Source organism: Cervus canadensis, chromosome 14 (assembly GCF_019320065.1).
Source record: "Cervus canadensis isolate Bull #8, Minnesota chromosome 14, ASM1932006v1, whole genome shotgun sequence".
Lineage (NCBI taxonomy): Eukaryota > Metazoa > Chordata > Mammalia > Artiodactyla > Cervidae > Cervus > Cervus canadensis.
Window position 1 is genome coordinate 48,488,403 of NC_057399.1, and position 144,179 is coordinate 48,632,581.

Here is a 144,179-nt window from a genome sequence, read left to right on the forward strand (position 1 = left end):
AATGTTAAGTCCCTAAAATAAATATGAAAGAAATAGTTTTTCAATGATTTTGAACAGCTTTGAATTACTTTTATGTATGTCTATACTTTGGTATTATTATAAAATATTTATCTAAATTTTACTTGAATATGTAATTTGATAATTTGAATACTGTATTTGAAAATTCCTACTTATATTGTATGCAGGTCAGGAAGCAACAGTTAGGACTGGACATGGAACAACAGACTGGTTCCAAATGGGAAAAGGAGTATATTGTCACCCTGCTTATTTAACTTATATGCAGAGTACATCATAAGAAACACTGGGCTGGAGGAAGCACAAGCTGGAATCAAGATTGCTGGGAGAAATAACAATAACTTCATATATGCAGATGACACCACCCTTATGGAAGAAAGTGAAGAACTAAAGAGCCTCTTGATGAAAGTGAAAGAGGAGAGTGCAAAAGTTGGCTTAAAGCCCAACATTCAGAAAACTAAGATCATGGCATCTGGTCCCATCACTTCATGGCAGATAGATGGGGAAACAGTGGCTAACTTTATTTTCCTGGGCTCCAAAATCACTGCAGATGGTGACTGAAGCAATGAAATTAAAAGACGCTTACTCTTTGGAAGGAAAGTTATGACCAACCTAGACAGCGTATTAAAAAGCAGAGACATTACTTTGCCAACAAAGGTTCGTCTCCTAAAGGCTATGGTTTTTCCAGTGGTCATGTATGGATGTGAGAGTTGAACTATAAAGAAAGCTGAGCACTAAAGAATTGATGATTTTGAACTGTGGTGTTGGAGAAGACTCTTGAGAGTTCCTTGGATTGTAAGAGGATCCAACCAGTCCATCCTAAAGGAGATCAGTCCTGGGTGTTCCTTGTAGGACTGATGTTGAAGCTGAAACTCCAATACTTTGGCCACCTGATGCGAAGAGCTGACTCATTGGAAAAGACCCTGATGCTGGGAGAAATTGAGGGCAGAAGAAGGGGACAACAGAGGATGAGGTGATTGGATGGCATCACCGACTTGAGGGACATGGGTTTGGGTGGACTCTGGGAGTTGGTGATGGACAGGGAGGCCTGGCATGCTGCAGTTCATGGGGTCGCAAAGAGTCGGACACGACTGAGTGACTGAACTGAATTGACTTATATAAGTAAATATGTTACATTAAAAGTCACTCTGAAAACTTAGTTTTAAAGTTAAATTAAAATTCAATAACTCTCAGATTTAAATTGAAGCTGAAATTTAACTCTGCACTGAATTTAAAGAGTAAGATTTCCACTCTTTTTCTATGTACAGAGTAGAGACATCCATAGGTTACATAAATACATACACAATATATCAGTGTTATCAAAATTTCATGAGGTGGGGAGGAATTAGGAAAAAAATATCTAGAAAGGCTCTGTAGGAAGAAGAAAGAAGAGCAATAATGAAAAAAAAAAATGATTGAGACATTCTGCCCTAACCCATTTGGACAGTACAAAATGAAAAGCAAAGAAAGAAGTAGAAAGTAAGAGGGGACTTTCAGAAAATGGAAACCATGGGCTCCTATTTAAGACACAGGCCTGAAGGAAGGTCTTCAGAGAACCTAGAGAGCAGGTTCACAGAGTCACCCACCTCCCCAGGCCAGGAGCATCTGCAAGGTCCCGGATGGCCCCAGCCTGGTCCCTACTCCTGGCCCTGCTGCTGCTCAGCTGCAACGCCATCTGCTCTCTGGGCTGCCACCTGCCTCACACCCACAGCCTGGCCAACAGGAGGGTCCTGATGCTCCTGCGACAACTGAGGAGGGTCTCCCCTTCCTCCTGCCTGCAGGACAGGAATGACTTCGCCTTCCCCCAGGAGGCGCTGGGTGGCAGCCAGCTGCAGAAGGCTCAAGCCATCTCTGTGCTCCACGAGGTGACCCAGCACACCTTCCAGCTCTTCAGCACTGAGGGCTCGGCCGCTGCGTGGGACCAGAGCCTCCTGGACAAGCTCCGCACTGCACTGGATCAGCAGCTCACTGACCTGCAAGACTGTCTGAGGCAGGAGCAGGGGCTGCAAGGGGCTCCCCTGCTCAAGGGGGACTCCAGCCTGGCTCTGAGGAAATACTTCCACAGAGTCACTCTCTATGTGCAAGAGAAGGGACACAGCCCTTGTGCCTGGGAGGTTGTCAGAGCAGAAGTCATGAGAGCCTTCTCTTCCTCAACAAACTTGCAGGAGAGATTCCGGAGGAAGGACTGACACACACCTGGTTCAACACGGAAATGATCCTCACAGACCAACAAGACCACATGCCTCCTGCGCGGCCACGTGGAGGACTCTCATTTCTGCTGTCATTGAGCCCTGAAATGAATCCAGTTGTCAAATGTTTTCAAGAATTTAAGCTATATCATGTTCTATTCTACAGGCACTAGGCCCTCACAGATGCCCAAGCTGATCTATTTATCTATCATTTATTTATTTACCTATTTATAAAGATTTAAATAACCTTGTTCGTATAATAATATGTGAATCTTTACACAGTGGTTTCAGAGAAAAAATACATTCTTTGTATTTAGTCTATTTATTATTTTCCATGTTCATTAAATTTTTGGGTACAGAAAACTTCTATTTTTTATTATTTTTTAAAAAATTACATTGGGGCATATATATATATATAGGGGGTTCCCTGGTGGGCCAGCTGGTAAAGAATATGCCTACAATGCAGGAGACCCTGGTTTGATTCCTGGGTTGGGAAGATCCCCTGGAGGAGGGCATGGCAACCCACTCCCGTATTCTTGCCTGGAGAATCCCCATGGATAGAGGAGCCTGACGGGCTATAGATGGGGTCGTAAAGAGTCAGACACAACTGGGCAACCACCACTTTCACACGGGGCTGAACTATCCAGTGGCTCTGGAAGCACAGATGCCTTTGGTGACTTTAGTAAGATCTGGTTTGGCAGAAAAGTAGGGCAGAAACCAGACTGGTGTAGATTGAGGGATGAATAATAGTAGTGTGGTAAAATTTTTCCTCTTTTTAGCTAGATCAGTCTGGCTAGAGTTCTATAATTTATTAAACATTTTCTTTAAACAAATTTTTGCTTTTTCTTATTTTCTTTATAGATTACCTATTTCCTTGACCTTTGCCATTCTCCCTATATTTATTTTATGTTTAATTGTTACTGTGACTTTGTTTTTTTCTTAATTTCCTGCCTTCTCTGGGATTGTGTGTGTGTTGTGTGTGTGTGTGTGTGTGTGTGTCTGTGTGTGTTAGCTCCTCAGTTGTGTCTAACTCTTTGTGACCCCATGGACTGTAGCTTACCAGGCTCCTCTGTCCATGGAATTCTCCAGGCAAGGATACTGGAATAGCTGTTCCCTTCACTAGGGCATCTTCCCAACCCAGGGATCGAACCTGATTCTCCCTCATCGCAGGTAGATTCTTTACTGTCTGAGCCACCAGGGAAGCCCCCTCTCTTGAATTAATTGACCTTAAGAATGATTCTATTTTCTGTTTTATCTCCATTGGCTTAATAGTTGTTCTCTTTTGTCTCAATTTTAGTTTTCTCTATCAGTTCAGTTCAGTCGCTCAATCGTGTCTGACTCTGTGACCCCATGGACTACAGCATACCAGGCTTCCCCGTCCATCACCAACGCTTGCTCAAACTCATGTCCATCGAGTTGGTGACGCCATCCAACCATTTCATCCTCTGTCATGCCCTTCTCCTCCTGCCTTCAATCTTTCTCAGCATCAGGGTCTTTTCCAAGAAGTTAGTTCTTCACATTAGGTGACCGAAGTATTGGAGCTTCAGCTTCAGCACCAGTCCTTCCGGTGAATATTCAGGACTGATTTACTTTAGGATTGACTGATTTGATCTCCTCTAGTCCAAGAGACTCTCAAGAGTCTTCTACAGCACCACAGTTCAAAAGCATCAAGTCTTCAGTGCTCAGCTTTCTTTATGGTCCAACTCTCACATCCATACATGACTACTGGAAAAACCACAGCTTTGTCTAGACGAACCTTTGTCAGCAAAGTAATGTCTCTGTTTTTTAATATGCTGTCTAGGTTGGTCATAGTTTTTCTTCCAAGGAGCAAGTATCTTTTAATTTCATGGCTGCAGTCACCATCTTCCGTGATCTTGAAGCCCACGAAAATAGTCTCTCACTGTTTCCACTGTTTCCCCATCTATTTGCCATAAAGTGATGGGACCGAATGCCATGATCTTAGTTTTTTGAATGTTGAGTTTTAAGGCAGCTTTTCACTCTCCTCTTTCATCAAGAGGCTCTTTAGTTCCTCTTTATCTCTGCCATAATGGTGGTGTCATCTGTGTATCTGACGTTTTTAATATTTCTCCTGGCAATCTTGATTCTATCTTGGGCTTCAAGCACTGGTAGAGAGACCAGCCTCCTAAAGGAAAGTTGAAAAAAAAAATATATATAGCATATAATGTTTGATGGCATGTATTACTGTATAGAACATATTAAAAATATATATCTATTTGCATTAAACAATTCTGATACCTGCCTTACTTCCCCTTTTCCTCTCTGCTTTCCTGGATCCCATTCTTTCCTCCGTTTCATAATCGCTTCCTTCCTCGCGGTGAAGAAATGCCCTGTGTGGCTCTCCTCACTCACTCTGCAGTAACCTGTAATATCCATTCACACAGCTGTTTCCTATTACCTTGTGGTTTCTTGCTGTCTGCTTTGAAAGTGAAAGTCGCTCAGTCGTGTCCAACTCTTTGGAGATCCCATGGACTATACAGTCCATAGAATTCTCCAGGCCAGAATACTGGAGTGGGTAGCCTGTTCCTTCTCCAGGGGATCTTCCCAACCTCGGGATCGAGCCCAGGTCTCCCACATTGCAGGCCGATTCTTTACCAGCTGACCCACAAGAGATGCCCAAGACTACTGGAGTGGGTAGCCTATTTCTTCTCCAGCAGATCTTCCCCAACCCAGGAATTGAACTGGGGTCTCCTGCATTGCTGGAGAAGGAAATGGCAACCCACTCCAGTATTCTTGTCTGGAGAAACCCATGGACAGAAGAGCCTGGCAGGCTACAGTCCATGGGGTTGCAAAGAGTCAGACATGGCTGAGTGACTAACAACAGCTCCTGCATTGCAGGGGGATTCTTCACCAACTGAGCTATCAGGGAAACCCGCTGTCTATTTTACTTGAGCAGAAAATCTCCAATTCAAATAAAAAATTGTGTGAAAGTTCTAGGTTTCTCAGAAACTCTCACATGACAGGCATTTTTCTTTTCTTTTTCTCTTGGTGAATATTTTTGGAAATGAGTGAATGACTCTGTTACAATGATGTAACAGTAGCTGTAGCGGAAAGGGAAACAGAAAGCAGGATCCCTTTCACTTAGAATATTTATAAGGGAGGAATGCCACCTATTGGCCAAGATGGATAATGACATTGACGGATGTGAAAACCTGGTTTCTGTTCTAGGCAAAAGTCTTGTCCTCTAGCAGATTTTTCTTCACAGTTAAAAAGGTGTTTTCTTGGAAAGAACTATCTCTAATAGTTTAGGAAGCCTACTTCCTTAGCTTTTAAATATTGTTTTTGATAACGGATCTTTTTAAAAAGTAATTTTTATTGGCGTATAGTTGATTTACAATGTTGTGTTTGTGCTGCACAACAAAGTAAATCAGTTACACATATATACATACATACATACAGGAGGCGAAGGGGACAACAGAGGATGAGATGATTGGATGGCATCATTGACTCAATGGACATGAGTTTGAGCAAGCTACAGGACATAGTGAAGGACAGGGAAGCCTGGCGTATTGCTGTTCATGGGGTCACAAAGAGTTGGAAACAATTGAGCCATAGCGACTGAACAACAATATCCCCTCATTTTTAGATTTTTTTCCTGTATAGGTCATTACAGAATATTGAGGGTCTCAGGGTGCTATAGTAGGTTCTTATTAACTATCTATTCTATTATATATAGTAGTATGTATATATGTCAATCCCAATCTCCCAATTTATTTCTCCCCCACCCTTTCCCCTTTGGTAAACATAAGGTTGTTTTTTTTACATCTGTGACTCTATTTCTGTTCTATAAATATGTTCATTTACACCATTTTTCTAAATTCCATATGTAAGTGACAATTTTTTTAATGTACTTCTTTTTTTAAAGGCAATTAAGTTCACAGCAAAGTTGAGAGAAGATATAGAGATTTCCCATGTATTCTCTGCTCCTATATATACAGAGTCACCCCCATTATCAACATTCCCCACCAGATGGTACATTTGTTAATAACTGCTTCCAAGAGTGTGAAATTAGTTCTTTGGGTTATGAACACATCTTAGACATTACAATGGTTCTTGGAGTTCCAAAGTTCAATCTTGTCTAAGAACAACAACAAAAAAAAACACCTTATTTTAGTATTTATTCTCTCAGTGGTTTTTTTTTTTTTTGTGTAACACATGAGAAGCATTGACACTGAATTCACAGGAGACACACAAAATGTATGCAAGATCAGCGTTGCAAACCTGATTTTGTAACAGATGGCTGTGAGTGGAGGACTGTTTCTCCATCCTTTCCTCTGTTAGGTATCCTGCAGATGTTGGCTGTCTTGTGGACTTTGCTTATGTTTAAATCTCAGCACACCTGAGTGTGATATAGGCCTTGGGACTGAAATACAGTTCATTTCTATCTTATGATTTAATTCTACTAAAATTATCCAACTCATCATTATATCTAATACTAAACAAACAAAAAATGTTGACAATATTTTGATGAATATCTAACAGCTGGTGAAGTTCAAAATTATTTTCTCATGTGAGGCAAAATTAAAAGTTAAGCACTGAAATAAATAGGAATATAATTTTCAGTTGCTTTTGGCAGTTTTAAATAATTTATAATTATTTAAATTATTTAATTTATAATATATAACTTATGACATAATTGTATTACATTAAAATTATTAAGCATTTTTAAAACTGCTAGTTTGCATATATAATTTTCTAAATTAAAAGATGCTTACTCCTTGGAAGGAAAGTTATGACCAACCTAGATAGCGTATTAAAAAGCAGAGACATTATTTTACGAACAAAGGTCCGTCTAGTCAAGGCTGTGGTTTTTCCAGCGGTCATGTGTGGATGTGAGAGTTGGACTGTGAAGAAAGCTGAGTGCCAAAGAATTGATGCTTTTGAACTGTGGTGTTGGAGAAGACTCTTGAGAGTCCCTTGGCCTGCAAGGAGATCCAACCAGTCCATCCTAAAGCAGATCAGTCCTGAATATTCATTGGAAGACTGATGCTGAAGCTGAAACTCCAATACTTTGGCCACCTCATGCGAAGAGTTGACTCATTTGAAAAGACCCTGATGCTTGGAGGGATTGGGGGTAGGAGGAGAAGGGGACGACAGAGGATGAGATGGCTGGATGGCATCACTGACTTGATGGACATGAGTTTGGGTGGACTCTGGGAGTTGGTGATGGACAGGGAGGCCTGGTGTGCTGTGATTCATGGGGTTGCAAAGAGTCGGACACGACTGAGAGACTGAACTGAACTGATATTACAAGTTATATAAGTAAAGAAATTTGTATCACTCAACAAATTTAGTTATAAAGTTGTGTCAATAGTTTTTAACTTGTTGCTTAACATTTTAATTTAGTCATTCTTAACCCTGTATTGAATAAAAAGAATAAACTTTGCACTTTCTGTTTCTATGTACAGAGTAGAGATATCCACAGAGTACATAAATACATAAACAGTATATCTGTGTTAAAAAAATTTTATGAGGTGGGCAATTAGAAAAAAAATCTAAAAGTCTCTGTGGGCAGGGGAAGAGGTAATAATGGAAAAAAGTCATTGGGAAACATTGCTACAACCCATTTGGAGATTACAAAATGAAAAGCAAGAAGAGAAGTGGAAAGTAAGAGGGAACTCTCAGAAAATGGAAACCACGGGCTCCTATTTAAGACACAGGCCTGAAGGAAAGTCTTCAGAGAACCTAGAGAGCAGGTTCACAGAGTCACCCACCTCTCCAGGCCAGCAGCATCCGCAAGGTCCCCGATGGCCCCAGCCTGGTCCTTACTCCTGGCCCTGCTGCTGCTCAGCTGCAACGCCATCTGCTCTCTGGGCTGCCACCTGCCTCACACCCACAGCCTGGCCAACAGGAGGGTCCTGATGCTCCTGCGACAACTGAGGAGGGTCTCCCCTTCCTCCTGCCTGCAGGACAGGAATGACTTCGCCTTCCCCCAGGAGGCGCTGGGTGGCAGCCAGCTGCAGAAGGCTCAAGCCATCTCTGTGCTCCACGAGGTGACCCAGCACACCTTCCAGCTCTTCAGCACTGAGGGCTCGGCCGCTGCGTGGGACCAGAGCCTCCTGGACAAGCTCCGCACTGCACTGGATCAGCAGCTCACTGACCTGCAAGCCTGTCTGAGGCAGGAGCAGGGGCTGCAAGGGGCTCCTCTGCTCAAGGGGGACTCCAGCCTGGCTCTGAGGAAATACTTCCACAGAGTCACTCTCTATCTGCAAGAGAAGGGACACAGCCCTTGTGCCTGGGAGGTTGTCAGAGCAGAAGTCATGAGAGCCTTCTCTTCCTCGACAAACTTGCAGGAGAGATTCCGGAGGAAGGACTGACACACACCTGGTTCAACACGGAAATGATCCTCACAGACCAACAAGACCACATGCCTCCTGTGTGGCTACGGGGAAGACTCTCATTTCTGCTGTCATTGAGCCCTGAATCGATTCAATTTGTCAAAAGATTTCAGGTATATTAAGCGACATCATGTTCTACTCTACAGGTACTAGCCCCTCAAACATGCCCAAGACAGTCTTTTTATTTATTTATCTACTTAGATATTTATCTTTAAAAAATATTTATTTGACTATTTAAAAAACCTAAAGTACTTTTATTTATATATTTGTGTACCTTTACACTGTATAATAAAGTGTGCATAATTAGCTAATTGTTCTTCTGTTTATTAAATTTTTATTATGGAAAACATATTTTTTATTTTTGAAGAAAAGGAAATTTAAAAATAACAATCATGTTTAATGCAATAATGGGCTTCCCAGGTGGCTCTGTGGTAAAGAATCTGCCTGGTAATGCAGGAGATGCAGGCTTGATCCTTGGGTCAGGAAGATGTCCTGGAGTAGGAAATGACAACCCATTTCAGCATTGTTGCCTGGAAAATCCCATGGACAGAGGAACCTGGTGGGCTATAGTCCACAGGGTTGCAAAAAAGTCGCACATGACTTAGCAACTAAACAAAAATAATAACAATGAATGCAATAATAAAAAGAAGGAAAAACAAATGAATTCTCTCACTAAGAGCAAGAGTGGAGAATGTCAGGAAATAAAAGCAAAAACAGTAGATATCCTCTCTGGTTGACTGGTAGACATTCATATACAAATGTCATTTGCAAGTTGGATGTGTGAGTTTGTAATTTAAAAGGATGTGATGGATTCTGAAATAACAAAAATTACACTGAATATAAAGACTGAGACTTTCTTCAAAAAGGAAAGTGGGAAACTGGATCAGGCAACCTCTTTCTCAAAACGTAAGGTAAAGGAAAAGAAAATGGTCAAAATCAGCTCAAAAACAACATGAACCATCAAAATCTGTAGAGCAAGAGAGTGTTGTATTTAATTCAGGAATAAAAACAGATTTAACAATCGGAACAGAAATCTAGAATACAAAGCTCACAGACTCACCCATAACTCACAATAAGGAATTTTTCATTGAAATTCCATTCTGTTTGGACACATGTGTGATGTTGAGAAACCCACTTAATCTAAACCTCAGCTTTTCCATAAATAAAACAGGTTCAAAATATTTATAGAGTTTTTGTGAATATTAAATAAACTTAGGCCAAATTCAGGTTGAAATTGAAGAAAGTGGAGAAAACCACTACACCATCCAGGTATGACCTAAATCAATTCCCTAATGACTATACAGTGGAAGTAAGAAATAGATTTAAGGGACTAGATCTGACAGAGTGCCTGATGAACTATGGATGGAGATTCCTGACATTGTACAGGAGACAGGAAGCAAGACCACCCCCAAGAAAAAGAAATGCAAAAAAGCAAAATAGCTGTCTGAGGAGGCCTTACAGATAGCTGTGAAAAGAAGGGAAGTGAAAAGCAAAGGAGAAAAGGAAAGATATTCCCATTTGAATGCAGAGATCCAAAGAATAGCAAGGAGAGATAAGAAAGCCTTTCTCAGTGATCAATGCAAAGAAATAGAGGAAAACAATAGAATGGAAAAGACTAGAGATCTCTTCAAGATAATTAGAGATACCAACGGAGCATTTAATGCAAAGATGGGCACAATTAAGGACAGAAATGGTATGGACCTAACAGAAGCAGAAAATATTAAGAAGAGATGGCAAGAATACACAGAAGAACTGTACAAAAAAGATCTTCATGACCCTGATAATCACAATGGTGTGATCACTCACCTAGAGCCAGACATCCTGGAATGTGAAGTCAAGTGGGCCTTAGGAAGCATCACTATGAATAATGCTAGTGGAGGTGATGGAATTCTAGTTCAGCTATTTCAAATCCTGGAAGATGATGCTGTGAAAGTGCTGCACTCAATATGCCAGCAAATGTGGAAAATTCCGCAGTGGCCACAGGACTGGAAAAGGTCGGTTTTCATTCCAATCCCAAAGAAAGGCAATCCCAAAAATGCTCAAACTACCGCACAATTGCACTCATCTCACACGCTAGTAAAGTAATGCTCAAAATTCTCCAAGCCAGGCTTCAGCAATAGGTGAACCGTGAACTTCCAGATGTTCAAGCTGGTTTCAGAAAAGGCAGAGGAACCAGAGATCAAATTGCCAACATCTGCTGGATCATCAAAAAAGCAAGAGAGTTCCAGAAAAACATCTATTTCTGCTTTCTTGACTATGCCAAAGCCTTTGACTATGTGGATCACAGTAAACTGTGGAAAATTCTGAAAGAGCTGGGCATACCAGATCACCTGACCTGCCTCTTGAGAAATCTGTGTGCAGGTCAGGAAGCAACAGGTAGAACTCTACATGGAACAACAGACTGGTTCCAAATCGGGAAAGGAGTACGTCAAGGCTGTATAGTGTCACCCTCCTTATTTAACTTATATGCAGAGTACATCATGAGAAACGCTGGGCTGGAGGAAGCACAAGCTGGAATCAAGATTGCTGGGAGAAATATCAATAACCTCAGATATGCAGATGACACCACCCTTATGGCAGAAAGTGAAGAAGAACTAAAGAGCCTCTTGAAGAAAGTGAAAAAGGAGAGTGAAAAAGTTGGCTTAAGGCTCAACATTCAGAAAACTACAAACATGGCATCTGGTCCCATCACTTCACGGCAAATATGTGGGGAAACAGTGGAAACAGTGGCTGACTTTATTTCTCTGGGATCCAAAATCACTGCAGGTGGTGATTTCAGCCATGAAATTAAAAGACGCTTACTCCTTGGAAGGAAAGTTATGACTAACCTAGACAGCATGTTGAAAAGCAGAGACGTTATTTTGTCAACAAAGGCCCGTCTAGTAAAGGCTATTTCCAGTGGTCATGTATGGATGTGAGAGTTGTACTACAAAGAAAGCTGAGCGCCGGAGAATTGATGCTTTTGAACTGTGGTGTTGGAGAAGACTCTTGAGAGTCCCTTGGACCGCAAGGAGAGCCAACCTGTCCATCCTAGAGGAGATCAGTCCTGGGTGTTCATTGGTAGGACTGATGTTGAAGCTGAAACTCCAATATTTGGCCACCTCATGCGAAGAGCTGACTCCTTTGAAAAGACCTTGATGCTGGGAAAGATTGAGGGCAGGAGGAGAAGGGGAAGACAGAGGATGAGATAGTTGGATGGCATCACCGACTTCATGGACATGAGTTTGGGTAAACTCCGGAAGTTGGTGATGGACAGGGGGGCCTGGCGTGCTGCGGTTCATGGGGTCGCAAAGAGTCGGACATGACTGAGAGACTGAAGTGAATTGAGCATCATATATTAGAGTAAGGAATTAAAACATGGTAGGTATTTTCCTGTTTTCCTTCAGACAGCTATATAAGTAAATATTATTTGTCTCTATAAAATTCTCAGGAACTGTGACCTACTTTTCAGTAACTGCCTCCAAAGAAGTCAGCCTAAAAAAGAATTTTGTAATGAATTCTACAGAAGGCTGAAAAAATGTCATTTCTTCCCCTAATTTCAAAGAAGTGTGTCATTTATGTTCAGAGGTGAAATGGTGGCTTATATTAATATTCGAGATAGGGGAACAAATATTTAGATAAAGGGCAGAAAAGAACATGTTATCTATTTAATGGTCTGGTGCCTGGTGTATTCTCTTCTCAGCATTCCAGGATACATTCCCATTTCACATCATTGCCTTCCCCTCCAAAGTAGAAATCCCCACACGACCCTTCTCCTTCACTTTTTACCTCTCCACCATTCACACAATTGCTTTTTGCTTTGTTTGGTTTCCAATTAAAGTTTTCCCTGAAAAGCAGAACACAAGTAGAAAGCAAATGTTAAATAAAATGTCTAGGTTTTGTAGAAACAACTGCAAGAGAGGCTTTCCTTAGTTTCTGTTGAGTATGATATAATAGTGAATGATGAATGAGTGAAAGTCGCTCAGTCATGTCTGACTCTTTGCGACCCCATGGACTGTAGCCTGCCAGGTTCCTCTGTCCAAGGGATTCTCTAGGCAGGAATACTGGAGTGGGTTGCCATGCCCTCTTCCGGGGAATCTTCCTGATGCAGGGATTGAACCCTTGTCTCTTTACATCTCTTGCACTGGCAGGCACATTCTAGTGCTGCCTGGGAAGGCCCCTCCTACACTGTAGCTGTAGCTAAAGGCACACAAAGTAGGACCCAGCTTTTGGGTGTAAGAGGAAAGTCCTTTCAGGGGAGACAGCCCTCTGGCAAGTGCAACAAGAGCAGCGACCAAGACCAGAGAACAAGCTTCTGAGCTATGCAGAAATCCTACTGCTTTCTGGGGACGTCCCTTCACGGTACAAAAAGGCTTTCTTGGCACCAGTAGATTTTGATGCTGTCATAAGCTGTTTCTTTATTCTTTGTCCGTTAATACCAGAAAGAGTCTCCAGAGTCTCTGGCTTCAGACAGGAAACGGACTCTTTGGGATGGAGCTGTCAAAGGGACAAAGATGTGTCCATGGTCTATAAACTACTTTGCAGACCAGAGGCTCCCTTTGAATCACTCCTTCCCTGTACTACACAACAGGCAGAGCTGCCAACCTGGATATGGAGTTCAATAAGAACCAAGAACACCTCAGATTTACAGTGCATTAAACAATTCTCAGCAGTAAAATTTTAGTTTCAAGATTTATTCCAAATGTCAGATTTCAGTTCATTTCAGTTCATTCACTCAGTCGTGTCTGACTCTTTGTGACCCCGTGAATCGCAGCACACCAGGCCTCCCTGTCCATCACAAACTCCCAGTCTACCCAAACTCATGTGCAGCGAGTCGGTGATGCCATCCAGCCATCTATTCTCTGTCGTCCCCTTCTCCTCCTGCTCCCAATCCCTCTCAGCATCAGAGTCTTTTCAAATGAGTCAACTCTTTGCATGAGGTGGCCAAAGTATTGGAGTTTCGGCTTCAGCATCAGTCCTTCCAATGAACACCCAGGACTGATCTCCTTTGGGATGGACTGGTTGGATCTCCTTGCAATCCAAGGGACTCTCAAGAGTCTTCTCCAACACCACAGTTCAAAAGCATCAATTCTTCAGTGCTCAGCTTTCTTCACAGTCCAACTCTCATATTCATACATGACCACTGGAAAAACCATAGCCTTGACTAGACGGACCTTTGTTGACAAAGTAATGTCTCTGCTTTTTAATATGCTGTCTAGGTTGGTCATAACTTTCCTTCCAAGGAGTAAGCGTCTTTAATTTCATGGCTGCATCACCATCTGCAGTGATTTTGGAGCCCAAAAAATAAAGTCTGACACTGTTTCCACTGTTTCCCCATCTATTTCCCATGAGGGGATGGGACCAGATGCCATGATCTTAGTTTTCTGAATGTTGAGCTTTAAGCCAACTTTTGCACTCTCCTCTTTCACTTTCATCAAGAGGCTTTTTAGTTCCTCTTCACTTTCTGCCATAAGGGTGGTGTCATCTGCATATCTGAGGTTATTGATATTACTCCCAGCAAACTTGATTCCAACTTGTGCTTCCTCCAGCCCAGCATTTCTCATGATGTACCCTGCATATAAGTTAAATAAGCAAGGTGACAATATACAGCCTTGACGTACTCCTTTTCCTATTTGGAACCAGTCTATTGTTCCATGTAGAGTTCTAACTGCTGCTTCCTGACCTGCATATAGGTTTCTCAAGAGACAGGTCAGGTGGTCTGGTATGCCTGTCTCTTTCAGAAGTTTCCATACAGTCAAAGGCTTTGGCCTAGTCAAGAAAGCGGAAATAAATGTTTTTCTGGAACTCTCTTGCTTTTTCGATGTTGGCAATTTGATCTGTGGTTCCTCTGCCTTTTCTAAAACCAGCTTGAACATCTGGAACTTCATCACTCATATCAGACTTCAAGTATCATTAAATAGAAAAATGCTCTCATTGCTACTTTGAATAACAATCTTCAAAAAAAAAAACAAAAACAAAAACTCCCATGAGAAGACAGATTTATGCCTGAGCCTGCTCCATTAAATATGAATATATCATAATAATATCTCTCCATGAGTCAGCATACACACTTGCAACAATTCTGCATCCTCTGAGCATTTTGGAGTGTTTTTTATAGGCATGAAAGTGAAAGTGAAGACGCTCAGTCATGTCCAACTTTTTGCAACCCCATGGACTGTAGCCCACCAGGTTCCTCTGTCCATGGGATTTTCCAGGCAAGAGTACTGGAGTGGGTTGCCATTTCCTTCTCCAGGGGATCTTCCTGACCCAGGCATCAAACCCAGTTTTCCCACATTGTAGGCAGATGCTTTACCATCTGAGCCACCAGGGAAGTAATATAGGTATTATAGTTAAACTATAAATTCAATCAGTGCTTCATCATTTACCCATCCAAATGACAAACTAGGGGAAAACATAGAGGAAAACACAATCATAATTTTCTGACTTGGAGTCAAGATGAATAACAACCTTGACATCTGTTTTACCCAGTAGTAAAAATTCTGCCCAGGTAGCAAAAGAGAGAAGTGTGATATAAGCTAAGGCTTGTGAATTAACAGTATCATTTTTACCTGGGAACTTAGTGACATTTTCTTAATTCAAATGTATCAATTATGGCATAAGCTAAGAGGAGTTTCTGTAATCAGTGTTTTCAATGAGGTGTTTCACTGGGAAGTGTGTGTGAATTGCTAAGGTAGCAGGGACTGTAACTGGGTGGGTGTGTGTGTCGTGGGGGCAGCTGAGGGGTTGTCTCCAATCTTTTCCTGAGGTCACTCACTCACCATCTGGATTACTCAGCCACTGAGTAAAATTTCAACAAGCTTCTGTCCTTTGCTGTCTTGCTCGCCCCTCTGGAGGAAGGGAGGATGGGAACATTTAGTAGATGGAGAAGATTTGAAAACATTTGGCTTCCCAGCCTGTATTGGTCAGGGTTTTCCAGAAACAGAACCAGCAGGGACCAGAGAGAGCGAGTAATTTAAGGAATTTGCTTAGGTGACTATGGACCTGGCAAGTTCAAAATCTGCAGGGAAGGCCGCAGGCTGGAAACCCAGGGAAGAGCTGCTGCTTGAGTCCAAAGGCATTTCTGGAGGAATTTCTTCTTGTTCCTGAGAGGGTCACTCTTTTTCTATTAAGGTCATCAACTGATTGGATGAGGCCCACCCATAATATGGAGGGTAATATGCATTACTCAAAGTCTACTGATTTAAATGCCAAATTCCCATAATCTCGTAAAATCTACTTTCCAGAAATATCTAGAATAATGTTTGACTAAGTGTCTTGGTACTGTGGCCTAGCCAAGTTGACATAAAATGAACTATTACACTGTTCTTCCCTAATTTAAGACCTAATACTTTTCAAATATTATTCCTCTCCTTTCTTTGATGTATGCTTATGTATTTTGTATATTTTACTTAATTTTCCTTATTTTATTGGTTTGGGGTGAGGAAATTCTGAGATCTGGCTTCATTCAGTCAACTTGCCAGCTAAGTCTCTATAGCCATGTCCTTTATCATTTGAAGTTAAAAACTTACATATATATTTTAAAAAGCCAACTTTTAATTTTTTTGGTTAGCTATTTCTCATGGTTACAATGTTACCCTTGATTCCCTCTCTCATTTTTAAACCTAATCTCAATGCCAATTCTCCATTCCATCAAGATTTTACTATCATATATGATATGTACTCTTATATGCAGAGTATATCATGCAAAATGCCAGGCCGGATGAAGCACAAGCTGGAATCAAGATCACAGGGAGAAATATCAATAAACTCAGATATGCGGGTCACACCACCCTTATGGCAGAAAGTGAAGAGAAACTGAAGAGCCTCTTGATGAAAGTAAAAGAGGAGAGTGAAAAAGTTGGCTTAAGGCTCAACATTCAGAAAACTACGATCATGGCATCTGGTCCCATCACTTCATGGCAAATAGATGGGAAAAAATGGAAACAGTGACAGACTTTATTTTCTTGGGTTCCAAAATCTCTGCAGATGGTGACTGCAACCATGAAATTAAAACATGCTTGCTCTTTGGATAAAAAGTTATGACAACCTAGACAGCATATTAAAAAGCAGAGACATGACTTTACCAAAAAAAGTCCATCTAGTCAAAGCTATGGTTTTTCCAGTGGTCATGTAAGGATGTGAGAGTTGGACCATAAAGAAACCTGAGTGCCGAAGAATTGATACTTTTGAACTGTGGTGCTGTAGAAGACTCTTGAAAGTCTCCTGGACTGCAAGGAGATCAAACCAGTCTATCCTAAAGGAAATCAGTCCTGAATATTCACTGGAAGGACTGATGCTGAAACTCTAATACTTTGGCCACCAGAGGTGAAGAACTGACTCCTTGGAAAAAGACACTGATACTGGGAAAGATTGAAGGCAGGAGGAGATGGGAACAACAGAGGATGACATGGATGGTATCACTGACTTGATGGACTTGAGTTTGAGCAAGCTCCAGGAGTTGGTGCCGGACAAGGAAGCCTGGCATGCTGCAGTCCATAGAGTCACAAAGAGTTGGACACGACTGAGCCACTGAACTGATATATGAGATAAGAAGGGTAGGTCAGATGGTCAAGAATCTGCCTGCAATGCAGTAGACCTGGATTCAATCCCTGGGTTGGGAAGATCTCCTGGAGAAGGGTATGGCTACCCACTCCAGTATTCTTGCCTGGAGAATTTCATGGACGGAGGAGCCTGGCGAGCTACAGTCCATGGGGTCGCAAAAGTCAGACACGACTGAGTGACTAACACACACACTCAATTTCTGGATTACTAACTATTCTTCTTGAACCATCTACTGAAACTTTTTTCCATCATGTTATTATAAGATATATATTTTATCTTAAATTGGATTTATCTTAAATCTAATTAATACAGATATTTCAATTTCAGAATTGAAATTTAATCATTTGTTCATCTAATTTTCCCTTTATCACACTGTTTTTAGTATTACTACTAAATCTCATTTCATTTTCTAGAAAAGATAGGTATGCCAAGAATTCTTCTATTCTTAACATTATTTGCATTCTTCCTGATTAAGTTTATATTTCATCCTTAGTGTGGAGCATCAATTTTATGAAAATCACAAGCTCCTGTGTATGCACAGATAACCAAATGGCAATGATTATAATAGTCTGGGACGATTCCTTCATAAGATAGAGGAGTAAAACTGGATCAAGGAAGTTCTCTTTTACAATACCTAAAGTAAAGAATAGGTGAAAACAGAAATATATATATAATATATAAATATTTGTATATATATATTATGTATTAATATATATTATATAAAATATATATTATATATTTAATATATTATATATATATATAATAGTATGCACCAAAAAAAGAAGACAAGGAAACAAGACATTTATTTAATTTGGGGATCAAAGCTTATTTTAAAACTTAACAGAATTCTAAAATGAAACTTTTTAAATTGCTTATAACAAGCAATATAGAGTACTGTATAGAATTGTGATTCTGCCAGCAATTACATGTGATCCTAGAAATTCACCTAACTTCTCTGAGCTTCAGGTTTCACAAATGTACAATACGGTGAAAATGTTCTAAGAATTATCATACAAACGAACATTTAAAAACACTTCATAGGTTGTTTTCCACAGAGTTAGAGCTTAAATATGGTAAAGTGAAAGTGAAGTCACTCAATCATGTCCAATTCTTTGCGACCCCATGGACTGTAGCCTTCCAGGCTTCTCTGTCCATGGGATTTTCCAGGCAAGAACACTGGAGTGGGTTGCCATTTCCTTCTCCAGGCGATCTTCCCCACCAGGGATCAAACCTTCATCTCCCGCAATGCAGGCAGATTCTTTACTGTCTGAGCCACCAGGCAGGTGTGGTGAGGCAGCTCTTCCTCAGTGGATTTCTTGGTCCCCCAAATACTGAGATTCTTGCACTTGCCAGCAGACAGGCTTTCCCATTCACCTGATTAGGCTGCTTGGAACTCGAGTCCTCAATTTCTGGAGAGAAAAGACAGAGAGAAATGAAAAATGTTTTAATTCTAGCATAGGGGTAGTTTCCCAAATTGCTATTAAGAACTGGAGTATTTCCTGCCATATCAGTAAAGCAAGGATATCACAGTCATCAGCAATTCCAGCCTTCCAGATGTGAATTCCTGAGCCTTAAGGGCACTCAGAAAGGAGAAGAATATCTGTTTTCTGGTTGCCATCAGGCTGCATCCACTCCCTGTGGTGAGCCCTGAGGAACTCAGGATGTGAAAAACACAGAGTAGTGACCACGAGACAGCTGGGATACATGAAAGGAATGATTTCAGTGAGCCCAGACTCTTCCATTTTCCCATACATAGAAAAGTGCTAAATTCCTTTATTTGGGATATCTGGTGTTCTTTAATTAACAATAATCTCTTGATGTTCAGGCTACCTTTGTTCAGCTAGCCTTTGTTGTAAACTTCTATATAATACCTTCAACTTTTGGGTCTCACATGCGAGTGGATGCCCCCCCAACTTTCCATCCCCCATCCTGTATCCCCGATACCCTGATGCTCACAGGAGTTTCTTTGGCCTCCTGGCTGCTGCCACCGATTGTCAGACTGGACCCTGCAGGCTACAAGGCTGATGTTTGCCCAGCTTCAAGACAAAGAAAGAAACTGGTGTCAGCAACAGAGACATCACAAGCTTCACGGATGGGGGCACTTACACGTCTGAAGCAAGGTCCTGGAGTGACACTACACCATATGTGGTGTGCTGGTGGCAGGAAGTACATGGTGGCAGGCTTCATCCTGGGAGGGATGGGGGGACTGGGGACTAGGGGATGGGGAAGTGGGGGTTGGGGGGATTTTGCCAGTTTTAGGGGAGTTCATTTCCCTGCTCTACTTCACAGGGAAAGCAGTAGAGGGGCATGCCCCTAACCACTCCTTTGATAGGAAAGATCACCAGCTGGGACCTTGGACAAGTACAGAGAAAGGCCATTCATATGCATAGGTGTGCTGGGGGGTGGGGTGGGGCAGGGGATGTACAGAGAGTAAGAGAACAGACAACTTGAGTGGCCTGACCATATATACAAACCTTAATTTAAAAAATACTTTATTGCTAAAAATCACCAATGATCACCTGGGCCTTCAGATTTTTTTGCTTGTGAAGGTTTGAACTATCCTGAGAATTACTGTAGTGTGATACAGAGACAGGGAGTGTGCAACGGTTGTTGGAAAATGGCATCAATAGACTTGCTTGACACGGGGTTGTCACAAACTTTCAATTTGTTAAAATTGGAATTATTTGTGAAGTGAGATAAAGCAAAGTATGCCTGTACTTTTCCCTCTAATGTAGAAATTCCCAGTAAGTTCTCATTCACTTCGTCTTCACATGCCCTAGTCATTCACACAGCTGTGTCCTGTTTCTTTGTGGTTCTGGTTAATAATTTCCCCTTAAGAGTGCAAAGCCATCAATAAAAGTTTGAGTGAAAGTTTTAGGTTTTTCAGAAATGCTTATATAAGAGGTTACTGTTTTTCTTGTGATGAATACTTTTGGGAATGAGAGAATGTCCTTGTTAAAATACCGTAACAACACCTGTGGCAAAAAAGAACTAGAAAGCAGGATCCATTTTCCTCTGGAGGCCATTAAAATAATTACAAAGGAAGAGTGCCATTTACTGGTCAAGATGGACTAGGACATTGACCAAGTCTGTGGAACAGGCATCTTGCTCCTCTAGGCAGAAGTCTGTCTTCTTCCATTAGCCAGTTTCTTCAGAGCTAAAAGAGGGTCTTTCCTGGAAAGAACTGATGCCAGTAATTTGAATAGACCTGCTTCCTTGGTTTTCATATTAGAGAGGGAAAATACTCCCAGCTTCAGGCAGGACATGTCTTTGGGCTAAGGAACCTTTGCCAGATGAGCAGCCTGAAAGATCAGGATGTGCTTCTTCCTTCCAGGCTACTCATCTGGCAAGGGTACCAGATTTCTCATCCGTTTCACATACTTTAAGACCCTTGGAGGCTTAGAGCCTGGCATTCTGGTCTGAAAATGCAAGATAAATCAGAGGAAAAAGATTGTGATGGAAGGTGCATTAAATTTTTCTTAAGAGTATATTGTCAGTCTTTAAATTCCATTCCCAGTATGAGATACTGTTGCTTGAATTTATAATTAGGAGAAAATTCTCAATGTCCCTTTGAATAATAACTGCACTTGCTTCCCTTCCACTTTGACTCAATAGTAAGAGAGAACACAGGCACAAATAAAGAGATTTCAGAGAATACAACTGTTGCCAACCATTAGGCTGGGGTTTATCTATTTGAGTAGAATTGAGAACTATTAAGGTAATCCAACTGTAACTCAGGAATTAACCAGGATGTGTATGGGCATGTGCACGTGTGTGTATTTGTGTGTACTGCTCAGGTAGTGGGGAAACGCTTCAATTTAGCCGAGATTTCTCAAACTGCCTCAGGTTACAGATTGTCTTTAGATTGCTTGTCTTTAGATTGCTACAGGACTTGTCTTTAGATTGCTACAGGACTTGTCTTTAGATTGCTTCTCTCCAACTGACAAATGAGAGGGCTCTCTAATTCGTATGCTAAATAAATTTTGTTCCTTTTCTTTCTTCCTTCAACACTTTGGGGCCCCTTTTGGCAGCAAGAGTACATGTAAAATTTTTGGTCTCACCTGCCTGTCTTTGTGGAGGCTTCCCAGGTGACACCCGTGGAAAAGAACCTGCCTGCCAATCCAGGAGACATAAGAGACCAGGGTTTAATCCCTGGGTCAGGAAGATTCTCTGGAGGAGCAAACAGCAACCCACTCCAGTATTCTTGCCTGGAGAATCCCATGGACAGGGGAGCCTGTCCACAGGGTCACAAAGAGTCAGACAAGACTGAAGCAACTTAGCACGTGCACATGGCTATCTTTGAGACTGTCTGACAACTTTCAAATATTATGATTCCTTCCATTTTTTGGTTCACCTTTCTTTAGATTTAACTTACCATTTGCCACACTGTCAGCAAAAAATATATTTGTCTATATTCTCTTTCATGACCTTCAAAATTATATTTGTTTTATTTTTATTCACAAACAATTATCAAGTTTTGCCTTTCAGGAAAGTTGACATGAGAAACAAAAAAATCTGTCATCTTGAAAATCACAGAAAACATGGGGATGCCCCTCTGCCATTCTTTCCCTTCCTTTTGTATTAACCCTAGGATGAAATGTAAAGGAACGCAGTAGGAGAGACAAACTGGCCAGTAAATCAATATGCAAAAAATAAGTTCTTAAATGTTTTTTTGCTGTTCTTTAAATTTAAAACAAAACATCAACAGTAAGTAAAGAGACAAGGCTATTTCTCCCTGGCACAGCCTGGGCCTCACTGCTCTGCATTCTGATCACGAGACAGAGACGGAGAGACAAGTCAGCCCAACAGAAGGTTGTAGGCTGAATAAACAACTGAGGGTCACCGATTTCTGTGACATAAGCTTTTACTAATGCATAACACCATCACGGAGTTCCCTATGGCCAACTCAGAAATTCTGAGCAAAAGCAATCTTCAACAATTTAAGTAAAAGAGTTGAGCGATGAAAGCTGTAGTGGCAAAATAAAAACTGTCCACCAAAGGTGTAACAATTGCAATTGGATAATGCCTCCACCTACTTAGCTCTCCACACTTTAGCTCTCAGCATCTGAAGGCTGCTGACACTTGAGACCTGGGGACCTGGATCAGGAGGAAAGGAGGTCATTACTGAGAACTCCCCCCTTCACACAAAGACTGAACGGGAGAGGGTGGGGATGTTGGAAGATGAATGGCTTTGCAAACAATGAGACAAGCCCCTCCACAGTAGAATTCTGAATTTCTCAGGATATGGTTAGCCTGCCCTCATGGGTGAGGCCCAGAGAGTTTTGTTGAGGACACTGTCATTCCAGAGGGAAAGTACTACCAGAGGTGCTAACCACCTTGTGAGTGAGGTGGTGCTGGAAAGACAATTAATTATCTTGGAATGAGAATCTTAAGACCTACATGCACCAGAAAAGAAGCAGGATTTCTGGTGCGGATATTGGCACAGCCTGTGGAAGACTATAGATCTACCATAAAAAGCTGGTTGAAAGAAACCATGATCTCTCATATATTGTTCCTGACTGTTGATCTGGAGCCTATTATACAGAGGGAAGTAAGTCAGAAAGAAAAACAGCAAAAGAGACACAGATATAAAGAACAGAATTTTGGATTCAATGCAAGAAGGTGAGGGTGGGATAATTTGAGAGAATAGCATTGAAATATGTATATTACCGTATGTGAAGCAGATCGCCAGTCCAGGTTCATTGAATGGGACAGGGCGCTCAGGGCTGGTGTGCTGGGACCACACTGAGGGATGGGACAGGGAAGAAGGCATGAGGGGGGTTCAGGATGGGGGACACATGTAAACCCATGGGTGATTCATGTCAGTGTATGGCAAAAACCACTACAATATTGTAAAGTAATTAGCCTCCAATTAAAATAAATAAGTTAATTTAAAAAAAAGAGAGACATAGTGACAACCTAAAAGTTGAGAGTTATGCTTTATTTGGTGGGAATTTGGGAGGCAGTATATCAATTCACCCTGAGAGATTGCTCCAAGGAACTGAGGGGAAGAGTCAGGTTATATAGGAATTTTCAAGAAAGCGTATGTAGTGTTAACATCAAAGTATTTTTGAGAATTAAAGAAAACCGGCTATCTCAAGTTAAGGAATTTAGCACTTTTCCTATGTATGTGAAGAGCCAAGTGTCTGGGCTCACTGAAAACATTCCTTTCATGCATCTCAGTTCTCCTGGGGCATTTTCCCTTGCATTTTCTTGCATCTTGCATTTTTTCACATCCTGAGTTGCCTTGGGCTAACCTTAGGGAGTAGCTGCAATTTGGTAGCTGTTAGCCCACAGGTGTATTTCCCCTTCCTGAGGGCCCTGGAGGGCTTGGAGACTCTTGACTGTTTATCATCCTGGTTTACTGATATGGCAGGAAACACTCCACGCCTCAAGACCTTGTGGCCCCAGTGAAATGTAATCTCAGGAACCTGAATGAATGTTCTCTAAAGAACAGAAACAGCTGAGTAGCTCATTCACTCTCGATTACAAGCCTCAGCTCTGTGAAACAGAAGACAAATACAGAAACCAATATGGCCTGAGTGACTCTGAATTCCTATGTGTAAGATAAGGATGGAAAAATGCAGTTAAGAATCAAGGGAAAATTATGTTTTTGACATAATATAAACAAAAGCAATTCTTGTATATATTACACTTAAATTGGTACATAATAACTATGTACACATCTATAAGTCTTTACATACTTACATAACTTCAGCCTTTATATAGTTTCTCATTTAACTGATACACATTTACGTTGACAAATCCAAATTTTATTGGGAAAATTAAACTTCTACTGTAAAAATTAAGAGTTTAGATCAACTACATACTCCAGGTCAAATAAAAAATATCTAAATAAAACCACAAAGAGGAAGTGGGAGAGAAATTTTCGGACGAGTACCAACTTCCCTATTTAAAAGCCTAGCTTAGAATGATTGTCATCAGACCCCGTACCTGAAGGTCCCACCAGACGCCGTCTCCGCCAGACCAGCAGCAGCCTCATCTTCCCCATGGCCTTCGTGCTCTCTCTACTGATGGCCCTGGTGCTGGTCAGCTACAGCCCGGGAGGGTCCCTGGGCTGTGACCTGTCTCAGAACCATGTGCTGCTTGGCAGGCAGAACCTCAAGCTCCTGGGCCAAATGACGAGACTCTCCCCTCGCTTCTGTCTGCAGGACAGAAAAGACTTCGGTCTTCCCCAGGAGATGGTGGAGGGCGGCCAGCTTCAGAAGGACCAGGCCATCTCTGTGCTCCACGAGATGCTCCAGCAATGCTTCAACCTCTTCCACACAGAGCGCTCCTCTGCTGCCTGGGACACCACCCTCCTGGAGCAGCTCCGCACTGGACTCCATCAGCAGCTGGACGACCTGGATGCCTGCCTGGGGCAGGTGATGGGAAAGGAAGACTCTGACCTGAGAAGGATGGGCCCCACTCTGACCGTGAAGAAGTACTTCCAGGGAATCCACGTCTACCTGCAAGAGAAGGAATATAGCGACTGCGCCTGGGAAATCGTCCAAGTGGAGATGATGAGAGCTCTCTCTTCAATATCCAGGTTGCAAAAAAGGTTAAGAAAGATGGGTGGAAATCTGAACTCACCTTGAGATGACTCTCACCGACTAAGATGCCACATCACCCTCATACACTCACCTGTGTTCATTTCAGAAGACTCTGATTTCTGCTTTAGCCACCAAATGTATTGAATTACTTTAGCCGATACTTTGTCAGCAGGAATAAGCAAGTAGATATAAAAGTATTCAGCTGTAGGGGCATGAGTCCTTAAGTGATGCCTGCCCTGATGTTATCTGTTGTTGATTTATTTATTCCTTCTTGCATCTAACATACGTAAAATATTAGGAAATTTGTAAAGTTACATGTCATCTGTACATCATATTAAAATTTCTAAAACATGTTTACAATTTCATGTTAATAAATTTGTATTTTGTTTTATTTATTAAGTCAAAGAAAATGAGTTTCTCTACTCAAAAATGAAAATCCACACCCCCATTTTAAAACTTTATTATAGAATGGGTGTTTACATTTATTTATTCATTCGTTCCATTCATATTATACATATATATTGAGTACCTACGTAACAGACTGTGTAATTGTCACCAAGGAATACAAGTGAATAAAGCAAATGTAGTTCCTACTGCATGGAAACTCTCAGTCTTACAGAGAAGAGGACATAAAAATAGTATTATTTTATTTCAATTATACCAAAGACTGCAAAGAGAAGTAAAGGAAAAGAATGTCCTCACACGGGAAGCTTTAGGTCCAAATAATGCTGGAAAGACAAATAATATTATATATCCTTTCTAAGCTACCTGTAGGGCTTCCCTGGTAGCTCAGCTGGTAAAGAATGCGCCTGCAGAGCTGAAGACCCCTGTTCAATTCCTGGGTCAGGAAGATCACCTGGAGAAGGGAGAGGCTACGTACCCACTGCAGTATTCTTGGGCTTCCCTGGTGGTTCAGTTGGTAAAGAAACTGCCTGCAATGCAGGAGACCTGGGTTGGGAAGATCCCAGGAGGAGGGTTAGGCAACCCACTCCAGTATTGTTGTCTAAAGAATCCCATGGACAGAGGAGGCTGGAGGGCTGCAGCCCATTGGGTCCCAAAGAGTGCAACATTACTAATCACACAGCACAGAAAGTCAATGAATTCTCTTAACTTAGTTTCAAGTTACCAAAATCTGGGGAGACTATTTTAGATAAACATTACCTAAACATGATGATTTCCGTAGAATTTACCTAAAAGCACTTTTTTCTCCTTACTCTTAGAGATCAGAGACCATTAAAGTTCCAGAGAACCAGGTGGATCACTTACATGGCAAAGGCACAAGAGAAATACCTAATTCCTTCCAGCAAGCTGGCTTAACCAAATACAAAATCCTCACTTGGATACAGTAGCAGAGCAACAGAAGCCATTGTTCTCCAGATCTCTGGGCAGCCCCCATTCATCAAGGACAGCCACCCAAAGGCCCCATGTACTAGTGGACAGCCACCCAGAGATTTCCCTGTTGCTTCTGGGATTCCCCCTGAAATTCTTGGGCACTGTATAGTAGCGGATGGCCACTTCAGGAATACCCTACAGTTTTGGGATTACAGCCAGCAACTTTTGTGCCCCTTGGGTTAGCGGATAGCCACCTCAGGATCACCCAGCAACTTTTGGGCCCCACATGCTAGTGGATGCCCCCAAAAACTTTCCATTCCCCCTCCTATATCTTGGCACTCACAGGAGTTTCTGCCACCTCCTGGCTGCCACCAATTGTTGGGTTGTACCCTGCAGGCTTACAAGACCTATGTTTGCCCAGCTTCGAGACCAAAGAGAGAATCTGCCGTCAAGAACAGAGGCATGGATGGTTTAATGGATGGGAGGCACTTACGTGTCTGAAGCAAGGTCCTGGAGAAACACCCCACCATGTGTGGTGAACTGGTGGTGGGAAGTGTTAATAGATGGTGACAGGCTTCATTCTGAGAGCAATGGAGGGGTGGGGAGTAGAGGGTGGGGAAGTGGGGAACGGGAAGGAGGGAGAGGCGGGTGGGGGAGGAGATTGCTAGTCCTAGGGGGAGTGAGATCAGGGGGGCTCATTAATTATCATGGAAAGTGGTAGAGGGACATGCCCCTCACCACCCCTTTGAGAAAAAGATTAAATCTGGGGCCTCGGACAAGTACATAGAAAAGCCAGTCGTGTATGGGGCATACTGGTGGGGCAGGGGATGTACAGAGAGTAAGAGAACAGACATCCTGAGTGGCCTGACCATACTTATATACCTTAATTTAAAAAATACTTTATTGTTAAAAATCACCGGTGATCATCTGGACCTTCCAATTTTTTTGCCGGTGAAAGTTCAACCTATCCTGAGAATTACTGCAGTGTGGCACAAAGACACGGAGTGTGCAAGGGCTATTGAAAATGGCATTGATAGACTTGTTTGACACGGGGTCCTCGCAGAAGTTCAATTTGTAAGAAATCCAATTATCTATGAAATGGGATAAAACAAAGTATGCCTGTACTTCCTCACAATGTAGCGATTCCCAGTATGCTTTCCAGATTCACTCCTCCTTCCCCTGCTCCAGCCATTCATACAACTCTTTTCTGTTTCTTTGTGGTGAGTGAAAAGTGTAGTCACTCAGTCGTGCCAACTCTTTGCCACCCATGAACCATAGCTCACCAGGCTCCTTTGTCTATGGGATTCTCCAGGCAGAACACTGGAGTGGATTGCCATTTCCTTCTCCAGGGGATCTTCCCCACCCAGGGATCAAACCTGGGTCTCCCACTTTGGAGGCAGATTCTTTACTGTCTGAGCCACAAGGGAAGCTCTAAGAGTGCAAAGCCACCAGTTAAATGATTGAGTCAAAGTTCTAGGCTTTTCAGAAACTCTTATGTAAGAGGTTATCATTTTTCTTGTGATGAATACTTTTGGGAATGAGAGAATGTCCTTGTTATAATACTATTAACAACAGCCTTGGCCAGAATGAACTAGAAAGCAGGATCCCTTTTCCTCTGGAGGCTATTAAAATAATTACAGAGGAAGTGTGCCACCTACTGGCCACGATGGACTAGGACATTGATCAAGTCTAGAACAGGCTTCTTGCTCTTCTAGGCAGAAGTCTGTCTTCTTCAATTAGCATTTTCTTCAGAGCTCAAGGAGGATCTTTCCTGGAAAGAACTGACACCAATAACTTGAAAAAGCCTACCTCCTTAGCTTTTGTATTTCAGAGAGGGAAAATCCTCCCAGCTTCAGGCAGGACATGTCTTGGGCTAAGGTAGCTGTGTAGAGAGAACGGTCAGGATGTGTTTCTCGCTTCCAGGCTGCTCTCTGGCCAAGGTTACAGATTTATCACTTGCTTTACATACTTTAACACCCTTGGAGCCTTGACCATGGCATTCTGGATAAGGAAAAGCAAAGGGAATCAGAGGAAATAGCTCCTGTTTGAAGGTGCATTAACTTTTTCCTGAAGAGTACGTTGTTCGTTGCTTGACTTCAGGAGAAAATTCTCAATGTCCCTTTGAATAATAAGTGTGTTGCATCCCTTCCTCTTTGACTCAGTAGTAAGAGAGAACACAGACACAAATAAGGGGATTTCAGAGAATACAATTGTTGCCAACCAATAATCTGGGGTGTACCTACTTGGGCAGAATTGAGAACTGGTAAGGTAATGGGATACTGCAATTGAGGAAGTTAACCAGGAAGAGAGAGAGAGAGAGAGAAAGTATGTGTGTGTCTGTCTGTCTGTCTATACTGATTAAGTAGCAGGGAAGGGCTTCAATATAGATTAGATCTCTCAAATCTCTGCTTCACATTACAGACTTCATCTTTAGATTGCTTCTCTCCAATGAATGGATGAGAGGACTGATGGTTTTTGATTAATAATGTTGGATTTGTGATCTCGGAAGAAGATGATTTAGCTTCGGAACCAGGGACCAGGCTTGATCACTCAGAGCTTTTGTATAGCAGAGTTTTATTAAAGTATAAAAAGGGACAGAGAAATCTTCTGATATAGACATCAGAAGGGGGACGGAGAGTGCCCCATTTGCTAGCCTTAAAGGGAGCTATATACTTTTTAAATTGGTTATTACAATAAATCAAAAGAATGTCGTATGATTTACAGATCTTACTAGACCCACTTCTACAATATACATTTTAAGATAATGGGATTAGAACTAAGAATAGAAAGATCTTACTCAACCCACTACAATAATGTACATGTTAAGATAAGTCAGCAGCTTCTTGTTAAGGAGAAACATGTCCTCGAACAAGAAACATTGTTCTATTGACTAAGACAAAGCAATGTAGGAAAAAAGTTTGTTCTTTTCTCCTCCTTGAGAACTCCAGAACCCTACATCCTCTTGGAGAGTGCCAGACCCTTCTCTAGACCTTGGGGATCCTAGACTTCTTATCAATCTGCCTAGAAACTGACACTCTCAGAGATCTCTAATTTGTAGGTTAAATACATGTTAGTTTCTCAGTTGAGTATGACTCGTTTGCAACTCCGTGGACTGTACCCTTTTCATACTGTTCATGGGGTTCTCAAGGCAAGAATACTGAAGTGGTTTGCCATTCCCCTCTTCAGTGGACCACATTTGTCACTTACGACCAACCTAGAGAGCATATTAAAAAGCAGAGGCATTACTTTGCCAACAAAGTTCTATCTAGTCAAGGTATGATTTTTCCAGTGGTCACGTATGGATGTGAGAGTTGGAATATGAAGAAAGCTGAGCGCCGAAGAATGATGCTTTGAACTGTGGTGTTAAAGAAGACTCTTGAGAGTCCCTTGGACTGCAAGGAGATCCAATCAGTTCATCCTAAAAGAAATCAGTCCTGAATATTCATTGGAAAGACTGATGTTGAAGCTGAAACTCCAATACTTTGACCACCTGATGCAAAGACCTGACTCCTTGGAAAAGACCCTAAAGCTGGGCAAGATTGAAAGCATGAGGAGAAGGGGACAACCGAGGATGAGATGGCTGGATGGATTCACTGACTCAATGGACAGGAGTTTGAGTAAACTCCAGAAGTTGATGATGGAGAGGGAGGTCTGGTGTGCTGCGGTCCATGGGGTCGCAAAGTCAGACACAACTGAGCTACTGACTGAACTGTACTCTACCCACCAGGTTCCTCAGTCCATGGAATTCTCCAGGCAAGAATACTGGACTGGGTTGTCATTTCCTTCTTCTGTATGTTAAGTAAGTTTTGGGTTTTTTTCTTTCTTCCGTCAACACTTTGGGGACATTTTTGGGGGCAAGACTACGTGGATAATTTTTGGACATATCTGGCTGTCTTTGTGGGGGCTTCCCAGGCAGCACTGGTGCTAAAGAACCCACCTGCCACTGCAGGAGATGTAAGAGACCTGGGTTTGATCCCTGGGTTGGGAAGATTCCCCTGGAGGAGGAAATGGCAACCCACTCCAGTGTTATTGCAGGGAGAATCCCATGGACAGGAGAGCCTGTCCATTGTGTCCCAAAGAGTCAGACGTGACAGAAGCGACTTAGCACGCACTCATGCCTGTCTTTGTGACTGTTTAACATCCTTCAAATATTATGATTTTTCCACCGTTTGACAGAACTCTTTTTATATTTAACTTACACTTTGCCATTTTGTCAGCAGAAAAGTCACTTACCCTTCTTCACTTTCATGATGTTCAGATATACAGGTTTTATTTTTGCCCACAAACAACTATCGTTTTTCTGGGAAAGTTGAAATGAGAAGCAAAATATCTCAGGTCTTGAAAATTAAAGAAATGAGGTGAAACCCCTCTTCCATTCTTTTATTTCCCTTTGTATTAACCCTACGATGAAATGGAACATAATCCAGGAGGATAGAGACAAACTTCAACCAGCAAATGACTATGTAAAATATAAGTTCCTAAATCTTTTATTGTTATTTAAATTTAAAATGAAACACCATACATAAGTAAAGAAACAAGGCTATTTCTCTCTGACACAGCCTGGCCTCATGGCTCTGCATTCTGAGCTCGGGAAAGAGATGGATAGACAAGTCAGCCCAAAAGAAGGATGTACTGCATGAACAACTAAAGGTCACTGATTTCCGTGATATAAGCTTCTAATAATACATAACAGCACCACTGAATTTCCTATAGCCAACTCAGAAATTCTGAGCAAAACAAACTTGCTCAACAGATTAAGTAAAAGATTTGAACATTAAAAGCAGTAGTGGCAAAATAAAAGTTACTACTAAAGTTGTAACAGTTGCAAATGGATAATGCCTCTGCCTACATACAAAAACAGACTTTAGCTCTCAGCATCTTAGGGTTGCTGACCCTTAATACCTGGGGACACAGGTTAGAAGAGGAGGTCATCACTGAGAACTCAGGTCCTTCACAGAAAGACTCTAGGGAAAGGGTGGGGATCCTAGAAGATCAATGATTTTGCAAACAAAGAGACACCCCCCCTCCCCAAGTAGAATTCTGAAGTCCTCAGGATGTACTAAGCCTGCCCTCACAAGTGAATACCAGAGAGTTTGGGCTGAGGACACTGTCATTCCAGAGGAAAAGTGCTATTAGAGGTGAAAACTACCTTGTGAGTGAGGCAATGTTGGAAATACAATTAATTATCTTGGTTTAGAATCTTCAAACTTAAGTGCACCAGAAAGATCCTGGATTCCTGGTGGGGGTATTGGCACAGCCTGTAGAGGACTATAGATCTACTGTAAAAAAACGGTGGAAAGAAACGGTAATGTCTAATATATCATTCCTGACTGTGGACTTCAAGAAAAAAGTCACAACCTAAAAGTTGAGAGCTATGTTTTATTTGGTGGGAATTCAGGAGATAGTATTTCAAGTCACCCTGAGAGAAGTGCTCCAAGGAGGTTGGGGGAGGAGCCAGGTTATATAGAAGTTTGCAAGTACGGGCAGGTAGTCTGAACCTCAAAGGATTTTTGTGAAGTAGAGAAAACCAGATATCTCAAGTTAAGGAATTTAGCACTTTGCTATGTATGGGAAGATGCAAGAGTATGGGCTCACTGAAATCATTCTTTCCAAGCATCTCAGCTATCCTGGGGCCATGTGCCTTGCATTTTTTCACATCCTGAATTCCCTTGGGCTCACCTTAGGGAGTGGCTGCAATCTGATAGCTGTCAGACCAGGGCTATATTCTTCCTTCCTGAGCAGCCTGGAGGGCTGGAAACTCTGATGACTGTGTTATCCTGGTTTACTGATATGGTACCAAATACTCCATTCCTCATGACCTGCGGTCCCAGTGAAATGTAACCTCAGGAACTTGAATGAATGTTCTCAAAAGAGCAGAAACAACTGATGAGCTCATGCACTAATAATTACAAGCCTCTGCTCTGATTAAAACAGAAAACAAAACATGGAAACCTATAGGGCCTGAGGGACTCTGACCTCCTATGTATAAGGTAAGGAGAGAAAAAATGCAGTTCAGAGTCAAGGAAAAATTTTGTTCCTGACACAAAGAAAAGGAATCTTTATATGTATATTAAAATGTGTACATAAGTATGTACATGTCTATAAGTCTTTATATCCTTGCATTACATCAGCCTTTAATTAGTTTCTCATTAATTTGATGTCCATTTAGAGTGACAAATCCAAAATTTATTGGGAAAACAAAGCACTTATTGTTAAAACTGTAAGTATAGATTGATTACATTTTCTGGGTCAAATAGAAAATGTCTAAATGAAAACACAAAATGGATGTGAGAGAGAAAATTTCTGACAATGAGTACTGTCTTCCCTATTTAAAGCTTTGCTTTAGACTTATTATTCCCTTTGAATAATAACTGCACTTGCATCCTTTCCACCTTGACTCAGTAGTAACACAGAACACAGCCACACATAAAGGGATTTCAGAGAACACAACTGTTGCCAACCAATAGCCTGGGGTGTGTCTATTTGGGTAGAATTCAGATCTATTAAAGTAGCCAGTTGTAATTCAGGAATTAACCAGGATGTGTATGTGCGTGTGTGTGTGTATGTTTGCTCAGAGAGTGGGGAAGGGCTTCAATTTAACCTAGATCTATCAAATCTCTGCCTTAGGTTACAGTCTTCATCTTTAGATTGCTTCTCTCCAACTGACAGATGAGAGGGCTGTCTAATTCGTATGTTAAATAAGTTTTGTTCCTTTTCTTCTTTCTTCATCACTGTGGGGCCTATTCTGGGGACTAGACAACATGGACAATTTTTTGAGTCATCTGGCTGTCTTTGTGGGGGCTTCTAGCGTGGCATTAGTGGTAAAGAACCTGCCTGCCAATGGAAGGAGACATAAGAGACCAGGGCTCCATCCTGGGTTGGGAAGATCCTTTGGAGGAGGAAATGGCAACCCACTCCAGCATTCTTGCCTGGAGAGTCATGCGGGTAAAGGAGCGTGTCCTTAGGATCGCTGAGAGTTGGACACGCCTGAAGCGACTTAACATGCATACATGGCTGTCTTTGTGACTGTTTAAGGTATATCAAATATTATAATTCCTTCCATTGTTTGAGTGCACTTTTTTAGAATAACTTCCACTTTGCCAGTTTGTCAGGAGAAAAGACACTTCTCTTTTTTCATTTTTATGATGTTCAAAATTACATTTGTTTTATTTTTGTCCACAAACAACTGTGAAGATTTGCTTTCCAGGAAAGCTGAAATGAAAAACAAAAAACCCGAAGTCTTGGAAATGAAAGAAAATAAGGTGAAGCCCCTCTGCCATTCTTTTACTTCCTTTTGTATTTACCCTAAAATGAAACGGAAAGTAAAGCAAGGGGAGAGAGACAAACTTCAGTCGGTATTTCACTATGAAAAAATAAGTTCCTAAGTTTTCTTTGTTGTTGTTATTTATATTTAAAAGAAAACATCATGGGTAAGTAAAGAGACGAGGCTCTTTCTCCCTGACAGAGCTTGGGCCTCACTGCTCTGCATTCTGAGCGGGAGACAGAAATGGAGCGACAGGTCAGCCCAACAGAAGGATGTAGACTGAATGAACAACTGAGGGTCACCGACTTCTGTGACATAGCTTTTACTAATACATAACACCATCACGGAATTCCCTATGGCCAACTCAGAAATTCTGAGCAAAATAAATGTTCAACACTTTAAGTAAAAGAGTTGAGCGACAAAAGCTGTAGTGGAAAAATAAAAATTGTCTACCAAAGGTGTAACAATTGCAGTTGGATAATGCCTCCACCTACTTAGCTCTCCACACTTTACCTGTCAGCATCTGAGGGCTGCTGACCCTTGAGACCTGGGGCCACAGGTGAGGAGAACAGGAGGTCATCACTTAGAACTCTGGTCCTTCACAGAAACACTCCAGGGAGAGGGTGGGGATTCTGGAAGATGAATGGTTTTGCAAACGAAAGAGACAAGCCCCTCCACAGTAGAATTCTGAAGTTCTCAGGATGGGGTAAGCCTGCCCTCACAAGTGAGCCCCAGAGAGTTTGGGTTGAGGACACTCCCTAATTTCTGAGGAAAAGTGCCACTAGAGGTGATAACTATCTTGTGAGTGAGGTGGTGCTGGAAACATAATTATGTTGGAATTAGAGTCTTCACACCTACATGCACCAGAAAAGAATCAGGATTCCTGGTGGGGATATTGGTACAACCTGTAGATGAATATAGATCTACCACTAAAAAAAAATTGGTGGAAAGAAACAGTGATATATTATTCTCATAATATATTAGATATATATATAATATATATCTCATAATATATTTTCATAATATATATTATTCCTGAGTGTCAGCTTAAAGAAACAGTCGCAACAACCTAAAAGTTGAGTTATGTTTTATTTGATGGGAATTCAGGAGAGTCACCCTGAGAGAACTGCTCCAAGGAGATGAGGGGAGTAGTCAAGTTATATAGAAGTTTGCTAGAAAGGGCACGTAGTCTGAACATCAAAAGTAATTTTATGAATTAAAGAAAACCAGCTATCTCAAGATAAGGAATTTAGCACTTTTCTATGTCTAGGTAGAGGCAGACGCAGACTGGGTTCACTCAGATCATTCCTTTCATGCATCTCAGCTATCTTGGGGCCATGCATCTTGCATTTTTTCATATCCTGAGTTCCCTTGGGCTCACCTTAGGGAGTGGCTAGAATCTGACAGCTCTTAGACCACAGGTATATATCTCCTTCTTGAGTACCCTGGAGGGTGGAAACTCTGATGACTGTGTCATCCTGGTTTACTGATATGACAGGAAACACTCCATTCCTCATGACCTGCGGTCCCAGTGAAATGTAACCTCAGGAACCTGAATGAATGTCCTCAAAAGAACAGAAACACCTGAGTAGCTCATGCATTAATACTTACAAGCCTCTGCTCTGATTAAAACAGAAAATAAAGAAAGAAAGAAAGAAACCTGTAGGGCCTGAGGGATACTGACTTCCTATGTATAAGGTAAAGAGAAAAAATGTAGTTCAGAATCAGGGAAAAATTTTGGTCCTGACACAAAGAAAAGGAATGTTCATATATATCTTAAAATACGTACATAAGTATGTAAATGTCTATAAGTTTTACATGCCTATATAACTTCAGCCTTTAATTAGTTTCTCATGTGATATCCATTTGGATTGACAAATCCAAAGTTTATTGGGAAAATTAAAATTCTATTGTAAAAATTAAAAGTACAGATTGATTACATTTTCTAGGTCAAGTAGATTATCTCTGTATGAAAACACAAAGTGGAAGTGGGAGAGAAATTTTCAGACAGTGAGTACTATCTTCCTTGTTTAAAAGCCTGGCTTAGAAAGCATGGCATCAGAGAACCTACCTCAAGGTTCCACCAGACACCATCTCCGCCAGCTTAGCAGCAGCCTCATCTTCCCCATGGCCTTCGTGCTCTCTCTACTGATGGCCCTGGTGCTAGTCAGCTACGGCCCTGGAGGATCCCTGGGCTGTGACCTGTCTCAGAACCACATGCTGGTTGGCAGGAAGAACTTCAGGCTCCTGGGCCAAATGAGGAGGCTGTCCCCTCGCTTCTGTCTGTCCTTCTGGGCCAAATGAGAAGGCTCTCCCCTCGCTTCTGTCTGCAGGACAGAAAAGACATTGCTTTCCCCTAGGAGATGGTGGAGGGCGGCCAGCTGCAGGAGGCCCAGGCCATCTCTGTGCTCCATGAGATGCTCCAGCAATGCTTCAACCTCTTCCACACAGAGCGCTCCTCTGCTGCCTGGGACACCACCCTCCTGGAGCAGCTCCACACTGGACTCCATCAGCAGCTGGACGACCTGGATGCCTGCCTGGGGCAGGTGATGGGAGAGGAAGACTCTGCCCTGGGAAGGACGGGCCCCACACTGGCCGTGAGAGAGGTACTTCCAGGGCATCCATGTCTACCTGCAAGAGAAGGAATACAGCGACTGCGCCTCGGAAATAGAGTGGAGATGATGAGAGCCCTCTCTTCATCCAACCAGCTTGCAATAAAGGTTAAGAAAGATGGGTGGAGATCTGAACTCACCTTGAGATGACTCTCACCGACTAAGATGCCACATCACCCTCATACACTCACCTGTGTTCATTTCATTAGACTCATTTCTGCTTTAGCCATCAAATTTATTGATGTACTTCAGCCAATATTTTGTCAGTAGTAATAAGGAAGTAGATATAAAATCATTCATCTGCAGGGGCATCAGTCCATAAGTGATGCCTGCCCTGAAGTTATGTATTATTTATTTATGTTTCCTTCTTGCATCTATCATATTTATAATATTCAGAAATTATTAATAAAATTACATTTCATCTGTACATATTAAAATTTCTAAAATATGCTTACCATTTCATGTTATTAAATTTGCACTTTGTTCTATTTATTCAATTCTTATCAAAGAAAATTTGAGTTTCTTTACTCAAAAATTAAAATCCACTCATTTTAAAAATTTTATTAAAGAATGGGTGGTAACACTTGTTTATTCATTCATTCCTTTCAGATTATACATATAAATTGAGTACCCTAGTGACCGACTGTGTAATTGCCACCAAGAGATACAAGTGAATAAAGCAAATGCAGTCCCTATTGCATTGAAACTCTCAGTCTTACAAAGAGGACATTATAACAGTATTACTGTTTATTTCATTTCAATTATATTAAAGACTGCAAAGAGAAGTGAAGGAAAAGAATGTTCTCACACTGAAAGTTTTAGGTACAAATGATGCTGGAAAGGAAAAATAATATGATATATTCTTTCTAAATTGCCTGGAAGACATATAATATTCAGAGTCATTGGCAGTTGGAAATTTTTTTTAAGTGGTGAAGAGGAGGTATTAGTTTTAAATTGTTTACTGTGTGTCTGGTAATGAGGGCATGGGGATGGATGTGGTCACTTATAAATAGAATGGACAATGAGAAGAGGACCTAAACCTAGTCCTTCATACCCTCAGTACTAAGGGCCAGGCAGAGGAGAGTCTGCAACAGGCACTGAGGCAGGGGACAGTGCAGTGAGAAGGACATAAGGATGATCAGGGGAGAGACTACTGAAGGGAAGGAATGTGTTTCAAAGACGCAGTGGTGTCTGCAGGGTGGGTGAGGGCTGAACTGTCCCAGCGAACCTGAAACATACGCCACTGGTGACCTTAGCAGGATCTGGTTTAGTAGAATTAACAGGGCAGAAACCAGACGGGAGTAGGTTGAAAAGGAAACACAAGAATGAGAATTAGGGACACTGTATAGAAAATTAAATTTTGTTTGTGAAGTGGAGCAGTGAAACAAGATGGCACATTGAGGAGATTATGGGTTAATACACCTGTGTACATTTCTCCCATGTTTTCTAAGGATAATTTTCAAACGATGGATGAATTGCCAGAAAACATTTTAAATGTATGACTTATTTCATTTAACTAATTGCTTATTTAGATACTTGAATTGACACATTGTTTTTTGGCTAAAAATTAATTTAGCATTGTTTTAATTAATCACTTTGTGTGAATTTCAACAGTAACCTATTTGCTTGCTAATTTAAGTTCTTTGCTCAATCAAGTTTTACAACCAAACTTCATTTTCTCTGCTACTTCCTTTACTTTAGTAAATTGGTAAATTACATTATTTATCATTTTATAATCTCTAATCATTGACATATACATTTTCTCTATGTTATAGCCACATTCTTTTGATGGATATGTGTTTTTCATTTCTCCTGTGTACACAGAGCTAGGCAGTCTCTTGTATATTTTGCCAAGCGCTGTTTAGGACATAGAATCAAGCCTCTCCCTAGTCACATTCATTCCTCTTTTGAATTGGTATGTATTTGGTGTCCTTTCTTGTTCATCTGTTTTTACATTAAATTCAGTATTTCATTAGCATTTTTTTTCCTTTTTTGATCTATGATATGAGAATCTAAATTGCTTTCTGTTCAAGTGCCAGGCAAGTTTCCTAAAATATTTTATTGAAATATCATTTCTTTCTTCATTAAAAAGAGGTATGTCTTTTGCATAAATCTTTAGTTAACTAATTAGCATCTAATTAATTCTGATAATATGGCAATTTTTGAGATTTTTTTTTTGCTTTATTAATATGGTTACTGAACTTTACTCATTGCTACACTATTTTACTACAGCTACTTTAAAACTCATTTAATGTTTATGACTGAGGAAGTCAAAGTCAAATATTCCTTTCTGTTTTTAAATATTATGGCTTGCATTATTTCCTGATTAGTTTTAGAATTGTTCTAAGGTTAAGGACATTGGCTTAATGAGAATCACAAACATCTGTGGATACCCAAACGGCTAATTGAGTGCTGAAAGCTGAGTGCCGGAAGAAAGCTGAGCGCCAAAGAATCGATGCTTTTGAACTGTGATGTTGGAGAAGGTTCTTGAGAGTCCCTTGGACTGCAAGGAGATCCAACCAGTCCATACTAAAGGAAATCAGTCCTGAATATTCATTGGAAGGACTGATGCTGGAGCTGAAACTCCAATACTTTGGCCACCTGATGTGAAGAACTGACTCATTTGAAAAGACCCTAATGCTGGGAAAGATTGAAGGCAGGAGGAGAAGAGAACAACAGAGGATGAGCTGGTTGGATGGCATCACCGACTCAATGGACATGAGTTTGAGTAAGCTCTGGGAGTTGGTGATGGACAGGGAAACCTGGCGTCCATGGGGTCACAAAGAGTCAGGACATGACTGAGTGACTGAACTGAACTGAAATGGCTAGTTATAACAAAGAAGACATTCAATAAAAGTGAAAGAAAGAAACGGAATCAAAGAATCTTTCTCCCAAAACCTAAGGCTAAGAACTTTTATTAAGTAATATACAAGAAAGTTATAATATTAGCCAGAAAAAAAAGAACAGAGAGCAAGAGAGTTTAGTGATCTCATAAATTCAAATTTAAGAAATGATGGCAGAAATTCATAGTCTTAGACTTAAAAGAGTCATACATACCTCACAAATGACCCACCCATTTGGCTGGTTGGTATGCACGTATATATATATATACTTCTCTTTTTTAAATTTTAATTTTAAATTCTATTTAATGTGAAAAACTTCTCCCAGTTAGTTTAGTACTGTCACCTGGCCCTAAAAATCTCTGTAGTCCTATCCTGTTTAATAGTCAGATGTTATTAACTCATAGGTTCCAAATTATTGGAGAAGCCAGAAGCTGGGTTGTTAAAGCAGAACTAGGGGTGACTGAGCTGCTGCCCGTGCTGAGCTGCCAGCCCGCTGTGCACAGGTCCTGCCCGGGCTCAGGACTTCAGCAGCTCAAGACACATGTGGTCAAACGCGGAAAGGATGAAGGAAGACAGGGTCGCAGCCAGGGTGACCATGAGCTTCTGTGGGGGATCACGGGGCACTGTCAGGGAGAGGCAGTTGGCTGCAGGTGTGAGATTAGGAACGTGGACACAACTCAACCCTCCCCATATGCCATGCCCCCTTCTGCAGAGATCAAGATGCTCCTGAAATCCTGCAATACACAGAAATGCAGTAAATACAGGCAGGTGCAACACCAACACAGCCCACAAGTCTACACAAAAACAGCCCCCAATTTCGCCTGAGTTGTGAGGTGTCACACATCATATTAAAGACAAGAGGCACATCTTAAAGTTTCTCCAACAAAAAAACAAGTGCTTTGCATCTGTAATTTCTGGAAAACAGGCCTGGCTGATGTCTGGGATCCAGTGGATGCTGGGCAGTTTCAGGAAAGCCCACACACTGCTGTCTTTCCTGAGATGTCTCCACAGCATCTTCAATACAGAGGGCCCAGGATGTTTGGGATGAGACCCTCTTGGAGAAATTCCACATTGGACATCATTAGTAGCTGGAACAGCTGGAGATGTGTTTGAGACAAGAGAGCAATTTAGAAGAGAATTTGCTAGAAGTGAGGATTTAAAACTGGTTGTGAAGATCTACTTTCAAGGAATGAACCTTTCCCTAAAGGAGGAAGGATACAGGCCTCCATTTTTAAGAAATTAATGCAGTGGAAATCAACAGATACTTCATCTTCATTAACAAACTTGTAAAATTAAGGGGAAAAAAAGCAAGGAACTAAGCTTTCACAAAACAGTGGCAAAATGATTCTTACAAAGTTCAGGTTTTCATGCATTTTAGAAAAATGCATGAAGAAGAGATTTGGAGAAGCACTGAGATTGAGTTTATGGAATATAAACAAACTGTATACAGGATCAGTGGTACAACCTAAGGTGACTAGATGGTTTACTGGAGGACTTTCTCTCCAACATTTGCTTGATCTCAAAGTCATATGGTGAGAAGTGGCCTTTATGTACTAATGAGCAAACATTGTCTGTCTCGTGCATGTTGTTTATGTTTGAATCTCAATGTGATTTGGGCTACAGAAATTAAATAAACGTGGAAAATTATATTTGTAAATAAAATAAAAAAATATTATATTTTCTTACATAAAACTACTACAGTTGTTCAACATATCCAAGTATTAGAGAGAAAAAATGTTGATAATATCCAGATGAATATCTAGCTGGCACTAAAACTAAAAATTACTTTCTGATATGAAAAAAATTCAATGATAAATACTTAAATATTAAAGAAATATTTTTAAGTTATTCAATGATTTGAGCAACTTTGAATGACTTTTAAGTATGTCTATACCTTGGTATTATTATAAAGTTATTTATGTAAATTTTATTTCAATATGTAATTGGATACATACCCACTTATATAAGTAAATATATGACATTAAAAGTCACTCTGAAAACTTAGTTAATAAAGTTAAAATAAAATTCATTAGCTTTCACACTTAAATTATAGCTTAAAATTTTATGTAATTCTTAATTCTACACTGAATACAAAGAGTAAGATTTACACTTTCTTTTTCTATGTACAGAGAAAAGATACCTGTAGAGTACATAAATACATACACAGTATATCTGTGTTATCAAAATTTCACAGTGCGGGGCAACTAAGAAAAAATATCTAAAAAGGCTCTGTGGGCAAAAGAAAGAAGGGCAACATGAAAAAAAAACAAAAAAGATTGAGAAGTGCTGCCCTAACACACTGGAGAGTGCAAATTGAAAAGCAAAAACAAGAGTAGAAAGAGGGAACTTTCAGAAAATGGAAACCATGGGCTCCTATTTCAGACACAGGCCTGAAGGAAGGTCTTCAGAGAACCTAGAGAGCAGGTTCACAGAGTCACCCACCTCCCCAGCATCTGCAAGGTCCCCGATGGCCCCAGCCTGGTCCCTACTCCTGGCCCTGCTGCTGCTCAGCTGCAACGCCATCTGCTCTCTGGGCTGCCACCTGCCTCCCACCCACAGCCTGGCCAACAGGAGGGTCCTGACGCTCCTGCGACAACTGAGGAGGGTCTCCCCTTCCTCCTGCCTGCAGGACAGGAATGACTTCGCATTCCCCCAGGAGGCGCTGGGTGGCAGCCAGTTGCAGAGGGCTCAAGCCATCTCTGTGCTCCACGAGGTGACCCAGCACACCTTCCAGCTCTTCAGCACTGAGGGCTCGGCCGCTGCGTGGGACCAGAGCCTCCTGGACAAGCTCCGCACTGCACTGGATCAGCAGCTCACTGACCTGCAAGCCTGTCTGAGGCAGGAGCAGGGGCTGCAAGGGGCTCCCCTGCTCAAGGGGGACTCCAGCCTGGCTCTGAGGAAATACTTCCACAGAGTCACTCTCTATGTGCAAGAGAAGGGACACAGCCCTTGTGCCTGGGAGGTTGTCAGAGCAGAAGTCATGAGAGCCTTCTCTTCCTCACCAAACTTGCAGGAGAGATTCCGGAGGAAGAACTGACACACACCTGGTTAAATACGGAAATGATCCTCACAGACCAACAAGACCACATGCCTCCTGCGCGGCCACGTCAAGGGCTCTTATTTCTATTGTCACTGAGCCCTGAAATGAATCAATTTGTCAAATGTTTTCTGAAACATTAAGTAACATCATATTCTACTCTATAGACACTGGTTCCTCACAGATGCAGAAGCTGATCTATCTACATATTTAACTACCTGTACATTTATTTATTTATTTTAATATTTATTTAACTATTTATAAATATTTAAATTATTTTGTTGATATAATATTATGTAAGCATACTTATGGGAAAATGGATATTTTGTATTTAGTCAGCTTATGATTTTTCTTCCTTTATTAAATTCTTACTGTAAAAAACATCCTTTGTTTTTTTGTTAAAACAGAAACACCAATCCTGAATGACAACTTGATTAAAAAATGCATTTTACAATTCCTTGAGCCCTCTTTAGGATTTGGACTTTAGACGTAAAAATATTCTAGATCTAGCTATGTTGTTTGTTGCTCTGAGGACCTTGGAGGGAACATAACTACTCCAATACTTTTTATAACTCTGATTTTTTTCAAAAAAAGTAACCTAAAACTAACGATCTAACAAAAAAAATTTCTATCTTCAGAATTTGATGAATTCTTGGGAAGGGTTTTCTGCCTCTTGTTGGTTCTGGTATTCTGTCCCTGGAAAAAGTTGTAAAGATGCTTGAAGACGTGGTATTCAGTTGGCGAGAGGTCAGGTGAATATCTTATCCTCACACTCAAATATCACAATCATTCATTTCCTCCCAGTGTAGAAATCCCTATTTCTCTCCTCATTCACTCTGCATGAAGGTGTCCTCTCCATTCAGACAGCTGTGTCCTTCTCCATTACGGTTTCTGGTTGTCAATTTCCTATTAAGACTGCAAACCACCAACTAAAAGCAGAACCTGAGAGAAAGTTCTAGATCTGTCAGAGACTCTCCTATGACTTCACCTGCTCTGCCTGCCAAGCACTGCAGGTCCAGACTGTCCAGGCTCCCAGAGAAACACAGTACATAGAGGGAACCCCGCCCCCCAGTGAACAATGGTGGAGACTCCAGGGCTCCTCTGGGCGTCTACCTGGGCTCTCCCCCTTGCTGATTGCACTAGGAGGAACTCACCTCATTCAGGAATCTCAGTTGCTCAAAAAGCCCAAAGCGCCGGAAACTTGGAGTTGAAAGTCAGCAGCAGCTTGAGAACTTGGAAGGAGAACAAAGATGTTTAATTGTTCACTGGAGCAGCAGCGGGTCCTCAGGACACGGAACAACACAGATGAAACACACTGAGGCAAGTGCTTCTCCACAACACTCCTTTCCAGAGAATGAGAAGACTGACGTGGACCCTGAGGGCACGGAGACAGAGCACGATGCCTGGCCTCTAGCTGAGTCCCCAGCACGGGTGACGTTCACACCACAGCAGCCTGCAGAGTCCTGGAAGGCGCGAGGGTCACTCCCTCATGCAGATTGCTTCTTCCTTAGGACCCAGCAAGTTATCACAGAGCAGGGCAAGAGGTGCCTGGGGACAATGCAATCCAAGGAAGTTCTTAAATTCCATCATGGTGTCTTTGCATCTTTGAGAGACAAAATGAAACAAGATTGAATAGAAGGGACACAGGCAGGACTTTTAATACATTTAGCAACAGTGGGACAGAGTTTTCCTCTCAGGACATATGTCAGTAACGTGCACACTGGAAGAATACAATTTCTCAAAGTAACAAAGATCTTTGTGGAAATTCATGTATTTAATGTAGGCAATCTTCAGGACATTGATGGATCAATCAGCTTTCTCTTCTTTCCAGTTGGGACATATAGCACTCAGTAGCTATATATAAAGTCAGAGGGACTTTTAAAATAATTTTATTTATTTATTCATTATTCACTGTGCTGGCTCTTCATCGCCGCACGGCCTTTTCTCTAGTTGTGGCTAAGGTGGGTCCTCTCCAGTTGGGGTGCACAGGCTCCTCACTCTGGTAGCTTCTCTCGTTGGGGAGCACAGGCTCTCGTGCACTTGGCTTTGGCAGTGGTGGTCCCGGGGTCTAGAGCACAGGCTCAGTAGTTGCGGCGCCCAGGCTCAGCTGTTCTGCAGCCCGTGGCTTCCTCTAGGACCATGTGGTCCCATTGGCAGGTGGACCACCTACCACTGAGCCCCCATGGAAGCCCCTCAGGGAACATGTAAAGTACATTGAGAGGTTTGGAAACCTTCTTGAGGACTAGGGTGCTAAACAAGTAAAAAACATGCTGATATTACTGCTAAAAATATCATTTCATTGACAAATTATTTTCTAAATAAACTTTTCATGTCAATTCTATAGTATTACTTAATAATGTTTGATAGGTTGAGCTAAAAATTAAGGAAAAAAGATAACTCTACAAGACTTTGAGGCTTATTTCACAATTCAAGCCAGTCTCTCCCTGCTAAGAAGAACATTTTTCACTGCTTCCGTCTAGGAAGCACATGTGTTCCTGCATCTTGGTCTCACACAGCCCTCCTCAACACACACATCTTGACCAGAATTTGGAAAATAGAGTAGAGGTTCCTCACTGGACTCCATCAGGAGACAACAGGATGAGCCATCTGGACTGGAGGTGAGAAATTCAGGTGAGAACAGTGGGTTACCTGAGGAGGTCTCCTGGAAGGGGTCCTTGTCAACCAAAAAAAAAAAAAACAAACAAACCCCAGAAACCCCAAAACATGACTCCCAAGAGTTCATTTTATTGGGAGGACTTGCTGAGGAGTACAAGCTGGAGGACAGCCTCTCCTCAGCTCTGAGAAACTGCCCCACGGACGTAGAGGAGGTCAGTATGCATGTGACTATGGTGAAGGGATGACGTGCAGATCAACTCACATCTTGGGAGAAAGCGGCTGAGAATCAGGAGGAACAGATGTCTCTCTGAAAGATTTTAGAGCATTTCTATCCATGAGAAGTTGTAACAATTGGGTTCATAAATTTCCTCTGGAAATTATCTAACTCTCTGCTGACCTGCTGTGTCAGTTTTCCCAGAGCACAGAGTGCCTCGTTCCTGATCTCCATCCCCAACTCCTATCAGGGCATGTTGGAGGTCAGGGACTGCAGTGGGTAGTGACTTCATTCTGTAGAACCTGATCCTGAAAGATGTTTTCGTTGTCATTCTGAAGGAGGAACATCAGATCTCATGTGGCGAGAAACTGTTGGATGCTTTTTCTTTGTTCTTAAGCTCACAAGAAAGTAGAGCTCACCTCTCATAGGGTTAATATAACTATTTTACTATATTTCATTAAAGAAACCACTCATAAAAAATTAGACTTCCTTCTGCGAGGTTTGTGTGATCAGACTTCCACAAACGGGGGTTGAAATCAGGTCACAGCAGTGAAAGTACTGGATCCTAACCACTAGACAATAGCAAACTCCTGCTTTTCTTTAAGCTGGCAGAACAATCTATTCCCTTCCAACTACTTAATAGTGATTTTTATCTATCTATGATTAGATCTTGGTTCTGCTGACTTCAGACCACACCCTGTGGCCCTACAAAACAATAGATAGTGACCCTTTGGCATTTGAAATGGGTTAAGGGGTCTTTGGGGCTTCGCTGCTGGCTCAGATGGTAAAGTGTCTGCCAGCAATGCAGAAGACCCAGGTTTGATCCTTGGGTCGGGACGATCCCCTGGAAAAGGAAATGGGAATCCACTCCAGCACTCTTGCCTGGAAAATCCCATGGACAGAGGAGCCTGATAGGCTACAGTCCATAGTGTTGCAAAGAGTTGGACATGACTGAGCGACTTCATTCAAGAGGTCTTTGTCATGTCATTCTCCTCCTATCACTTATTTCATTGGCTCCTTAATGTCATGTTCATTTGCACTCTTCCTTTTTTTTTTTTCCAGTGGGATCGTTCAGACATATCAAAGCCCCCAAGGTTTGTTCTTTATCTTTGCTATGATTGGAATAGTTCATTTGTCTAGATTTATATTTTTCTCCAGGAGTATAAGTAACTGTGACCCTAAGAGTTAACGAGAGGATTCAGTTAAAATTCTAAAGAACTTGAAAAGCGGCTAGTCCATTAGTAGCAGGAAATAAAATTCAGGTATCATTTTTAATATCATCATTACTATTACCTAGATTAAGATCAGGATGTTTTGGAATCATTTAATTCCATTTCTATCCAGTTTTTTTCAAAGCAGCTTTTCATTGCATGAGTGGATGTATTGCCTAGACAGATGCTCAGCAAGGCTGGTCTCCAAGACACTGCCAGAGAGGGTTAGTATTCCAGCAATTGGCATTCTAGTTGTCCATCTCTTGTTAGGTGGTGGGTTTGACTTCTTCCTTCTCTCTTGAAACTAATCCTACATGGATTAATTGAAAGAAAAATGAAGTAGCTGATCTTGCAAAGTAAAGGACAGTCACTTGACCCGGAACTTAACCTTCGTTGAGCTTCTGTCAGAAGCAGCAATGTCCCAGCCTTTCTGCTGTTCACACTGGCCTCATGCTTTCCCTCTGCCACAGCCTCATCCCCAGCTGTGCTGAACTGAAGTTTGCTAACTCAGAATACATCATTGTGTCGGGGAAAACCACTTCCCTTCGTTCATGTTTAGACATTCAGACTTAGGTTAGTTTTCTTTTGGCCACAAAACAACTGTTTTACTTTCCAGGAAATTTATTTTGCAGGAAAGTGGCAAAGGGAAACAACAACAAAAAAACTAAACTCTTAAAAATGATAGAGAGACAGCCCCTCTGCCTTCTTTACTTCGCTTTATTGTTCTTACCTCAGCTTGAATTAGAATCGGGGCAGGGGCAGCAAGACGAATCCTGACCAACAAGTCCCTAAATGACTGCAGAAACTCTAAGTGAAAAATTAAACTCAAGTAAAGGAAAGAATGCTATTTCCCCCTGATCGAGTGGGCTGGCTCTCAGGATCCTGAATTCTCAGAGGGAAGAATACACAGAGGAACAGCAATGCCCAGTGGAATCAAACGCCCGAATGAATGACTGAAACTCACTAGATAGTGTGACATAAACTTCCAGTGAGAGACAACACCATCACTAAATCTCCTTCATCCAGCTCAGAAACTCTGAGGAGAAAAGTGTTGAACAGCATAAGTAAAAGTGTTTAATAATAAAAACGTTCTAATTTTATTGACAAATATCCATTTGATGGGTACATTTGAACCTATTGGAAAATAGATAAAATTAATAGTTTAGATTGATGACATTTTAATTGATCATATTGTGAATACATAAATGAAAATCAAAAAAGGAAGTACAAGTGTATAGAAACAATTAGAAAATGAAAACTACCGAGTTCCCTATTTAATGGCCTTGCTTAGAAAGCATGGCATCAGAGAACCTACCTCAAGGTTCCACCAGACACCATCGCAGTCAGGCCAGCAGCAGCAGCCTCATCTTCCCCATGGCCTTCGTGCTCTGTCTACTGATGGCCCTGGTGCTGGTCAGCTACGGCCCGGGAGGATCCCTGGGCTGTGACCTGTCTCAGAACCACGTGCTGGTTGGCAGGAAGACCCTCAGGCTCCTGGGCCAAATGAGGAGACTCTCCCCTCGCTTCTGTCTGCAGGACAGAATGGACTTCGCTTTCCCCCAGGAGATGGTGGAGGGCGGCCAGCTGCAGGAGGCCCAGGCCATCTCTGTGCTCCACGAGATGCTCCAGCAGAGCTTCAACCTCTTCCACACAGAGCGCTCCTCTGCTGCCTGGGACACCACCCTCCTGGAGCAGCTCCGCACGGGACTCCATCAGCAGCTGGACGACCTGGATGCCTGCCTGGGGCAGGTGATGGGAGAGGAAGACTCTGCCCTGGGAAGGATGGGCCCCACACTGGCCGTGAAGAGGTACTTCCAGGGCATCCATGTCTACCTGCAAGAGAAGGAATACAGCGCCTGCGCCTGGGAAATCGTCAGACTGGAAATCATGAGATCCTTCTCTTCATCAGCCAGCTTGCAAGAAAAGTTAAGAGTGATGGATGGAGACCAGAACTCACCTTGACATGACTCGCACTGACTAAGATGCCACATCCGCCTTGCACACTCACCTGTGTTCATTTCAGAAGACTCTGATTTCTGCTTTAGCCACAGTGTTTCTTGAATTCAATCAATAGTACTTTCTAGTAGCAATAAGCAAGGAGATATAAAAAGTATTCAGCTGCATAGGAATCAGTCCATAAGTGATGACTGCCCTGATGTTATTTGTCTTTATTTATGTATTTATTTTATTTATTCTTTTATCTGATCATATTTACATTTTCATATAAAAATGGTTGTCTACATTGTAATGAAATTTAGAAAATATGTTCATTTCCTTAATATTGTAATTTGTTTTATTTATTAAATTCTTATGAAAGTAAATTTGTTTTTTCATTCTGAAAACCTACATACTTATTTTGTCGATTTTCTCATGATGAAAACCTATATACTTATTTCGTCTATACCTATTGTGGAATAGCATTTGTCCATTTATACTACAGAATAGTTCTACCACTTTTCAGGAAATGATTCTCAAAAGATGGAATTCCTGGAATTCCCTGGCAGTCCGGTGGTTAGGATTCCGTGCTTCCACTGTGAGAAGCTCAGGTACCATGGATACCTGGTCAGGGAACTTAGATTCTGCAAGCTGTGGAGTGCAGCCCTGCCTCCAACCCCCCAAAAAAACAGGTAGAAAGGAGTCTCTGAAACTGTGGTAAATGATTAGTCCTGAAGTCACAAGTATAACTAGTTTATACCCAGTCAGCAAAGAACGGTTGGTGTCAGTATGTGAGGGAGGACTCACCTCCTCCAGGGTTGTGGCCAACCTGAGGTGCCGAGGGGCTGAACCTGACACCTGTTACTCTTCCTCCCACCTTCTCCTCAGCCCTGCTTTACTGACCCGTCCACTCCCTTACACAATATCTTCACTGCCTCCAACACAGGACCTGTGTTCTGTGATGGTTTCTAGCTTCAAAGGTTCTCTCAGTGGAAATCACTGGAAGACAGCACAAGTGAAGGGAGAGTTCTCCAAGTTTCAAAACCTTGGAATTGCAGCTCTGCTATTTCACAGCAGGGTGACCCTGAAAAATATCACAAACACTAAGGAGAAGGACATGGCAACCCACTCCAGTGTTCTTTCTTGAAAATCCCATGGACACAGGAGCCTCGTGGGCTACAGTCCATGGGTCAGGAGAGTCAGACACGACTGAACCAACTTAGCATGCACGCAGGCATGCATGCTGTCTTGATCTTCTTCTCAAGTATGGGGAAAATAACAGTAGTTTTTCAGAGGACTACTGTTTGGATCAGTGAGTCCATGTTACAAGAAGGATAAAAGTGTGCCTGGCAGAAATAATCAGGACAGTGAGAGTCCCAGAGTAGCTGCCCACAGGGACGAGACAGGACAGCTGGCCTGAGGCAGTGACTGAAAGGCAACACTAGAAAGACGCTAGGTCTTCGCTAAAAATATTTCACTTGGGTGCTAGTTTCACAGTATATTCAGTGTGTGAACTCTCCTGTGCTCACTGTTCCATCAAAACTTCAGTCCCTAAGTGCTGGCAGTGTCACCGCCTAGTCAGTCCTTCTCAGAAGTTATGCCCTTAGAGGAGAGACTGCTAGAAGTGTATGCAGGTGTCTTATACGCAAGTGAGAGTCTTTCTCTGAACAAGGGGCCATGAAGTCAATTTGATTGGTCAAAATACATAAACCTTGCACATGCATGTTGCCAACTGTTCACGAGAATAATGGCTACATTAATCTATATTCAAGACCATTTAAGTCCTTCTATGTGCTCACACATTGACCAAAACGGGATCTTATCATCCTTCTTAGGTTTTGCCAATCTGACTGGTGACAGAGAGCATCTAGAAGCAACCATCAATTTTCCTTTTCCTAATTGATGGTGGTTGTCATCAGTCATACTCCAGCCTTCTGGTCCACCTCTTGGAATTGGTTCGGGAGAACTCTGAAAGAAAAACAATCTGCAGGCAAAGGAGAAATGTGCTGGAAGGAACTGGAGCCCCAGCATCACAGAGTAGAGTTGAGAAGAGCTGTGGAGTTGAGACTTTAGTTTTAAGACCAGTACGCTAGAATAGGTGACAGCCTTTCCCCGTCATAGTCACGGGAAATGCAGGTTTCTTCTGTGAATTTCTGATCCATACACAATGCACCCATTGCTCTTCCATTGTCATTTTACTCATGTAAAGAAGTACATTATTCATTTCTGTGCAAACTCCGTGATCTCCAGCTAGAGGACACACAGATCTCAAGGTCCTCAATTGGATCCCAGGCTCCACACTCACACTGCACTCCTGCCATCTGGCTGGTATCCAGTCTGAGTTTCACTTGTGACAAAGCCACTTGTGGTTTTCCTGTGTTCAAGGCTCAGAACTGTTTTCCATTCAAACTCATCAAGTAGGCCATGACCTACTCTAATTATCAGGGCTTTAAAAATATGTCTTGATGGTGAGATCTTCCAAAGATGCATGCTGGAATCATATGCCCAACTGCCTATTTCTCAGTTGGTACCTACTGAGCACACATGATGCTGAAATCAAAAAAGCATTTAGATTGCAGGTTTCTAAGCAACTTATCCACATGATCTGACGTTTTGAAAAAGCTGATGAAATTCTCCAATGAAAGACTGACTACACAAAAACATGAATGTTTCATAGATGACCGTTGGTTCAAAGAAATGAGAGGAAAAAAGGATTTTGTAAATTGAGCTTGGTTATGTAAGGTAGTTACTGGGTCATAAGTTTGTCAAATTGCCAACATCTGCTGGATCATCGAAAAAGCAAGAGAGTTCCAGAGAAACATCTATTTCTGCTTTATTGACTGTGCCAAAGCCTTTGACTGTGTGGATCACAATAAACTGTGGAAAATTCTGAAAGAGATGGGAATACCAGACCACCTGACCTGCCTCCTGAGAAATCTGTATGCAGGTCAGGAAGCAACCGTTAGAACTGGACCTGGAACAACAGACTGGTTCCAAATAGAAAAGGAGTAAGTCAAGGCTATATATTGTCACTGCTTATTTGACTTAGATGCAGAGTACATCCTAAGAAATGCTGGGCTGGATGAAGCACAAGCTGGAATCAAGATTGCTGGGAGGTATATCAATAACCTCGGATATGCAGATGATACCACCCTTGTGGCAGAAAGTGAAGAAGAACTAAAGAGCCTCTGGATGAAAGTGAAAGAGGAGAGTGAAAAAGTTGCCTTAAAACTCAACATTCAGAAAACAAAGATCATGGCATCCGGTCCCATCACCTCATGGCAAATAGATGGAGAAACAGTGGAAACTGTCAGACTTTATTTTTTGGGCTCCAAAATCACTGCAGATGGTGAGTGCAGCCATGAAATTAAAAGCTGCTTACTCCTTGGATGAAAAGTTATGACCAGCCTAGACAGCATATTAAGAAGCAGAGACATTACTTTGCCAACGAAGGTCCATCTAGTCAAGGCTATGGTTTCTCCAGTGGTCATGTATGGATGCGAGAGTTGGACTATAAAGAAAGCTGAGCGCCAAAGAGTTGATGCTTTTGAACTGTGTTGTTGGAGAAGACTCTCAAGATTCCCTTGGACTGCAAGGAGATCCAACCAGTCCATCCTAAAGGAAATCAGTCCTGAATATTCACTGGAAGGACTGATGCTGAAGCTGAAAGTCCAAGACTTTGGCCACCTGATACGAAGAACTGACTCATTTGAAAAGACCCCGATGCTGGGAAAGATTAAAGGCAGGAGGAGAAGGATACGACAGAGCATGAGATGGTTGGATGGCATCACTGACTCAATGGGCATGAGTTTGAGTAAACTCTGGGAGCTGGTGATAGACAGGGAGGCCTGGTGTGCTGCAGTCCATGGGGTCGCAAAGAGTCAGACACCACTGAGCAACTGAACTGAACTGAACTGAAGTTTGTCAAATATGGCATTTGCTCAGTTGAAGAGACATAAGATATATACAAAGTAGCAATTTGAAAACATTACTGATGATTTTGCTTCCATTAATGCCAGGAACTTAAAAGTACTGTTGTGGCATAAGGAAAATATTTCAACTTGATGTGACTTTAAGACCATACATTTTAGAAGATTTTTCAAACAACAGTACAGCAGAAATTAACCTTTTATATTCACATTTATATTAATATTGAATGAAATAATTTTCTCTTTCCCCTGGGGCTCCTTTAATTTTCAATCTTGTCCCCAGGTCTTCCCACTGGAGGGTCCCAATATCCAGTAGATTTCTGTCCGGACTGGAGATGCCTTTCCCATTATCCCTGAATTCGTCCTTTCCCTCAGAAACAGTCCTAAATCTGAAAACATACCACGACACGCTCTGATTTCCAGCCATCAATCGCAGCATAAACGGTCACCGGTGTAAATCGCTCTAGGTCAAATCTTCTCCCAGGAAGGGGAGGGTGGATACAAGGGCAAGTGAAGAAATCAAAGGCTCTGACAGAAGCAGCGGCAAAGCTCCCCTGGGCAGTCGGGCCCGAAAAAGAAGTTTCCTCTCTGCTCGCGTGGCCCCAGGCGCTCCCTGGGTTCCGGCGGCTCCCGCCGAGGGCGACCCCCGAGTTCTCCCGGTGGATCCGCCGCCCGAGTTGGCCGCTCTCTACCTGGAGGCGGGTCCAGCTGGGTTTGCGGCGCCGGGCTGTCAGTTCCTGAGAGATCGGGCGCCCCCTCCCGGCAGTTGGGGCGCAGCGAAAGGAGCTTGGAGGGCGACTTAGCTCAGAGCAGGACCTGAGCTGTTTCCCTGAGGCCCAGGGGAAGTGCTGACTTTCTGGACTCCTGTTTCCCTGCTGATGGCCATGGGGATGCTCTGCTCCATCCCTCACGATTCACCCGTTAGCATGCGTCGTCTTGTATTCTTCCAGTCGTTTCCCACATTCATGTAATTTGGTAGCATTAAGTATGCTTTACCTATATCCACAAGCACCGTCAGCTTGGGGTTTTCTACAGTGGATTCACTGAAATGTTTCTAATCCAATCTCATGCAGGGGGTCATAACTCTCAAGGACCTTGTCCATCACGTATCTCAATTTTATGGTGAGGATCACTTAACAATCTAAATGAGTCATCTTGGAGTTAAATATGATAGTTTTATAATTATTACTTTTGTCAATCACATTTAGACTCTCAGTAATAACTACCACTTGATCATTTAATTTTGTTTATTATACAAAGTAATCAGGATACTTTGTAAATCGCTCAGCTTATCTAGAATTTGGAGATAGAAGTTAACTAATGGAAATAAGAGATTTGTAACATCGAGGTATGGAACAACAAAGGAACATCTTGGGTTAGAAGTAAAGTAGGGAACTCAGTGAGAGTTCAGTACATGCAGTGTGCTCAGGTGTTTATGCTGTGGATAGGGAGTTTGGAACCTGACATATTAGGTTTTGAAAACCAGATTTGCAAATTCATTCTTAGATTATTTTATTCAAATAAAGTCTTAGCAGGGGGCTCTTGGGAAGGAAAATATTAACTCAGTTTTAACTATGTCGGAAGGACTAAGTGAGTCCCTTACAGAGGCTAAGGAATTTGGAGTTGTTGTCACTGTCATTTTTGATGAACACTGAGAGTCTGTGGAATCTGTCTGGCGAAAGTGTTAGTTGCTCAGTCATGTCCAACTCTTTGCAACCCCATGAACTGTAGCTCATCAGCCTCCTCTGCCCGTGGAATTCTCCAAGCAAGAATCCTGGAGTGGGTTACCATTTCCTTCTGCAGCGGATCTTCCCGACTCAGGGATTGAACCTTGGTCTCCTGCATTGAAGGCAGATTCTTTACCCTCTGAGCCACCAGGGAAGCCTGGTAGGTCCTTGGTAATTAGGTTCACAGTAGTCTTGGAACATTTAATTAGTAATCAATTTGGGATGGATGGGCCATAAAAAGTGAGGGCAGCACCAAGGAATGTGTTCTTTCTCCTCAAATAAATACCAAGAATGAAATATATCCTAATGAATCCTTGCCATAAACACAATACCTTGGTATCTCCTCATTACCATGTTACAGACTGAATGGGTGTGTGTGCCCCAAATTCATATATTGAAACCCTACCCCTCGAGACTTCCCTGATGCTCCAGTGGCCAGGACCCATGCTCCCAAAGCAGGGAGCCGGAGTTGAATCTCTGGTCAGGAAACTAGATCCTGCATGTGGCAAGCAAGACTTCCCACGGCCCAAGTAAAGATCCTGCATGAAGCAAGGAAGATGCAAGACCCAGCATGCTTCAACTACGACCTGGCCCAGCCAAATTAACACATAAAATAAATATTTTTAAAATTCTTAAAACACCTGCAGAAACCCAACCCATCAATGTCATCGTATCCCAAACTGGAATATTAGGGAGATCATTAGGGTTAGCAATCAATAAAATGCAGCTCTTACTTTTAATATCATAATTTTACTGTCACCCACATTAAGATCAGTATCTTTTGGAATCATTTCATTCCCTTTCATTCTAGTTTTTTCCAAGCATCTTCTCATTGCCCAGGTGGATTTATCAACTACACAGATGCTAGGCAAGATTGGTCTCCTAAACCCTGCCAGAGAGGGTTTGTGTTTTCGCAAGTGGGGTTCTGATTGCCCGTCTCTCTTCCTTCTCCCCTTATACTGATCACATGTGGATTAAAGGAAAGAAAAATCAGCTAGCTGGTCTTCCAAAGCTGAAGGCAGTCAGCTGACTCAGGACTTGGCCTTCCTTGAGCTTCTGTAAGAAGCAGCCCTGTCCCAGGCTTTCTGTTGTTCATATTGGCCTCACCCTCCCCCTCTGCCACAGCCTACTCCCCAGGCGTGCCGCACTGCAGTTTGCTAACTCAGAATACCTCATTACGCCAGGGGAAAACCACTTCCCTTCTTCCATATTCACGACATTGAGACGTCCCCTTGTTTTCTAGTTGCCCACAAAACAACTGTGGAATTTGACTTTCGAGGAAAGTTGCAAAGAGAAACAAAAAAATCTAACGCCTTGAAAGTGATAGAGATGCAGCCCCCCTGGCTTTCTTTACTTCCCTTTATTGTTCTTGTCTCATCATGAAATAGAACCAGAGCAGGAGCAGGAATACCAACATTGTCCAATAAGTCACTAAGTGTATATAAAAAGTTTAAATGAAAAATTACACGCAAGTAAAGGAAAGAAGGCTATTTCTCCTGATCTAGTAACCTGGGTCTCACTGCCCTGCAATCTCAGAGGAGAAGGAAACAGAGGAACAGAGATGCCCGGTAGAATCAACTGCCCGAAGAAATGGCTGAAACTCGTTAGGTTCTGTGACAGAAGCTTCCAATGAGAGACAACACCATCACTGAATCTCTTTCCTCCAGCTCAGAAACTCTGAGAAGAACAAGTGTTGAAGAGTTTAAGTAAGAGCTGAATAACAAAAACTATACCTGGCAAAGTAAATATTATTTATCTACTAAAAGTGAAATAATTGCAGTTGGAAACTCCTCCACCACTTGCACAAGCACACTTTTGCTCTCAGCTTCTGAGCACTGCTGACACTTTGGACACCTGGGGAAACAGGTCAGGAGAAAAGAAGGTCACCACGGAGAACTAGGGTCCTTCACACAACCACTCCAGGGGAGAGGGTGGGCTTTTAGGAAGACAATTTATTTCCCCAACAAATAAATAAGCCCTGCACAGAAAGGAGATTCTGGAGTCCTTGGGATGTGGTGAGATTGCCCTCAGGCAGAGACTCCGGCAGGTGATCAAGGGCCTCTGTCACTCCCGAGGACAGGCTGTGGCTCCATGTGATCTCTCCCTTGTGAGTGAGGTGCTGCTGGGGAAATACAATTATCCTGGAATGAGAGTCTCCTCACCCATGTTCCCTGAGAAGAACCAGGATTCCGGTGGGGGTGCTGGCCCAGTCTGTGGAGGACCACAGGTCTCCAGTAAGAAAATGGTGGAAAGAAAGGGTGATGTCTGTAATAGACCTGCCCTCGTGGTTCCCTGAAGGGCAGGCATCTGCAGGAATGTGTTCTAGAAGGAAGAGAAGTGTGGGAGGAGTACATGGACTGATAATAATCAGCCTCCTCTCTACATCAAACACTAAAGAAAACCCATCCTTTGTTTTAAAGAGCTTAACTACCAGAGCGATCTGGTAGAATCCCTTATAAATACGAAAACCATAGAGCTGACAGAGCCTGGCTTCCTATGTAAAGTAGGACAGAAAAAATGGAGCCTAAGATCAAGCCAAAAATATGTTCATGGAAGAGAGGAGAGCAACATTTATGCATGAGAGACAAGGCAATAACATGTGTAAATTCAAATGCACATCGATTCTCACTTAAGACAAAGATCTTTCTAATTTGATTGAGAACTATCCATTTGGATGGGCACATCTGAAGTTACTAGGAGAAGACAAAATTAACAGTCTAGATAGAAAACATTCCTTTGACTGTACTGAAAATACATAACAGAAAACCAAAAAAGGAAGTAAAAGTGTACAGAAACAATTAGAAAATGAAAACTACCATGTTCCCTATTTAATGGCCTTGCTTAGAAAGCATGGCATCAGAGAACCTACCTCAAGGTTCCACCAGACACCATCGCAGTCAGGCCAGCAGCAGCAGCCTCATCTTCCCCATGGCCTTCGTGCTCTGTCTACTGATGGCCCTGGTGCTGGTCAGCTACGGCCCGGGAGGATCCCTGGGCTGTGACCTGTCTCAGAACCACGTGCTGGTTGGCAGGAAGACCCTCAGGCTCCTGGGCCAAATGAGGAGACTCTCCCCTCGCTTCTGTCTGCAGGACAGAATGGACTTCGCTTTCCCCCAGGAGATGGTGGAGGGCGGCCAGCTGCAGGAGGCCCAGGCCATCTCTGTGCTCCACGAGATGCTCCAGCAGAGCTTCAACCTCTTCCACACAGAGCGCTCCTCTGCTGCCTGGGACACCACCCTCCTGGAGCAGCTCCGCACTGGACTCCATCAGCAGCTGGACGACCTGGATGCCTGCCTGGGGCAGGTGATGGGAGAGGAAGACTCTGCCCTGGGAAGGATGGGCCCCACACTGGCCGTGAAGAGGTACTTCCAGGGCATCCATGTCTACCTGCAAGAGAAGGAATACAGCGCCTGCGCCTGGGAAATCGTCAGACTGGAAATCATGAGATCCTTCTCTTCATCAACCAGCTTGCAAGAAAAGTTAAGAGTGATGGATGGAGACCAGAACTCACCTTGACATGACTCTCACTGACTAAGATGCCACATCCGCCTTGCACACTCACCTGTGTTCATTTCAGAAGACTCTGATTTCTGCTCTAGCCACAGTGTTTCTTGAATTCAATCAATAGTACTTTCTAGTAGCAATAAGCAAGGAGATATAAAAAGTATTCAGCTGCATGGGAATCAGTCCATAAGTGATGACTGCCCTGATGTTATTTGTCTTTATTTATGTATTTATTTTATTTATTCTTTTATCTGATCATATTTACATTTTCATATAAAAATGGTTGTCTACATTGTAATGAAATTTAGAAAATATGTTCATTTCCTTAATATTGTAATTTGTTTTATTTATTAAATTCTTATGAAAGTAAATTTGTTTTTTCATTCTGAAAACCTACATACTTATTTTGTCGATTTTCTCATGATGAAAACCTATATACTTATTTCGTCTATACCTATTGTGGAATAGCATTTGTCCATTTATACTACAGAATAGTTCTACCACTTTTCAGGAAATGATTCTCAAAAGATGGAATTCCTGGAATTCCCTGGCAGTCCGGTGGTTAGGATTCCGTGCTTCCACTGTGAGAAGCTCAGGTACCATGGATACCTGGTCAGGGAACTAAGATTCTGCAAGCTGTGGAGTGCAGCCCCGCCTCCACCCCCCCAAAAAAACAGGTAGAAAGGAGTCTCTGAAACTGTGGTAAATGATTAGTCCTGAAGTCACAAGTATAACTAGTTTATACCCAGTCAGCAAAGAACGGTTGGTGTCAGTATGTGAGGGAGGACTCATCCCCTCCAGGGAAGTTGCCAACCTGAGGTGCCCAGTGGCTGAACCTGACACCTGTTACTCTTCCTCCCACCTTCTCCTCAGCCCTGCTTTACTGAACCATCCACTCCCTTACACAATATCTTCACTGCCTCCAACACAGGACCTGTGTTCTGTGATGCTTTCTAGCTTCAAAGGTTCTCTCAGTGGAAATCACTGGAAGACAGCACAAGTGAAGGGAGAGTTCTCCAAGTTTCAAAACCTTGGAATTGCAGCTCTGCTATTTCACAGCAGGGTGACCCTGAAAAATATCACAAACACTAAGGAGAAGGACATGGCAACCCACTCCAGTATTCTTTCTTGAAAATCCCATGGACAGAGGAGCCTTGTGGGCTACAGTGCATGGGTCACGAGAGCCAGTCACGACTGAACCAACTTAGCATGCACGCAGGCATGCATGCTGTCTTGATCTTCTTCTCAAGTATGGGGAAAATAACAGTAGTTTTTCAGAGGACTACTGTTTGGATCAATGAGTCCATGTTACAAGAAGGATAAAAGTGTGCCTGGCAGAAATAATCAGGACAGTGAGAGTCCCAGAGTAGCTGCCCACAGGGACGAGACAGGACAGCTGGCCTGAGGCAGTGACTGAAAGGCAACACTAGAAAGACGCTAGGTCTTCGCTAAAAATATTTCACTTGGGTGCTAGTTTCACAGTATATTCAGTGTGTGAACTCTCCTGTGCTCACTGTTCCATAAAAACTTCAGTCCCTCAGTGCTGGCAGTGTCACCGCCTAGTCAGTCCTTCTCAGAAATTATGCCCTTAGAGGAGAGACTGCCAGAAGTGTATGCAGGTGTCTTATACGCAAGTGAGAGTCTTTCTCTGAACAAGGGGCCATGAAGTCAATTTGATTGGTCAAAATACATAAACCTTGCACATGCATATTGCCTACTGTTCACGAGAATAATGGCTATATTAATCTATATTCAAGACCATGTAAGCCCTTCTATGTGCTCACACATTGACCAAAACAGGATCTTATCATCCTTTTTAGGTTTTGCCAATCTGACTGGTGACACAGAGCATCTAGAAGCAACCATTAATTTTCCTTTTCCTAATTGATGGTGGTTGTCATCAGTCATACTCCAGCCTTCTGGTCCACCTCTTGGAATTGGTTCGGGAGAACTCTGAAAGAAAAACAATCTGCAGGCAAAGGAGAAATGTGCTGGAAGGAACTGGAGCCCCAGCATCACAGAGTAGAGTTGAGAAGAGCTGTGGAGTGGAGACTTTAGTTTTAAGACCAGTATGCTAGAATAGGTGACAGCCTTTCCCCGTCATATTCACGGGAAATGCAGGTTTCTTCTGTGAATTTCTGATCCATACACAATGCACCCATTGCTCTTCCATTGTCATTTTACTCATGTAAAGAAGTACATTATTCATTTCTGTGCAAACTCCGTGATCTCCAGCTAGAAGACACACAGATCTCAAGGTCCTCAATTGGATCCCAGGCTCCACACTCACACTGCACTCCTGCCATCTGGCTGGTATCCAGTCTGAGTTTCACTTGTGGTTTTCCTGTGTTCAAGGCTCAGAACTGTTTTCCATTCAAACTCATCAAGTAGGCCATGACCTACTCTAATTATCAGGGCTTTAAAAATATGTCTTGATGGTGAGATCTTCCAAAGATGCATGCTGGAATCATATGCCCAACTGCCTATTTCTCAGTTGGTACCTACTGAGCACACATGATGCTGAAATCAAAAGCATTTAGATTGCAGGTTTCTAAGCAACTTATCCACATGATCTGACGTTTTGAAAAAGCTGATGAAATTCTCCAATGAACAACTGACTACACAAAAACATGAATGTTTCATAGATGACCGTTGGTTCAAAGAAATGAGAGGAAAAAAGGATTTTGTAAATTGAGCTTGGTTATGTAAGGTAGTTACTGGGTCATAAGTTTGTCAAATTGCCAACATCTGCTGGATCATCGAAAAAGCAAGAGAGTTCCAGAGAAACATCTATTTCTGCTTTATTGACTGTGCCAAAGCCTTTGACTGTGTGGATCACAATAAACTGTGGAAAATTCTGAAAGAGATGGGAATACCAGACCACCTGACCTGCCTCCTGAGAAATCTGTATGCAGGTCAGGAAGCAACCGTTAGAACTGGACCTGGAACAACGGACTGGTTCCAAACAGAAAAGGAGTAAGTCAAGGCTATATATTGTCACTGCTTATTTGACTTAGATGCAGAGTACATCCTAAGAAATGCTGGGCTGGATGAAGCACAAGCTGGAATCAAGATTGCTGGGAGGTATATCAATAACCTCGGATATGCAGATGATACCACCCTTGTGGCAGAAAGTGAAGAAGAACTAAAGAGCCTCTGCATGAAAGTGAAAGAGGAGAGTGAAAAAGTTGCCTTAAAACTCAACATTCAGAAAACAAAGATCATGGCATCCGGTCCCATCACTTCATGGCAAATAGATGGAGAAACAGTGGAAACAGTGTCAGACTTTATTTTTTGGGCTCCAAAATCACTGCAGATGGTGAGTGCAGCCATGAAATTAAAAGAGGCTTACTCCTTGGATGAAAAGTTATGACCAACCTAGACAGCATATTAAGAAGCAGAGACATTGCTATGCCAACGAAGGTCCATCTAGTCAAGGCTATGGTTTCTCCAGTGGTCATGTATGGATGCGAGAGTTGGACTATAAAGAAAGCTGAGCGCCAAAGAGTTGATGCTTTTGAACTGTGTTGTTGGAGAAGACTCTCAAGATTCCCTTGGACTGCAAGGAGATCCAACCAGTCCATCCTAAAGGAAATCAGTCCTGAATATTCACTGGAAGGACTGATGCTGAAGCTGAAAGCACAATGCTTTGGCCACCTGATACGAAGAACTGACTCATTTGAAAAGACCCTGATGCTGGGAAAGATTAAAGGCAGGAGGAGAAGGATACGACAGAGCATGAGATGGTTGGATGGCATCACTGACTCAATGGGCATGAGTTTGAGTAAACTCTGGGAGCTGGTGATAGACAGGGAGGCCTGGTGTGCTGCAGTCCATGGGGTCGCAAAGAGTCAGACACCACTGAGCAACTGAACTGAACTGAACTGAAGTTTGACAAATATGGCATTTGCTCAGTTGAAGAGACATAAGATATATACAAAGTAGCAATTTGAAAACATTACTGACGATTTTGCTTCCATTAATGCCAGGAACTTAAAAGTACTGTTGTGGCATAAGGAAAATATTTCAACTTGATGTGACTTTAAGACCATACATTTTAAAAGATTTTTCAAACAACATTACAGCAGAAATTAACCCTTTATATTCACATTTATATTAATATTGAATGAAATAATTTTCTCTTTTCCCTGGGGCTCCTTTAATTTTCAATCTTGTCCCCAGGTCTTCCCACTGGAGGGTCCCAATATCCAGTAGATTTCTGTCCGGACTGGAGATGCCTCTCCCATTATCCCCGAATTAGTCCTTTCCCTCAGAAACAGTCCTAAATCTGAAAACATACCACAACACGCTCTGATTTCCAGCCATCAATCGCAGCATAAACGGTCACCGGTGTAAATCGCTCTAGGTCAAATCTTCTCCCAGGAAGGGGAGGGTGGATACAAGGGCAGGTGCAGACATCAAAGGCTCTGACAGAAGCAGCGGCAAAGCTCCCCTGGGCAGTCGGGCCCGAAAAAGAAGTTTCCTCTCTGCTCGCGTGGCCCCAGGCGCTCCCTGGGTTCCGGCGGCTCCCGCCGAGGGCGACCCCCGAGTTCTCCCGGTGGATCCGCCGCCCGAGTTGGCCGCTCTCTACCTGGAGGCGGGTCCAGCTGGGTTTGCGGCGCCGGGCTGTCAGTTCCTGAGAGATCGGGCGCCCCCTCCCGGCAGTTGGGGCGCAGCGAAAGGAGCTTGGAGGGCGACTTAGCTCAGAGCAGGACCTGAGCTGTTTCCCTGAGGCCCAGGGGAAGTGCTGACTTTCTGGACTCCTGTTTCCCTGCTGATGGCCATGGGGATGCTCTGCTCCATCCCTCACAATTCACCCGTTAGCATGCGTCGTCTTGTATTCTTCCCGTCGTTTCCCACATTCATGTAATTTGGTAGCATTAAGTATGCTTTACCTATATCCACAAGCACCGTCAGCTTGGGGTTTTCTACAGTGGATTCACTGAAATGTTTCTAATCCAATCTCATGCAGGGGGTCATAACTCTCAAGGACCTTGTCCATCACGTATCTCAATTTTATGGTGAGGATCACTTAACAATCTATATGAGTCATCTTGGAGTTAAATATGATAGTTTTATAATTATTAGTTTTGTCAATCACATTTAGACTCTCAGTAATAACTACCACTTGATCATTTAACTTTGTTTATTATACAAAATAATCAGGATACTTTGTAAATCGCTCAGCTTATCTAGAATTTGGAGATAGAAGTTAACTAATGGAAATAAGAGATTTGTAACATCGAGGTATGAAACAACAAAGGAACATCTTGGGTTAGAAGTAAAGTAGGGAACTCAGTGAGAGTTCAGTACATGCAGTGTGCTCACGTGTTTCTGCTGTGGATAGGGAGTTTGGAACCTGACATATTAGGTTTTGAAACCCAGACTTGCGAATTCATTCTTAGATTATTTTATTCAAATAAAGTCTTAGCAGGGGGCTCTTGGGAAGGAGAATATTAACTCAGTTTCAACTATGTCGGAAGGACTAAGTGAGTCCCTTACAGAGGCTAAGGAATTTGGAGTTGTTGTCACTGTCATTTTTGATGAACACTGAGAGTCTGTGGAATCTGTCTGGCGAAAGTGTTAGTTGCTCAGTCATGTCCAACTCTTTGCAACCCCATGAACTGTAGCTCATCAGCCTCCTCTGCCCGTGGAATTCTCCAAGCAAGAATCCTGGAGTGGGTTACCATTTCCTTCTCCAGCGGATCTTCCCGACTCAGGGATTGAACCTTGGTCTCCTGCATTGAAGGCAGATTCTTGACCGTCTGAGCCACCAGGGAAGCCTGGTAGGTCCTTGGTAATTAGGTTCACAGTAGTCTTGGAACATTTAATTAGTAATCAATTTGGGATGGATGGGCCATACAAAGTGAGGGCAGCACCAAGGAATGTGTTCTTTCTCCTCAAATAAATACCAAGAATGAAATATATCCTAATGAATCCTTGCCATAAACACAATACCTTGGTATCTCCTCATTACCATGTTACAGACTGAATGGGTGTGTGTTCCCCAAATTCATATATTGAAACCCTACCCCTCGAGACTTCCCTGATGCTCCAGTGGCCAGGACCCATGCTCCCAAAGCAGGGAGCCTGAGTTGAATCTCTGGTCAGGAAACTAGATCCTGCATGTGGCAAGCAAGACTTCCCACGGCCCAAGTAAAGATCCTGCATGAAGCAAGGAAGATGCAAGACCCAGCATGCTTCAACTACGACCTGGCCCAGCCAAATTAACACATAAAATAAATATTTTTAAAATTCTTAAAACACCTGCAGAAACCCAACCCATCAATGTCATCGTATCCCAAACTGGAATATTAGGGAGATCATTAGGGTTAGCAATCAATAAAATGCAGCTCTTACTTTTAATATCATAATTTTACTGTCACCCACATTAAGATCAGTATCTTTTGGAATCATTTCATTCCCTTTCATTCTAGTTTTTTCCAAGCATCTTCTCATTGCCCAGGTGGATTTATCAACTACACAGATGCTAGGGAAGGCTGGTCTCCTAAACCCTGCCAGAGAGGGTTTGTGTTTCAGCAAGTGGGGTTCTGATTGCCCGTCTCTCTTCCTTCTCCCCTTATACTGATCACATGTGGATTACAGGAAAGGAAAATCAGCTAGCTGGTCTTCCGAAGCTGAAGGCAGTCAGCTGACTCAGGACTTGGCCTTCATTGAGCTTCTGTAAGAAGCAGCCCTGTCCCAGGCTTTCTGTTGTTCATATTGGCCTCATCCTCCCCCTCTGCCACAGCCTACTCCCCAGGCGTGCCGCACTGCAGTTTGCTAACTCAGAATACCTCATTACGCCAGGGGAAAACCACTTCCCTTCTTCCATATTCACGACATTGAGACGTCCCCTTGTTTTCTAGTTGCCCACAAAACAACTGTGGAATTTGACTTTCGAGGAAAGTTGCAAAGAGAAACAAAAAAATCTAACGCCTTGAAAGTGATAGAGATGCGGTCCCCCTGGCTTTCTTTACTTCCCTTTATTGTTCTTGTCTCATCATGAAATAGAACCAGAGCAGGAGCAGGAATACCAACATTGTCCAATAAGTCACTAAGTGTGTATAAAAAGTTTAAATGAAAAATTACACGCAAGTAAAGGAAAGAAGGCTATTTCTCCTGATCTAGTAACCTGGGTCTCACTGCCCTGCAATCTCAGAGGAGAAGGAAACAGAGGAACAGAGATGCCCGGTAGAATCAACTGCCCGAAGAAATGGCTGAAACTCGTTAGGTTCTGTGACAGAAGCTTCCAATGAGAGACAACACCATCACTGAATCTCTTTCCTCCAGCTCAGAAACTCTGAGAAGAACAAGTGTTGAAGAGTTTAAGTAAGAGCTGAATAACAAAAACTATACCTGGCAAAGTAAATATTATTTATCTACTAAAAGTGAAATAATTGCAGTTGGAAACTCCTCCACCACTTGCACAAGCACACTTTTGCTCTCGGCTTCTGAGCACTGCTGACACTTTGGACACCTGGGGAAACAGGTCAGGAGAAAAGAAGGTCACCACGGAGAACTAGGGTCCTTCACACAACCACTCCAGGGGAGAGGGTGGGCTTTTAGGAAGACAATTTATTTCCCCAACAAATAAATAAGCCCTGCACAGAAAGGAGATTCTGGAGTCCTTGGGATGTGGTGAGATTGCCCTCAGGCAGAGACTCCGGCAGGTGATCAAGGGCCTCTGTCACTCCCGAGGACAGGCTGTGGCTCCATGTGATCTCTCCCTTGTGAGTGAGGTGCTGCTGGGGAAATACAATTATCCTGGAATGAGAGTCTCCTCACCCATGTTCCCTGAGAAGAACCAGGATTCCGGTGGGGGTGCTGGCCCAGTCTGTGGAGGACCACAGGTCTCCAGTAAGAAAATGGTGGAAAGAAAGGGTGATGTCTGTAATAGACCTGCCCTCGTGGTTCCCTGAAGGGCAGGCATCTGCAGGAATGTGTTCTAGAAGGAAGAGAAGTGTGGGAGGAGTACATGGACTGATAATAATCAGCCTCCTCTCTACATCAAACACTAAAGAAAACCCATCCTTTGTTTTAAAGAGCTTAACTACCAGAGCGATCTGGTAGAATCCCTTATAAATACGAAAACCATAGAGCTGACAGAGCCTGGCTTCCTATGTAAAGTAGGACAGAAAAAATGGAGCCTAAGATCGAGCCAAAAATATGTTCATGGAAGAGAGGAGAGCAACATTTATGCATGAGAGACAAGGCAATAACAGGTGTAAATTCAAATGCACATCGATTCTCACTTAAGACAAAGACCTTTCTAATTTGGTTGAGAAATATCCATTTGGATGGGCACATCTGAAGTTACTAGGAGAAGACAAAATTAATAGTCTAGATAGAAAAAATGTCTTTGACTGTATTGAAAATACATAACAGAAAACCAAAAAAGGAAGTAAAAGTGTACAGAAACAATTAGAAAATGAAAACTACCATGTTCCCTATTTAAGGGCCTTGCTTAGAAAGCATGGCATCAGAGAACCTACCTCAAGGTTCCACCAGACACCATCGCAGTCAGGCCAGCAGCAGCAGCCTCATCTTCCCCATGGCCTTCGTGCTCTGTCTACTGATGGCCCTGGTGCTGGTCAGCTACGGCCCGGGAGGATCCCTGGGCTGTGACCTGTCTCAGAACCACGTGCTGGTTGGCAGGAAGACCCTCAGGCTCCTGGGCCAAATGAGGAGACTCTCTCCTCGCTTCTGTCTGCAGGACAGAATGGACTTCGCTTTCCCCCAGGAGATGGTGGAGGGCGGCCAGCTGCAGGAGGCCCAGGCCATCTCTGTGCTCCACGAGATGCTCCAGCAGAGCTTCAACCTCTTCCACACAGAGCACTCCTCTGCTGCCTGGGACACCACCCTCCTGGAGCAGCTCCGCACGGGACTCCATCAGCAGCTGGACGACCTGGATGCCTGCCTGGGGCAGGTGATGGGAGAGGAAGACTCTGCCCTGGGAAGGATGGGCCCCACGCTGGCCGTGAAGAGGTACTTCCAGGGCATCCATGTCTACCTGCAAGAGAAGGAATACAGCGCCTGCGCCTGGGAAATCGTCAGGCTGGAAATCATGAGATCCTTCTCTTCATCAACCAGCTTGCAAGAAAAGTTAAGAGTGATGGATGGAGACCAGAACTCACCTTGACATGACTCTCACTGACTAAGATGCCACATCCGCCTTGCACACTCACCTGTGTTCATTTCAGAAGACTCTGATTTCTGCTCTAGCCACAGTGTTTCTTGAATTCAATCAATAGTACTTTCTAGTAGCAATAAGCAAGGAGATATAAAAAGTATTCAGCTGCATGGGAATCAGCCCATAAGTGATGACTGCCCTGATGTTATTTGTCTTTATTTATGTATTTATTTTATTTATTCTTTTATCTGATCCTATTTACATTTTCATATAAAAATGGTTGTCTACATTGTAATGAAATTTAGAAAATATGTTCATTTCCTTAATATTGTAATTTGTTTTATTTATTAAATTCTTATGAAAGTAAATTTGTTTTTTCATTCTGAAAACCTACATACTTATTTTGTCTATTTTCTCATGATGAAAACCTATATACTTATTTTGTCTATACCTATTGTGGAAAAGCATTTGTCCTTTTATACTACAGAATAGTTCTACCACTTTTCAGGAAATGATTCTCAAAAGATGGAATTCCTGGAATTCCCTGGCAGTCCGGTGGTTAGGATTCCGTGCTTCCACTGTGAGAAGCTCAGGTACCATGAATACCTGGTCAGGGAACTAAGTTTCTGCAAGCTGTGGAGTGCAGCCCCGCCTCCACCCCCCCAAAAAAACAGGTAGAAAGGAGTCTCTGAAACTGTGGTAAATGATTAGTCCTGAAGTCACAAGTATAACTAGTTTATACCCAGTCAGCAAAGAACGGTTGGTGTCAGTAGGTGGGGGGAGGACTCATCCCCGCCAGGGAAGTGGCCAACATGAGCTGCCGAGGGGCTGATCCTGACACCTGTTACTCTTCCTCCCACCTTCTCCTCAGCCCTGCTTTACTGAACCATCCACTCCCTTACACAATATCTTCACTGCCTCCAACACAGGACCTGTGTTCTGTGATGGTTTCTAGCTTCAAAGGTTCTCTCAGTGGAAATCACTGGAAGACAGCACAAGTGAAGGGAGAGTTCTCCAAGTTTCAAAACCTTGGAATTGCAGCTCTGCTATTTCACAGCAGGGTGACCCTGAAAAATATCACAAACACTAAGGAGAAGGACATGGCAACCCACTCCAGTATTCTTTCTTGAAAATCCCATGGACAGAGGAGCCTCGTGGGCTACGGTGCATGGGTCACGAGAGCCAGTCACGACTGAACCAACTTAGCATGCACGCAGGCATGCATGCTGTCTTGATCTTCTTCTCAAGTATGGGGAAAATAACAGTAGTTTTTCAGAGGACTACTGTTTGGATCAGTGAGTCCATGTTACAAGAAGGATAAAAGTGTGCCTGGCAGAAATAATCAGGACAATGAGACTCCCAGAGTAGCCGCCCACGGGGACGAGACAGGACAGCTGGCCTGAGGCAGTGACTGAAAGGCAACACTAGAAAGACGCTAGGTCTTCGCTAAAAATATTTCACTTGGGTGCTAGTTTCACAGTATATTCAGTGTGTGAACTCTCCTGTGCTCACTGTTCCATAAAAACTTCAGTCCCTAAGTGCTGGCAGTGTCACCTCCTAGAGTCAGTCCTTCTCAGAAATTATGCCTTTAGAGGAGAGACTGCTAGAAGTGTATGCAGGTGTCTTATATGCAAGTGAGAGTCTTTCTCTGAACAAGGGGCCATGAAGTCAATTTGGTTGGTCAAAATACATAAACCTTGCACATGCATGTTGCCAACTGTTCACGAGAATAATGGCTACATTAATCTATATTCAAGACCATTTAAGTCCTTCTATGTGCTCACACATTGACCAAAACAGGATCTTATCATCCTTTTTAGGTTTTGCCAATCTGACTGGTGACACAGAGCATCTAGAAGCAACCATCAATTTTCCTTTTCCTAATTGATGGTGGTTGTCATCAGTCATACTCCAGCCTTCTGGTCCACCTCTTGGAATTGGTTCGGGAGAACCCGGAAAGAAAAACAATCTGCAGGCAAAGGAGAAATGTGCTGGAAGGAACTGGAGCCCCAGCATCACAGAGTAGAGTTGAGAAGAGCTGTGGAGTTGAGACTTTAGTTTTAAGACCAGTACGCTAGAATAGGTGACAGCCTTTCCCCGTCATATTCACGGGAAATGCAGGTTTCTTCTGTGAATTTCTGATCCATACACAATGCACCCATTGCTCTTCCATTGTCACTTTACTCATGTAAAGAAGTTCATTATTCATTTCTGTGCAAACTCCGTGATCTCCAGCTAGAAGACACACAGATTTCAAGGTCCTCCACTGGATCCCAGGCTCCACACTCACACTGCCCTCCTGCCACCTGCCTGGTATCCAGTCTGACTTTCACTTGTGACAAAGCCACTTGTGGTTTTCCTGTGTTCAAGGCTCAGAACTGTTTTCCATTCAAACTCATCAAGTAGGCCATGACCTACTCTAATTATCAGGGCTTTAAAAATATGTCTTGATGGTGAGATCTTCCAAAGATGCATGCTGGAATCATATGCCCAACTGCCTATTTCTCAGTTGGTACCTACTGAGCACACATGATGCTGAAATCAAAAGCATTTAGATTGCAGGTTTCTAAGCAACTTATCCACATGATCTGACGTTTTGAAAAAGCTGATGAAATTCTCCAATGAACGACTGACTACACAAAAACATGAATGTTTCATAGATGACCGTTGGTTCAAAGAAATGAGAGGAAAAAAGGATTTTGTAAATTGAGCTTGGTTATGTAAGGTAGTTACTGGGTCATAAGTTTGTCAAATTGCCAACATCTGCTGGATCATCGAAAAAGCAAGAGAGTTCCAGAGAAACATCTATTTCTGCTTTATTGACTGTGCCAAAGCCTTTGACTGTGTGGATCACAATAAACTGTGGAAAATTCTGAAAGAGATGGGAATACCAGACCACCTGACCTGCCTCCTGAGAAATCTGTATGCAGGTCAGGAAGCAACCGTTAGAACTGGACCTGGAACAACAGACTGGTTCCAAACAGAAAAGGAGTAAGTCAAGGCTATATATTGTCACTGCTTATTTGACTTAGATGCAGAGTACATCCTAAGAAATGCTGGGCTGGATGAAGCACAAGCTGGAATCAAGATTGCTGGGAGGTATATCAATAACCTCGGATATGCAGATGATACCACCCTTGTGGCAGAAAGTGAAGAAGAACTAAAGAGCCTCTGCATGAAAGTGAAAGAGGAGAGTGAAAAAGTTGCCTTAAAACTCAACATTCAGAAAACAAAGATCATGGCATCCGGTCCCATCACTTCATGGCAAATAGATGGAGAAACAGTGGAAACAGTGTCAGACTTTATTTTGTGGGCTCCAAAATCACTGCAGATGGTGAGTGCAGCCATGAAATTAAAAGAGGCTTACTCCTTGGATGAAAAGTTATGACCAACCTAGACAGCATATTAAGAAGCAGAGACATTGCTATGCCAACGAAGGTCCATCTAGTCAAGGCTATGATTTTTCCAGTGGTCATGTATGGATGCGAGACTTGGACTATAAGGAAAGCTGAGCGCCAAAGAATTGATGCTTTTGAACTGTGTTGTTGGAGAAGACTCTCAAGATTCCCTTGGACTGCAAGGAGATCCAACCAGTCCATCCTAAAGGAAATCAGTCCTGAATATTCACTGGAAGGACTGATGCTGAAGCTGAAAGCACAATGCTTTGGCCACCTGATACGAAGAACTGACTCATTTGAAAAGACCCCGATGCTGGGAAAGATTAAAGGCAGGAGGAGAAGGATACGACAGAGCATGAGATGGTTGGATGGCATCACTGACTCAATGGGCATGAGTTTGCGTAAACTCTGGGGAGCTGGTGATAGACAGGGAGGCCTGGTGTGCTGCAGTCCATGGGGTCGCAAAGAGTCAGACACCACTGAGCAACTGAACTGAACTGAACTGAAGTTTGTCAAATATGGCATTTGCTCAGTTGAAGAGACATGAGATATATACAAAGTAGCAATTTGAAAACATTACTGATGATTTTGCTTCCATTAATGCCAGGAACTTAAAAGTACTGTTGTGGCATAAGGCAAATATTTCAACTTGATGTGACTTTAAGACATACATTTTAAAAGAGTTTTCAAACAACATTACAGCAGAAATTAACCTTTTATATTCACATTTATATTAATATTGAATGAAATAATTTTCTCTTTTCCCTGGGGCTCCTTTAATTTTCAATCTTGTCCCCAGGTCTTCCCACTGGAGGGTCCCAATATCCAGTAGATTTCTGTCCGGACTGGAGATGCCTCTCCCATTATCCCTGAATTAGTCCTTTCCCTCAGAAACGGTCCTAAATCTGAAAACATACCACAACACGCTCTGATTTCCAGCCATCAATCGCAGCATAAACGGTCACCGGTGTAAATCGCTCTAGGTCAAATCTTCTCCCAGGAAGGGGAGGGTGGATACAAGGGCAGGTGCAGACATCAAAGGCTCTGACAGAAGCAGCGGCAAAGCTCCCCTGGGCAGTCGGGCCCGAAAAAGAAGTTTCCTCTCTGCTCGCGTGGCCCCAGGCGCTCCCTGGGTTCCGGCGGCTCCCGCCGAGGGCGACCCCCGAGTTCTCCCGGTGGATCCGCCGCCCGAGTTGGCCGCTCTCTACCTGGAGGCGGGTCCAGCTGGGTTTGCGGCGCCGGTCTGTCAGTTCGTGAGAGATCGGGCGCCCCCTCCCGGCCGTTGGGGCGCAGCGAAAGGAGCTTGGAGGGCGACTTAGCTCAGAGCAGGACCTGAGCTGTTTCCCTGAGGCCCAGGGAAAGTGCTGACTTTCTGGACTCCTGGTTTCCCTGCTGATGGCCATGGGGATGCTCTGCTCCATCCCTCACATTTCACCCGTTAGCATACGTCGTCTTGTATTCTTCCCGTCGTTTCCCTCATTCATGTAATTTGGTAGCATTAAGTGTGCTTTACCTATATCCACAAGTACCGTCAGCTTGGGGTTTTCTACAGTGGATTCACTGAAATGTTTGTAATCCAATCTCATGCAGGGGGTCATAACTCTCAAGGACCTTGTCCATCACGTATCTCAATTTTATGGTGAGGATCACTTAACAATCTATATGAGTCATCTTGGAGTTAAATATGATAGTTTTATAATTATTAGTTTTGTCAATCACATTTAGACTCTCAGTAATAACTACCACTTGATCATTTAATTTTGTTTATTATACAAAATAATCAGGATGCTTTGTAAATCGCTCAGCTTATCTAGAATTTGGAGATAGAAGTTAACTAATGGAAATAAGAGATTTCACCCTGTCTCATGCATTGAACCTGGACTGGCGATTCCTCTCACATATGATAATTTACATGTTTCAATGCCATTCTCCCATGTCATCCCACCCTGGCCCTCTCCCACAGAGTCCAAAAGACTGTTCAATACATCTGTGTCTCTCTTGCTGTCTTGCATACAGGGTTATCATTGCCATCTTTCTAAATTCCATATATATGTGTTAGTATACTGTATTGGTGTTTTTCTTTCTGGCTTACCTCACTCTGTAAAACAGGCTCCAGTTTCATCCACCTCATTAGAACTGATTCAAATGTATTCTTCTTAATGGCTGAGTAATATTCCACTGTGTATACATACCACAGCTTTCTTATCCATTCATCTGCTGATGGACATCTAGGTTGCTTCCATGTCCTGGCTATTATAAACAGTGCCGCAATGAACACTGGGGTGCACGTGTCTCTTTCAATTCTGGTTTCCTCAGTGTGTATGCCCAGCAGTGGGATTGCTGGGTCATATGGCAGTTCTATTTCCAGTTTTTTAAGGAATCTCCACACTGTTCTCCATAGTGGCTGTACTAGTTTGCATTCCTACCAACAGTGTAAGAGGTTTCCCTTTTCTCCACACCCTATCCAGCATTTATTTCTTGTAGACTTTTGGATAGCAGCCATTCTGACTGGCATGAAGTGGTACCTCATTGTGGTTTTGATAAAATCCACCAACTTTTCAATTGCCACATTTCTCTGCATTTCCTTTTTAAGGGTCTAATACATAAGGTTTCAATCTGCACAGTTATTTACAGGACCATAGCTCCTGTTTTCTGGTGGTCTACAGATATTAGTGGCATAATAGTGAACATGGGTTAATTCACAGAGCTCTCTTCATTCTGTCACCAAAGTGTGCTGACTGCACACACGTGTGACAATGTGCTTGGCGATGTGGATTCCAGGAGAGTCATGCGGGGATGATGACTGCCCTCCTGGGATCAGGGGAGAGGACTCTGGAGGCAGGATGAGGAGGAAGGAGGCAGCACGTGCTCAGAGCAGCTGAGGGCCGGTTCTCAGAGCTGATGAAGAGGAGGGCCTGGGAGCAGCAGGAAGTTCTCTCACACAATCTGAGGCTCCTGAGTGTAGCCGACACCAGACGTTCATTTAGTGTTCTAAAACATCAAGACAACTTTAGTAGCAGTCACAGAGGACACCCTTTACCTCAAATAATACACAGTTTGCAAATTAGTAACCTCTTTCTTCCACCCTCAGTTCAACCAAGAGAAGCGTTGCCTGCAAGTTCCTTAACACAGTCAAGGGTCTGCATGTTGAATTCCTAGTTCATTCTAGGAGACGGAATGCCTTCAGGACTGTGACGAGCCCAGGAGCCCAAGTTTCCTCCCGTTTGAGCAGTGCCTTATACATACTGGAGAGAAATCCTACAGTTCTTTGCTGAGGAAGAGATTCTAGGAAAGTTGTCTACTCTCCTAGAATTTTGATGTTTTGTTCCTGGCTAGGGAACTAGATCCTACAGGCCACAACAAACTTCCCATGCCACAAGTAAAGATCCCATCGGAGGCAAGGAATATCGAAGATCCAGCATGCTGCAACTAAGACCTGGCACGGCCAAATAAATACATAAAATAAATATTTTAAAATTCTTAAAAACCCAAAGAAAAACAAGCCATCAATGGGATCATATCACAAGGTGGGATATTAGGGAGATTAGGGTTAGCAATCAATAAAATTCAGTTTTCATTTTTAATATTATAATTATTGTTACCCAGACTAAGATCAGGATCCCTTGGAATCATTTCATTCCCTTTCATTCTAATTTTTTTCTATGCAACTTCTCATTGCCCAGGTGGATTTGTCACAGATGCACAGCAAGGCTGGTCTCCTTGACCCTGTGAGAGAGGGTTAGTGTTCGAGCAACGGGGCTTCTGATTGACCGTCTCCCAAGAGCTGGTGCATGTGACTTCTTCCTTCTCCCCTTATACTGACCACATATGGATTAAAGGAAAGAAAAATCAGGTGACTGGTCTTACAAAGCTGATGGCAGTCCACAGACTCAGGACTTGGCCTTCCTTGAGCTTTTATCAGAAGCAGCCATGTCCCAGCCTTTCTGTTGTTCATATTGGCCTGATCCTTCCCTTCTGCCACAGCCTAGGCCCCAGCTATGCTGCCCTGAAGTTTGTTAACCCAGAATACATCACTGTGTCAGGGGAAAACCACTTCCCTTATTTCATATTCATGACAGTGAGAGTTTCCCTTGTTTTCTTGTTGCCCACAAAACAATTGTGGAATTTTACTTTCTAGCAAAATTTCAAAGAGAAACAAAAAAAACCTAACCTCTTGAAAGTGATGCAGCCCCTCGGGTTTTCTTTACTTCCCTTTACTGTTCTCACCTCATCATGAATTACAACCAGAGAAGGAGCAGTGAAACAAATCTTGTCCAATACGTCACTAAGTGAATATAAAAAGTTTAAATGAAAAATTACACTAAAGGAAAAAAGGCTATTTCTCCTGATCTAATAGACTGGGTCTCAATGCCCTGCATTCTCAGAGGAGAGAGAAAGAGAGAAACAGAGTTGCCCGGTGGAGTCAACTGCCTGAATAAACGACTGTAACTCACTAGATTCTATGACATAAGCTTCCAACAAGAAACAACACCAGCACTGAATCTCCTTCCTCCAGCTCAGAAACTCTGAGCAGAACAAGTGTTGAAGAGTTTAAGTAAAAGAATTGAATAATAAAAACTATACTTGGCAAAGTAGATATTATTTATCTACTAAAAGCAAAATGATTGCTGCTGGAAATTCCTCTACCAACTTACACAAACACACTTTTGCTCTCAGCATCTGAGCACTGCTAACACTTTGGACACCTGAGGAAATTGGTCAGGAGAAGAGGAGGTCACCACCAAGACCTAGGGTCCTTCACAGAAACACTCCAGGGGAGAGGATGGGGTTTAGGAAGAGAATTTATTTCCCCAACAAATATACAATCCCTCCACAGAAAGGAGATTTTCAAATCCACAGGATGTGGTGAGCCTGTCCTCAGGGAGGGAGTCCAGCAGGTGAGGAAGGGACTCACTCACTCCAGAGGACAGGCTGTGGCTCCATGTGATCTCTCCATTGTGAGTGAGGTGCTGCTGGGGAAATACAATTATCCTGGAATGAGAGTCTCCTCACCCATGTTCCCTGAGAAGAACCGGGATTCTGGTGGGTGTTTTGGCCCAGTCTGTGGAGGACAAGAGGTCTCCAGTAAGAAAATGGTGGAAAGAAAGGGTGATGTCTGTCATAGTCCTGCCCTCTTGGTTCCCTAAACACAACCACATGGACCTGCAGGAATGTGTTCTAGAAGGAAGAGAAATGTGGGAGAAGCTCATGGACTCACAATAATCAGCTTCTTCTCTAAATCAAACACTAAAGAAAACCGACCTTTTGTTTCAAAGAGCTCAACTGCCACAGTGATCTGGTAAAACCCTAAATAAATATGGAAACCATAGCTGAGGGAGTCTAGCTTCCTAGGTAAAGTGAGAGGGGAAAATGGAGCCTAAGATGAGGGCTACAAATGTGTTCTTGGAAAAGAGGACAGGAACATTTATGCATGAGAGAAAGGAGGCAATAATGTGTGTCATTACAAATGTAGTTCAATTCTAACTTAAAACGAAGACCTTTCTCATTAGATGATGAATATCCATTTGGATAAGCACATCAGAAGTTACTGGAAAAAGGTAAAATTAATAGTTTAGATTGAAGACAAGTTCTTTGACCATATTCAGAATACATAACAGAAAACCAAAATAGGAAGTAAAAGTGTATAGAAATGATTAGAAAATGAAAACTACCCTGTTCCCTATTTAATGGCCTTGCTTAGAAAGCATGGCATCAGAGAACCTACCTCAAGGTTCCAGCAGACGCCGTCTCCACCAGCCCAGCAGCAGCCTCATCTTCCCCATGGCCTTCGTGCTCTCTCTACTGATGGCCCTGGTGCTGGTCAGCTACGGCCCGGGAGGATCCCTGGGCTGTGACCTGTCTCAGAACCACGTGCTGGTTGGCAGGAAGAACCTCAGGCTACTGGGCCAAATGAGGAGACTCTCCCCTCGCTTCTGTCTGCAGGACAGAAAAGACTTCGCTTTCCCCCAGGAGATGGTGGAGGGTGGCCAGCGGCAGGAGACCCAGGCCATCTCTGTGCTCCATGAGATGCTCCAGCAGAGCTTCAACCTCTTCCACACAGAGCGCTCCTCTGCTGCCTGGGACACCACCCTCCTGGAGCAGCTCCGCACTGGACTCCATCAGCAGCTGGATGACCTGGATGCCTGCCTGGGGCAGGCGATGGGAGAGGAAGACTCTGCCCTGGGAAGGATGGGCCCCACGATGGCCGTGAAGAGGTACTTCCAGGGCATCCATGTCTACCTGCAAGAGAAGGAATACAGCGACTGTGCCTGGGAAATCGTCAGACTGGAAATCATGAGATCCTTGTCTTCATCAACCAGCTTACAAGAAAGTTTAAGAATGATGGATGGAGACCTGATCTCACCTTGACAGGACTCTCACTGACTAAGATGCCACATCACCCTTGTACAGTTACCTGTGGTCATTTCAGAAGACTCTGATTTCTGTTTCAGCCACAAAATTTATTGGATTAGTTCAACCAATACATTGTCAGTAGTAAGAAGATAGTAGATAGAAATTATTCAGCTGCAGGGGTATCAGTCCATAAGCGATGACTGCCTCGGTGTTATTTATTTATTTATTTATTATTTATTTAGTTAATGTTTTATCTCATATTTATATTTTCATCTAAAAGATGTATATGTTTGCATTGTATTAAAATTTAGAAAATATATTCTATTTCATTAATATTGTAATTTGTTTTATTTATTCAATACTTATCAAGGTAAACTTCCTGAGGTTTTTTTTTTTTTGAACACCTAAATGCTTATTTTGTCTATATATACCTATGGCAAAATAGTATTTGTTCATTTTATAGTGTGGAACAGTTCTATGACTTTCTAGGAAATGTTTGTCAAAAGATGGAATTCTGGGAATTTTCTATGGGTGCAGTTGTTAGGACTCTGAGTTTTCCCTCTAGGGAGCTTTGGTTGAGGAACTAAGATCCTATCAGCTGTTGAGGGTGCTAAAAAGAAAAAAGATATAAAGGAGATTTTGAAATTCTAGAAAATGGTTAGTTTTGATGCCATGGGCGTAACTATTGTATACCTACTCATTAAAGAATGGTTGATATACATATCTGAGGGAAGCAGTCACCTCCTGCTGGAAAGCTGACGACATGCGGTGTTGATGGCCGCTCCTGACTCCTATTACTGTGTCTCCCACCTTCTCCTCAGCCCTGCCTCCTCAGGACTGAGCAGTTCACCCCCCTCACACAGCGCCTTCACTGCCTCCATCTCAGGAGCTCGGTTCTGTGCTGATTTCTTCTAGCTGCACGGTGTAGTCAGAGTGGAAGCCACAGGAAGAGAGCCCAAGTCTAAGGAGAGTTCTAGAAATTTCAAAACCTCTGAATCCCAGATCTGCTAATTACCAGCAGTGTGACCCTGAAAAATATCATTATAGATCAGTGATAACACTATAGATAACACTGTAGATCAGTTTCTTCATCTTTAATATGGGGACAATAAGAGTAGTTTCACAGAATTACTGTTTGGATTCAATGAGTGCATATCACACAAGAGGCATCAAGTGCTCCTGGCAGAAATCCTCAGGACTGTGAGAATCACAGAGTGCCTGCCCTCAGGGAGGAGACAGGAGAGCTGGCCTGAGACAGTGACCGGAAGGCAACACGGGAAAGGTGCTAGGCCCCTGGCAAAGGTATTTTCTTTTCACCTTGGGTGCTAGTTCCAAAGTGCTTTCAGTGTGAGAACTTTCCTTTGCTGTATGCTGAAGAGCATTCCAATTTCTGGGTTTCATACTTCTAAAAGCATTCCTATGAGTTCTTAAGAAACTCTTTGAGAAAGAAGGATTAGTAGAAAATGCTTTGATCTAATACAAACACAAATAATAGGGAAAGAATAGAGATCTCATATCAGTGCAAATAATCAAACACATGCAGAGAGGCAGGAAGCAAAGAGCAGGCGCTGTGAAGTGCATGGTTCTGCTCTCCAGTTCTGGGCTGTCCCGGTTTGGATCCTAGTTCTCTTTTCCATAAAGTCCCTTGTCCATACTTGCTGGTAATGTCACCTCCTGGAGCCTCTGTATTGCTACTGTAAGACCAAAACCCAACAGAGTTCAGAAGCCAATTTTTGCCCTTCTTATACTAAAAAAGTAAGAACCATTATTAATGAATGAAGTGTTTGCTTTTCTGCAACCTCTAAGGGGACTCACGTCGAGGGGCAGCTTCCAGGATTGCTGGTTTCCCACCTGGCGTGTATGGGATTTATTTTGTATTTGAGCGCCTCCAACCATCTTGTTGAAAAGAGAACTTTGGACGTGGGGAATCTTTTTTGGGTGGGCTCCAGAGTCCTCCTGTGGATGGTTTTCAATAGCTAGTTGTGATTTTGGTGTTCTCACAGGAGGAGATGAGTGCATGTCCTTCTACTCTGCCATCTTAAACCAGAAACTAAGGCAAAACTTTGATATTTGATCATTTGAAATATGTTGAAGCATCTCATGCACACCCACCATGTCTTTAATTCAGCACCATAGACCTAAGAGATTTGAACAGGGGGTTAATTACTGAAAACAGGTATGTTGTCTGTCTTCAAATAGTATGATTTTCTAAGAAAGATGTTAAAAATCAATATGTCAACGTGCTGCAAAGAAAATATCATTACTGAGGCATATCGAAGTTCCTGTAGTAACAAGCCAGAGTTCATTTATAAAAATTGATCAAAAAAGATCCCACCAATTTATACATTTCATTCACCATATTTCAATGTTTATTATTTTAAGAATTTCTCATAGTCTGTACTTTTCAAGATCAAGGTCTTTCTTTTTAGCTTTAAACACCCTTTCCCCACACACATCCTCCATCAGGACCTTATAGCTGAGAGTCCCTTAAATGGGGAGGAACTGACTCCCCGGAGCAGGAGCGAGTCTCCATTTCTTATTCCCACCCAGCATCCTGCACAATGGTAGGATACTGCTGGTCCTGGGGGTGTCAATAAAAGTGTAAATGTAGTAATGATACTAATAATTATGATGATAAGTTTAAAATAGTTTTACCAGTTAAACTCTTTGAAAATGACAATCTTGCTGTTTTTTTGTCTTTTGTGTGTTACTCCTGTCTTCTCAGTGTATTTGTTATTTGAGCATCTCTTTATTCTTCCTTCAGCTTCCTGCATCATTCAGTCCAGTTGGTTTTCCTGTCCTATACTACAGTTTCTCAGCTTTCAAATAGGGATATGGGAGTGGGTAGATGTGCAGTTAGAGCTGGTTTACGCTGTTGTAGAGCAGAAACCAGGACAACAGTGTAAAGCAATTTTTCTCCAATTAAAACTGAATGGGGGTAATGGGGATACTGTGCTCCACTCACCATACCATCTCATGTGATGTCCTCTATATGATGTTAATTTAACAGCTTACAAAATTATCATAAATTAGTAGATTATACATAGCATCAGGGACACATCAAACAGCTGTGAGAGTGCTTACTGTTCCAGATGTATACAAAGCTTTTGCCATTATTTCATGCCTGCTCTAAAGATGATTATGCCACATCTATGTCTTGTTCAACTCGAATTTTTAATGCAAAAATTCTACCTCTGCAAATTAGAATAGGTTAATCTTTTCTAGTATTGTACAAAGCCTATCTACAAATTTTTAAATTTTACTAGCAAATGAAATGATGTCATAGCACACTGAGCTATTTAGTGGGCGTGACATCAACATGCCATCAGTGCACTTAGCATATAAGATACTTACCAAGTAGCAAATGGTACAGTAAGTGTAAACCTATATTATGTTCCAATCAAAAACATCTTGATTATTAATTTTAAAGCAACTTATCTAAATGAAATGACATTTTAGAAATACTACTAAAATTTTCCAATGAAAAACTATGTATAAATTTGAAAGCTTAACATAAGGTCCTTGGTTAAAAGAAATGAGAAGATAAAAAGATTTTGAAAATTGAGATTCATTATCTAAGGCAGTTACTGGGTCATCAGTTTGTCAAAATGGCTTTCACTAAATTGAACTGAGATTAACAAAGAAGTAATTTTGAAAACATTACAGATGATTTTGATTTCACTGAAGCCAGGAACTTAAACTCTTGTTTTGGCATAAGGAAACTATTTAAACTTGGTGTGAGTTTAAGACTTACTCACATATTTTAAAATATTTTTCAACTATTTGAATACTGCAGGAGAAATTAACCATTTATATTAAATGAAACCATTTCCCTTTACCCTGGGGCTCCTGTAAGTCTCAGTCTTTCCCTCAAGCCCTCCCACTGGAGGGTCCCAATATCTAGCAGATACCTGTCCAGATTGTAGATGCTTTCCCCCTTTCCCCAGAATTTGACTTTTCCCCCAGAAACAGTCCTGAATCTGAAAACACACCACAACATGTTCTGATTTCCAGCCATCAACGATAGCATAAACGGCACCAGTATAAACCGCTCTGCCTAAAATCTCCTCCCAGGAAGCGGAGGGTGGATACAAGGGCAGGTGCAGAAATCAAAGGCTCTGAGCGAAGCGGCAGAAAAGCTCCCCTGGGCAGTCGGCCAGGAAAGGAAGTTTTCTCTCTGCTCCAGAGGCCCCACAAGCTCCCTGGGCCCTGGAGGCACCTCACCTGGCCCGGCCTGGGGCTCCTGCCTACGGGGACTCCCGGGTTCTCCCCGGTGGACTGGGTGCCTGAGTTCGAGGCAGTGGAACGGGAGTCGGTTCCCGCTGGGCGGCAGGGCCAGTGGCTCTGTCACAGGGGGTTCTGCGGTGCCCTCCCGGCAGCTGGGGCGCAGGGAAGGCAACTGTGAGCACCTTGTTGAGCTGTAGCCCTGGGACTCAGTTTCACAGAAGTGCTGAATTTGGGGGATTCCTTGTCTCTCAGAGGATGGCAATGATTATGATCATCATTCTCCAGGGCTGGAGAAACATCACCCTCCATGTCATCAGGGAAGGGGTTGGAATCTGGTGAACTTGGTGATGCTGCAGACGTTGGGCTGTGTCAGCCTTTATCCAGCTGTTCCCAGCACCTTCCTGCAAATAAGATCTTTAAATAGGTCAGAATTGTCACTTTCTGCACTTTTCTCAATTTTGTCTCCACTGAAAAACTTCCCTTCTATTCTCGGCATCAGAGAATGTCACAGCTTTGATGCTTCTTTTGTGTTATTACATCGGAAACGAAATATACTCATGGAAAAGTCTCAGTTCAAAAGGAGATATTCATCTATATGAGTCAACTCAGCTTGAAAGAAAAATCCGAAGTTCAGTCTAACTCTCTTCTTTAGTCTAAAAGAGAACTTAGAGGTGTGACTCCATAGTCTTGACAGTTTTTAAATTGAACCAAGATAAATCTAGCCACAACTCTCTGCATTTTCTTTTTAAGGTCTAATACATAAGGTTTTAATTCTTCCACAATTATTTACAGGAACATAGGTCTCATTTTCTGATGGTCTACAGATAATAGTGGCATAATACTGAACATGGATTAATTCATACAGTTCTTTTCATTCTGAACCAAAGTGTGCTGACCGCACAGACATGTAACAGTGTGCTTGGCGATGTGGATTCCAGGAGAGTCATGTGGGGATGGTGTCTGCCCTCCTGGGAGCAGGGGAGAGGACACTGGAGGGAGGATGAGGAGGAAGGAGGCAGCAGGAGCTCAGAGCAGCTGAGGGCCGGTTCTCAGAGCTGATGAAGAGGAGGGACTGGGAGCAGCCAGAAGGTCTACTCTCACACAATCTGGGGCTCCTGAGTGTAGCCAACACCACTTTCACTTCCTCTTCTAAAAGATGAAGACAACTTTAGTACCATCACAAAGGACATCGTATAGTTCAAATAATGTAAAGTTTTGCAAATTACCGGCTGAGCATGTGGAACTTAGTGAATGACAGCAGTCTTTCATACCAATAGAACCGAGTCACCTGTTTCCTCCACCCTCAGTCCAACCAAGAGAAGCTCTGCCTGCAAGCCCCTTAACTCTGTCAAAGGTCTGCATATTGAGGCCCCAAGAGTTCATTCTAGGAGAGGGACTGCCTGCAGGACTCGGAAGGAGCCCAGAAGCCCAAGTTTCCTCCCTTTTGATCAGTGCCTGGTACATTATGGAGAGAAATCCCACAGCACTTGAAGTTCTTTGCAGACAAACAGATTCTAGGAAAGTTGTCTAATGAAACACAACAGCTCTGTTAATACAGAAAAGGCGATGGCACCCCACTTCAGTACTCTTGCCTGGAAAACCCCATGGATGGAGGAGCCTGGTGGGCTGCCATCTGTGGGGTCGCACAGAGTCGGACACGGCTGAAGCGACTTAGCAGCAGCAACAGCTCTGTTAATAAATGAGATAAGCAGTCCCTTTCCTCAACCTCAATTAGTTTCAGTTAGACCACCTCTGATGCTACTTTTAAAGACACAGATTATGTTATACTTCAAAATCACACTGAGAGAAAAAGAAACCAGATTTGTAGTTACCAAAAGCTAAGGGGTGGCTGAAGAGGACATCAGATGAAGGCAGTCTAAAGGTAATCTTTTTTCTAAATAGAAAAAAATGACATATTTTTTAAAAAAAGATGTGGAGAGAAGGAAAAATGGCTAAAATGCTGTGTTTTGAGGCCCCACAAAAGCAAAGTCTAGGATAGGGGGCTGCCCAAAATTCTCTGAAGGAGTAGATCCCAAGATCCCAGGCTTACAGCAGTCCTAGAACATTATGGAAAGAAATCTTACAGCACTTGAATCCTTTTGCAGAGAACCAGCATCTTGAAAAATTGTCTGACAAAATAATGGCTGCTCTGTGAAGAGTATAAATGAGGTAAACAGTCCCTCACATCATGCTCAGTTAGTCTCAGACCACCTTTGCTGATATCATTTTAAGACAAAGATTTTTTTTAATGGTTAAAGAGACCAGGAAATCTGTTATACAATGAGATGGGAGAGAATGACAAGAAATGGGACATACCTATACTTTCATCCAGGGAAGATGGCAACAGTACTTCTAAAGCTATTTCTTAAAAGAAAAAAAAAAAAAAAGCTATTTCTTGGGTTAGTATTGGGATAAAGTAAGAAAGGACTTCTCTTAAATGTGATATGTAAAAAGGCACCAAGTGTAAGACATCAAGATAAATAATATTGTAACTCAATATTAAAAAACAAAAGTGCCAAAATATACATGTTGAACAAAACATTAAAATTTTCAAGAAAGACAAGAAATGCCCTTTCATTTGCACGACCATGTGTGTCTCAGAAAGAAAGGCTTCACATTGCCAATGAAATCTGGGCAATTTTCATTTCACTTACAAAATTCTTCCCAAAGAAAATGAAAAGATCAGACCTGGTAAATGACCTCAACGCTTTGTACAGGACACTGCCTCTTCTTCCTTTGGTTCCTCTCTCCCTCTCTCTTCCATCCTTCTTTCCTTTCTTTTTACTGCACCGCACTGCATGTGGGATCTTAGTTCCCAGACCAGACATCACATTCGCACCTCTTGCCTTGAAAGCTCAGTCTTACTCATTCGACCAGGGACATCTGCACTAATTCTTTTTTCTACACTACACTCAAGGTGGGGTGCTGGCAGTGGTGTTTCAGAAACTCAGGTTAAATAAAAATTATTTAAGACTGCCACAGAGTGACAAGAATTGTCAAACAAATATAGAAGTGATCTTGAATATATTGAGTTTGCTTCCATTAAAGCCAGGAAAGTAAAATCATGTTAAATTCTTGTTTCAGTATAAATAAACCATAGCTTAAATAGAATAAAATACTAATAAATATTAATACATATTTTAATATGCATACCTTAATATCATATATCTACTATTTAAAATATTTTCATAAATATGAATGGTTTAATACGCATACATTTTAACATCATATATCTAATATTTAAGATGTTTTCATAAAAATATTGCAAAAGTAAAAGTTTTTAAATATTTAATGAGACAAATATAATTAAATATAAATTTAAAGGCATACATTCCTGTTACTTTTTGAATATTCCTCCTTTTCAGTTGTTCAATACTTACTCCCCCACTTCAAGGCCAATTCATTGAACGACACCCTGAAAGTCCCAGAGCATCTCCTGGGGCGCACAGCTCCCCCGTCCTCGGGTGGGGACCGCGCCCCGATCACCCCCAGGGCGTCCCCAACGCCGTCCCGTCGTCCCGTCGCCGCCGCCAAGTTCCCCTTTCCGTGAGCGGTCCCTTCATCGCGCCAGAAAGGAGCCAGAATCTGTAAAATCGGCCCCAACTCGCTCTGATTCTCCGCTTCAAACGCCTCCGTACACGCATTTTCTTTGTAAAAATGGCTTCGCTCAAGTTTCTGTGCGAAAAGAAAGCACAACATTCATTGGACGCCCAGAAATGCAACGTCCCGGGCTTGCCTTCACACAAAATGTCTCTGGCGGGAGCTCGGATTGAAGATTTCTTAGTGCACTATCAAAGGAGCACCAACTTGGTCTCTGAGCAGCGACGCCTTTTCTCTCTGGCCAAACCCGCTGAAACGGTCTCAGAACTCGCAATCTCGCCAATAAAACTGATAAGGAGACATCCTCCGCCCTCTTGCGGCCTCCTAGAGAGGCGCTCTCCCAGGACCGGGCGAAGAAACCTTTCTCCATTGATTAGTGGTGTCCGCGCGTCCCCTGTTGGCCTTCCAGTGAATCACGGAAACTTTTCAGTTAAGTTCAGCTCAGTTCAGTTCAGTCTTGTTCAACTCTTTGCGACCCCATGAACTGCAGCACGCCAGGCCTCCCTGTCCATCACCAACTCCTGGAGCCTACACAAACTCATGTTCATTGAGTCGGTGATGGCATCCAACCATCTCATCCTCTGTTGTCCCCTTCTTCTCTTGCCCTCAATCATTCCCAGCACCAGGGTCTTTTTAGATGAGTCAGCTTTTCACATCAGGTGGCCAAAGTATTGGAGTTTCAGCTTCAGCATCAGTCCTTCCAAATGAACACTCAGGACCGATCTCCTTTAGGATGAACTGGTTGGATCTTCTTGCAGTCCAAGGGATTCTCAAGAGTCTTCTCCAACACCACAGTTCTCTGTACTCAATCAGACTGTTGTTTGCTTAAGCCTCCAAAGGATCATCTGTTTGCTTACAAGCTAAAAAATGTCTGAAATGAAAATCACAATTTTACAAAAATATTTAGACAGAATAACACAATCTCTTTTATTTAATAAACAATTTTATAACATAATGGAAAAGATTTTTTTATGTGTTTGAAGGTATTTGCTATTTTCAACATATGAAATTTATTTTTGTATGGAAAAGTTTTTAAGACAGTATGCTGTTAAAGGTATTTGTCAGTTAACCTAATGCTTAGCCTCTGTAACAGGTAAAAGCAAAGTGTCAGGAATATGATTCTAATGGACACGTTTCTTTCCTTTTTGAGGAGCACAATGCAGGCCTTCTTGATCAGGTGAATCTTCTAGCTTGCTCTCGTCCAAACAGTGAATTGAGGACATGGGTCCCCTTCTTTTGCATTTTTTCTATCATCAACATGTGACTCTGAATTTCTCTGTAGCACTTGAGTCTATTCTCCTTGAAGGTAAAGAGAAAAGTCTGGTGGATCACATGGAATGCTTCCAAGGACCAGGACTAGATAGGGTAATAGCACTTCTCACATTCCACGGCCTGGACTTATCCTCATGGGAATCTTGTTGCAAGAAAGTTGGGAAATAATTGGATGATTAAGAGAGGAGACGACAAGTTCAGTGCACAAGATCATTTTTTAATTTTTGCATTGTTTGTCCTAATGGAGCTCTGGGTGGGTGTGCAAGGGGAAATACAGTGTTCTTGCTTGCACACATGCTGACTTAAACTCTTATTCCACAGTTTCAGCTTGGGGAAGATGACAGAGATGTCACTTAGAGTTCACAGCATCATAGATTATTTGAAAGAAGCATTCAGGTTGACTCCCAAAGGCATAGGCTAATGAGGAAAACATTTACACATGTAGACAAAGTGTTTCCTTATTACCTGAGGGAGACAAGGAAAGAATGATCAGGCAGCTCCTTGCAAGTACTTGAGAATCACTGAACTAAAAATTAACAGTGGGTCTTCAACTCACCATACCTTCCAAATATTGAAAACACAAACTTGAATAAAATATTCCTATAAATGATCTTTAGAAAAATGCCTCTCACAATATCCCACTATAACTTCCCTTGTAGAACTGTGAAGAATCTTAGAGTATTTTTAGATTTTTGTCTTCTCACATCCTATCTATCTAATAGATGTTGGTGTTACCCTTTCTCCCATCATTGCCATCATTGTGAATTAATGTTGCATAAATATGGATTAAGCTCAAGCAATGATAGGGCTCAGACTAGATGTCTAGGAAATGGGGTTGATTTGGATGTGCCTCTCCCTCTAGCTATTTTACAGACTCCTGAGAGGTATTCTGAGGATACAATAGATCAGGCCAGGTCTCACTATTCGGGCTTCTTCGACAAAATAGCATAGACTGGGTAGTTTGTAAAGAGTAGAAATGTATTGTTCACAGTTCTAGAGTCTGGAATTCTAAGATCTGGGTGTCAGCTTGGCTCAATTCTGCTGAGAGCCTGCTTCAGGTCTCACACTGTAGAGTTCTTTCTTGTATAATCACAGGACTGGAGAGTGAGGGTTTTATATCCACATCTTTTATAAGGGCAGTAATTCCATTCGTGAGGCTTCCATACTCATGCCCTAATCACATCCCTAAGGGTTCGTCACCTGATACCATCACTCTGGGGATTAGGGCTTCAAGATAAGAATTTTGTGGGGACTGAAACTTTGAGGCCAGAAAGGTCACTGACGGCTACATACTCGACATCTAGAAGAGAGGACAGTCATGCTGAGTAAATAAAGGAGAACGAGCAGTTTCTCATTTCTCAGTTTCTTCCAAAGGAGCAGGCAAAGGACTCAGAATATAAACTCTGCTTTTGAACCTGAAGTAAGAGTTTAATTCTCATATGCCAAATTTTGGAAATCAGACTGGGATGGAGCCCACCATCCCATGGAGGGGAATGAAGATACAGGATGAAAATGGCCATTCCTCATTCTTTGTGAGGAATCTCCAAAGACTATCAGGATACAAGTAGTAATTGCCATATCAGTAAAGATACACCAAACAGTAACGTGGTAAATTGTCTGGTTGCTGTTCACTATGAATCACGGAGAGTTTGTGTTCAGATACATGGCTCTGTAGATGACACCAGGCTGTTCTTTTGCTTGATTACTCGGACTGGTGCCAAAGAGACCACAGACAATAAGATGGAGTCAAAGATGGTCACAACCTATTGCCTGAAGTTTGGAACATAGACACTGAGGCAACAGAAAATTCACTGTAAAAAAAAAAAAAATTCAGAAGCAGAACCGAAAGCTAGTTCTTCCCATAAAAAAAATCAATATTTATCCAGTTCTGGATAAATCACAAACATGGTTTCCTTTTGTTTGAAAAGAACAGACTTGAATTGGAACCTTGAGTGTCCCCTGGGAAATCTGAAATTTAATGCAGCAATACAGAGAAAGATTCAAATGGATCATGATTCCTAAATCATGCTTTCTCACTGGGGATGATATGCTTCCACGTTTGCAGACATTTGCTTTTTGAAATATGAACAAATCCTGTCATTACAATGATTTGTGGTACTTCAAATCTCAACTAGATATAACAACATTTTACTCCTTAGTATTTATTTCTGTATTTGGGCTTTCTTATATATTATGCACAAGGGAAGCATTGAGATTGAGTTCAAGGAAGAAAAACAAATGATGTACACAAACAGTGCTACAACCTAAGGTGACTTGATGGTTCACTGGAGAACCTTCTCTCCATCAGTTGTGTGATCTCAAAGTCATATTGTGAGAGGTGGCCTTCCCATACTTATGAGCAATCATTGGCTGTCTTGTGGATGTTGCTTGTGTTTGAGTTTCAGTGTGATTTGGACTCTGGAAATTAAATACAAATAGAAATTTTTATTTGTAAATAAAATAAAAAATTACATTTTATTATGTAATTCTACTAGAGTTGTTCAACATAGCCATAATTGTGGTGAGTGGTAAACAGAAAAAAATGTTAACAATATCCAAATGACTATCTAGCAGGCAGTGAAGTAACCACTGTTTTTTTATATGAAGCAAAATTAAATGATAAGTCCCTAAAATAAATATGAAAGAAATAAGTTTTTCAATGATTTTGAGCAGCTTTGAATGACTTTTATATATGCTTATATCTTGGTATTATAAAATAGTTATCTAAAGTTTACTTGAATATGAAATTTGATAATTCCTACTTATATAAGTAAATATGTTACATTAAAAGTCACTCTGAAAACTTTAGTTTTAAAGTTAAATTAAAATTCAATAGCTCTCAGATTTAAATTACAGCTGAAATTTAACTCTGCACTGAATTCAAAGAGTAAGATTTGCACTTTCTTTTTCTATCTACAGAGTAGAGATATCCCATAGGTTACATAAACATATACACAATATATCAGTGTTATCAAAATTTCATGGGGTGGGTAGGAATTAGGAAAAAAAATATCTAAAAAGGCTCTGTGGGCAGAAGAAAGAAGGGCAATGATGAAAAAAAAGTGGTTGAGAAATTCTGCCCTAACCCATTTGGAGAGTACAAAATGAAAAGCAAAAAGAGAAGTGGAAAGTAAGAGAGAACTTTCAGAAAATGGAAACCATGGGCTCCTATTTAAGACGCAGGCCTGAAGGAAGGTCTTCAGGGAACCTAGAGAGCAGGTTCACAGAGTCACCCACCTCCCCAGGCCAGCAGCATCCACAAGGTCCCCGATGGCCCCAGCCTGGTCCTTACTCCTGGCCCTGCTGCTGCTCAGCTGCAACTCCATCTGCTCTCTGGGCTGCCACCTGCCTCCCACCCACAGCCTGGCCAACAGGAGGGTCCTGACGCTCCTGCGACAACTGAGGAGGGTCTCCCCTTCCTCCTGCCTGCAGGACAGGAATGACTTCGCATTCCCCCAGGAGGCGCTGGGTGGCAGCCAGCTGCAGAAGGCTCAAGCCATCTCTGTGCTCCACGAGGTGACCCAGCACACCTTCCAGCTCTTCAGCACTGAGGGCTCGGCCGCTGCGTGGGACCAGAGCCTCCTGGACAAGCTCCGCACTGCACTGGATCAGCAGCTCACTGACCTGCAAGCCTGTCTGAGGCAGGAGCAGGGGCTGCAAGGGGCTCCCCTGCTCAAGGGGGACTCCAGCCTGGCTCTGAGGAAATACTTCCACAGAGTCACTCTCTATCTGCAAGAGAAGGGACACAGCCCTTGTGCCTGGGAGGTTGTCAGAGCAGAAGTCATGAGAGCCTTCTCTTCCTCACCAAACTTGCAGGAGAGGTTCCGGAGGAAGGACTGACACACACCTGGTTCAACATGGAAATGATCCTCACAGACCAACAAGACCACATGCCTCCTGCGCGGCCGCATGGAGGACTCTCATTTCTGCTGTCATTGAGCCCTGAAATGAATCAGGTTGTCAAATGTTTTCAAGAATTTTAAGCTATATCATGTTCTATTCTACAGGCACTAGGCCCTCACAGATGCCCAAGCTGATCTATTTATCTATCATTTATTTATTTATTTACCTATTTATAAAGATTTAAATAACTTTTGTTCATATAATAATATGTGAATCTTTACACAGAGGTTTCAGAGAAAAAATACATTCTTTGTGTTTAGTCAATTTATTATTTTCTTTGTTCATTAAACTTTCTGGGTATAGAAAACTTCTATTTTTTATTATTTTTTTAAAAATTACATTGAGGCATATATGTATAGGGGGTTCCCTGGTAGCTCAGCTGGTAAACAATATGCCTATAATGCATGAGATGCTGGTTTGATTCCTGGGTTGGGAAGATCCCCTGGAGGAGGGCATGGCAACCTACTCCCGTATTCTTGCCTGGAGAATCCCCATGGATAGAGAAGCCTGGCGGGTTATAGTCCATGGGGTCGTAAAGAGTCAGACACAACTGAGCAACTACCATTTTCACACAGGGTTAAACTATCCAGTGGCTCTGGAAGCACAGATGCCTTTGGTGACTTTAGCAAGATCTGGTTTGGCAGAAAAGTAGGGCAGAAACCAGACTGGTGTAGATTGAGGGTTGAATAATAGTAGTGTGGTAAATTTTTTCCTCTTTTTAGCTAGATCAGTCTGGCTAGAGTTCTATAATTTATTTAACTTTTTCTTTAAACAAATTCTTGCTTTTTCTTATTTTCTTTATAGATTTCCTATTTCCTTGACTTTTGGCAAGTCTCCTGGCTGTGAGGAAATACTTCCACAGAATCACTCTCTCCTTATTTATGTTTAATTGTTATTGTGACTTTGTTCTTTTCTTAATTTCCTGCCTTCTCTGGGATTGTGTGTGTGTTGTGTGTGTGTGTGTGTGTCTGTGTGTGTGTCTGTGTGTGTGTGTCTGTGTGTGTTAGCTCCTCAGTCGTGTCTAACTCTTTGTGACCCCATGGACTGTAGCTTACCAGGCTCCCCTGTCCATGGAATTCTCCAGGCAAGGATACTGGAATAGCTGTTCCCTTCACTAGGGCATCTTCCCAACCCAGGGATCGAACCTGATTCTCCCTCATCACAGGCAGATCCTTTACTGTCTGAGCCACCAGGGAAGCCCCCTCTCTTGAATTAATTGACCTTAAATATGATTCTATTTTCTGTTTTATCTCTGTTGGCTTAATAGTTGTTCTCTTTTGTCTCAATTTTAGTTTTCTCTATCAGTTCAGTTCAGTCGCTTAATCGTATCTGACTCTGTGACCCCGTGGACTACAGCATGCCAGGCTTCCCTGTGCATCACCAACGCTTGCTCAAACTCATGTCCATCGAGTTGGTGATGCCATCCAACCATCTCATCCTCTGTCATGCAATTCTCCTCCTGCCTTCAATCTTTCTCAGCATCAGGGTCTTTCCCAAGGAGTTAGTTCTTCACATCAGGTGACCAACGTACTGGAGCTTCAGCTTCAGCATCAATCCTTCCAATGAATATTCAGGACTGATTTCCTCTAGGATTGACTGGTTTGATTTCTTCTAGTCCAAGAGACTCTCAAGAGTCTTCTACAGCACCACAGTTCAAAAGCATCAAGTCTTCGGCACTCGGCTTTCTTTATGGTCCAACTCTCACATCCAATACGTGACTACTAGAAAAACCATAGCTTTGTCTAGACAAACCTTTGTAAGTAAAGTAATGTCTCTGCTTTTTAATATGCTATCTAGGTTGGTCATAGCTTTTCTTCCAAGGAGCAAGCGTCTTTTAATTTCATGGCTGCAGTCACCATCTTCAGTAATCTTGAAGCCCAAGAAAATAAAGTCTCTCACTCTTTCCACTGTTTCCCCATCTATTTGTCATGAAGTGATGGGACCGAATGCCATGATCTTAGTTTTTTGAATGTTGAGTTTTAAGCCAGCTTTTCACTCTCTTCTTTCACTTTCATCAAGAGGCTCTTTAGGTCCTCTTCACTTTCTGCCATAAAGGTAGTGTCATCTGTCTATGTGAGGTTTTAGTATTTCTCCTGGCAATCTTGATTCCATCTTGGGCTTCAAGCACTGGTACAGAGACCAGCCTCCTAAAGGAAAGTTGAAAAAAAAATATATATAGCATATAATGTTTGATGGCATGTATAACTGTATAGAACATATTAAAAATATATATCTATTTGCAATAAACAATTCTGATACCTGCCTTACTTCCCCTTTTCCTCTCTGCTTTCCTGGATCCCATTCTTTCCTCCGTTTCATAATTGCTTCCTTCCTCGCGGTGAAGAAATGCCCTGTGTGGCTCTCCTCACTCACTCTGCAGTAACCTGTAATTTCCATTCACACAGCTGTTTCCTATTACCTTGTGGTTTCTTGCTGTCTGTTTTGAAAGTGAAAGTCGCTCAGTCATGTCCAACTCTTTGGAGATCCTATGAACTATACAGTCCATAGAATTCTCCAGGCCAGAATACTGGAGTGGGTAGCCTGTTCCTTCTCCAGGGGATCTTCCCAACCTCGGAATCGAACCCAGGTCTCCCACATTGCACGCAGATTCTTTACCAGCTGAGCCACAAGGGATGCCCAAGACTACTGGAGTGGGTAGCCTATTTCTTCTCCAGCAGATCTTCCTGACCCAGGAAGTGAACTGGGGTCTCCTGCATTGCTGGAGAAGGAAATGGCAACCCACTCCAGTATTCTTGTCTGGAGAATCCCATGGACAGAGGAGCCTGGCAGGCTACAGTCCATGGGGTCGCAAGAGTCAGACACGACTGAGTGATTAACAACAACTCCTGCATTGCAGGGGGATTCTTCACCAACTGAGCTATCAGGGAAGCCCGCTGTCTATTTTACTTGAGCAGAAAACCTCCAATTCAAATAAAAAGTTGTGTGAAAGTTCTAGGTTTCTCAGGAACTCTCACATGACAGGCTTTTTTCTTTTCTTTTTCTCTTGATGAATATTTTTGGAAATGAGTGAATGACTCTGTTACAATGATGTAATGTAGCTGTAGCGAAAAGGAAATAGAAAGCAGGATCTATTTCACTTAGAATATTTATAAGGGAGGAATGCCACCTGTTGGCCAAGATGGATAATGACATAGACCGATGTGAAAACCTGGTTTCTGTTCTAGGCAAAAGTCTTGTCCTCTAGCAGGAGATTTTTCTTCAGAGTTAAAAAGGTGTTTTCTTGGAAAGAACTATCTCTAATAGTCTGGGGAGCCTACTTTACTCATTTTTAAATATTGTTTTTTTAAAACAAATGTTTTTAAAAAGTAATTTTTGTTGGCGTATAGTTGATTTACAATGTTGTGTTTCTGCTGTACGGCAAAGTAAATCAGTTACATATATGTATATTTGTGTGTGTGTGTGTGTGTGTGTGTGTGTGTGTGTGTGTGTATACACATCCAGGAGGTGAAGGGGACAACAGAGGATGAGATGATTGGATGGCATCACTGACCCAATGGACATGAGTTTGAGTAAGCTACAGGACATAGCAAAGGACAGGGAAGTCTGGCGTGCTAGTCTCTCAAACATGCCAAAGACAATCTTTTTATTTATCTAGTTAAATATTTATCTTTTAAAAATATTTGACTATTTAAAGGAATTAAAGCATTTTTATTTATATATTTGTGTACTTTTACACTGTAATAAAATGTGTCCATAATTAGCTTATTGTTCTTCTGTTTATTAAATTTTTATTATACAAAACTTATTTTTTTATTTTTTAAGGAAAAGAAATTTAAAAATAGCAACCATACTTAATGCAATAATGGGCTTCCCAGGTGGCTCAGTGGTAAAGAATCTGCCTGGTAATGCAGGAGATGTAGGCTTGATCCTTGGGTCAGGAAGATGCCCTGGAGTAGGAAACGACAACCCTTCTCAGTATTCTTGCCTGGAAAATCCCATGGACAGAGGAGCCTGGTGGGCTATAGTCCACGGGGTTGAAAAAAGTTGCACATGACTCAGCAACTAAACAAAAATAACAATGAATGCAATAATAATAATAAGGAAAAACAAATGAATTCTCTCACTAAGAGCAAGAGTGGAGAATGTCAGGAAATAAAAGCAAAAGCAGTAGATATCTCTCTAGTTAACTGGTAGACATTTATATGCAAATATCATTTGCTAGTTGGATGTGTGAGTTTGTAATTTAAAAGGATGTGATGGATTCTGAAATAACAAAAATTATACTCAATATAAAGACTGAGACTTTCTTCAAAAAGGAAAGTGGGAAACTGGATCAGGCAACCTCTTTCTCAAAACTTAAGATAAAGGAAAAGAAAATGGTCTGTTGAGGTCCTTTAATGGACCGGAACCTTTAATGGTCCGGAGTCGACGATAAGAAAGTAAAAGAAGGAAAGAGGATAATATTCCCAGGGTTACGCAGCAGGCCTTTGCGCTCCAGGGAATCGGCCAGAAACAGAGAGATAGAGAGAAAGAGAGAAAGAGAAAGACAGACACGGGGACCCAAGCTCTGATGGAACAAGGGTGCTTTATTCAACATAGTGTGAGAATATATACTGTCTTACAAGGTAGCCTTTTCAGCAAAGATAAAGATCAAAAGTCCAGACTTAAAATTATCAAGGAAACATAATGCAATCCATATCAAAGAGAGAGGGTTGTAAATAATCACTTTCACCGTATGGTTCATAAAAAGGAAGAGGGTCATAAATAGTTACTTATCACCATATGGAGAAGCCCCAGGAGCAGCGTGCCACTCCTCTAAATTCCTGAATATTCAGGAATTAATAAGGAACAGAGGATTCATGACAGATCCAAAACAGCACACAGGAAGCCTCCTGTTAAATGCTTCCTGACAATGGTCAAAATCAGCTCAAAAGCAACATGAACCATCAAAATCTATAGAGTAAGAGAGTGTTGTATTTAATTCAGGAGTAAGAACAGATTTAACAATTGGAACAGAAATTCAGAATACAAAGCTCACAGAATCACCTGTAACTCACAATAAGGAATTTTTCATTGAAATTCCATTCTGTATGGACACATGTGTGATGTTCAGAAACCCACTTAATCTAAGCCTCAGCTTTTCCATAATTAAAATGGGTTCAAAATATTTATAGAGTTTTTGTGAATATTAAATAAACTTAGGCACTTAAAGGCATTTAGCATCATTTATTAGAGTAAGAGATTAAAATATGGTAGGTATTTTCCTGTTTTCCTTCAGACAGCTATATAAGTAAATATTATTTGTCTCTATAAAATTCTCAGGAACCGTGACCTACTTTTCAGTAACTGACCTCCACAGGAGTCAGCCTAAAAAAGAATTCTGTAATGAATTCTACAGAAGGCTGAAAAAAATGTCATTTTCCCCCCCTCATTTCAAAGAAGTGTGTCATTTATGTTCAGAGGTGAAATGGTGGCTTATATCGACATCGGAGAGAGGGGAACAAATATTTAGATAAAGGGCAAAAGAACATGTTATCTATTTAACGGTCTGGCTTCTGGTGCATTCTCTTCTCAGCATTTCAGGATACATTCCCATTTCACAATACTGTCTTCCCCTCCAAGGTAGAAATCCCCATACCACCCTTCTCTCACTTTTTACCTCTTCACCATTCCCACAATTGCTTTCTGCTGTTTGGTTTCCACTTAAAGGTTTCCCTGAAAAGCAGAACAACACGAGTAGAAAGCAAATGCTAAATAAAATGTCTAGGTTTTGTAGAAACATCTGCAAGAGAGGCTTTCCTTAATTTTTATTGAGTATGATATAATAGTGAATGATGAATGAGTGAAAGTCGCTCAGTCATGTCTGACTCTTTGCGACCCCATGGACTGTAGCCTGCCAGGTTCCTCTGTCCAAGGGATTCTCTAGGCAGGAATACTGGAGTGGGTTGCCGTGCCCTCTTCCGGGGAATCTTCCTGATGCAGGGATTGAACCCTTGTCTCTTTACATCTCTTGCACTGGCAGGCACATTCTAGTGCTGCCTGGGAAGGCCCCTCCTACACTGTAGCTGTAGCTAAAGGCACACAAAGTAGGACGCAGCTTTTGGGTGTAAGAGGAAAGTCCTTTCAGGGGAGACAGCCCTCTGGCAAGTGCAACAAGAGCAGCGACCAAGACCAGAGAACAAGCTTCTGAGCTATGCAGAAATCCTACTGCTTTCTGGGGACGTCCCTTCACGGTACAAAATGGCTTTCTTGGTACCAGTAGATTTTGATGCTGTCACAAACTGTTTCTTTATTCTTTGTCTGTTACTACCAGAAAGAGTCTCCAGAGTCTCTGGCTTCAGACAGGGCACGGACTCTTTGGGATGGAGCTGTCAAAGGGACAAAAATGTGTCCATGGTCTATAAACTACTCTGCAGACCAGAGGCTCCCTTTGAATCACCCCTTCCCTGTACTGCACAACAAGCAGAGCTGCCAACCTGGATATGGAGTTCAATAAGAACAAGAACACCTCAGATTTATAGTGCATTAAACAATTCTCAACAGTAAAATTTTAGTTTCACAGATTTATTCCAAATATCATACTTCAGCTATCATTAAATAGAAAAATGCTCTCAATGCTACTTTGAATAACAATCTTTTAAAGAAAAAAACAACACCCATGATAAGATATATTTATGGCTGAGCCTGCTGCATTAAATATGAATATATCATATTAATACCTCTCTATGAGTCAGCATACACACTTGCAACAATTCTGTATCCTCTGAGCATTTTAGAGTGATTTTTATAGGTATTATGAAAGTGAAAGTGAAGTCGCTCAGTCATGTCCAACTTTTTGCGACCCCATAGACTGTAGCCTACCAGGCTCCTCTGTCCATGAGATTTTACAGGCAAGAGTACTGGAGTGGGGTGCCATTTCCTTCTCCAGGGGATCTTCCCGACCCAGGGATCAAACCCAGTTTTCCCACATTGTAGGCAGACGCTTTACCATCTGAGCCACCAGGGAAGTAATATAGGTATTATAGTTAAACTATAAATTCAATCAGTGCTTCATCATTTACCCATCCCAATGACAAACTAGGGGAAAACATATAGGAAAACACAATCATAATTTTCTGACTTAATTAATAATAATCTTAATAATAATCTTGACATCTGTTCTACCCAGTAGTAAAAATTCTGCCCAGCTAGCAAGAGCGAAGTGTGATATAAGCTAAGGAGTGTGAATTAACAGTATCATTTTTACCTGGGAACTTAGTGACATTTTCTTAATTCAAATGTATCAACTATGGTATAAACTGAGAGGAATTTCTGTAATCAGTATTTTCAATGAGGTGTTTCACTGGGAAGTGTGTGTGAATTGCTAAGGTAGCAGGGACTGTAACTGGGTGGGTGTGGTGTTTGGGGGGGCAACTGAGGGGTTGTCTCCAATCTTTTCCTGAGGTCACTCACTCACCATCTGGATTACTCAGCCACTGAGTAAAATTTCAACAAGCTTCTGTCCTTTGCTGTCTTGCTCGCCCCTCTGGAGGAAGGGAGGATGGGAACATTTAGTAGATGGAGAAGATTTGAAAACATTTGACTTCCCAGCCTGTATTGGTCAGGATTTTCTAGAAACAGAACCAGCAGGGACCAGAGAGAGAGAGTAATTTAAGGAATTTGCTTAGGTGACTATGGACCTGGCAAGTTCAAAATCTGCAGGGAAGGCCGCAGGCTGGAAACCCAGGGAAGAGCTGCTGCTTGAGTCCAAAGGCAGTATCTGGAGGAATTTCTGCTTGTTCCTGGGAGGGTCACTCTTTTTCTATTAAGGCCTTCAACTGATTGGATGAGGCCCACCCATAGTATGGAGGATAATATGCATTACTTAAAGTCTACTGATTTAAATGTCAAATTACCATAATCTCATGTAAAACCTACTTTCCAGAAATATCTAGAATAATGTTTGACTAAGTATCTTGGTACTGTGGCCTAGCCAAGTTGACATAAAATGAACTATTACACTGTTCTTCCCTAATTCAAGACCTAATACTTTTCAAATATTATTTCTCTCCTTTCTTTGATGAATGCTTATGTATTTTGTATATTTTACATAATTTTCCTTATTTTATTGGTTTCTGGGTGAGGAAATTCTGAGATCAGGCTTCATTCAGTCAACTTGCCAGGTAAGTCTCTATAGCCATGTCCTTCATCATTTGAAGTTAAAAACATATATATTTTTTAAAAAGCCAACTTTTTTTTTTGTTAGCTATTTCTCATGGTTACAATGTTACCCTTGATCCCCTCTCTCCTTTTAAAACCTAATCTCAATGCCAATTCTCCATTCCATCATGATTTTACTATCATATATGATATGTACTCTCATATGCAGAGTAAGTACATCATGCAAAATGCCAGGCTGGATGAAGCACAAGCTGAAATCAAGGTCACAGGGATAAATATAAATAACCTCAGATATACAGATGACACCACCCTTATGGCAGAAAGTGAAGAGAAACTGAAGAACCTCTTGATGAAAGTTAAAGAGGAGAGTGAAAAAGCTGGCTTAAAATTCAACATTCAGAAAACTAAGATCATGGCATCTGGTCCCATCACTTCCTGGTAAATAGATGGGGAAACAATGCAAACAGTGACAGACTTTATTTTCTTGGGTTCCAAAATCTCTGCAGATGGTGATTGCAACCATGAAATTAAAAGACACTTGCTTCTTGGAAGAAAAGTTATGACAAACCTAGACAGCATATTAAAAAGCATAGATATTACTTTACCAACAAAGGTCCATCTAGTCAAAGCTATAGTTTTTCTAGTAGTCATGTATGGACGTGAGAGGTGGACCATAAAGAAACCTGAGTGCTGAAGAATTGATGCTTTTGAACTATGGTGCTGTAGAAGACTATTGAAAGTCTCCTGGACTGCAAGGAGATCAAACAAGTCAATCCTAAAGGAAATCAGTCCTGAATATTCACTGGAAGGACTGATGCTGAAACTCTAATACTTTGGCCACCAGAGGCAAAGAACTGACTCCTTTGGAAAAAGACCCCGATGCTGGGAAAGATTGAAAGCAGGAGAAGGGAATGACCGAGGATGAAATGGATCACATCACTGACTTGACGGACATGAGTTTGAGCAAGCTCAGGGAGTTGGTGTTGGACAAGGAAGCCTGGCGTGCTGCAGTCCATGGGGTCACAAAGAGTTGGACACGACTGAGCTAAGGACAGCTCAGATGGTCAAGAATCTGCCTGCAAGGCAGTAGACCTGGGTTCAATCCCTGGGTTGGGAAGATCTCCTGGAGAAGGGTATGGCTACCCACTCCAGTATTCTCGCCTGGAGAATTTCATGGACAGAGGAGCCTGGCAAGCTACAGTCCATGGGCTCGCAAAAGTCAGACACGACTGAGGGTCTAACACACACACTCAATTTCGAGATTACTAACTATTCTTGAACCATCTACTGAAACTTTCTTTCCATCATGTTATTGTAAGATATATATTTTATCTCAAATCTAATTAATACAGATATTTCAATTTCAGAATTGAAATTTAATTTTTTGTTCACCTAATTTTCCCTTTATCACACTGTTTTTAGTATTACTACTATAATCTCATTTCATTTTCTAGAAAAGATAGGTATGCCAAGAATTCTTCTATTCTTAACATTATTTCCATTCTTCCTGATTAAGTTTATATTTCATCCTTAATGTGGAGCATCAATTTTACGAAAATCACAAGCTCCTGGGTATGCAGAGATAACCAAACGGCAATGATTATAATAGTCTAGGACGATTTGTCAGGAGCCATTATGGGAGATCCCACCCATGACAAGGTCATGAGGAGAAGACCTGAAACACAAGGCTGTTCAGGCTACAAGAGACCCTCCAGGTTGACCCCGGCCTCTACCCAGCCCTGTATCCTCCCCCTCTTGCTGTTGTCCTTGTTCATCCTGTTGCAGATCTTTGAGTTGCCTGCCGAGAGCTCTCCTGCTCCTCTTTCACTAAATAAAGACCTACATAGAACCCTAATTAATAAATCTCCTGGACGCTGGTTCCCTATGAAGGGGCCAGGGATAAAGGAAATGTTTCAAGTAAAAACCCTTTTGCTGGCACTATGGCTTGTTTGGCAAATACGTACTAATGCACATGACTGCTCACAACACCTTAATCATAAACAGCATAAGGAACCTGATCACAAAAGGCCCTAGTGGGCACAGAGCCCTTCAGGGGGTGAGAAAGCCCTATTAGAGAACACAAAAAATATTATTCTAAAAGTGGTTATTAGATCAACAATTGATTGCTGTTATTGTGCTGAGGTTGTGCAGTAAAAACTATTGTTAATATAGCTAACGATTTAGAAAAATAAGAGTTTAGCCCTAGTGTGGAAACAATAAGACAATTGTTAATTTTAATCAAGAGTGCTAAAACAGAGGCTGCTTCACCAGAGCCACAGAGTCTTTGTGTGCTAAACTTTTTAGATAAATTTAGCTGAGAACTTTTGCAAAAAGGCTGACATTTGCGTTAACAAGATTGTATTTCTACTATGTTGCAACCTGCTGTACCATGAGACTGCAACTTTTCTGTTTTCTGCTAAACTCAAGGGAAAATCAAACAATAAAGAATAGACTATGGAAAATAGTTTTGCCTTCTCCTAGGTCATAAAATTTTAATAGGCCCCAAGGCCAGAAGATAATGTACAAAGATCCACTATGAACGAAGACTCTCATGAACAAAGAAGTATGCAGAAAACACCCTGGTTTCATGAAGGACAAAACTGACGTAATGTTCAACTAAACTCTGTATGCTTATCTTTCACCTCCCCTTAGAAATGTACTACTTAGGGTATAAAAGCTACAGTAAAAAATAAAGCGATGCCAGACTCTGCTGCACACCCTGGTCTGGTGTCTCTCTCTCTCTCTCACTCGCTGACACCATTCATCCTGAGGGTACCCCTGGATCCTGCTGGGGCTGGACCCCGGCAACAATTCCTTCATAAGATAGAGGAGTAAAACTGGATCAAGGAAGTCTCTTTTACAATACCTAAGGTAAAGAATAGGTGAAAACAGCAAAATAGTAAGTACCAATAAAAAGAAGACAAGGAAACAAGACATTTATTTAATTTGGGGATCAAAGCTTATTTTAAAACTTGATGGAATTCTAAAATGAAACTTAAAATTGCTTATAACAAGCAATATAGGGTACTGTATAGAATTGTGATTCTGCCAGCAATTACATGTGATCCTAGAAATTCACCTAACTTCTCTGCACTTCAGGTTTCACAAATGTACAATAAGGTGAACATGTTCTAAGAATTATCATACAAATGAACATTTAAAAACACTTCATAGGTTGTTTTCCCCAGAGTTAGAGCTTAAATATGGTAAAGTGAAAGTGAAGTCACTCAGTTATGTCCAACTCTTTGCAACCCCATGGATAGTGGCCTTCCAGGCTCCTCCATCCATGGGCTTTTCCAGGCAAGAACAGTGGAGTGGGTTGCCATTTCCTTCTCCAGGGGATATTCCCTACCCAGGGATCAAACCTTCATCTCCTGCAACGCAGGCAGATTCTTTACTGTCTGAACCACCAGGCAGGTATGGTGAGGCAGCTCTGCCTCAGTGGATTTCTTGGTCCCCCAAATACTAAGATTCTTGCACATGCCAGCAGACAGGGTTTCCCACTCACCTGATTAGGCTGCTTGGAACTCGAGTCCTCAATTTCTGGAGAGAAAAGGCAGAGAGAAAAGAAAAATGTTTTAATTCTAGCATAGGGGTAGTTTCCCAAATTGCTATTAAGAACTGGAGTATTTCCTGCCATATCAGTAAAACAAGGATATCACAGTCATCAGCAATTCCAGCCTTCCAGATGTGAATTCCTGAGCCTTAAGGGCACTCAGAAAGGAGAAGAATACCTGTTTTCTGGTTGCCATCAGGCTGCAGCCACTCCCTATGGTGAGCCCTGAGGAACTCAGGATGTGAAAAACACAGGGTAGTGACCACAAGATAGCTGGGATACATGAAAGGAATGATTTCAGTGAGCCCAGACTCTTCCATTTTCCCATACATAGAAAAGTGCTAAATTCCTTTATTTGGGATATCTGGTGTTCTTTAATTAACAATAATCTCTTGATGTTCAGGCTACCTTTGTTCAGGTAGCCTTTGTTGTAAAACTTCTATATAATACCTTCAACTTTTGGGTCTCACATGTGAGTGGATGCCCCCACAACTTTCCATCCCCCATCCTGTATCCCCGATATCTTGACACTCACAAGAGTTTCTGTGGCCTCCTGGCTGCTGCCCCCAATTGTTAGGCTGGACCCTGCAGGCTACAAGGCCAATGTCTGCCCAGCTTCAAGACAAAGAAAGAAACTGGTGTTAGCAACAGAGACATCACTAGCTTCATGGTTGGGGGCACTTACACGCCTGAAGCAAGGTCCTGGAGTGACACTATACCATATGTGGTGCGCTGGTGGCAGGAAGTACATGGTGGCAGGCTTCATCCTGGGAGGGATGGGGGGACTGGGGACTAGGGGATGGGGAAGTGGGGGTTGGGGGGATTTTGCCAGTTATAGGGGAGTTCATTTCCCTGCTCTACTTCACAGGGAAAGCAGTAGAGGGGCATGCCCCTAACCACTCCTTTGATAGGAAAGATCACCAGCTGGGACCTCAGACAAGTACAGAGAAGGCTAGTCATATGCATAGGTGTGCTGGGGGGTGGGGTGGGGCAGGGGATGTACAGAGAGTAAGAGAACAGACAAATTGAGTGGCCTGACCATATATGCAAACCTTAATTTAAAAAATACTTTATTGCTAAAAATCACCAATGATCATCTGGTCCTTCAGATTTTTTTGCTTGTGAAGGTTTGAACTATCCTGAGAATTACTGTAGTGTGATACAGAGACAGGGAGTGTGCAAGGGTTGTTGGAAAATGGCATCAATAGACTTGCTTGACACGGGGTTGTCACAAACTTTCAATTTGTTAAAATTGGAATTATTTGTGAAGTGAGATAAAGCAAAGTATGCCTGTACTTTTCCCTCTAATGTAGAAATTCCCAGTAAGTTCTCATTCACTTCGTCTTCACATGCCCTAGTCATTCACACAGCTGTGTCCTGTTTCTTTGTGGTTCTGGTTAATAATTTCCCCTTAAGAGTGCAAAGCCATCAATAAAAGTTTGAATGAAGTTCTAGGTTTTTCAGAAATGCTTATGTAAGAGGTTACTGTTTTTCTTGTGATGAATACTTTTGGGAATGAGAGAATGTCCTTGTTATAATACTGTAACAACACCTGTGGCAAAAAAGAACTAGAAAGCAGGATCCATTTTCCTCTGGAGGCCATTAAAATAATTATAAAGGAAGAGTGCCATCTATTGACCAAGATGGACTAGGACATTGACCAAGTCTGTGGAACAGGCATCTTGCTCCTCTAGGCAGAAGTCTGTCTTCTTCCATTAACATTTTCTTCAGAGCTAAAAGAGGGTCTTTCCTGGAAAGAACTGATGCCAGTAAGTTGAATAAGCCTGCTTTCTTGGTTTTCATATTAGAGAAGGAAAATACTCCCAGCTTCAGGCAGGACATGTCTTTGGGCTAAGGAACCTTTGCCACACGAGCAGCCTGAAAGATTAGGATGTGATTCTTGCTTCTAGGCTGCTCATCTGGCAAAGGTACCAGATTTCTCATCCGTTTCACATACTTTAAGACTCTTGGAGGCTTAGAGCCTTGCATTCTGGTCTGGAAATGCAAGAGAAATCAGAGGAAAAAGATCCTGATGGAAGGTGCATTAAATCTTTCTTAAGAGTATGTTGTCAGTTTTTAAATTCCATTCCCAGTATGAGATCCTGTTGCTTGAATTTATAATTAGGAGAAAATTCTCAATGTCACTTTGAATAATAACTGCATTTGCATCCCTTCCACTTCGACTCACTAGTAAGAGAGAACACAGGCACAAATAAAGAGATTTCAGAGAATACAACTGTTGCCAAACATTAGCGTGGATTTATCCATTTGAGTAGAATTGAGAACTATTAAGGTAATCCAATTGTAACTCAGGAATGAACCATGACGTGTGTGTGTGTGTGTGTGTGTGTGTGTGTGTGTGTGTGTACTGCTGAGGTAGTGGGAAAAGGCTTCAATTTAGCCTAGATTTCTCAAATCTCTGCCTCAGGTTACAGACTTGTCTTTAGAATGCTTCTCTCCAACTGACAAATGAGAGGGCTCTCTAATTCATATACTAAATAAGTTTTGTTCCTTTTCTTTCTTCCTGCAATACTTTAGGGCCCCTTTTGGTGGCAAGACTACATGTAAAACTTTTGGTCTCACCTGCCCGTCTTTGTGGAGGCTTCCCAGGTGACACCAGTGGTAAAGAACCTCCCTGCCAATCCAGGAGACATAAGAGACCAGGGTTTAATCCCTGGGTCAGAAAGATTCCCTGGAGGAGCAAACGGCAACCCACTCCAGTATTCTTGCCTGGAGAATCCCAAGGACAGGGGAGCCTGTCCACAGGGTCACAGAGTCAGACATGACTGAAGTGACTTAGCATGTGCACATGGCTATCTTTGACACTGTTTGACAACTTTCAAATATTATGGTTCCTTCCATTTTTTGGTTCACCTTTCTTTAGATTTAACTTACAATTTGCCACACTGTCAGCAAAAAAGACATTTGTCTCTATTCTCTTTCATGACCTTCAAAATTATATTTGCTTTATTTTTGTCCACAACCAACTATCAAGTTTTGCCTTTCAGGAAAGTTGACATGAGAAACAAATAAAAATCTGTTGTCTTGAAAATCACAGAAAATATGGGGACGCCCCTCTGGCCATTCTTTCCCTTCCTTTTGTATTAAACCTAGGATGACATGTAAAGGAACACAGTAGGAGAGACAAACTGGCCAGTAAATCAATATGCAAAAAATAAGTTCTTAAATGTTTTTTTGCTGTTCTTTAAATTTAAAACAAAGCATCAACAGTAAGAGACAAGGCTATTTCTCCCTGACACAGCCTGGGCCTCACTGCTCTGCATTCTGAGCGGGAGACAGAGATGGAGCGACAGTCAGCCCAACAGAAGGATGTAGGCTGAATGAACAACTGAGGGTCACTGATTTCTGTGACATAAGCTTTTACTAATGCATAACACCGTCACGGAATTCCCTATGGCCCACTAGGAAATTCTGGGCAAAGCAAATGTTCAACACTTTAAGTAAGAGTTGAGCGATGAAAGCTGTAGTGGCAAAATAAAAACTGTCTACCAAAGGTGTAACAATTGCAATTGGATAATGCCTCCACCTACTTAGCTCTCCACACTTTAGCTCTCAGCATCTGAGGGCTGCTGACCCTTGAGACCTGGGGGCACGGATCAGGAGGAAAGGAGGACATCACTGAGAACCCAGGTCCTTCACACAAATACTACATGGCGCCACACTAGCCATGAAGAGGTACTTCCAGGAAATCCCCATGTCAATCTTAAAGAGAAGGAATACAGCAACTGCACCTAAGAAATCGTAAGAGTGGAAATCATGAGAGCCTTCTCTTAATCAACCGACTTACAAGAAAGGTTAAGAAAAATGGATGGAGACCTGAACTCACCTTGACATGACTCTCCCTGACTAAGATGCCACATCAGCCTGCACACTCACCTGTGTTTATTAGACTGATTTCTGCTTTAGCCACCAAATTTATGAATTACTTCAGCCAATATTTCGTCAGTAGTAATAAGGAAGTAGATACAAAAGTATTCATCTGCAGGGGAATCAGTCCTTAAGAAATGCCCGCCCTGATGTTATTATTTACTTTTCCTTCTTGCATCTACCATATTTATAATATTTAGAAATTATTAATAAAATTACATTTCGTCTATACATGCTATTAAAATTTCTAAAACATGTTTACCATTTCATGTTATTAAATTTGCACTTTGTTCTATTTACTCAATTCTTATCAAAGAAAATGAGTTTCTTTATTCAATAATTAAAATCCAAACCCTCATTTTCAAAATTTTATTAAAGAATGGGTGGTAACACTTATTTATTCATTCACTCCTTTTAGATTGTACATATAAATTGAGTACCTTATTGACCGACTGTGTAATTGCCACCAAGAAATACAGTGAGTAAAGTAAATGCAGTTCCTATTGCATTGAAACTCTCAGTCCTACAAAGAAGAGGATATTAAAACTATATTATTGTTTATTTCATTTCAATTATATTAAAGACGGCAAAGAGAGGTATAGGAAAAGAATGTTCTCACACTGAAAGTTTTAGGTACAAATGATGCTGGAAAGGAAAAATAATATTATATATTCTTTCTAAGTTGCCTGGAGACATAATATTCAGAGTCATGGACTGTTGGAAATTTTTAAAAAATGCCGAGGAGGAGGTATTAGTTTTAAATTGTTTACTGTGTGTCTGGTAATGAGGGCATGGGGATGGATGTGGTCACTTATAAATAGAATGGACAATGAGAAGAGGACCTAAACCTAGTCCTTCATACCCTCAGTACTAAGGGCCAGGCAGAGGAGAGTCTGCAACAGGCACTGAGGCAGGGGACAGTGCAGTGAGAAGGACATAAGGATGATCAGGGGAGAGACTACTGAAGGGAAGGAATGTGTTTCAAAGACGCAGTGGTGCCTGCAGGGTGGGTGAGGGCTGAACTGTCCCAGCGAACCTGAAACATACACCACTGGTGACCTTAGCAGGATCTGGTTTAGTAGAATTAACGGGGCAGAAACCAGACGGGAGTAGGTTGAAAAGTAAACACAAGAATGAGAATTAGGGACACTGTATAGAAAATTAAATTTTGTTTGTGAAGTGGAGCAGTGAAACAAGACGGCACATTGAGGAGATTATGGGTTAATACGCCTGTGCACATTTCTCCCATGTTTTCTAAGAATAATTTTCAAAGGATGGATGAATTGCCATAAAATATTTTAAATATATGACTTATTTGATTTAAACAATTGCTTATTTAGATACTTGATTTGACGCATTGCTTTTTTAGCTAAAAATTAATTTAGCATTGTTCTAATTAGTCACTTTGTAGTGAATTTCAACAGTAATCCATTTGCCTGCTAATTTAAATTCTTTGTTCAATCAAGTTTTACAATCAAACTTCATTTTATCTACTTCCTTTAGTTTTATATTGGTAAATTACATTATTTATCATTTTATAATCTCTAATCATTGACATATACATTTTCTCTATGTTATAGCCACATTTTTTGATGGATATGCGTTTTTCATTTCTCCTGTGTACACAGAGCTAAGCAGTCTCTTGTATATTTTGCCAAGCGCTGTTTACGACATAGAATCAAGCATCTCCCTAGTCACATTCATTCCTCTTTTGAATTGGTATGTATTTGATGTCCTTTCTTGTTCATCTGTTTTTACATTAAATTCAGTATTTCATTAGCATTTTTTTCCCTTTTTTGATCTATGATATGAGAATCTAAATTGCTTTTTGTTCACGTGTCAGGCAAGTTTCCTGGAATATTTTATTGAAATACCATTTCTTTCCTCATTAACAAGAGGTACATCTTTTGCATAAATCTTTAGCTAATGATCAGCATCTAGTTAATTCTGATAATATGGCAATTTTTGAGATTTTTTTTTTGCTTTATTAATATGGTTACTGAACTTTACTCATTGCTACACAGTTTTACTACAGCTACTTTAAAACTCATTTAATGCTTCTGACTGAGGAAGTCAAAGTCAAATATTCCTTTCTGTTTTTAAATATTGTTGCTTGCATTATTTTCTGATTAGTTTTAGAATTGTTCTAAGGTTAAGAACATTGGCTTAATGAGAATCACAAATGTCTGTGGATCCCCAAATGGCTAATTGAGTGCTGAAAGCTGAGTGCCGGAAGAAAGCTGAGGGCCACAGAATTGATGCTTTACAACTATGGTGTGAGAGAAGACTCTTGAGAGTCCCTTGGACTGCAAGGAGATCCAGCCAGTCCATCCTAAAGGAAATCAGTCCTGAATATTCATTGGAAAGAATGATGCTAAAGTTGAAACTCCAATACTTTGGCCACCTGATACGAAGAAGTGACTCACTGGAAAAGACCCTGAGTCTGGGAAAGACTGAAGGTGGGAGAAGGGAACAACAGAGGATGAGATGGTTGGATGGCATCTGACTCAATGGACATGAGTTTAAGTAAGCTCCGGTAGCTGGTGATGGACAGGGAGGCCTGGTGTGCTGCAGTCCATGGGGTCACAAAGGGTCAGGACCTGACTGAGTGACTGAACTGAACTGAAATGGCTAGTTATAACAAAGGAGAGACATTCAATAAAAATGAAAGAAAGAAATGGAATCAAAGAATCTTTCTCCCAAAACCTACGGCTAAGAACTTTTCTTAAATAATATATGGGAAAGTTATAACATTAGCCAAGAAAAAATGAAGAGACAGCAAGACAGTTTAGTGGTCACATAAATTCAAATTTAAGAAATGATGGCAGAAATTCATAGTCTGAGACTTAAAGAGTCTACATACCTCACAAATGACCCACCCATTTGGCTGGTTGGTATGCATATATATGTATACTTTTCTAAGTTTAATTTTAAATTCTATTTAATGTGAAAAACTTCTCCCAGTTAGTTTAGTTCTGTCACCTGGCCCTAAAAATCTCTGTAGTCCTATCCTGTTTAATAGTCATATGTTATTAACTTGTAGGTTCCAAATTATTGGAGAAGCCAGAAGCTGGGTTGTTAAAGCAGAACTAGGGGTGACTGAGCTGCTGCCCGTGCTGAGCTGCCAGCCCGCTGTGCACAGGTCCTGCCCGGGCTCAGGACTTCAGCAGCTCAAGACACATGTGGTCAAACGCAGAAAGGATGAAGGAAGACAGGGTCGCAGCTAGGGTGACCATGAGCTTTTGTGGGGGATCACGGGGCACTGTCAGGGAGAGGCAGTTGGCTGCAGGAGTGAGATTAGGAACGTGGCCACAAATCAACCCTCCCCATCTTCCACGCCCCGTTCTGCAGAGATCAAGATGCTCCTGAAATCCTGCAACACACAGAAATGCAGTAAATACAGGCAGGTGCAACACTAACACAGCCCACAAGTCTACACAAAAACAGCCCCAAATTTTGCCTGAGTAGTGAGGTGTCGCACGTCATAGTAGGGACAAGAGGCACATCTTAATGTTTCTCCAACAAAAAAAAAACAAGTGCTTTGCATCTGTAATTTCTGGAAAACAGGCCTGGCTGATGTCTGGGATCCAGTGGATGCTGGGCAGTTTCAGGAAAGCCCACATCCTGCTGTCTTCCCTGAGATGTCTCTGCAGCATCTTCAATACAGAGGGTCCAGGATGTTTGGGATGAGATCCACTTGGAAAAATTCCACATTGGACATCATTAGTAGCTGGAACAGCTGGAGATGTGTTTGAGACAAGAGAGCAATTTAGAAGAGAACTTGCTAGAAGTGAGGATTCAAAACTGGTTGTGAAGATCTACTTTCAAGGAATGAACCTTTCCCTAAAGGAGGAAGGATACAGGCCTCCACGTTTAAGAAATTAACACAGTGGAAATCAACAGATACTTTCTCTTCATTAACAAATTTGTAAAATTAAGGGGGAAAAAAAGAAAAAGAACTAAGCTTTCACAAAACAGTGGCAAAATGATTCTGACAAAGTTCAGGTTTTCATGCATTTTAGAAGTTGCTTTACCAGCTGAAAAACTGAAGTCTATAATCAGCAATGGCGACCTTAAAAGCAGAGAAATATGAATTATTCTCAGTGATTTAAGCCTGACAGGTTTAAATCAGTTACCATGTATTTATTTTGTATATGGTATTTGTATCTTACAGAACAAAGTGTTTTCATTACCATGTATAAAATTTTATTTTGTAAACATACATGCAGTTTCTCAAATGTAATATGCTTCTGTGTTCAGTTTTTAATGCACACAGAAACTGCAATCAAGTTGATGTTTTTCTGTGTGAGATCTATGCTCAAAACAAGGAATACCTGTATTTCCCTGGTTGATTTTGGGCTGAATCTCAGCGAGGTATCTTTGTTCTTGACCCATCGACATATTAAGTACTTGAGATGAGGGAGAATCTCTGGACACATGATGTAAGTCAAAGAATGATTAAGTCCACACTTTTAGATAACAAATTTGAGGATATGGACCAATAAAGAGCTGGACATGCTTTTATAGACAAGAACTAAGAAAGGAGACTGCAATAATAAAACAGCAGTGCTTGAGTCACAGATCCAGGGAGTGCTCCTCCACTGTATATTGATATATATAGATATATTTATATCTATAAAAGAAAGCTGGAAATATGTGCAGGCAAGCTGAAGTTTAGAAAGCACCATTAAAAAGCATATGTGTTTATAGCCACATCCATCCCAAGTAGAAATGTTAGAACAGGAAGACATCCTGCAGAGATAATGACTGGAGAGGGGGAAATGCAGTCAGTTCCACCTGATGATTCAGATGGTCAACAAATAACCTGAGCGAAAACAGGTGTGAGTATTGGGAGAATTCGGTTTAGTTGGTCTAGCAGCCAGTCAGTATCATTCAAATATGGGTGAATGGTTACACATGTGTGTGTGTGTGTTGGGGGGTTCCTGTGTGTGCCTTTGTTTTTGTTTGTGTGTTGAAAGTTACTGGGTTACAGTAGCAAAAAGCCTAGTGTCTACAAGGAAACGGTGTATAAAGAGCACTTAGAATATTAAGACTTTTTCAGCTATTTTTAATGTCTGAATATGCTGTATGTTCCATCATTTTTTCTGGCTTTGAGAAATGTTTATTAAGGTATGAAGATAAGTTACTCTGCTCAGAAAATGGCATGGGGAAGCTATCATTGAACTCTACTGTTGAAACTATTGGTTGTGAAAGCTTAAAATTGAGTTGAAATGTTACAGCTATGAAACCTTTTAAATGACATAATGTGCTAAACAATGTAAATCTGAAATCTTATATGAGTCAAATTATTTCTGCTGATTACTTGATGATGTAGACACATCAAGTTTTCTATGTTTTATTGTTTGTTTTCTTTTTAAGAGGAAAATTTCATAAAAATTTTACCTTGAAGCTGTTTTCCTGGGATGTATTGTTGGTGGTTTAGTTGCTAAGTCATGTCCAACTCTTGCGACCCCCTGGACTGTAGCCCGCCAGGCTCCTCTGTCCATGGGATTCTCCAGGTAAGAATATCGGAGTGGGTTGCCATTTTCTTCTCCACCTGGAATGTATAGGAGATTTCAATTTGAAGCAGTAGAGGGCAGAATAACATTAGTCACAGAAGGCACTTGCTCACAGAGTCAATGTAAACAAATTAATTAACTGCAGGTATTCATGTCTTAGTGCATTTGGTTAGCTAACATAACACAATGTTATACTCAGCCTTAGTGAACACAATTAACACAATTTTTACCAGTGGTTATCCATTCAAATATGCTTATTAGCAAAGAGACGCCAGAGGACAAAGCTAAGTTATTAAAATCAGAATGGAAAAAGTTCCACTTCTTTAAAAAATAATGATATTGGATGTCTGATACTGTCAGATTTGATAGTAAATAACCACATAGGACTCGTGTTAGGCTGACATCCCCATTTTAAAGCTTACCTTTTCCTCTTCATTCTGCATTATTTACTTATTCTAGATTTCTGTAAACATACTTGATTTATTTCAATAGGATGGTACATGGAAGATTTTTGTACAGTTTTTTTCTAAATTGGTTACCACAATCGATAAGGCAATCAGTAATGTGGATTTTTGATCCAACTACTGGGAACAATTCAAAACAATCTATTCATCAGTATTTAATATGAAAAAAATAAACTTTCACCTCAAATATTTTGGTGTGATATTTATTAAAAAAGAAATTAGTAATATATGCATCATCTTTTAAAACCCCAAACTAGTGAGAAATAACAGAAACATGAGAATAATATCAATCAGGTTTCTTTATAAACAAGAGAAACGATAAAGTGGAATACAGGTATACCTCAGAGATTTGCAAGTTCAGTTTCAGACTACTACAATAAAGCTAATATTGCAATAAAGTGAGTCACACAAACTTTTTTATTTTCCAGTGTATCTAAGTTTTATTTACATTATACTGTAGTCTATTAAGTGTGCAACATTATGCTAAAAAATAATGCACATACCTGAATTAAAAAATACTTTATTGCTAAAAAATGCTAACCATCATCTGAGCCTTCAGTGAGTCATAATCTTCTGGTAATCGTAACATCAAAGATCACTGATCGTGGAAAACCATAACTAATACCATAATAATTAAAAAATCTGAAATATCATGAGACTTACCAAAATGTGACACAGACACAAAGTTTGAAAAATGGTGCTGATATACTTGTTCAATGCAGGGTTGTCACAGACCTTTCACTCATAAAAAATGCTATCATCTACAAAGCACAATCAAAGAAGATATGCCTGTATTCTTACTAAAAATTAGGTAAAAAACGATGATGCCTACATTCCCTTCTAGTATTTAACATTGTGGTGGAATAATAACATGTTAAAAATATATGAAGCAAATACAAGGAAGCAAAATTATTATAACAAGAAGAAAATATAATTTCCAAGGCAAAAGTAAGATCAACTTTGAGCTCTGTTAATGAAACTCCACTGTAAATCTAGCCACTCTTGACTCCTCTATCACCATGGATTGGCTTTGCCTGTTTCTGAACTTCTTATAAATGAAAATAATGTTAAAATACTTTATGTCTAGTGCTTTTGCTCAATATTATGTCTGTGAAATCATATTGTTTTGTGTATCAATAATTCATTGTTATGCACTATGTCATTTGAATAGATCAAAATATATGTGTCAATTCTATTACTAATGTAGTTTAGCTTTGTTTCTTTGGCATGTATTGGGACTACTATGATGAAAGCTTCTGTTAGCATACTTGGACTTTTCTTCTGGTGGATCTAAGCAATGATTTCTGTGGATATACGCCACAGAAATTTCTGTGGATATATGACATATGTGGATATATGACCAGGGGTGGGTGGAATGGCTTTATCACAGGGTGTGTGTTTACATGTTTATCTTTATAGATAGTACCAAGCACTTTCCAAAAGTTTTAGTAGTTTATACTTCCATCATCAACAATTGTATGTCTTTTTATTTTTTTTTAATTTAATATTTTTAGTTTTAGCTGTTCTGGTGTGTGTGCTGTGGTATGACATTTTGGCTTTAATTTGCATCCCATGAGCAGTCATGATGTCGATCACTTTTTTTTCAAGTTTATTGATCATTTGGAGATTCTCTTTTGTGAAGTGTGGTTTCACAAAATATGAAGATTCTCATTTTCTTGATACGGAAATACATATTTTTAAAATATGTAAGAAAGATACAGACATAAATAAGCTAGAAATGCAAGTAAGTTCATAATCTTTGTGGAGTTTTTTTTAACCTGGCTGGTCTGACAACATCATGATTGTCTTTGGGATTGGCATGGGATTGTTCTGATCCATCTAAAATGTGTCCTTAGTAGAGTTTCCTTGTAGGTTCATACTCCCTGCAGGTAAGAGATCTTGGCTAACTCTGTACCAGAAGTCCTTTTCTCAATTGTCTTTCTTCCCTAAATTGCATCCTAGAAGTTCTTCTTTCATGTTAATTTTATCTAAGAGAAACCTTTCTGATTGGACTAAATATATGTACAGAAATTTCTGCTGTAACTTATTCAACAATTGCTGGAAGTGTTAAAGGTAAGTTTAAAGCAAGATATTGAGTTTTAGGAGTCCTTTTTAGTGAAAATATTTGCATTAAAGAGAAAATAAGTTTATACCAAGAGGCACAGATACATAGATATAAGATCTAGAATAGTGCTGGAAAAAACAATCAGGATGTACTTTATTCATCCATAAACTACTATGAAAAGCCATATAGCAAAGAAGACATTAGCATTCAGGAATCAGTTACTTACTCTTAAAGTTATATCAATGTTTTCATTCATTAAATGAGAAACATATATTAAAATTTTCTATTTATATATTATTAGAAAAATATGATTTTTACCCAAAATTCTGTCTGTCCCATCTTTGTCTTTTAACAGAGTCTACTGAAGTGGTTTGGTTCCTCCATACTGTCCCTGGTGATACAAAGGCAGGAGTCATCATCTTCCAGTAGCAACTCTGGGAGATTGAGCTAAGACAAGCTCCATTTTATTCAAAAAAATGGAAATACTGGACACAATTTAAAAGAGTCAATTTTAAGCACATAGCTAAGAAGGAAAAAAAATGGAATGGTATGTAGGCTCCAAAAATTAAAAGGGAGTTTAAAGATCTCATTTCTTACCCTCCATTCCCTCAAATCCTACTCCCTAGAAATAATGAGACATCAGTTTTCCCCAGTGTAATCCATTTAATATTATTCAACATGTTATGAACGAGCTTGGATTTAGGTGAATACTCTTTACCTAGAAGAATTTAATTGCTGTGTAGTATTCCACAATATGAAGGGATCAGTATTTACATAACCAAATCCTCTATAATAACACATTTGACTACAATTACCCTTTATGTAAATAGGGCTGCAAAAAATAAATTTGTATTCCCATTTGAATAGGGAATATAAGTACCTACAACTGCATTTGGTGAGTCCAGTGGTTCAAAAATGTTGGTAATTTTTACCAAATTACAGATATTTGAAAAATTTTGTTTCTACTCTGTATAGGTGTCAGCTCTTATCCCAACCATCAGCAAGCTATTTTGTTCTTTATCAGATTTTTCCCTATAGAATGCTACAACTGAATCCTTTGATATGTCCAAACTCATCTCTTTGTCCTTCTAATTTCAATCTATGGTATAAATCTACTTAGCTAGAGGCATTTTGGGGACATTTTTGTTATTTATTTTAGCTCCTGAATGCTATCCCACCCACAAGAGTGTATTGTCTCTCCCTTCCTCTTCTTCAGTTCAGTTGCTCAGTCATGTCTGACTCTTTGTGACCCCATGAACCGCATCATGCCAAGCCTCCCTGTCCATCACCAACTCCCAGAGTTTACCCAAACTCATATCCATTGAGTTTGTCATGCCATCCAACCATCTCATCCTCTGTCATCCCCTTCTCCTCCTGCCCCCAATCTTTCCCAGCATCAGGGTCTTTTCAAATAAGTAAGCTCTTCAGGTGGCCAAAGTATTGGAGTCTCAGCTTCAACACCAGTCCTTTCAATGAACACCCAGGACTGATCTCCTTTAGGATGGCCTGGTTGGATCTCCCTGCAGTCCAAGGGACTCTCAAGAGTCTTCTCCAACACCACAGTTCAAAAGCATCAATTTTTTGGCACTCAGCTTTCTTTAGAGTCCAACTCTCACACCCATACATGACTACTGGAAAAATGATAGCCTTGACTAGATGGACCTTTGTTGGCAAGGTAATTATTTACAAGCAAGTAATGTCTCTGCTTTTTAATATGCTGTCTAGGTTGGGCATAACTTTCCTTCCAAGGAGTAAGCATCTTTTAATTTCTTGGCTGCAGTCACCATCTGCAGTGATTGGAGCCCACCAAAATAAAGTCAGCCCACTGTTTCCACTGTTTCCCCATCTATTTGCCATAAAGTGATGGGACCAAATGCCATGATCTTAGTTTTCTGAATGTTGAGCTTTAAGCCAACTTTTTCACTCTCCTCTTTCACTTTCATCAAGAGGCTTTTTAGTTTTTCTTCACTTTATGCCATAAGGTGTCATCTGCATATCTGAGGTTATTGATATTTCTCCCGGCAGTCTTCCAGCTTGTGCTTCTTCCAGCCCAGAATTTCTCATGATGTACTCTGCATATAAGTTAAATAAGCAGGGTGACAACATACAGCCTTGACGTACTCCTTTTCCTATTTGGAACCAGTCTGTTGTTCCATGTCCAGTTCTAAATGTTGCTTCCTGACCTGCGTACACGTTTCTCAAGAGCCAGGTCAGGTGGTCTGGTATTCCCATCTCCTTCAGAATTTTCCACAGTTTATTGTGATCCACACAGTCAAAGGCTTTGGCATAGTTATTACTAGCGTGTGAGATAAATGCAATTGTGCAGTAGTTTGAGCATTCTTTGGCATTGCCTTTCTTTGGGATTGGAATGAAAACTGACCTTTTCCAGTCCTGTGGCCACTGCTGAGGTTTTCAAATCTGCTGACATATTGAGTACAGCCCTTTCAGAGCATCATCTTTTAGGATTTGAAATAGCTCAACGGGAATTCCATCACCTCCACTAGCTTTATTCGTAGTGATGCTTCCTGAGGTGCACTTGACTTCACATTCCAGGATGTCTGGCTCTAGGTCAGTGTGAGTGATCACACCATCATGATTATCTGAGTCATGAAGATCTTTTTTGTACAGTTCTTCTGTGTATTCTTGCCACCCCTTCTTAATATCTTCTGCTTCTGTTAGGTCCATAACATTTCTGTCTTTTATTGAGCCCATCTTTGCATGAAATGTTCCCTTGGTATCTCCAATTTTCTTGAAGAGATCTCTAGTCTTTCTACTAGACATAAATGGGTCCTTCAAGGCATTTTCCTGTAACTTCACAATTTGCTCTGGAACTATGCTTATTTCTTTCCCAGTTCCATCCACCCTTTTTCTCCTCCACCAGTTCCTCCCTCCCAAGCAATGAGAATAGATTAGATGTTACTTTAAAATGTCGGCTATATGGAATAATACACCAGCTAAGACTTCGGTTCTTAATGCTCTCAAATTAACTGTTTTGATCAGATTTATGACCACCTTGTTCATCTGACATGAAACCAAATGAATCCGTTATTGAGAACAAATAAATAAATTTCTCCCAGGGATCTATGCTTTGTTTAGTAATGCTTATACTGAAACTTAACTTGGAATAAATTTTACTAAAACAATGTGCACTTAGCTCTCTTACACAGAAAAAGTTACATGATTTATGAGTCAAGGGAACCTGCCTTTTGCTTTACTCAAACCTTGCTCCACCCTTACCAAGAGTACATATCTCCTCCTTCAGTGATGAGAACTTAGCTGAACAGGTTTCCATACTTCTAAGAAACTGGATTCCTCTTCTATTTAATGAAAATCCATGGGACTGTTTTTGCGTTATGATCCTTTCTCTGCATACTTGTAATGTGACTCTGGCTATTTGTCTCTAAATACTCATCACATGTTGGCTATTTCCTGTCTACTCATGATGTTTAAGTATATAATCCAAAGAGATGAGGAAAATTGTCATCAAGTCTTCCCTAATAGTTAGCAGAAAAACCGATCCAGTAGCCCCCCATTTTGCACAAGCTAGCTTTCTAAAAGGACGACGGGAAAAAATGTTACATAACAACTATAAAATTGAGCCATTTACACCATTTGCATGTATTGTTTTCATAATTTTTCCAACATATTAAGCCTTCTATAAACTGAACAATAATTTCAAGCTTGTACCAGTGGTTTCTATATTACTTGGCAATTGAAAGCATGACTAACCATCACCAGACTGACGGGGCCAAAGGCCCACAAAGGGTGAATTCAGAAAAGGATTGTCTAAGACCAGAGCTATCAGAAGAGAGGCTCCTACCTGGATTTCTGCCTTACATGTTGTACGATTACTTTACTATGCCCTAAATATACAAGGACAGAAACCACCCTTTCATCAGAGGAAGATAGATACTTTACTTCTTACTCCAAGAAGCAGTTTATCCAATATCCCATCCAGGAAAAGTAGAGAAATTGAAACACAAAAATGAAAAACTTTACCCCTTAGCTGCTGCTGCTGTTGCTGAGTCACTTCAGTTGTGTCCAACTCTGTGCAGCCTTATGGACTACAGCCTGCCAGGCTCCTCTGTCCACGGGGTTCTCCAGGTAAGAGTACTGGAGTGGGTTGCTATGCCCTCCTCCAGGGGACTTCCTGACCAGGGATCGAACCTGGGTCTCCTGCATTGCAGGCAGATTCTTTATCACTGAGTCTTATCTCTAGACAGAATCCCCTTACATGTAGAACTGCCCATGACAATATGGTATTGACATATTCCTTCTTTCTTTTAGTACTATATTTTAAATTTCTTCATCCATTCAATATTTAGATTGACCCTGCTGTGTGCTCAGGTAAAGAGATAAGATTTCATTTGCCTACTGTGAGGCGTTAATTGTTCACACTCTTGTTGGAAGAAAGAGAAGTAACCGATTACACTACAATGTAGTTTGGGACACAGTAAAACTGTCCTTTTTAATCTGGAGGGGCACAGATAGATTAAGAAAAATCAGACTATAAGGGCTTTCAGTGAAGGAAAAAGTTTTAAGTGAGTCATGAATAGCAAGAATGAGACATTAACACATAATAGGAAAAGAATATTAACACATATTAGGAAAAGAAACAGAATGGGAGTTTGTGTTTCCTATGGACCTAAAGGGAAGTTCTATATGCTATGCCATCAGAGGTCAGATGCTGAGAAAGCAGACTTTGAGACACAATTTACCATGCAAGGGGTTTACTAGGGAGTACTATGGGATCAACACTTCAGGGAAGAAAAACCAGGAGGATGGAGACGGGGAATGCTGAGTTGCCGTGCAGTCACAAAGTGTCCTTGGCCAATTACAGTGAGGAGCTCTGAAGGTGAGATGACCTTTCAGAGGTGGAATGAGGGGTCTGAGCCTTTATACCTCCACATCAACCAGTCACTGAATACAGACCGACCTCAGGAAGGGAGAGAAAACCTGGGCTTATTGCCAAAAGCAATTCCAGGAATGAACCCTAGATCTCTTTATTTACCAAACATCTACATACCTCAACAGAGATTATTGAATCCCTTGCCATCTTTCACCTTGGAATCCTCTATCTTTTAGAAGTTTGGTTTCTTTTGTGTCCGCAGCATATTCTTTGTCCAACTGTAGTGAGTGTTATAGTTGTCATTTTTATTTCACTCAACCACAGGCATGAGAATCAGAAACTCTGACAGAAAGAAATTTAGTTTGGATCATTTTCCTTAAAAGGCAGTTATTGCTATGGGGTGTGACTGGGGTACTGAAGTCTCTATATATGGCTTCTTTAAGAGGGAAAAAGACTATCTAACCTGCTGCTGTGAAAAGGTAATGACAGAAAAAAACCATCCTTACCAACTACCATCTACCAACTACCTTACCATCTATAGGATGCTCACTTCTCTCCAGGCACTGTGGGGAAAACATGAGGTCAGGAATTTCAAGGAGAACATGCCTTCATCTGTTAAAAGTCTACCACGGCCATCAAGAAATAGGAATGTGGTTAATAATGTACAGTCACAGGATCAACAGCATCAGCTTCATCTAGGAATTGTTAGAAATGCCAATACTCAGTCCCCACCACAGACCTGCTGGATCAGAAACAGTGGGGATGGAGCCAAGTGACCTGTGTTTTAACAAGTCCTTCAAATGATTCTGATGTGCTGGAGGTGGTATTTAATTTACTGCATGTGATGAGTATTCTAAGCCAGATCTCTACAAGGGGCCAACTTCTTTTTTTTAATTTAATTATTTTAATTAGCTAATTAATTTATCTTCTGGCCACACCACATGGCATTTTGGATCTTAGTATCCTCAGTTCTCCAATTAGGGACTGAACTCATACCCCTGCAGTGGAAGCGCAGAGTCCTAACCACTGGACAACCTGGGAATTCCCTCTTTGTTCTTTGTTTAAATCTCAAAAATAAAATAACTTTATTTGTTGGATCTAAAATGAATCCATATTTATGAGAGAGCTATTTAATTAGAACAGTGTAAGAGAACGGAAATTCTATCGCCCAGATGGCACTGCTATGAACATTTTAGTGTAATTTCTTTTCAGACATTTTTCACACATATTTGTAAAAAATATGATGATACTGTACTTATTACTTTGTAACCTATTTTTATTTGATTTAGTAATCTATTTAGCTCAGGATATATAGATGTAACAGTGATAATTCAGATGACTCACTGAATGAATGAACTTACCTTTACTCTGAGCTCACTCATGGATTGCTAGAAGGGTATCTAGTTTTTTGAAGTATTTCTCTTTCTTAATATCTCTAAACTTTTTGGATTTAAAGTTTTAAAATGGTACATATATTTAAAAGCAAGCACTTTTTAGATTGTATTAGGCAGCTAAGGCAGTTCTACAAGCAGGATGTCAACTTAAGCTAAATGTCTGGGGAAACATTAGTATGCAAAGTATTGGTTTTAGCTTCTAAATATTATCTGCTTTAAGTTTCCACTTGGCAGCTTCCACATGGAGAAGTGTTCTGTTCACCTTAGTTCTGAGGAAAAAAATGTCTGGGGGTAAAGATACACTGTAATCAAGTAATTCAAGATTGTGAGAGTATGGGAACTTGAATAAGGAAATCCAAAAGCAAATTATTATCATTATTGTCATCAGTATATTTGCCAGTAATAGTATACAATGCTGTTCGGATCTGTAGTGTCTAGAATACAATGCAGGCTTTTTAGTCAGGTAATCTTTGCTCTGGCATTTGCTCTGGCATTTGCTCACTCTGTGGCTTGCTACATTACTTTGAGTCAGTTACATACTTGACTTTTAAAGTCTTGTTCTCCTCACCTGAGGAAAGATGATAATATCAGAAACTACCCTGCAAGATTAACTGGAGAATTGAATAACACGTTAAATAATGGATTTGGTTTTGAAAAAGTTCCTGGTTTAAAGAAAACAACAAAAATTCTATAGAGATGAGAAGCAAATAACCTGCAGCACAGGTGAATTGATAAATACTTCTCCTTTCCCCACTTTTCTCTCTCTGCGTGAACTTGAAGGTGCCTGGGCTGAAATGTGGAGCTGACAGACATCCTCCTGACTGCCCAGCCTCCGCTTCCTCGCCCTCTGCCACTGCTGCAGCGGACCCTGCCTAGGTCTCAGGATCCTATTTGGTTCTTCCTTGTTCCTTTCAAGCCAAATCTGGAAGCACTGGCCGACAGTTAACACACATTAATAAAACTGAAAAGGAACATGCTCCTCAGCAAGCTTTTACAGCCAGTGATGACTTTTAACTAGAATTACACAGTGAACCTGAAGCAGAGCATGACATAAAGTGATAGAATGAGCACCAAATTTCTGGGCCACAGCTATGTGTCTCACATTGATGACTGTGGGGAAGTCACCAAGCCTTAGTGACCTTCAGTTTCTCCAGCCTCACATTTGTTCCATGATGATTTTGGGGAGCTCCTGGGTGGAAGAGCTGGAAGCCCTTCCTCATCAGCATCTCCTCTCTTTTGGCACTGGTACCCTTCTTTCCAGCTCTCCTCCCACCCAGCCCTTCTCCGGGCCAACCCAAGGGCAGACTGGCTCACTCCTGTTTCTTCTAGCCTTCACCTAACACTTCCTTTCACCAGCAAGACTCCTCCATGTGTATTTCTGATAACTGTGACTTGTTAGATTTTTTTTTTCATTTATTTTTATTAGTTGGAGGCTAATTACTTTACAATATTGTAGTGGTTTTTGCCATACATTGACATGAATCAGCCATGGATTTACATGTGTTCCCCATCGCAATCCCCCCTCCCGCCTCCCTCCCCATCCCTCTGGGTCTTCCCAGTGCACCAGCCCTGAGCACTTGTCTCATGCATCCAGCCTGGGCTGGTAGTCTGTTTCACCCTTGATAGTATACTTGTTTCAATGCTATTCTCTCAGAACATCCCACCCTCGCCTTCTCCCACAGAGTCCCAAAGTCTGTTCTGTACATCTGTGTCTCTTTTTCTGTCTTGCATATTGGGTTATCGTTACCATCTTTTAAAATTCCATAAATATGCGTTAGTATACCGTATTGGTCTTTATCTTTCTGGCTTACTTCACTCTGTATAATGGGCTCCAGTTTCAGCCATCTCATTAGAACGGATTCAAATGAATTCTTTTTAATGGCTGAGTAATATTCCATTGTGTATATGTACCACAGCTTCCTTATCCATTCGTCTGCTGATGGCATCTAGGTTGCTTCCATGTCCTGGCAAATATAAACAGTGCTGCATGAACATTGGGGTGCACATGTCTCTTTCAGATCTGGTTTCCTCGGGTGTGTGCCCAGCAGCAGGATTGCTGGGTCATATGGCAGTTCTATTTCCAGTTTTTTTAAGAAATCTCCACACTGTTCTCCATAGTGGCTGTACTAGTTTGCATTCCCACCAACAGTGTAAGAGGGTTCCCTTTTCTCCACACCCTCTCCAGCATTTATTGCTTGTAGACTTTTGGATAGCAGCCATCCTGACTGGCGTGTAATGGTACCTCATTGTGGTTTTGATTTGCATTTCTCTGATAATGAGTGATGTTGAGCATCTTTTCATGTGTTTGTTAGCCATCTGTATGTCTTCTTTGGAGAAATGTCTGTTTAGTTCTTTGGCCCATTTTTTGATTGGGTCATTTATTTTTCTGGAATTGAGCTGCAGGAGTTGCTTGTATATTTTTGAGATTAATCCTTTGTCTGTTTCTTCATTTGCTATTATTTCTCCCAATCTGAGGGCTGTCTTTTCACCTTGCTTACAGTTTCCTTTGTTGTGCAAAAGCTTTTAAGTTTCATTAGGTCCCATTTGTGTATTTTTGCTTTTATTTCCAATATTCTGGGAGGTGGGTCATAGAGGATCCTGCTGTGATTTATGTCGGAGAGTGTTTTGCCTATGTTCTCCTCTAGGAGTTTTATAGTTTCTGGTGTTACATTTAGATCTTTAATCCATTTTGAGTTTATTTTTGTGTATGCTGTTAGAAGGTGTTCTAGTTTCATTCTTTCACAAGTGGTTGACCAGTTTTCCTAGCACCACTTGTTAAAGAGGTTGTCTTTTTTCCATTGTATATCCTTGCCTCCTTTGTCAAAGATAAGGTGTCCATTGGTATGTGGATTTATCTCTGGGCTTTCTATTCTGTTCCATTGATCTATATTTCTGTCTTTGTGCCAGTACCATACTGTCTTGATGACTGTGGCTTTGTAGTAGAGCCTGAAGTCAGGCAGGTTGATTCCTCCAGTTCCATTCTTCTTTCTCAAGATTGCTTTGGCTATTTGAGGTTTTTTGTATTTCCATACAAATTGTGAAATTATTTGTTCTAGTTCTGTGAAAAATACCATTGGTAGCTTGATAGGGATTGCATTGAATCTATAGATTGCTTTGGGTACTATAGCCATTTTCAGAATATTTAGTCTTCCGATCCATGAACACAGTGTATTTCTCCATCTATTTGTGTCCTCTTTGATTTCTTTCATCAGTGTTTTATAGTTTTCTATATATAGGTCTTTCGTTTCTTTAGGTAGATATACTCCTAAGTATTTTATTCTTTTTGTTGCAATGGTGAATGGTATTGTTTCCTTCATTTCTCTTTCTGTTTTCTCATTGTTAGCATATAGGAATGCAAGGGATTTCTGTGTGTTAATTTTATATCCTGCAACATTACTGTATTCACTGGATATATTTTATTAATTTGTACCTTTTAAATGACTAAAAATCAAAATATAAAAATACGTGGTTAAAAAAAAAAAAAATACGTGGTAAAGTCTCTTCTACCCTGTCCTCCTCCCTTAGTTTCTCTCCCTGCCCCACTCCACAAAATACAGGTTATCATCACTGTAATTTATTGCTTGTATATTTTGATTTATTCATACATAAGGTAAAATATAAAAAAATTGTATTACATTTTAATCTCAAATGTAGCATTTTATATACAGTCTGCATCTTGCCTATTTTTTTTTTTTCTGTCTGCCTCTTGCCTATTTTTATGTTTTTTTTTTTTTTCCCCAGTATGGTAACAGCACCTCATTCTTTCCTCCAGCTGAACAGTTTTCCTTTGTGTGAACATGCCTTAACTGTCTCTAACTGGAAGGATTTGGGTGTTTTCCTGTCTTTTGATATTATATATAATGTTGCAATGAATAACACGGTATGTAAGTCACTTCACATGGATGCGAGTGTTTTTACAGGACACATTGCAGACCTGCACTTATGAATAAAGGTATACATGCACCTGTGATTTTAACAGAGTCCACCAATTTGCCTCCACAGTGACTGTGCCAACTTCTGGTGCTCTGGCAAATTATAAGAGCATCCCTCCTCCAAAGTCTCCATGATAGTGTTTGAAAAATTGAACTCTACAGTCTCATCTATCTGATAGGTTATAAATGGAATATCATTCACTTTTAATCTCTATTTTTTATTGTTACGTGAGAGGTTGAACCTCTTTTATGCATTTATTATTTCCTTTGCAAACTGCTTATTCACTCCTTTGGCCTTACTTCTATTGTGTTGCCTGTAACAAATATTCAGTGTGTGATATTATTTTCAGAACTTGCAATATAAATTATTCCTAATATTCCCCATTGTTGCTATCAATTTCTGGCAAATAAATCACTGTTCAGCACTCAGAATTGGAGAAAATATTTACAAATGAAGCAAATGACAAGGTATTAATCTCGAAAGTATACAAACAGCACATGCAGCTCAGTATCCAAAAAAACAAAACAAAACAAACACAACCCAATCAAAACATGGGTGGAGACATACAGATGGCTAACAAACACATGAAAAGATGCTCAACATTAACTAAGTAAAGAAATCAAAACTATAGTGTGGTACCACCTCATACCAGTCAGACTAGCCATCATCAAAAAAACCTACAAATAATGAATCCTAGACAAAGTGTGGAGAAAAGAGAAACCTTTTTTACACTATTGGTGGGGTGTAAGCAGACACAGAGACTATGGAGAACAGTATGGAAGTGCCTTCAAAAATTAAAAATAGAATTACCATATGGCTCAGCAATCCCACTCGCGGGCATATAACTGGAGAAAACTATAATTCAAAAAGATACATGCACCCCAATGTTCACTGTAGCACTATTTACAATAGCAGGACACAGAAGCAACTTAACTGTCCATCAGCAGAGGAATGGATAAAGAGGATAATATTCCATTACATATATATAATTGTATAATATTACTCAGCCAGAAAAAGGAATGAAATTATGCCACCTGCGGAGACACAGATGGACCTAGAGACTGTCATACAGAGTGGAGTAAGTCAGAAAGACAAGACAAATATTATATAATGTCTCCTATATGTGGATCTAGAAAAAGATACAGATGAACTTATTTGCACAACAGAAATAGAGACACAGAGATAGAGAATAAATATATGGATATCAACAGGGAAAGGGAGGTGGATCAGATGGTAAAGAATGTGCCTACAATGCAGGAGACCTGGGTTCAATCCCTGGGTCAGGAAGATCCCCTGGAGAAGGGAATGGCTACCCACTCCAATATTCTTGCCTAGAGAATTCCACGGACAAAGGAGCCTGGTGGGCTACAGTCCATGGGGCTGCAAAGAGTCAGACATGACTGAGCAACTAACACTTTCGCTTTCATGTATAAAATAGATAACTAATAAGAACCTACTGTATAGCATAGGGAACTCTACTCAATGCTCTGTGGTGACCTAAATGGGAAGGAAATCCAAAAAAGAGGGAATATATGTATACACATGGTTGATTCACTTTGCTGTATAGCAGAAGCTAACACAGCATTTTAAAGCAATTATACACAATACAAATTAATTTTTTAAAAAAGAAATCACTGGGATGAATATTCAATGATAAGCAAAGTATTGCAGTAAAGTTCATTATATCTACTTGGCCAGTTTTTATGAAAATATACCAATTTGAAGAATAATTATGAAATATTAATGAATCACTTCAACTCATAAAAATTTCAGATGGACAGAAAATACAAAGTGACATCACAAAATAAAAACAACTGTAGTCAATGTGCATCTTTAAAGCAAAGATCACTATACACATACACACACACACACACCCACACACACACACACCCACACCCAAAGAATAGTACTACTTTAAAACAAAAAGATATAGTAGTGCCTGGAGAAATCCGACTACCCCTCCGTGCTATGCTTTTAAAGCCTGCAGTTGGCTCTTCCTTCACATGGTTCAAGCTTCCATGCCCTGTTCACTCAGCTTTCTTGTGAGTCGGAACACCAAGAAGAGACACCGGTTGATTTCTACTTGGACAATGGTCCAGGCACAGCTGCTATAGTCCTGGCTTTCCAGGTAATCACGGATCCTTTGGAAATACATTTTAACCTGTAATCTAAAGTTCTCACTGCCCAAGGTGTCACTTTTCTGCTTTACTTGCAGTTTCATGAGTGCTTCTAGGTATTCCAGCTGTTGATGAAGTTCAACAAGGAACTTTTCTGTGTGACTTTCCTCCCAACCATCCAGAGATACAACTGCCCTGAAGAGGTTGAAGATCTGTTGAAGCATCTCATGAAGAATGGCCAGTACTTGTTCTTTCTGATACTGGTGAGGATTCACAGACTTCTGGGGAAGCAGGAAGTTTTTCCTGTGTGGTAGACACCGCTGAATTGACGAGGTCTGCAGTTTATTCAAAAGTTTTAAACTCTCTTGGTTCACTCTCCTTTGCTGGCAAAGAACCAGTTTCAGCTCTTGGGAGCAAACAGTGGAAGAAGCCAACAGAACCAACACAATTTCAAAGAAAGCCTTGTTAATCATGGTGAAGGTCAAGTATTCCACTTATCTCTTTGCAGACTGGATAAAGCTCCGACTCTAGTGATTATTTATTTTTGTGCATCTTAGATTATTCTGGAAAGTGTTCTTTTGTAGTTTTGTTTTCTAATGTTGTTATTTCTCCAAGTTGACATGTTAAGCTTTCTGGTTCTGTTTTCACAAGGTTTACGGGACATTTCTTCCACTTTCCCCATTGTGTTGGTTTATTTGAGGAAGTAATCGAAAGAATTTGTTTTCTTTGCATGTGTTCCTTGAGACAATAACAGACCAGTCATCCAAAATGATCTTCTATTACTCTCATTATTTATTATACACAAAGTTTCACTCAACACAATATGCTTTCTAAATATTTAGTCAAGCTTATTAAAGTTCTTTTACTGAGAGTAAGTTTTTCTTCTTAAAGGAATAGTCTTTCATGGAGTTATGTTTATCAGAGGCTTAGCAGCACCTATATGGCATGTGTGCGGGTGTGCTAAGTCACTTCAGTCATGTCCAACTCTTTGCGACCCTATGGACTGGGACCCGCCAAGTTCCTCTTGTCCATGGAAATCTCTAGGCAAGAATACTGGAGTGGGTTGCCATGCCCTCCTTCAGGGGACTTTCCTGACCCAGGGATTGAACCCAGATCTCTTACATCTGCTGAATTGACTGGTGGGTTCTTTACCACTAACACCACCTGGGAAGCCATAACACAGTCAGGCAAAAATTAAACAAAAAAAAATTTAACTGAGTAAATTTAAAGGTCAAATTGGTTCCACCGAGCTACAGAAAAGGAAAGGTTTTTAAACGTAGAAAGGGGGCAGAAAAAAGAAAATTATTAACAAAAAACGTACTGTTTCAGGCAAAGTTGCCTTCCTAAGGGGGATGGAGGTGCCTATACACAGATTACTTCACTACTGCTAACCAGGTAATTCTAGGTTGACTGGTTAAAGGTTACATTCCTGGGGTGTTGAAATTGCAATTAAGTTAAATATTAAGTCTTGGTTTACTGGCATGGGGTTTAGCATAAGTAATTCCATTTTTGGTCTGTTGTCTCCTTTTTACACTACTAAATTTAAAACCTCAAGTAGAACTGTATCTTTGCACAAATGCTTGAGCAGATTAACCTTAAGATATGTATCAGCAATCTTAAATTGCTTTGTGTCTGAGCCAAGCAGTTCAATATCTAAGATTCTAGCCTATGGAAGTAATATAAAAAGGAAAATATTAGCAAAGGAAGATTGTTATAAAATTATTGCAACTGTAGAACATGAGAGACACTGCATAGGTCCAACAATAGTGGAATGGTTAAATAAATGTTGGGAAATCCACATAATGAAATGCTATGTAAAAATTATAAATAATCACATCATATGTGGAAAGAGTTTGAGGGCAGTTGGTTAGTCTATATTCCCTAGGGTGTCAATCACTAAGGAAAATCAATGTGACTAGTTTATATCAGAAATGCTTCTTGAATTACAAATTCCCAGTTCCATATTCTTTTTTTAACAATTACCTTTTAAATTAATTAATGTTTTGATTGTGCTGGCCTTTGTTGCTGCACGCAGGCTTTCTCCAGGTGAGGTGAGTTGGGGCTACTCTTCGTTGTGGTGCGCGGGGTTCTCACTGTGGTGGCCACCCTTGTTACAGGGCCCGGGCTCAAGGGGCACAGGCTTTAGAAGCTACAGCACCTGGCCCAGCAGTCAGCACGTGAGCTCAGCAGTTGCGATGCATGGGTCTAGCTGCTCCACGGCATGTGGGATTTCCCCAGATCAGGAATCGAACCTGTGTCCCCTGCACTGGCAGACAGGAGGATTCTTATCCACTGTACCACCAGGAAGTCTCCAGTTCCACATTCTAAATTCTTCAGAATAAACCTCCAATCAACCGTTCCAATCTCATCTCTCACTGTTGCTCCAAATGTGGCATATGTGTGCATGGTCAGTTGCTGCAGCCGTGTCTGACTCTTTGTGACTCTATGGATTGTAGCCTACCAGGCTCCTCTGTCCATAGGATTGTCCAGACTTGTGTGTGTGTTTAGTAATATTTTCTTTCTCTAAAACATCACTTGTTGCCTCCTTCATTCCCAGTACCTGCTGTCCAAGAACTAAGGACTACTTCTCCTTTCGGGCCTAGACTGCTCCCAGTGAGCTATAATCTCTTCTCTGGATCCTCACAGAACTTTGCACCTTTTAAGACACTTTTCTTGGTCTGTCTTATAAATGGTTATTTATTTAATTGTCTTACAGCCTTCTAACATTAAGACCTCTTACAAATGTATAATAAACACTCCTATTTTTACTGTCTGTACAACTATAGTAGGAGCTTAACAAACCCATGTTGTCTTGGACTGACAATGTGCTCTACCACAAAGTAATACAAGATGTTACATCTCATATTTGACTTTTTTTTTTTTTTTGCAGGTCATTGAGTGAAATCACAAGTGCTGGGAAGAGAATATAAACATGCGTGGCCTCGTTATCCACCAGCTCAATTATATGTTGGTATCGTTTAGTCAGTCTGATCTTAATAAACTGAGTCAACATGCTCCATGGAGGAATCTTTTCCTGTTCAAAAGTTCAACTACATCAATCAAAAAGTTTCAAACATTTTGGGTGCTGTGGAATTTGAACTTTTAGATCCAGGTCCATGAGAGTCAAATTACAGAAATCTCTTATCTGAGCTAACAAGGTAAACAGGCTTTAAGCTGATGTCAAGGAGTGGGAGTTGGGAAGAAAAGAAAACTTCACACCGAACTGGACAGAGTAGAAACCATTCAAAGGTAGTTATGTCATGTTAAACTTTGTGCCCATGACTATAAACTTAACATCCAAGCCACATATAGTTTGCACCGAATATTGTTCTGTAAAGCATGTTCTCTTTGAAAAGTTTTTAAACTCTTCACAGATCAAAAATTACCTAGCAATTCCATTACAGTTCTTAGTTATTTGACATCTGTACATTGTGCTTCTCTGCTTGGTGGTGTCATCAGGGTGACAAATGTCTGAATACTTCATTCATGTTTTCACATCCAGGGCAACTAGTAACTTTATAAAGTGATTCAGTGGCCAAAGGGCTCTGTTCCTTCCCACTGGCTGCTACAGAAGCCAACTGCTTAAGGAAATGATAGAGAAAAAGAAGAAATCTGTCACGTATTATCAGGTGAATTATGGAATTTGGATTTTGAAGTCACAAAGACCTGGAATGGAATATTCTCTCTACCATTTGCTGGTTTTGTGACTTTGTGCAAATTACTTAATCTCTATCTGCCTCAACTTTTTCATCTCTAATTTATAAAAGTTTTGAGGATTAGGCAGATAAAATATTATAAAAAATATAGTATGGTGCCTAAGGGTTTCCCTGGTGGCTTAGTGGTAAAGAATCCACCTGCCAATGCAGGATTCGTGGGTTTGATTCCTGGGTTGGGAAGAGCCCCTGGAGAAGGAAATGGCAACCCACTCCACTATTCTTGCCTGGGAAATTCCATGGACAGAGGAGACTGGCAGGCTACAGTTCACCAGGTCGCAAGAGAGTCAGACACAGCTTAGCGACTGAACAGTAACAACAACATGGTGCCTAAATTATGATAAACAACTAATACATATTTGTTGACTTCCACTAAACAAATACTAAATCAGCCACATTCTTCCTAGGGATTCATAGTTATGGTAAAATATTTTTATAGATAGAACAGAAGAATTAAAAATGAAACATTTCTATCTTCTTGTGGCTCTTTTGAGCTGAGTTGCTCTGGGCTTCTGAAAGGGTCTGATCTCACTATATCTGAATATTTTTTATTGTGGCAATAACTCCACTAGTGTTTTTAAAAAATTTCTTCTTCTCCCACTTCTTCTCCTCTTTCTCTTCATCTTCTTTCTCTCCCCTCTCCCCCTTCTTTCTCCATCTGTGTCTTGGTCTTTCTCTTGCTCAACAAAGACCTATGGTAATTTATAATATACAAAAAGAATAATACCTGTTTTAATAACATTCCAGTTACTTCATCAAGACAATAAATTTTTGACCTGATGTCAAGATAAATCTATAAATCTTTAATGCAGAGCTTCAGGAAAACTGTAAGGGTAGCTGAGAATAATTGCTAATCTGCACTCGAGACTTTCACATTATTTTCATCCAATTGACTATAATAATGTAAAACTGTGTTGTTTAATTTCCAAATGCTAGAGAACTTTCCAGATATCATACTGATTTCTAATTTGAATTTCTTGTGGTTAAAGAAATTTAAATTTATTGAGACGTATTTCATAGCTCAGAATGTGTTCTATCTTGGCAATTATCCCATGAGAACTCAAAGGAATTATATTCTGCTTTTGTTTGCTGAACTGTTCTATAAATGGTAATTAGGTCAACTTGGTTGACGGTATTGTTGAAATTTTCTATGCTCGCTCTACCATTTGTTCTATCAACTATTAAGTGACACCTTGAAATCTCAATCAAAAGGAGACTTGTCTACCTACTGTTATTATTTCTATCAGTTTTTGCTTCATATATCTTTAAACTCTGCTGTTAGGTACGTCACATTTAGAATTATCATGTCCATTTGATGAGCTGACTTTTATTTTAAAATGTCCCTCTTTTTCCTAGTAATATTCCTTATTCTTAAGTCAACTTTGTATAATATTATACACTTGTGCTTTTTTTTAAATTAGTGTTTTCATGTTATATCTTGTTGTATCCTTTTACTTTTATCCTATACACATTTTTTTCACATTTAAAATGAGTTTCTTATATATGGTATATAGTTGGACCTTACTCTTTATCCAGTCTAACAATCTTACTTTTTTATTGTAGTGTCTGGGCCATTTTCATTTACTGTGATTATCAATGTGTCTGGGTTTATATCTACCATTTTGCTATTTAATTTCTAATTGCCTATATGTTCTTTTTCCTTTAGATTGATTTTTAAAAAGTGATTGCACTTTATCTCTACCATTGGTTTATTAGCCATTTTATTTTATTTTTACAATAGCTCCTCCAGAGTTTACAGTCTATGTTTTTATATAGCATATTACATTTTACTTTCAAATAATATTAAATTCCATTTAGAGTATACTGTAAGGATGTTACAATGTATGTCTATCTCCTCCCTTTTACCCTTTGTACTATTGTTGTCAGACATCTTCATGTTTTAAGCCTCAAAGGCATTGATATTGTTCCTTTAAATTAGTCAGTTACATAGTAGAGAGATTTTGGAAATCTGTTTTCTATATGTACTCACATATTCACTATCTAACCAACCATACACCATAATCACATATTTACCTACACAAATACCATTCCTAGTGGTCTTCATTCCTTTTTTAAAAAAATTTTGATTGAAGTATAGTTGATTTAGAATGCGGTGTTAACTTCTGCTGTATAGCAAAGTGATTAAGTTGTACACATGCATACAATCTTTTTTATTCTTTTTCATTATGGTTTATCATAGGATACTGGAACATTCCCTGTTCTGTGTATGATGACCTTGTTTTTTGTCCTTCATTCCTTCTTAAAGATCTAAATTTCTATGTGGTATTATTTTCTTTCTTCTTGAATAATATTTAATATTATGCTTGTATATCTTCCTTTAATATTTTTATCTTCCTTTAATATTTCTTGTATTTCAGTTTGACTAGCAATAAATTCTCTTGGCTTTTGTTTGTTTGAAACATTTTTTTCATTTTTGAAACACTTTTTACTAGGTATAGAATTTTAAGATGACAAGTTTTTTTCCTTTCAGAACTGTATTTAAGGTATTGTCCCACTGTCTTTGGTTCATATAATTTCTGAAGAGAAGACTGCTATCATTCTTAATTTTATTCCCCTGTACATAATGTTTCTCCTTGTTCTCTGGCAGCTTTTAATATTTTCTCTCTGTCATCATTTTCAGCAATTCAATTATGATGTGCCTTGAGGTAATTTTCCTCTTGTGTCCTCTACTTGGGAGTTTCTTGAATCTGTGCTTCTATAATTTTCATCAAAATCAGAAAAGTTTTAGACCTTATTTTTTCCAACATTTTTCATCCTTTTTTAGGACTCTGTTGTAGATATGTCAGACCATTCAGTAGCATCATATGGGCCAATGATGTTTTGTTCATTTATTTTTAGTCTTTTTCTCTTTTGATAGTTCAATGGCTATAACTTAAAAGTTCATCTACATTTTCTTCCTCTCTGAATTTCAAGCTCTGACAATCAACTCAATGAGATCACTGATATGTTTGGGTTTTTTCCTTCTCCTCCTCATGCTGCAGCCTAGAAATTTTCTACATAGTAAGCAGGAGCAGTAACAGGGCTAACTATATTTATTTCCTTTTTCTCAAGGATCATTATTCTATGTTTCCTGTTGCTCAATATTTGAAAGCTATTGTATCATATGCTTTGTTTTTCAGTTGTTTAAAGTGGGAAGGGTGCATTGAGTCATCTATCATGCCGGGAAGTTGAAGTTCTCTCAACATTAATGATCTAAACTAGAAGTTAGCAAACTACAACCCATGGGTCAAATCCAGTTTGCTACTTGTTTTCATAAATCAAGTTTTATGGGAGCACAACTGTGCCATTCAATTATGTATCACATATAATACTTTCATGATCTAACTGGAGACTTGAGTAGTTGTGACAAAAATAGGCTTTGTCAGTGACTTCTTAGTTTATCATCTGAATGTATGTTTCTGTTTATTCACTTTTTCCATAAATTGAAGATCTAATGTGACATTTCTCCAAAGAAAACATACAGATGAAAAAAAAAACATACAGGTGGCCAATAAACACATGAAAAGATGTTCAACATCACTAATTATTAGAGAAATATAAATAAAAATACAATAAGGTATCACCTCACATCGGTCAGAATGGCCATCATCAAAAAACCTGCCAACAATACATGCTGGAGAAGGTGTGGAGAAAAGGGAACCCTCATGCACTGTTGCTGGAGTGTAAATTGATACAGTTACTATGGAAAACAGTATGCACATACCTTAAAGTAAAATAGAACTACCAGATAACTCATAAATTCCACAACTGGCCATACGCCCAGAGAAAACCATAATTCAAAAAAATATATGCACCCCAATGTTCACTGCAGCATTATTTACAACAGCCAAGACACGGAAACAACCTACATGTTCATCCACAGTGTAATGGATAAAGAAGATGTGCTAAATATATACAATGGAATATTACTCAGCCATATAAAGGAATGAAATTGGGTCATTCGTAGAGATGTGGATGGACATAGAGAATGTCATACAGAGTGAAGTCAGAAAGAGAAAATAAAATATAGTATAGTAATGAATATATGTGGGATCTAGAAAAATAATATAGATTATATTATTTGTAAAGCAGAAATAGAGACACAGACACAGAGAACAAAGGTATGGATACCAAGGCGAAAAGTGAGGGGGGGTGATTGGGAGACTGGATTGACGCATGTGAACTGCTGAAACTATGTATAAAACAGATCGTTAACCAGAACGTATTATAGAGCACAGGGAACGCCACTTAATGCACTGGTGACCTGACGGGGAAGGAAGTCCAGAAGGGAGGGGACACACGTCCATGTACAGCTGACTCACTCTGCCGTACAGCAGAAACTAACACAGCACTGTAAAGCTGCTACCCTCCAATACAAATGAGCCTAAAAAATTAAAAAAATTATGCTGTAATTAGAATCCTGAGTGCCTCTCCGAGTTAAAAATACATGAAAACAGTTCATTAGTAAGGAAGGTATTTAAACCAAAGAATGGCAGTGTAAGATCAATTAGTTATAGCCTAATATCAACTTGTACTGTTTTCAAGAGAAATAAAGTTTGCAGCATCTAGTAGTCCAATAACTGTGGTCAACAACATATTATTGCTTTGACCAAATGAATTGTTCCCATAATGCATAAGATTATAATCACTCTAACTTATATTGAGATGCTTACTGGTTAGTGTTAAATATTTCTCCCTGTTTTGCCTTGATTACTCTACTGGACATTTATTGCTTTCTGCATATTCACTGCCATCACCCCTCTCCTTTCTGGGGACTATGGGTAAACACATCCTGACTTCTCTGCCTACTCTTGGTTCTTGTGCTTCTGACCAGACTCAACATGATACATGTAGCCCTGATACAAATTACTCAGTGACTCACTTTGCTCTGGTTTCAGTGATGATTTCAGGAAAGGTCATTTGTCCCAGTGATTTCTCAGCAGTCCCCAAACTTATTGGAATCAGGGATTGACTTCCTGGAAGACAATTTTTCCACAGACCAGGTGTAGAGGGGATACTTTCAGGATGATTCAAGTGCATTACATTTATTGTGCTCTATTTTTTAATTTTTGGAAATAGTTTATTATGAAGCAATAAGGAAGGAAGTTATTAACATATGTAATATCAGAATATGAACACATATGAAGAGAATCCTGTGATAAAGCAAAAAGAATTGCTCCCCCACCCTCATTTTCACATGTAGTTATGGGATTCACAAGCTACTCAGTCATTATTATGCTTAATACTGTGAGGATCAAATAGATTTTTCAGATATTTTATACTATTTGAATGTAATAGTTAATGGATTCTTAAGTGGTTTTAGTAAGACCATGCTCACCACAAGAATGGAAAATTGTGCACTTTATTTCTAATCTAATGCCACTGCTCATCTGACAGTAGGTATTGGTCCTTGGCCCACAGGCTGGGGACCCCTGCTCTACCCCTGTTTTCTGAGCATAAACTTGCAAATTAAATTAACCATATTACTTTATCTATCATAAAATGCAGGAGTTGAAAATGACCTTAAATAGCAGGTAATCTCTGCTTCCCTTTCTCTTCCTGAAAAAAACTCATTCTGAAGCCAAAAAATGGGTAGAAAAAAGGAAGCATTGCACTGGAAGGGGGCAGGGACCCCTGGTGGTCCAGATCCCATGGTGGGATGGCAGAGTTCAAAGAGGGTGGGGCATGTCTCCAAATGGAGAGGTTACCTGGTATGAGATGTTGGAGCCTGAGAAGACTGAGCATCTTGCAGGGAGTGGGGAGGGCAGCTGCTATGGAAGCAACCGAGATGCCCATCAGCAGACAAATGGTTAAGGAAGCCGTGGTACATATACACAATGGAATATTACTCAGCCATTAAAAAGAATTCATTTGAATCAGTTCTAATGAGATGGATGAAACTGGAGCACATTATACAGAGTGAAGTAAGCCAGAAAGATAAAGACCAATACAGTATACTAACGCGCATATGTGGAATTTAAAAAGATGGTAATGATAACCCAATATGCAAAACAGGAAAAGAGACACAGATGTACAGAACAGACTTTGGGACTCTGTGGGAGAAGGCGAGGGTGGGATGTTCTGAGAGAATAGCATTGAAACAAGTATACTATCAAGGGTGAAACAGATCACCAGCCCAGGCTGGATGCATGAGACAAGTGCTCAGGGCTGGTGCACTGGGAAGACCCAGAAGGATGGGATGGGGAGGAAGGCAGGAGGGGGGATCGGGGTGGGGAATACATGTAAATCCATGGCTGATTCATGTCAATGTATGGCAAAAACCACTACAATATTGTAAAGTAATTAGCCTCCAACTAATAAAAATAAATGGAAAAAAAAGAAAAAGAAAAGTCACAGGCTGAGTTGGGTGAGAAAAGCAAAGTTTCCAAAGGAAAAAGTTTCAAAGTACTGTACTACAAAATTTTATTCTTTATTTGTAAAAGTTGTATAGATTTAAGGTATACAATGTGAAGTTTTAATACACATGTACATCATGAAATGATTACAATACTCAAGCTAATGAACGTGTCCATTACCTCACATAATTACGTAAATACTTACTAGTTTTAAAAAGTGAAAGAGTAACTTTACAGTGGAAAAGCCCGGCAGCTGCAACCTCATTCACAGGATCAAAGTAAACCCCAAATGGGACAAACTGAAATCATGGATGACCAGAAAAGATTTAACTCAAACAACACAATATCCCCTTTGCGCTCTTACTGCCAAGTGTAAATAACTTTAATCATGAAGCACCATTACTTAAACTCAAACTGAGGAACACTGCACAAAACAAAATGCGTCAAAAAGACCAAAGAACTGCTACAGAATGAAAGAAACTAAAGGGACTTCCAGTTTTCAATTCTTCCAGTTTTCAATTCCTACAAGGAGCAAGGAAGTAGTGACTGTCTCAATAGTAAGTAAAAAGCTGAACAGACCAGTAAATCAATAAGTCTTTTAGAATCCATACAAGGGAAGACACAGGGCAAATTGCTGTCCCTCAAATTATGGAGAAAGACAGGAGAATACAGGGAGTAAGAGTTCACCAGAGCAGAGACCCACAGAAGGAAACCACTGTGGGAATCAGCACAGGGTAGGAAAACCTTAACTGTTATTGATGAGTTGCTGAATGCTCAGTGAGATGAAAGGATATCCCAACTGAATATATAGCGTGATTCTGAACAGTCTTCATTCGCAATTAACAGTATTATTGTATAACTGGACAAATCTAAATATGAAGGCTGCGTATTACATGGTACTAATGTAACAATGCTGATTTCTCAGTTTTGATGATGGTATTGTGGTTATATGGGAGAAAACATTTTTGTTTGTAAGAAATACACATTAAAGTATTTGAGAGTATTAGAGCATCAGTTTGGCAACTTCAGTTCAGTTGCTCAGTTATGTACATCTCTTTGTGATCCCACGGGCTATACAGTCCATGGAATTCTCCAGGCCAGAATACTGGAATGGGTAGCCTTTCCCTTCTTCAGAGGACCTTCCCAACCCAGGTCTCCCGCATTGCAAATGGATTCTTTACCAGCTGAACCACAAGAAAACCCAAGAATACTGGAGTGGGTAGCCTATCCCTTCTCCAGCATATCTTCCCAACCCAGGGATCAAATTGGGGTCTCCTGCATTGCAGGCAGATTCTTTACCAACTGAGCTATCAGGGAAGCCCCAGCTTAAATAACCCATTTTTGAAATGTGGTAACTGGAGGCGTCATAGGGGAGGGTATCCTTCTTTTTACACACTATCATCACCTTTATTGTTCTTTCTTCACCTCTTCAGTTTAATTTAGGCCAAGAATGGCAAAAATGCAGGGTAAAAAAAGGCTACACTCCCCACTACGAATATATCAATATAGCATGATGTTTTAGCCCATGAACTCTAAAATATGGCATATTAGATTTAATCCCAACTTTATCTAATTTGTCTGCTGGTTGGTCTTGGGCAAGCTATTAGCATTTCTGTGTCTCAGTTACATTAATGTAAAGACAACTGTTATAATGGCATCCCATGGAGCTTTTGTAAGATCTAATTGATAAAATCCAGTTAATATGCTTGTCTCAATGTACAGCACATGGTCTGTGCTCAATTAATATTATTAATATGGTATTTGTATTAGACATGATTAATAGATTACAGCACTCTTTTCCACTGATCCCTAGGTAATTGCTTTCAACACAGCTCTCCAAGCAGACCCCTATTAATCAATCACAGCTGCAAATAAGATGCTGTCTATCTTCCATGGATGGTTTTTCAGTAAACGTCAATTAATCCAAAGAAAGAAGGACCAAGTGGTTGCATGTTCTAGAAGCACTTACACAACATGTACTGTTCCTCACAATACTAATTTATTCAACACATTTTTATTGATTGCTTATCTTCCTATCACTGCTTTAGACCTATTATTCAGTGAGGCAGAGATTAAGATCATCAGAATGTGGTTTAATTGGATTAGGATGGCTGAGGAGGGAGAAACAATAAAGAAAAATCAAATTATATAGTATAATATAAAATAGAAGTTTAGATCAGAATAAGATCAGTTGGGAGCATCTTTTGTTCCCATCTATTGACCTCTTGGTTATAGAACTTCTGTACATAGAGTGAGCAGAGCAAGCAGCCTAAGATCAACCCCTGAAGAGAACCAGTATTTAAGAAATGAGTAAAAGAGGACACCACAAGGGAACTAAAGAATGACTACTACATTGGTAGAAGGAAAGCCATTTTTCAGGAAAGAAGGACAGTCTAACAGTGTCCAATGTTGCTGACTGGATAAGCAAAATAAAGTACTTGAAAGCATATGTTGGAGTTAATGCCTTGGAAGTCATTAGTGACTTTGATAAACAGAATTTTTCAATAGGGTATTCTGGGTGGGAGCCAAATTTCAATGCTTTTAAGAAGTGGAAAAACAATGTAAGCAATGCCAACAAACATTTGATCACTCCAGGGAGGAGAAAAATAGAGTGCAAGCAGGAGTAGATGTTAAATCTTGAAAAGGTTTGTTAATTTCTAACTTTTGACTTGTTTTTAAAGTGAGAAAGACTAGTGGTTGGCTGGAAGAAGTCAGTAGAGACAGAGAAGAAATGGAAATCAAGGCAGGCTTGGTCTTTAGCAGGAAGGAAAGAGGAGCGAATAGGCACTGACACAGGTATGCAGGTGTGGAAGAGGAAGTTCAGAGTTTCATTCTGGTTTCTATTTGGATCCTCGGTGAAGTAGGAGGTTAGATCACTTGATGGGCCATCTTTGGGATCAATATTTGCCTTGGCACATGCTATTTCTTCTGCCTTCAAAAGTTCCTCTTATTTTCCAACCCCTCTTCTCAGGGCTTATATGCCTCCCAGAGGGTGCTAGAGGTAAAGAATCTGGGGTCAACGCAGGAGACACAAGAGACACGAATTCGATCCCTGGTGGGGAAGATCCCCTGAAGGAAATGGCAATCCCCTCTAGTATCCTTGCCTGGAGAATCCCATGGACAGGAGAGACTGGCAGGCTACAGTCCATGTGGTTGAAAAGAGTCAGATATGACTGAGCATGCACACACCATATACATGCTCTTATAGCCCCATTCATTGTTCTCATCATGGTCTGTAAAATTTGTGATTATTTTATTACTTTCTTTCTCTCCTAACAAGGCAGTAGCCAAGTCTTTGTTTTGCTTTCACTGAAAAGGTCTGGCACATTATATTTCTAGCTCGGAATATAGTAGGGATTCAATTAAAAATTGAATGTTTTTAATTCAATAAAAGAAGGAGAGGTAGTCTAGGTTTAAGAGAAGGAATAAGATATAGGGTTGTGACAGCAGAGAATGTTGAGGAAGAGACGGCTGATCAGGTACGAGAGTAATATTGACCTGGTGTGATGGTCATTTACGTGTTAACTTTGCTGGGCAACAGAATTTAGATACTTGGCAAATATTATCCTTGATGTTTCTGTGAGACTTAACACTTAAATCAATGGACTCTGAGTGAGACTGACTGTCCTTCATATTGTGGATGGGCCTCATCTGATCAGCCAGAGGTCTAAATAAAACAAAAAATCAATCTCCTCCAAGCAAGAAAGAATTCCACAGTGACTTGAATTGAATCAGCAACTTGCCTTGTACAGCCCACCGTACAGATTTTGGATCTGCCAGCCTCCAAATGTGTATGTCACTGTGTACATACACACATCCCATTAGTTGACTATTACACTAGGTAGACTGCTGAACCTAAGTTAATAATGGCATCAATTTACCTTGCTTTCAGCAGAAGCAGAGAAAGTCCACAGTCCACCCAGGATTGGGGTTTTGCCAGGTGATATTCCACTGAATGACAATGAAATAATTTCAAGATATTAGTAAGAGAGTAGTAGAAGTGTTGGACCCTGAAATTGATAATAGGTGAGTACGGACTATATACCTAAGTGATCAAGTTCAGGAGTGGGACAGTTCTAAAACCCTCTGATCCTATTTCACAACTGACTTCTGATTTTCTCTAGTTTGAATACCTGGTTAGATAACATTGTTACTTGTGTATTCATTCATAAGGCAATATCCAAATAATAGCCACTGCTTACTGAATATACACTGTCTAGGAAACACTTATGAAAAAGTTTTATGTAGTCAGTCTTTAACCTTCTTCCTTTCTCTCCCTTTCAAACCTCAGCAGGATTTTTTGGTAAAATAATGTGAAGAGTCTCTCTTAGAATTATAACACATCAAAGTTATGAGAAGTGGTCCAGATAGCAAGAGAGAAATCTGTCCTATGTATGTTCTGACAAATTAAATGACCTAAGCTTTTATAAGATAAACAATAAAAGGTACCCAAAGCTCTTCAAAGAGAAAAGCTTTAAAAGGCAAGTATGAGGCATAATCTTGAGGACATTTCATCTTGTGGCCAGAAGTGAACCAGGAAATTAGGCAGGGAAGGGAAGAGAGGTTTAATCTGAGGGAAAATGAAGGGGGACAATGAATAGAATGGGACCCTGGACAGCTATCCAAGATGGTCTCTATGGACTGAAAAGTATCTCAATGGGAAAAGCAAAGAAATGGCTTGTATTTTCTCTGACTGCCACGTGGGTTCACTGCTGATTAATGTTAAGATAATTTTCTTTCCAATAATAGGCAACACACCCACAATTGTTCAAAATCATTTACTTAACTAACAATTATACCTCTTACTTTGAGGGAGGCATTGTTCTAGGCGAATTACCAATATTAATTCATTTAATCCACACAACTATTCTATGAAGTATTATTATTATCCCCATTGTGCAAACAAGGACATTCAAAGATTTATTAAATACAAATGCAGTACATCACTAAGAATATGCACTAGTATTATTTCTACATTTTGTTTAGGATTTTGGGATTAACATATACACACTACTCTACATAAAACAGGTAAATAACAAGGACATACTGTATAGCACAGGGAACTCTATACTCAGTATCTTATAATAAGATATAATGGGAAAAAATTTAAAAAGTATATGTAATTAAAAAGAAAAATTCTAATTTTTATAATATGCTTGAGAGAGAGGTCTTATTATCTCCACTTAAAAATGAAAAGGAAAAAATACTTTTGATTTAAAGAATTAAATATTTCCAACCCCATGGACTTGTACTTCCTGTTATGAGGAAATAACAGGGTCAAGAATTACCCTCCCATCATAAACAACTAGACAACTAGACAAAACACAAGCAACAATGATTTTTGGTCACTGGATAACAGGTAGTGGAAGACTGTGATCCTTGAGATGAGAAACAAATGACACTTTTTGCTCGGAGGCAATTTCTAGACTAGACTGCAGGGAGGAGAAACCTCCCTGAACAATCTAAGTTGAAGAAAGAGAGATCAGAGTTTGCAGTGCTCAACACAGCTAGAATTTGCAGGGCACAGTAGCCACCAGGGTGGAACTGTCTAGAATTTGAGAGGTATATTCTTGAGCCTTTGGGTGTTACTAATGTGTGTTGATGTTATGTAAAACCTTATAAAGCACAACAAGTACAACCTTCAGAAGAAAATAATTACCATGAACTTTTAAGCTAAAGAGCATATTCAGGATTGGAAATCATTCAAGTTTCCACCAGCCACATAGGAGAATACATCAGGCATTCTATTAGAGATCCCTTAAAGAGCCACTTTTATATGTGGAACTAAATTAGTCCTAAGGTAAAGACTACTCTAGACCTGTCAAGAGAGCTTAAGAATAAGACTAGAAAAAACCAAACTCATCTGCAATCATTATGACTGCCTGACAGAGCAAAATCTAAGACGCTTACAAGAAATACATCAAAATCCAGCACACTAAAATATAAAATCACAATGTCTGGCATTCAATTAAAAATACTGCACATATAAGGAAATAGGAAAACATGACCCATACCTAGGAGAATAATGAGTTAATGAGTCTGACAGAGAAATAATGGAATCAGGCCCCACCCTGAAATAGTACTGCTTCTGAAATTTAGCACACTAGAGGTACAGTACGTGGAGAGTTAGTTAACCTTAGTAAGTCTCCATTTTTGTAAAACTGGCATACTAATAATAACGTGGAAGTTACAAGGGTTAATAAGGTAATATACATAAATTTCCTAGTATTAGCAATTTAATATTTACTTATTTCTTGCCCTTCTGAAGTCCTTTTTCCCCTTCAGTTCATATTTACCTAATATTATGAATTCTTCCTCAGATCGAAACTGAACTAAGATTCCATATCACTGGCCTCTGATGTCAAATATCTCAATTTAGGCTTATCAATTCTTCCTTTCCTGAAGCAACATTTGAAGGATTAAAAGAGACAAACACCAGAGAAGTCACTGTAACCTCACAGAGGTTTGTCACATTTGGGGTTCATTAATCTCAGAGTCTCGAGAAGACCTTGGTCGGCTTCACTCCTTGGTGGAGCAAAGAGAAAAATAAACCAGGACACTATAAAATACTAAAGAGTCAGAACATTTGCCCTTTGACTTCTTAACCTAGCCTACACTTTTTCAAGGCTCTAAGCAACTATTAAGAGACAGAGTTGTCTAAAATCAATACTGCTACCTTATATAGCCACCCAAAAGCAGATAATAAAGACTGGTGCCTACCTGGCCCAGAGATCAATGAGTTTGCCGAGTAACGTAGTCTGACCACCTAGTCACACATTTCTTTTGGTATAGGACTGGAAGGATGATGAGTGCAGAGGTTATGACCTAAAGTGGTTCCAGGGAAATTCTTAGATTGGTGAGAGTATTATCAAAAGATCAATGAGCTGGTAGGGTATGTAAGTGGTCTATAGATTGCCATGCCAAGAACACAAGTTCACCTGAATTTTAGGTAAAAATACTCTTTGTAGGCTAAGATAAGAAGTGTTGTCTCAAATAAACAATGTGCTCCTCTAAATAAATAAACTAAAAACTAAGACAAGATACTGCAACTTAAAAATCTCACTAAAGGTGTAGTAGATTTGCAAAGTTCTTTATGAAGGCTGAAAACCTATGCCTAGAACATGGAGGCGGAAACACTGAACAGATTTACTTAAATTCAATTTCAATTTTCTAGGTTTAAATTCTTATTAACATTGGGTCAATTTATCTTCATAATCAACTTCCTGAGGGCACCTCAGTTTGATCCATCTATCACTGTCAAACTTCATTGCATTGCAGGTGGACTGTTTACCAGCTCAGCCACCAGGGAAGCAACCTAGTAAGTCAGGAAAGCTAATCTGTGCGGCCTTGAGTCACGTGTGAATGCAAGATGAGGAAGGTCATTCTACAGATGTAAAATGGGGAGACTGCTTCCCCAGAGTGGCCCCTCTGGGAATTCAAGAGGAGATGCCTTAGAAATGGTAACACACAGCCAACAACAGGTAGCAACTGGGGCGTGGGTGGAGCAAACTGGAACAATGACAGGGTCTTTGATAAGCATCTTGTGTGGCGACAGTTCTCCACTTTGGGGCAGAAATAAAGGTTTTATAAAAAGTCTTCAGACTCAGAAACAAATGTCCTCTTTGTCACTGTGACTGGGTAGCAAATACAACCAGGTCATAAAATGAAACCACTCATTAGCCTTGGGAATATAAATGGAGCCTCTTCCTGCTCATCTCACCCATCCTGAAAGTCAGAACAAGACTAAGATCACCCTGAAATGAACTGACTCCCCTCCTGGCGGTGTACTGTTACTTTCAAAATGATTTAGTTACACCAGGTTCTGACGTCCTTATGATTTTTTTTTAGTATGCATCAGTATGCACAATATATTTTTTCAATTTTTAAAATTATATTTTATTGGACTATAGTTGCTTTGCAATGCTGTGTTAGTTTCTGTTGTACAGCAAAGTGAATCCGCTATATGTTTATATATATCCCCTCTCCTTTAGATTTCCTTCTCAGGACTCATAATACTATGTACAAGGCAGAAAACAGCATTTTAAAAGAAAGCATCTTATATCATAGAAGGGGAAAATGGACACTATGAAATACTGCCAGTCAGCTGTTATTGGGATAGAGAGTTGAATATAACATAGTGTACTAATACAACTTTGAGGTTATTTGGAGGAATTTCAGAAACCAAGGAAACACATTATTTTATATTCATCACATGGACTTTTAAAAAACATATAATTTTGAATCATAGCTCATGGCCACATTTTTTGTATTTTCACATTACCATCCCACACAGTTTAAGAAAAATATTGCTTTTTTTATCCCCAAAGAAGGGTATGAGGCTAAAAACTATAGTGGTTAGTTTTAGATTTTAGTAAAATTGAACTTTTCCATCTCTAATTTATGTCTACTCAGCCATAATTAGAAAATCACACAGATATGTACGGTGGGGGAGGAGTAAGGTAGGAGACCAAGGGCATGAAGATAGGCAATAGGCACAAAGCATTTTGTAATTCACTAAGTATAGGCACAACCACTCTTCTAAACAAGAAAAGCACTCAATTTTCTGAAAGCCTAAAATTTTATATTAGCACTTATTAATTTTAAAATTATTAGTAATTAAGGACTTTCCTGATGGCTCAGACGGTAAAGAATCTGCCTGCAACATGGCAGACCTGGGTTTGATCCTTGAGTTGGGAAGATCCCCTGGAGAAGGGAACGGCTACCCACTCCAACATTCTGACCTGGAGAAATTCCATGGAGAGAGGAGCCTGGCAGGCTACAGTCCATGGGATTGTAAAGAGTTGGACACGACTGAGTGACTTTCACTTTTATTTTCAAGATAAAGAAGACCACTGGTTCTTTGACTCAATGCAACAAAGATTTTGCAAGTTAAAGCTAGATGATCCACTGCTAAAATGAAATAATGGCAAGCATTTCTCAATGCATATACAATAAGTTAATGAATAGAGTTTTCTAAATTGTAAGCATCTTCATCATAAATTGGTCTTAAACCAGTAGTGTGGGCAGCGATTTATCTTGATATCTCAAGGTGGTTTCTGATTTGTCCATAATATATAATTAAGGCTGTCATAGCAATAATTCATGAAGTTCTTATAACAACACCATGACTCCTACATGTTCTCTCCCTTAAAGACATTAGAAAACAATAGACTAAGAGAAAGGTACCCAGGCATCTTTCTGTGCTTCAAACAAATATGAGGACTCTGGCTGTTGTCTGTGGAAAAGAAGAGCCCGGCCCATTAGGCAATGTTGATACCCTTGGCCATCTTTTCAAAGGATTAAGTTTCAGCAAGTACTACACAGTTAATTCTGAGACTTTTCTGGAAGACAGTGCTGTCATTAATAACTCTTGATATTCCTCCTAAAAGGAACTTGTTTTTTAAGTACTTGTTACTCCTTCAAAATCTAGACAATGGGG

The 144,179-nt window shown here is 40.8% G+C and overlaps 10 protein-coding genes, 1 long non-coding RNA gene and 1 pseudogene across 12 annotated transcripts; 10 read left to right on the forward strand and 2 right to left on the reverse strand.

Annotated features, from left to right (window-relative positions):
• Positions 1-1,571: 1,571 nt before the first annotated feature.
• LOC122453000 (interferon alpha-1-like) lies at positions 1,572-2,282 on the forward strand. Its single transcript, XM_043486806.1, has one exon. The coding sequence runs from the start codon at positions 1,635-1,637 to the stop codon at positions 2,202-2,204; it is 570 nt and encodes a 189-aa protein (XP_043342741.1). The 5' UTR covers positions 1,572-1,634; the 3' UTR covers positions 2,205-2,282.
• A 5,624-nt stretch (positions 2,283-7,906) lies between these two features.
• LOC122453001 (interferon alpha-1) lies at positions 7,907-8,557 on the forward strand. Its single transcript, XM_043486807.1, has one exon. It carries the CDS (start codon positions 7,970-7,972, stop codon positions 8,537-8,539), a length of 570 nt encoding a protein of 189 aa, XP_043342742.1. The 5' UTR covers positions 7,907-7,969; the 3' UTR covers positions 8,540-8,557.
• Positions 8,558-23,827: 15,270 nt separating this feature from the next.
• LOC122452989 (interferon tau) lies at positions 23,828-25,123 on the forward strand. Its single transcript, XM_043486796.1, has one exon. It carries the CDS (start codon positions 24,112-24,114, stop codon positions 24,697-24,699), a length of 588 nt encoding a protein of 195 aa, XP_043342731.1. The 5' UTR covers positions 23,828-24,111; the 3' UTR covers positions 24,700-25,123.
• Positions 25,124-35,377: 10,254 nt separating this feature from the next.
• On the forward strand, positions 35,378-36,007 carry LOC122453003 (annotated as a pseudogene).
• A 5,165-nt stretch (positions 36,008-41,172) lies between these two features.
• On the forward strand, positions 41,173-41,742 carry LOC122452998 (interferon alpha-1-like). The gene has a single exon (XM_043486804.1). The coding sequence runs from the start codon at positions 41,173-41,175 to the stop codon at positions 41,740-41,742; it is 570 nt and encodes a 189-aa protein (XP_043342739.1).
• A 5,399-nt stretch (positions 41,743-47,141) lies between these two features.
• Positions 47,142-47,745, forward strand: LOC122452992 (interferon omega-1-like). The gene has a single exon (XM_043486798.1). The coding sequence runs from the start codon at positions 47,158-47,160 to the stop codon at positions 47,743-47,745; it is 588 nt and encodes a 195-aa protein (XP_043342733.1). The 5' UTR covers positions 47,142-47,157.
• An 8,546-nt stretch (positions 47,746-56,291) lies between these two features.
• LOC122452991 (interferon omega-1-like) lies at positions 56,292-56,890 on the forward strand. Its single transcript, XM_043486797.1, has one exon. It carries the CDS (start codon positions 56,303-56,305, stop codon positions 56,888-56,890), a length of 588 nt encoding a protein of 195 aa, XP_043342732.1. The 5' UTR covers positions 56,292-56,302.
• Positions 56,891-65,416: 8,526 nt separating this feature from the next.
• LOC122452996 (interferon omega-1-like) lies at positions 65,417-76,611 on the forward strand. 2 transcript variants are annotated; one of them, XM_043486803.1, is made up of 2 exons: positions 65,417-65,891; positions 76,488-76,611. In XM_043486803.1, exons 1-2 carry the CDS (start codon positions 65,433-65,435, stop codon positions 76,536-76,538), a joined length of 510 nt encoding a protein of 169 aa, XP_043342738.1. In that variant the 5' UTR covers positions 65,417-65,432; the 3' UTR covers positions 76,539-76,611. The 2 variants fall into 2 exon arrangements, with proteins under 2 accessions (XP_043342738.1, XP_043342737.1); XM_043486802.1 differs by lacking the exon at positions 76,488-76,611 and having other exon boundaries at positions 65,417-66,020.
• LOC122452988 (interferon omega-1-like) lies at positions 75,033-76,494 on the forward strand. The gene has a single exon (XM_043486795.1). The coding sequence runs from the start codon at positions 75,116-75,118 to the stop codon at positions 75,776-75,778; it is 663 nt and encodes a 220-aa protein (XP_043342730.1). The 5' UTR covers positions 75,033-75,115; the 3' UTR covers positions 75,779-76,494.
• Positions 76,612-87,249: 10,638 nt separating the features above from the next.
• LOC122453350 (interferon alpha-1-like) lies at positions 87,250-88,702 on the forward strand. Its single transcript, XM_043487340.1, has one exon. The coding sequence runs from the start codon at positions 88,133-88,135 to the stop codon at positions 88,700-88,702; it is 570 nt and encodes a 189-aa protein (XP_043343275.1). The 5' UTR covers positions 87,250-88,132.
• A 2,058-nt stretch (positions 88,703-90,760) lies between these two features.
• On the reverse strand, positions 90,761-109,868 carry LOC122453351. The gene is made up of 4 exons (XR_006273010.1): positions 109,734-109,868; positions 100,978-101,057; positions 100,395-100,429; positions 90,761-90,912 (listed from the first exon to the last, which is right to left on the reverse strand). It is a non-coding gene; the product is annotated as an uncharacterized LOC122453351 (long non-coding RNA).
• A 14,694-nt stretch (positions 109,869-124,562) lies between these two features.
• Positions 124,563-125,144, reverse strand: IFNE (interferon epsilon). The gene has a single exon (XM_043486764.1). It carries the CDS (start codon positions 125,142-125,144, stop codon positions 124,563-124,565), a length of 582 nt encoding a protein of 193 aa, XP_043342699.1.
• Positions 125,145-144,179: the final 19,035 nt, after the last annotated feature.

Excerpts from the sequence above, each read along its gene's own strand:
- LOC122453000 (XM_043486806.1), top strand. The coding sequence starts at position 1,635 with ATGGCCCCAGCCTGGTCCCTACTCCTGGCCCTGCTGCTGCTCAGCTGC.
- LOC122453001 (XM_043486807.1), top strand. The coding sequence starts at position 7,970 with ATGGCCCCAGCCTGGTCCTTACTCCTGGCCCTGCTGCTGCTCAGCTGC.
- LOC122452989 (XM_043486796.1), top strand. The coding sequence starts at position 24,112 with ATGGCCTTCGTGCTCTCTCTACTGATGGCCCTGGTGCTGGTCAGCTAC.
- LOC122452998 (XM_043486804.1), top strand. The coding sequence starts at position 41,173 with ATGGCCCCAGCCTGGTCCCTACTCCTGGCCCTGCTGCTGCTCAGCTGC.
- LOC122452992 (XM_043486798.1), top strand. The coding sequence starts at position 47,158 with ATGGCCTTCGTGCTCTGTCTACTGATGGCCCTGGTGCTGGTCAGCTAC.
- LOC122452991 (XM_043486797.1), top strand. The coding sequence starts at position 56,303 with ATGGCCTTCGTGCTCTGTCTACTGATGGCCCTGGTGCTGGTCAGCTAC.
- LOC122452996 (XM_043486802.1), top strand. The coding sequence starts at position 65,433 with ATGGCCTTCGTGCTCTGTCTACTGATGGCCCTGGTGCTGGTCAGCTAC.
- LOC122452988 (XM_043486795.1), top strand. The coding sequence starts at position 75,116 with ATGGCATCAGAGAACCTACCTCAAGGTTCCAGCAGACGCCGTCTCCAC.
- LOC122453350 (XM_043487340.1), top strand. The coding sequence starts at position 88,133 with ATGGCCCCAGCCTGGTCCTTACTCCTGGCCCTGCTGCTGCTCAGCTGC.
- IFNE (XM_043486764.1), bottom strand. The coding sequence starts at position 125,144 with ATGATTAACAAGGCTTTCTTTGAAATTGTGTTGGTTCTGTTGGCTTCT.